At 37.7% G+C, this 144,179-nt stretch overlaps 1 long non-coding RNA gene and 1 pseudogene across 2 annotated transcripts; one reads left to right on the plus strand and one right to left on the minus strand.

Moving 5' to 3' along the window:
- Nucleotides 1–10,419: 10,419 nt before the first annotated feature.
- On the minus strand, nucleotides 10,420–102,060 carry LOC117098656. Its single transcript, XR_004443521.1, has 5 exons — nucleotides 101,870–102,060; nucleotides 71,323–71,397; nucleotides 15,787–15,832; nucleotides 14,115–14,167; nucleotides 10,420–10,514 (listed from the first exon to the last, which is right to left on the minus strand). It is a non-coding gene; the product is annotated as an uncharacterized LOC117098656 (long non-coding RNA).
- Nucleotides 102,061–112,618: 10,558 nt separating this feature from the next.
- Nucleotides 112,619–114,902, plus strand: LOC117099244 (annotated as a pseudogene). Its single transcript, XR_004443739.1, has one exon. The product of XR_004443739.1 is annotated as a far upstream element-binding protein 2-like (transcript).
- The last annotated feature ends 29,277 nt before the right edge of the window (nucleotides 114,903–144,179 follow it).

Below are 144,179 nucleotides of genomic sequence, written 5' to 3' on the forward strand. Positions count from 1 at the left end.
TTTACTTGATTGCTAAGACAAAAACTCTTAGCAATTATAAAATAATGAAAGGGAAGAAAATTGAGCATTTATGTAGAACACTTCACCATGTGCTTGATTTTGTAAATTGCTTTTATGTAGATTATCCATTTAATACGTATAGACACTGAGTGACACTGGCATTATTAACTCTATTTTACAGATCAGAAACTGGGGCTCAGAGAGTCTAACTAACTTGGACAAGATTACTTGCTTAGCGGTGGAGCCAGACTACAAATCCAGTTCTATCTAACTCTAAGTCCCATCCTTTTTAATTAAGCTAGTTGTATATCAGAGATTTCACTCAGCCACCATATTTAGGCATCATGGATATCTTATTTTAATATATTTTTAATGTATTCTAAGTAAAATTAATAATTTATTTACCCTGCAGATGTAAGTCTTTTAGTGGCCACATTATCGTTCAAAGTTTTTATGTATTATAACACGCAGGTTTGGAATGAAAGTGCATAAACGCACTGAATGGCCTTGGAACTGCAATATGAAAGATTAGGTTTAGAACCTGGGAAAATCCTTGAAGTAAGTTATCATCCTACTTGAAAACACTAAAGTTATGGTTTGGAAATCTTCTGAAAAGAGTATGCCAAGCTGCTGATACCTGTCTTCCTCATAAGGGGTTGGAGTTGATGGGATGGCAGTAGAAGGCATTTAGATTATTTACTTAGTAATTCCTTTTTCTAACATTTGGCTCTTTCCGTTGTAAAATGGAAAAAAAGAATAGTATCTACTTCATGCAGATGTAAAATGACATGATGCATATAAAGTGCTTACCAAAATGTCAGAATACATGATTGTCTGAATACATGTCATTAATTTATTACCTTTCAAGCACAGATATTCATTCAACAAATATCTATTGAGCATCTGAAAGTGTCAGGCAATATTACAGACACCATAAATACAACAATGAATGAGATAAACAAGATTGTTGGCCAATGAAAATGTTGACAACAAAAATTTTATTTAAGAGTAATTGTATTGCTATTGCAGTAGCATCTACAGAGGGCACATTGTTGCCAAGTGCTTGCCCATCAGTCACACAAGTAAAAATTATTATCTCCATTTATGGATGAAGAAACTGAGGCTCAGAATTAACAAATGACTTGGCCAAGGCCAAAGAGCTACTGACTAAGAGATTCAGGATTTAATATATGGCTATTAGTTCCAAAGCCTATATTTTTTCCACTACACCCCAAACATTCTTCTAGTCAGGTCCTTAGCTCAAGTGTTTCAACCTATTATTTTCTGTATTTACAGAATGGGTTTTTAGGGGAGCATAGTGATATTTGTAGTGGCCTCAGTAGCCTGCAATTAGTTGGGGTAAAGGGAAAAATATAGTATACATGCCACTTCTTTCTCTCCAATTCTTTCATTATTTCACTTAATCAACAAATATTATTTTTCACTTTCCAGGCTCTATTTTAGGCTCTGGGGCTGTAATGTTGAACAAGTCATAGTACCTATCCTCATGAAACATACATTCTAGTGGGGACATATATACAATTGTCTAGTGGAGACAATTGACAGAAAAGATAAATACATAAAATAAATAAACATTATTAAAAATCTTATAAAGGGCTCAAACAATGAACTGATGCATAGGATAATGACAGGACATTAACCTGAGAAAGCATTGTCAGAAGATCTTCACTGAGGTGGTAATATTAAAGCCCAGGCCTGAGGTTGAGAATGAGATAGCCATAGGGAGGATGGAAGAGAGTGAGTTTTGTTACAGGATGCAGAAATGACATGTTCCAAGAACCCAATAAGTCTTTGGATTCCAGGAACCAAAAGAAGCTGACAAGTATGGCCAGAACTTCAGTGTAATATCCTGGGAGACAATTGTTGGTCCTAGTCAGTTTATTGGCTCAAGCTCATCACATTCTTATTTCAAGCTCATCTCCCTGTTCCAGGAATTACTTTTTCCAGATGCCATCCCACTTTTTCCTGATGCTGCCCTTTATTCTTCCATTTGAGGGTCTCTTCTGTCAAATATTTTGGGAAACGGGGTATAGAATTTGGACTTTGATCATGCTTTCCATTTTCAGATGTGTCAGTCAGGATACCAGGAGAAAATAGAATTCCTCTCAGATGTTTTAAGCAAAGTGATTTTAAAGAAAGGATTGTTTATAGGGAAATAGACATAGTTAAGGAATCCAACAAGCTACACTGGGAAACCATTCCATCACTAGGCCTATGGCAACATTGGAACTTAATGAGAACTGAAGCCATGGAGGAGGGGCTGTTTGGCTGGATCTGTAATCAGTGGAGGAAAGGAGCTGGAATCACAGCGCCAAAGTGAGGCAACAGAAAACACCCTCTCCTTGGTCTCCTCCTGGTATCTCCCATTGGCTGAACCCAAGTGGAAGCCAAAGGCAATGATAGTGATACAATCCACAGAGATCAGTCTTTGGGGGCCCATGCAGGGCCAAGAAAAGTGGAAAATAGTTCTAAGGGAAGAGTGTTAAGTGAAGAATGTCCATCACAGCACTCCTGTGACAGGAGCACCAACATCATAACACCAAAGCAGATAGCCAGTAGGGAAGAAATACCCTTATCTCTCTCTCCTTTCCCTCCAATATATTGCCAGTACCTCCCACTGGCTAAACCCAACTGTAAACTAGCCTAAATCCACCTATAAACCAGCCTAGAAGGGAGCCTGTGGGGTGCAGCTTGCAAGAATCAGTTTTCAGAGATAAAGAGTAGAGCAGAGATGGGTAACAGACAGACAGGAGGAAAAGCAGAAAGAGAATAACCAGCAGAATAGATAACAGAAAACTCATGCATCCTACAAATATTTATTGCTACTAACTACAGGTCAATGTAGAAGGTGACCATAGTTAATGGAGGGGAAATTCAGAAGTTCTAAGAAGACAGAGCAATCTTAAGTCATAAAAATTACGAATATTTGTTAGAATGAAAAAAGAAGAGAGTGTGATCTTTCATAGTTTCTCCAATCTTTATTTTTAGATATGGTCATGCCTAATCTCTCTATTTTCCTCTTTCGTAAGAGATGAGGCATTGGTCTCTTCAATAGCCCAGTACCTAGAGATTGTGATGAGTGGTATTTAGGTTGAAGCATAGACTAAATTAGGTTATTTGACATCTCACTGGAAACTGGAGGCTGATCATTTCTAGCTCACCAGTTGCTCTATTTACAAATATCTTCTGGCCGGGCGCGGTGGCTCAAGCCTGTAATCCCAGCACTTTGGGAGGCCGAGACGGGCGGATCACGAGGTCAGGAGATCGAGACCATCCTGGCTAATACGGTGAAACCCTGTCTGTACTTAAAAATACAAAAAACTAGCCGGGCGACGAGGCGGGCGCCTGTAGACCCAGCTACTCGGGAGGCTGAGGCAGGAGAATGGCGTAAACCCGGGAGGCGGAGCTTGCAGTGAGCTGAGATCAGGCCACTGCACTCCAGCCTGGGTGGCAGAGCAAGACTCCATCTCAAAAAAAAAAAAAAAAAAAACAAATATCTTCTTTGGAAAAAAGTAAGGGACTCCCACAGGGCAGCTATATGGCAAAGACATATTTTTCATATTTCCCAGTTTGCCTTGATTTTTAGTGGTGCCAAATACCCTGTGTGCACTAAAAGTCATCTTTGACGTTTCTTCTTTCACACCTGAGGGAGTTCACTGATGCCAGATTGAACTAATGTGTAAGGTAGTTACCAATGTTTAATTAAGATCTAATCATGCCAAGCCACAGACTGCTATATCATGCATATAAGGGTGACTTAATACAGGGATGTAGTTTGGTATCTCTTGAGTTCTGATTAAATCTAACACTTTAAATTATGTATAAGATACATGGGATCTAGATCATGCTAGTGTGAGAACAAATTTAAGATTGGACTAATAAAGTGAGTATCACTATTCAGAAAATGATCAAACTCTAAATGGAAGAACAGTGTAGTTGAAAACAATAATCTTTGCTCTAGTTCTGGCTCTCCTACCTATTCATGTCATTGTGGAGATCTCACTTCACTCACCTGAATCCCTACTTTCTTAAGTTATAATGATATTACCTGAGACTTCTATTAGCCCTATCATATCATGTCTCTCTGAGTATGTATTATTTAGTCAAATAAATAAGGCTGAGAGTTGACAATATCAATGCTCAAACACATGAGAACGTATTGTAAGAAGATTGCTGACTTGTTCCATTCCCAGAAGAAGAGAAAGAAAAGGGGATGAAATGAAGGGTGAAACCAAATATTAATAAGACATCTGATATGTGTAAGACACTCTGCTATGCCTGCTATATACATTAGTTCTAATATCAACTTTACATTAATAATTATTATTTTCCTTTACTTCACGGATAAGAAAACTAAGACTAAGGACATTTTGCTATTGTTCACCTTTCTTTCATTGCTAATCTTTTTTGAAAGAGTAGTCTATATTCACTTTCTCTGTTCACTACTCACTCAGTTCTTACTTGCAGTCTGGCTTCCACTCTCACCAAGATGCAAAACTTCTTGTTTAACCTTTTCAGAATTTGTTAGAGTTGACCCTGTGCTCTTTCTTGAAACCCCCTCTTCTGTTTTAGCACCTGACTTTCCTGATTTAACTTCTATTGTAGCAGCTGTAATCTTTATACACCATGTAGCTTAAACAAAGATGAAATACTATTTCATTCCAAATGAACCTGGTGACTCCCATGCTCACTAATGGTAAAGTACTTAAATTTATCAAATCAGGATCACCGAAGCTATTCTTGATTAAAACACATTTCTCTGATTTTTGCCATATGCATTCTCATTTCCTTTTCCCCAGACTGGTCAAAGCTCAGAGGGACTTACCTTGGCTTCTCATATGGGAGAGAATGTCTCGGCTGGAATTTACTTTTGATGACGCTCCTGTTTCCCTGTTGTGCAAGTGCATGATGATTGCTGTTGGAAACTCAGCGGCCTGCTTCTGCTGACTCACTCCTACCTCAGGGTGGCTGGCACTGTGATCCTTTCAGGCTTAGTCACATCCTCCTTGCATTCATGGCTTTTGCTGGCCACCCTGCAGTTTCTGCAAAAGGCTCTCCTGGCCTCATTTTATTCTTTAGTAACTGGTCATTTTGACCCATCATCTTTTGTGGTAACCCCTTGCAGAATACTACCTCTCAACTCTGAACTATTTCTAATGTTTCATTAGACACAGAAAACATTTTTGGATCTCATATACCTCAAGGAAAAAATTCAAGAGGGCTGGGAGGTAGGTGGAGAGAGTGTGAAGAGGCTATCTCAACCCACTATCCACCTGTATCTGCCCTCAAAATATGTTTTCTTTCCTCTGGCTACTCCGTGTTGGCCGGAGACCCTCGAGAACGCTATCTCTTTCCATAGTTTGAAAAAAGAACATACAACTCCTTGGTTTTCAGTCTCCAAACCCATCTGGCTATCTCCAACTCCCAACCAGGTTTTTACTTTGAGATCAGCATCCAATCATATTGCTATTCTCTATTCCTCTCCGGGTTTTCCCATCAGCCCAAAAAAAATTCCTACTTCTCTCTATCCATGGTGTAAATCTTCTCTTGAACAATCATGAATTGTCACAAACTCTATAGTTTAAAGAAAATACTGCGTTTACCAGACTCTTAGGAGGTGGAAGGAGGTTTAAAAAAAAAAAAAAAGAAAGAAAAAGAAAAACCTTTCTCATTCAAAGTTGTCCCTATCACTGGCTTTCAAGAGCTTCTTTTGAAACTCGGACAGAATAATCTGACTCTTTTTGTGCTGGATTTCTTCCCTTTTATTCTTTGATTCCTGAACACATTAAGTCTTCACATCAGGGTTTACAGTTAACTACATATAAAAAGGAAGTGGCAAGAAGGAGAACACATTGGATAATGTTTCAAAATATTATTTTTCTAGATTGGTCGTGGACTGTTTTTTTTTAATTTCTTTTCATTCTCCCACACTGTCAATGTTGGTGTTAATCAAGACTTGGTCAATAAACAGCTTCTGTTCTTCCTATTTTATTTTTAGTGTCTAAATATAGTTTTATATCTGTAATTCTTCACTTTTTTGAGGTCATGTAACCTTTTGAGATTCTGTGAAAATCCAGGGACTTTCTTCCTTCAAAAAGACACTTAAGCATATACGTATAGTTTTCATTATTTGAAGGGGTTCATGGAGTTTCTTAAGCCTGTTAACGAAACCAAGGGGGATACAACTACCTGGGTGAAGACCACCTGACTATATTGTTCATTGCTATAGTCCCAGAGCCTTAAAGGGCACCGACCAAAATAATACTTAGAATTAATCATTTATTTAAATAAATAAAACAATTAATATATCCAACTCTCATACTCTCCTGAATTCTAGCCCATTTTACCAACTGCTCTTCAGATCTGACATCAGAATCTTAAACTCAATACATTCATACCAAAAGTATAATCCTTTTGTTCCCTTTTCCCTTTCCTCAGAGTTAAGTTATTCTGACCTTACCTTCAGCGTTTTTGCCTCCTGCTCTTCTCTAAGTCCTTTAAATTCTATTGGCTTTCAAGGCCCGCTGATTCTCTCTCTCTCAATTTGCCACAGTCTGTTGCCGTATATGAAGGTGGTACTTTGAGGTGTCTATCCAGCTAAAAATGACCCATTACCTTCAAGCCTTCACTCACAGGATAGTTTTCAGGGAGTCAGGTCTTATCCCTCGCCCCATATCCATAGTTTACTGGACACCTGATCTAAGCTGAGCCACTCACATTCTCTGGGTTAGAAATTTGATATTGAGATTAAAAATTCTAATTTACTCTAGATAATTCCTTTAATATGGAATATACAAAAACTATAGAGCCTTGAGACATCCCCCTCTAACCATGTGGAATGAATAACAGAAAAAGCAAATATACTGATAGAAAAGAATAAAACAGTTACTCAGAGAAAAGCAGGAGCCAGCAACTCAGAATCCAGAGAAGTATTCCGCATTCCTGACTTCTCTGCACCAGGTTCCTTTCTATTCCTAACGTCTGGCTGTATTCCTGCCCTTGGAAGCTATAGAATGCCCTTTTTTCTCCCCATTTTGTTTTGGATGTGGTAAAATACACATAAAATTTGCCATCTTACCCATTTTTAAGTACAGAATTCAGTGGATTAAAATACATTCAAAAGGTTGTGTATCCATCACCACCATCCATTTTTGTATTCTCGTCGTCTTATAAAACAAACTCTATACCCATTAAACAGTAACTCCCCATTTTCCCTACCCTCAGCCCCCAGCAACCACCATTCTACTTTCTGTCTCTATAAATTTGATTACACGAAGTACTTTATATAGGTGGGATCACAGAGTATTTGTCTTTTTGTGATTGGCTTATTTCACTTAGCATAATGTGCTCCAGTTTATTTATGTGGTAGCATATATAAGAATTTCCGGCCGGGGGCGGTGGCTCAAGCCTGTAATCCCAGCACTTTGGGAGGCCGAGACGGGCGGATCACGAGGTCAGGAGATCGAGACTACCCTGGCTAACCCGGTGAAACCCTGTCTCTACTAAAAAAACACAAAAAACTAGCCGGACGAGGTAGCGGGCGCCTGTAGTCCCAGCTACTCGGGAGGCTGAGGCAGGAGAATGGCGTGAACCCGGGAGGCGGAGCTTGCAGTGAGCTGAGATCCGGCCACTGCACTCCAGCCTGGGCGACGGAGCGAGACTCCGTCTCAAAAAAAAAAAAAAAAAAAAGAATTTCCTTCCTTTTTAAGGCTGAATAATATTCTATTGTTGTGTACATAAATACATCACACTTTGTTTATCTGTTCACCACTTGAATTGCGTCCACATTTTACCTTTTGTTATAAACATAAATGTGCAAATATCTTTTCAAGACCTTGTTTTCAACTGTTATAGGTTGACCCAGAAGTGGAATTGCTAATATATTTAATTTTGTGAGGAACCACCATACTGCTTTCCACAGTGGCTGGACCATTTCACATTCCCATAAAAAGTGTATAAGTGTTCTAATTTCTCCACATCCTCACCAATGCTTATTATTTTCTGTCTCTTTTTAAAAAAATAGTAGCCATCCTAATGAGTGTGAAATGATATCTCATTATAGTTTTCACTTACATTTCCTAATGATTAGTGATACTGAGCATCTTTTCATGTACCCATTGGCCATTTGCATATTTTCTTTGAAGAAATGTCTATTGAAGTCCTTTGCCCATTTTTGAATTGTATTGTTTGTTTTTTGTTGTTGAGTTTTAGGAGTTCTTTAAATATTATGGATATTAGTCCTTTATCCCTTATCAGATATATGATATGAAAACATTTTATCTCATTTCGTCTTACTTTTTTATCCTGCTGGTTGCACAGTACTATTTGTTTAAAGGACTCTCCTTTCCCCATTGAATGACTTGGCACCTTTGTCAAAAATCATTTGGACATATACACAAGTGTTTATTTCTGGGTTCTTTGTTCTATTTCATTGTTGTGTGTGTCCATTTTTACGCCAGTATCACATTGTTTTGATTACTGTAGCTTTGCAGTAAGTTTTAAAATTAGGAAATGTGAGTTCACCAGCTTTGTTCTTTTTCAAAATCATTTTTGCTATATGGAGTAGGACACTTCCTTTTTATTCATATATCCTTTTAAGAAATACTCCCTATTTCGGCCGGGCGCGGTGGCTCAAGCCTGTAATCCCAGCACTTTGGGAGGCCGAGACGGGCGGATCACGAGGTCAGGAGATCGAGACCATCCTGGCTAACACGGTGAAACCCCATCTCTACTTAAAAATACAAAAAACTAGCCGGGCGACGAGGCGGGCGCCTGTAGTCCCAGCTACTCGGGAGGCTGAGGCAGGAGAATGGCGTAAACCCGGGAGGCGGAGCTTGCAGTGAGCTGAGATCCGGCCACTGCACTCCAGCCTGGGTGGCAGAGCGAGACTCCGTCTCAAAAATAAAAAATAAAAAATAAAAAAAAAAAAATAAAGAAATACTCCCTATTTCTTTGTTTGCTTTCCCTAGCTTGTGGCTTTCTGTTATTTGTGGGCATGTGTATTAAAATGGAATCTGTCCTGGCTCCCTTTCAGTTAAAGCAAGATAATGGATGCTATATTTCATTTTTAGCAGTTGAGAGATAGACCTGTTATACCTGTAAACGACTGACACAGCTTTTGAACTCTCTTACTCACATGAGGCTATAAAACAGCTGAAAAGGCTACAGAATAGAGAACAAGAGATAATTTATGAGAGGATTTTAGGGGGGAGTGGGAGCTCCAATCTGTCAACATTGGAGATCTTAATTTGTAACACTAAGCCTGGGAAGGAAACCTCAGTGAAACCTGGCTATGTGTTTATTTAAAGGTTGATCTCATTCATGAGAAAAGTCTGCAGAGCACTGTGTTGAGGGGAGATCAGAAGCATACAGACAAAGAAGCGGCACTGCTGTGTCAAGAGCATATGGCCTAGTTGCAGCTCAAGCACAAATTTCGTGCTTCAAAATTTCTGGCAATCACTGGCCTCTCTTATTCTCTTATTCTCCCCCTCTTTCTCAACTTAATATGTTATGATCATTTAAACAATGTGCTAGGACATGAAGACCTGGTTTTTGCCAGTGAATTGGCTCCACCATCTAGCCAAGATATCTTTATGGGAGGGCTTGAGGAAGGGTGACACTATTCTAATCTTTTGTTAGATTAGAAGTTAGCTGTATGGTCACACCTATCTCAAGAGAGACTGGAAATATTGACTTTAGCTGGGCTGCTGTTTGATCAGCTCATACTCCAGCATTCTCTTGCTAACAAAAGAAGGGGAGAACAGACACAATACCGTTCCGTTACTGAACATTGATATTGTTTCTTTTGCTATTATGGGCAATGTTGCCTTAATATCTTTATAGCTAATACCACTGTATTAGTCACTTCTAGAGGACATTTAAAAAAGTTTACTCATAATTCCACATAGTGCTTAACATACATATTTGTTAAATATTTGGTTAGTAGCAAATGAACTAACAGATTAAGTTAGATCTAGCGGTTGTTTCCCAAGGGTTTCAGGCATCCAATTTTTAATTTTACATGCTACTAGGATTTATAAAAAGAAAAAAATGATTAATATCCTTATAGAATAATAATCTGCATTTTAGAATTGTTTTTCATCTCCCCTTTCTTTTTAGTCTACTCATAAGGGAATAATTGTCAGACTGAGGTGCTACTCTCCTTCATACTCTTGTACCACTCCTGATATGATGAATCCTGCAGACATCAAAAATAATGCAGGAGAAAAGATAAACAAGGCATTAAAAAACCTGCATCATTAAATTTAATTGTGTTGGTTCAGGTAATTCCAGCTGCTATAACAACAATGAAAACCCAATGTTATTGGTGTAACATATAATAAAACTTTATTTCTTACTCATGTAATAGTTTAATGCTGGTCTTCTTGTTTGGGGAGAGGAAGAGGGTGCAGTTGGTAGTAGATGGCTATAAGCTTGCAGAGGGTGTGTTGTTTTCAACAAGTGTCTTCCAGAGTTATCCTGGATTCAAATATCTAGTTGGAAGAAAAAGAAAGAGTACCAGTAAAGAAAGCACACCTGATTCTTAGTGACCTTGGTCTATTAATAGAAGTGAGTAGTTACGCGGGTCTATTTAGATAAAAGGGAAGCTGAAACATGTAGTCCCTTGCCACGTAGTCTAAAGAGATTCTAAGATTCTCAAGAATAGCCTCTGTCTTCTATTTAATGCTTAGGTTAAAAATAAATCACAGATTACTTAAGAACCTACAATTCTTAAATTTGAGGGTCATCCCTGTAAAATGAAGTGTCTGAGCTTTTGAATCACACAGACTTAGCTTAAGCTCCTGCTAGCCCACTGCTAAATACATGTTTTTGGTGCAAATGATTAAACGACTCTCAGCCTCAATTTGCTCATCTATAAAGTAGAAATGGGCATTTGGCTGGCATGAGACAACAAATCTAAAATGCTTGGTTTCAGTTTGCTTTGCCTTATTAAAAAGGACTTGATTCCACGCTGACTGGGTGTGCTAGGTGATCTTACACAATGTTGAAGAATTTATTCTCCTGTTTCACTCTACCATATTCATTCTATAACTGACTCCTTGTTCTATTATTTCCTCTTCCCTGATAATGAATCTAGGAGCTCATTCTGCTCATTTCATAAATCCCTTTAGTTTAATGCCAACTCTATCTTGCTTTTCTTTCAGAGCTTTGGCTTATTATCTGAGTTTGCTTTTATCTCCATTAAAGCCAAATTCACTCATGATGTTTTCAGAGTAATTCTACTTTCAACTTAATATGGACTCTAGAATTCCCTTTCTTATGGACACCCTTCTTGAATTTCCCTGTTGGTTTCATAAAGCAAATCAATAGATACCTATTCTCTTCCTCTGATTAAATCCAACAGCCCCTTAAACAATTATTCTACTCTCTGTCCTATCCTATTCCTAGGCTTCTCCTATAGTCTGCAAAAAGTCATTTGCTAGACTGTACACATCAAACTCTTAGTCTGCTTAGGAAATAATGTGAGGAATTCATTGAAAACTCTTCTTGCATGTGTCTCTGGAAAATGCATAGAAATGATACTCAGACCATGATGCCATAATCTTGGCCTCAAAGTGGACTGATGTAATATTGACTTTTACACCATTATCTTTTCTGATTACTTAACAACGCAGGTAAATGCCAGCATTGCTGTCATGAACATGAAACAAGTTCCAGACTTCAGCCAGCTTTCCCCTTCTGGACTCCTCTTTTTCTTTCTTTCATTCACCAGCTGCAGTGGACAGAGAATGTGCCTCAGAATGGGGACTGCACTGACCAATATCCTAGGCTTGGCCAGGTACTCTTCACCTTCATCTCTTAGCATCCTCACCTCAATCCATTACATGTCTCAAATAGAATGAGTGGGAAGTGAGGTCACTGCAGGTATAAATGTGTATGGCAGACACGTGCTGTTATTTCTGGCTAACCTGCAATCAAACTCCCATTTCATTTTGAGTAACTCCCTTTCCCCAAGTATGTGTCTTAGTGAGAGGTGAAAACACAGGCTTAGAGGTTTCTTCTCTGAACAACCACCTGGCAGCTTGGGCAAGTGACTAAGGCCTGATTCATCATGTGCATCTCCTTTCAAAATCTAAAGATTTTGAAGGATCTCAAAGACTGCAAGATATACTCATCAGTTTTGATCAGTAAAGTTAATAGAACAGTAGTGGCAATAGCTGCTTCTGGCTACAAGATTCCAGAATCTGTAAGTGCCAGTGCCCTTGCCCTAACTAGCCTCTTCCTTTGGCTAGTTAGGCTATCCCAGTTAATATTTTCTGAAACTAGTTCTCCAACTTTCCTGTTCATTCAATAAACTACTTGATATTTTCCAGTAAATTTCTTTTCTGTCTACACTAGCCAAAGCAAATTTTAGCATTTACAACCTATAATTCTAACTGGTACAGTGTATGGTGGCAGATTTAGGAGATCTCATGATGCAGCCAAGAAGTTCACTGACTTCTAGTTACATAATCTGAGCATGCATCCTGCCTCTGCCACTGAACTTGCTATGTATTTTGGGGCATGTCATTTAATCTTTTTGTGTCTCCATATAAAATGGAGATAATAAAGCCTTTCCTAAATGTCTGGTCCCATTGGTTTTTGTTAAAGCTCATTCTTTTTGATTCGTGTAAGAATTCTATGAAAATAGACCTTATTTATGAACATTATTCACAGGTTCAGTTCCAAACTTCCCCACTTCTTCTTCTCACAACAGACACTGTTTTGTAAAATATTTAGTAACTAAGGGCACTCTCTCACTCCTGTTTTCTTCTCCAATATTTTCCATCATCAATACCTGCATGTTTGGTTCTGCTTCTTATCCTATGATTTGAACTGCCAAGTATAATAAATATTCTCTGAGAAAAATACCCCCAAACATGGAGTTACCAGTAGTAAATAACCTTTAGGCTTGCAAATCAGAGGATCCTCTTTTTCCTGTTCTACTTCCAATTGTGAACATCCTTACGCTTCTGCCTCACAAGCATAGTAAGTGGCGGGCAAGTTAATTTAAGTGAAAGAGCTGACTGATCTTCAAAATATTGTGTTGTAACTGCTGTCCAACAATGGGTCCCCTGAGAACTTTGACTCCCAGTGTAGTGTCCCCCATATAGAATATGGACTGGCCTTGCGCAACCAGTAGACTATGACAGAAATTATGCCGTGTGATAATAAGAAGCCTTGAAACTTCTACAGTGAACTCCTGGGATGCTTACTTAGGGGAAGCCAGCCATTACAAAGAAATCTGACTACTCTGGGACTTCCATGCTGTAAGAAAGTCCAAGTTAACCACATGGAGAGGCTGCACAGAAAGATAGAAACATATCTAGCCAATTCCCAATTGCTCCCGCTATCCAAGTTCAGGAGCCAGACATGTGAGTAAAGAAGGCATCTTATACATCCACCCCCTGCAGACACCATGTGGAGAAGAACTAAGGAAACAGCTGATAGCATAAACCAAGGCTCTGGCCACGAAGCCTCAGTTGAGCCATTCCGGAATCTCCAGCTGAAGCCCCAGACTTCCTGGAGGAAAGATGAGCTGTTTTCTGTGTGCCTTGCCTGGATATTTGACCTGCATAAACATGAGCATAATAAAATGGATGTTGTTTTATGCTATTAAGATTTGAGGTGATTTGTTATGTAGCAATAGATAACTGGAACATACTTTCTAAATGTGTTTCTTTATTAGATGAATGAACAAAATCTTTACTTAAATGTTCTCTTGTGATAACTCATAGTAAATGAAAGAGGCCCCACTGTGCAAAATCCACTGACATGCCTTGGAGATGGCTAGCAGCTACATGGCTCATGTTTGCCTCTCCCACTGGAGGCTTTGCTAATGAATAATAGCACTTTGCCCCAATGAGAGTAACCTTAATCTCCTGTCATTACAAGGGTCTACGCACCTAATGCCGTGGGCACATGTATAAAGCCTGCTTGCTATCCTGCCTCAGACATTTACCTTTTCTTTTTCTTTAAAAGAAAAAGTCCCAGAATTGTAAGCAGGGCATAGAAGGATAAAAGATTCTAACCGCTGCAACCACCCTGTCTCTCATGATGTAGCCAAGAGTGCTCATTTGCAGTACACTTACATTTTACCGGCATTAGGTCTAACGATGCAACATCCAACGATGCTTCATTTTACCTGTATAAAAAATCGTGTTTCTGATGAGCACAACAACCAGTAGGTAATTGTAAGCAACCCTTTATATGGTCCCTGGAAGCTTTCTGACTTGAGTTAGACTAAAAACATTTAAGTGAGTCTTCATTGCCAAGGATAGATCAGAACTTTCCGTTTTTATTTTCTATGGTCTTATTTTTTTCTGCTCAAAATACCTGTAACTACTTTAAAGAGCTCTGAACTAATCTTAGTAAACTGAACTTCAGTGTGATCCCATCAATTTACATTGAGGATCTTCATAAGAAAGAGGCTCTGATTCCAACGTTGCTGTCAAGAATATATTTTGCACATCCTACATCGCCCTCTTTATAAGGGCTCCTGGGAGAAATTCCTGCCTGATCTCACTACCGAGAACAGATGCAATTCTTATGAGCAGTCAGTTTGTTTTTATCTCATGAACTCTGAACTATATAATGGACTACATCTTCTTCACTTAGTTGCTGGCAAGCCAAATTGCCTCCCTATGTTATTCCCTGTCCCAATATATGTGTAGGTCACAATGATTTGCAATTTTTGTTCATTTTAGTCTACTCTTTGGTCCTGATTTTGTTTCCTTTATTCCATCCTTAACTTATGATACTTTATCATATTTTTATTTTCATTTTATTTTATTTGAGACAGAGTCTCACTTTGTCACCCAGGCTAGAGTGCAGTGGCATGATCTCGGCTCACTGCAACCTCCACCTCCCAGCTTCAAGTGATTCTCCTGCCTCAGCCTCCTGAGTAGCTGGGACCACAGGCATGCACCACCACACCCAGCCAATTTTTTTTGTTTGTTTGTATTTTTAGTAGAGATGGGGTCTCCTCATGTTGGCCAGGCTGGTCTCAAACTCTTGATCTCAAGTGATCCGCCCACCTCAGCCTCCCAAAGTGCTGGGATTATAGGCGTGAGCCACCGTGCCCAGCCACATTTCATATACCCATTGTCAGTCTCCTTTTATGCATTAGGGAATAGGCAGAACATAATTAAATACATATAAGAAAACAACCAAAAAGAGTTCACAGTTGTTCTTGTGAAAAGATATCTGACAAGATCAAATGATATAATTTCGAGCATAGGTTAAGTAAAATAAAAACTGCATATAAAATTTAAAATAATGAGATGTTTTGAGACTGGTTAAATTTTTACATCTTTATTGCTACCACTGCACAAAAATGCAATATTAAGTAACAGCTAAGAAATAAGAAAATTTTATAGTTTAAATATTGATTTTGGTTTTGTAGCTCTTTTTATACATTTCTTTAATTACTAATTTACATATCAGTTATAGTTTATTTTAAACAAGAAATTATTTTTAAGAAAACTCTTAAAAAGAGCAATATAAGCTGAAGTATCATTTGACTATATCCAGAACCCAACTTCATTTGCTTTATCTGAATATATTTCCATTTTAACATTCACAGCAACAAAAAATGCACTTGAAACCTGCCTTTGCTGAAATATTGGCTCTTACTTAGTTGAGGGTACTGTTAGTTAAGGGACATTATTCACAGACAAATATGAACAGTAATAAAAGTAGGATTAACAAAATATATGACAAATATACAAAGATTTTCCTGCTTTGCCAAAGTATCCATCTCACCTGGCCCATACCTCCCTCTGACTTTAGCTCCAGGGTGGCTGGATCTCTGCAGAGAAAACACACGGTGTTTAGCAGATACACTGAATTCCGAGCTCACATCCCCAGAGATATCACCTAAACATTCCACCAGCATATAGGATGAATGCTGGCTAGATAAACATTTTAATGTCTTATTATCATTTTCTTGCCATTAGGTCAGTTAACATCTCTGAGTTCTCAGTCTTCAAGGAACATAGTGCCTGCCATTGCAGATAATTGAAAAAATTAAACTAGCTAATTGTGAAAGAAACTGGCTCAGAATAGGACTCCAAAAGTGTTGTAGGTGTTATTATCAACTGCCTCCTACCTGGGAGCAGACAGATTATAATACATCCTCCTGGGTTCTAATTTTCTGCCCAGAGTAGAGCAAACAACTTTTTGAAAAGAAAAATCATCTTACAAGCAAGTAGACCAAAGCCAATGGCAAGAAAAAAAAGGGTTGGAAGTTTAGTTTGAAGAGACTGGCTGTTATAAGAGGGAATTTAGCTTTCTGGGGGTGCAAGAGACAACGTCTCTGTAGATTTTAAATGGCATTCCTTTAGTTCTCGAAGCAATTTTGGCTCTTTACAGAACGCCACATAAGCATCGTTTGCTGTGCCGACTCTATCTTTTTTAAATGTATGCTCTTCCCTGCTTGGTAACTCATTTGAGAGGTGCTATTGGCTGAAAATAGCATTGAGTCTGCCCTATTCCTGCCTAGTGGGAGTGGAGAGGAAGTGAGTCCTGAGCAGGGAAGGCGGTAGTGACAGTGGGAGGTTTGTCCTCCCACTTCAGTTGTTTACAAAATGTTATAAATACGGCCTTGCAAGAATTGCCTGCGGAGAACTCTAAACTATTTGCTGAGTAGCAACAGTACTTGAAGTGTCCAGTACCCAACCAAAGGGTTGCCTGTTCATCAAAGGGGCCACTTCATACAGATACATATGAGACCATCAACTTAGAACGACAGCAAGTTCATTTACTCTTTAATTTTATTAATTGTAGAATGGCCTAAATGTTCAACGTTCATCCTTCAAATTTCACTCAGGAAGCCACCCATAATCTTCTGACTCTGACGACACCCGCCCAGCAACATCTTTTGCAGTTTTATAAATTATTCTACTGTCTCTTCTACCTGAATAGGAGCTCCGGGAGAATGCAGTTTTACATCTGTAGTGCCTAGCACTTAATAAATGTTTAATAAATGTGAGTTAATTGAATTAAGCAGCCTGCTCATTGTGAAGCCCAACACATGCAGTGTTAGAAATGTTTTACTCATTTGTTTTCCCCTAGATTTGCTTATTGGAATCTTAAATTTAGAGGAACTTAAAATGGAGAATAAAAACACCACATCTGACCAGAAACATTACACATGATGGTCCTGAGAGGCAGAGAGGTTAAACAAATTACCTAAGTTCATAGATGTCACTAATGGCCAAGGCAGAACTGGAACTAATTCTCTCAGTCTTCATTCAGTAATTTCAGAAATTATGTACTAAATTACTTTAAAACTAGAAAACCCTCTCTGTGTTAGTGTTTTTGTTGGTTGCCTGTGGCAACTAAAGTTTCAGTGGGATTTCGTGTCATTTTGGGAATTCACGAGACCAGCACCCTAATCTCCAGCACTTTGGGAGGCTGAGGTGGGCATATCATGAGGTCAGAAGTTCAAGACCAGCATGGCCAACATAGTGAAACTCCATCTGTACTAAAAATACAAAAATTAGATGGATATGGTAGCACCTGCCTGTAGTCCCAGCTACTGAGGAGACTGAGGCAGGAGAATCGCTTGAACCCAGGAGACGGAGGTTGCAGTGAGCTGAGACCACACCATTGCACTCCAGCCTGGGTGACAGAGAGAGACTCCATCTCAAAAAAAAAAAAAAAAAAAATCCCCCTTAGAAGTTCCAAAAACAAAATAAAACTATAAAATTTCTTCCAAAGGATCTCATTTTGATTTTTCACTTCAACATTCATTTTCTTTTTGTCAAAACCAATAGAAAACAAAATGTAAACTAATGTCGTTTTATCCTCTCCTTTTTGGATAATTGTCTCTCAGAATTAGAGTACACCCACCACTGCCTCAAAGTATTCAAACAAAATATTAAAACATGTTTGTGATAGACCTTACAAATGAGATATTTGTTCGGCTTTTCCTAAGTTGAAAATGATTTTTATCAGCTTTACAAAGTAAAGTCGTAAACATCATTTAAAACTGCTATATCAGCTATATTAGGGTTTGAATTCTTATACAAAGGTGAAAAAAAGTATTTCTATTTCCATAGTATTTTTTTCCACAGTGCTTCAGCTTAGAAATAATTCTTTTAAAAGTAGAAGGTCTCTTCTTAAAAAGTAGCACATAAATTACAAACTTTAAACAGAATTAACTTATGACAAAATGATAATACCCAATATCTATATCGAAGGTTTATTATTCAAGCTTGGTTCAAAATCATAGCTTTGCTTTTAACTCATTTAATGTTTATAACCACCTTATAAAGTAGACACCACTACTGTGCCTACTTTATATAATAACAATAGTACCTAGCACATCTCACATCGTCTGAGCAATGCCTTTGTATTATACAAAACACTAAATTAAGCACTTCATGTACTTTCTATTACTTAGTCCTCATAGTGTGCATGAAAGATTAACACCATCCTTAAGTGAACAAACTGAAGTTCTGAAAAGTTAATTCTTTGCCATAAAGTCATATCATTATTAAATGGTAGAGATAAGAGACAAACCCATTTCTATCTAATTCAAAGCCCACGCTCTGTCCACAGGCAGCAACCCCTCCAAAGATGGGCGGAAATTTGTAATTTCTTTCCAACTTTTGTTAAGAAACTCACAGAACCTCTCCCTGCCTACTTTACTGCTATCTTTAGCCTAAGGTTCATAAGTTGATTTTGTTAAGTTTAGGGATGATATTAAAAATATTTAAGAATTGCATGGATACCAACTCATCCATGCCACTGAGGCCATACACCTGGAGCAACAATCAGTGCAACTCCAGCTTTATTTCTATGTCACTGGACCTTAGTTGGGCATGTGGTGGGACCAGGAAGACCAGAATAATAGGATGTTATTCATTAGTCTCAGAGAGGTGCCTGTCTGTCAACCACCATGGAAATATTTTAAGTATTAACATTTGTATTAAGAAATGAGTATCTGACCAGGCACCATGGCTCACGCCTGTAATCCCAGCAGTTTGGGAGGCAGAGGCGGGAAGATCACTTGAGCCCAGGAGTTTGAGACCAGCCTGGGCAACATAGCGAGAACCCATCTCTATTAAAAATTTAAAAATTAGTCAGGCATGGTGGCAGCCACCTGTAATTCCAGCTACTCAGGAGGCTGAGGCATGAGAATGACTTGAACCTGGGAGGCAGAGGTTGCAGTGAGCCAGGATCGCAACATTGCACTGCAGCCTAGGCAACACAGCAAACCTGTCTCAAAAAGGAAAAAAAAGTGAGTATCCAATAATAACTTCAAAAGAAGGAAGGAAGGAAGGAAGGAAGGAAGAAGGAAGGAAGGAGGAAGGAAGGAAGGAAGGAAGGAAAGAAAGAAAGAAAAAGAATCCTGGCAACATAAACTAATTACAGGAAGAAACTGAGAAGCAGTATAACATGAAGACTAGGAGCTTAGTCTCTGGAACCAAGCTGACTGGTTCAAATCATAGCTTCCTTGTTATATGACACTGACAAATTACTTGGCCTCTGTGCTACAGTTTTCTCATCTGTAAAATGGGTGCCATAATAATACTTACCTCATATGCTTGCAGTAAGTACTGAGAGAGATAACCCAAGTAAAGCCCTTAGGAGAGTATTTGGCTTATAGTAACTGCCAGCTATAATAGACTTTTTAGTAATATCCTCTTTAGAGGGCATCTTCATACTTTCATGTGGGAGATTTTGGAATTTTTTATAAGTAGTTTGCAACCAGCAAGAGTTTCCACTACTGTAATGTTTACATTCTTAATATTTCATCTTGGAAAAGCCTGTATTCTTTGATTGAATAGTCTTATAGTTAATGACAATTCTTGGTGAGCTACATTAATGGAGGGCAGCAAAGACACAGATACTCCAAAACAACAGATACTGATGAAGATTATTCCAAATGGCTTTTAAAAAATGCTTTCTGAGATTTTTTTCCCTTGCCAATTAGTCTCCACTTCAATTCACCAAATGCATTTTGAATGCCCATTATGGATTGGTCACAGTGTTATACCAGGGGTAGGGAAATTAATAATATGGAATCCCCAACCCTGAGGAAATCAGTTTACCATGAAAACAAATGTGCAAACAATCCTTTACAATGGGCTTATATAAAGTGGGCAGAGCCATCATGTTATGGAGTCATGTGAGGTTTTACGGAGAAGGTACACATTCCCTTCAGTGAACAGGAGGGGAAGCAACATCTCAAGCAGGGGAACAGCATGCAAAGGAAAGACATGAAGGTTGGAAAGGGCATGATATGTTCGGGGAATAGACAGGTGTTCATTTGGTCACAGTGAACAGTGTACGTGGGAAAGTGGAGGAAGTGGAGGCTGAACACGTAGGAGGAACCAGACTGAGAAGGACTTGATTTGCCATCCTAAGGAACCTGGATATAATTATGTAGACAAAGGACTTCCTTAGGAGTGACATGCTCAGCCATGTATTGTAGAAAGATCACAGTGGCAGTAGCAGCAGGGGACAGGTTGGGTCTGAAGGGATGATAGGAAGAAAGTTAACTTTTCCGTTATGATTCACTTTTATTGGCACTGGATATGCATTATCGCTTTGCAATGTGACACTAGAAATGCACCAGGTGGCAGAGGGCAGCTGAGTTGTAAACTATTTAATGTGCTGTGGACAGTGCTCTCAACGGCTAGACCTGTGCTTCTGGAAGGAGCCTCTCACCGGCAGGGTTTGTGTCCCTAACTCGTGCTCCCATGGCATTCGTTTCTAACTTCTACAATGCTCTTAGCACCCTGAATTGTTCCTTTACATGTTTATTTGCCACTGTGAACACTGGCTCTTTTAGGCCAAGGATAATACCGCTTCCTCAGGCCACAGAGAGGTTCGGGGGGCACAGCCATGAAGAGAAGACAGCAGTGTGACCCACGGTGTCTCGGGTAAACTCTCCTTGGCATCCTGTTATATTTTAGATAGAATCTCAACAAGGGTCCTCTGTGGTCCAAACTCCTTTCACTTCACAACTGCCCCAAGCTCTGGCCCATCTTGGAACCTGCCCATATGCTATTTCTTCCCCTCCTTCCTCCACCCAACTCTGAAAGGCAGACTCTCTCTTTCTTCATCCTGAGGTAAATATCACCCATGAGGGGAGGCCATTCCTGATGATGATTGTCCTCTGTGTAGGTTCCCTCGCTCACTCCATGCCTTCAGTCTTCACTGTGCCTCTTTGCTCCTTCATAGCATGTGTTGAAATCTGGAGTTATAACTCCTTTTCTTTAATACACTATAATTACTTCTTGAAAATTCATAATATGTCATATTTAAGACTCTGAAACATCCTGCAGTTAAAAAAAGTTTTCAACTTTGTTTAAAAAACTTGATAAACTGGGTTTAGCAAGCTTATTGGAGGACAGAAATCTCTCCCTCATGTGTGTATATTTTTGGAGAAATGAAAGAAATATAGAAAAGTTATAAAGATAATATAATAAATACCCATATTTCCAGTACACAGAATTAACAATTGTTAATGTTTTGTCACAGTTGCTTGCTGCCAGTGTTATATAAGAAATTAAAAGTTGCAGATAAATATAAATATCTCTTAATTACAACCCCCAAGGCTCATTCCTCTTCCCACTTCCCAGAAACTATTACCAAAATGAGTTTTGAGTGTGCACTTCCAAATATGTTTTTATACTTTTATATACATGTAATAGTATCCATTACTGTCAACTTTTTGGGCTTTTAAATTTACATAAATAAATATATAACTTTTTAGTCAACATTATTTTTAGATACATTTATGATTATTTTAACTGGTATAGACAGCCACAGAAGTATGCTATGATTTATTTATTTATTTCTTACCTACAGATGGACAAGAAGTCAGTCATCAAGATTTTTACTGATAAAAGATATGTTGTAATGAACATGTCCCTGTATAGCCTATACAGCAAGAATGTTTTCATTTTTGTTTTTAAGAAATGTACTCAAGTGGAACTGCTGGGTCATAGCATGGACACATTTTTAATTTTACTGTATATTTATTAAATTGTTCTTCAGTATGGCTTTAGCAATTTAAACCTGTGCCAGCAATGTGTGAGAGTAGCAATTTCCCAATATCTGTACCAGCATCTGTTATCTCATATTCTTTATTGCAACTAATAGGTGAAAATGGTATCTCACTGTGGTTTTTCTCTAGTTATGTGTGAAATTGAATTATATACAGACCCTACCTATTTTAAGATTTGAGTTCCTGGAGAAGGCGAAGTTGGATAGCTGAACTGTTCCTGAAAGTGTGCCTTCAATAGGCTTCTTTCTTCCAGTATATGATGTACTTTGCACCTGCCCAGTCATTGGCGCAGAGAATGCATTGATTCATCTTAGCTGAGTGAATTAATAATGAAAATGGGATAAATAAATAGGGAAAGGAACAGTTAACAAGTTACAATAATGACTTTTACATTTTTACATTTATTATTTATCATACATATTTATGATAATATATCTATAACTAATATTACTCGGGATACACATCTTTGAAAAATATATCATTGTTACATTTCTTCAAACTATTATTAAACACTTTTTGAATACTTTCCTTTGCAGGCAAGCCGATTTTTCTAGAGTTTGACAATAATCAATATTTAATATGATTTCTCTTGTGCACCTATTTAGAAAGCCCCTTTTTTGTCCATGGACAATACTTCAGCACCTCTTTCCATATAGTTGCAAATTATTAATTAAGGAAATATTCCTAATTTAGTCTCTAAATTGAGTTCACAGTGCTTAACTTAGAAGGACATAACCACCTATTTTTGTTTTCCAAAATGTTTTGTCTCCTTTTCAATTTAAAAATTACCAACACTATTTATGCTCACTGTAACAAGTCAAGTGCTACAGGAGGATATTAACAACTTTATTCATTTAATCCAAATATATTTGTTGAAGTCCCACTGTATTCCAAACAATCTGATAAAGCAGGTGGATATAATGAAGTGGATAGGTAGGAAATACAAAAATCACATTCACTCATTCAACAAATACTGCTATACATCAGGCACTAAATTATGCTCCAAGGACAGCAAAAAGAGTAAGACATCATGCCTGCTTTTCAGGAATTTGCTGCCTGGTGAAAACATTAAGACAATACAACATGATCTCTACTGGAAAGAATAGAACACATGGTCTCTCTGGGAATTCTAGGGAAAATGGGGGATTCTTTGCTGGGTAAGGCTGAGGTAATATAGGCCAAAGAGCCAGCCTAGTGAAATGTTTACACAACTGAGAGTGGGATTATCAAGGAAGATGACACAGATGGTAGTCAAAAATAAAATCAAAGGTCAGAGCCAGAGAGGCAAATCTCTCTGACGGATGTAGTAGAGGTCAGAGACTGGGAAGGCACAGAGTTGGGAGAGGTAAGCTTGAAAACAGTAGTGAGTTCAACCAGAAGCTGTGGCCAGTCTAAGAGTGACCAAGGTCTGTTTTTATGTGGTGTCAGCTGTGGAATGTGGAACCAGGACTGGTCAAACAAAGAAGCCCAGTAGGACCACACGGATTGATGGCAAGAACACATGAGGTTTGTTTCGTAAAGAATGAGTAGTAATCTGCCAGGCAGACAAAGTGAAGGAGGGGCAGAATTGGCCGATGCATTGGATGCTTCAGAGAACCTGGAGGTTCAAGCAATGGTGGAAGATAAGGCTCCAGCAAAGGGTAGGTAGGAGCACATGCAATCTGAAGCTGATGGCAGGGCATGGTGAGGGGTTCAGAGGCTATCACATGGCTTTAAGTGAGGAGAGAACATGATTTGAGTTATGTGTGAGAATTGTACGGGAGAACACTGAGGAGGATAATATAACAGCCAAACAAGAAGAGAAGATGGCCGGAAACAAGGCAGGATAGAAAGAGGAGAGGCTGAGGAGTTGAGAAATATGTCAGGATGCAGGAAAAAAAAAAAAACACATGTCAACTATTTCCTTTTTTTTTTTTTTCCTGAAATAATCAATTGCAGAGAAAATGCAGGAAGAATGGAATCAAACATTTCTTACTTAACTTTATACAATTTCATTATTTTTGGAGACTGTAACTAGAGAATTTTAAAAGTGCAATAGGAGAAGCATTTTTCTTTCAGTTGCAGCTGAAGGCAAGAAGGGTATAATCACATGAAAATAAAAACTGAGAGCAAAGGAAAATTTCAAGTCTTTAACAGAGGACATATCTGTCATTGTTTGCTGATCAATACATTATTTTCTAACAAATTGGCATTGATTTTCAATGAGGCTATAAGCCTGATAACTGTTTGAATGTATCTTGTATAGTTTATGTTCTACTAGAGAAGACGTATGTTGGTATGTTCATTTATTCATCTACTGATGGATAAATAAGTAAAATGATGAAATAATAAATTCCAGCTCTTATAACCTGAATTGCAAGTCCTAACCTGGAAGCGTTTTCCCATTGTACAAAAATATGATAGAAATATGATCTAATGTCTTCCCTTAGAAATACATTTTTAAACTGCCTTTTAAGGAATCATTAATTCTATTCTACGTTCCTGGCTTCAATAAGAAAATAACTTCCTTGATCTTTCTTTCCTTGAATCTAGACTACTTCTCTCTCTGATCTGTTCCATTTTCCACAAAGTTCTTTTAAAACATGAAATGCCCACATGTGTGTTTCTTCTTTCCCTTCAGCAGCTGCATTTTCTGCCACATATTTACATGATCTGGTGGCCAGCTCATCAGTCCATTCCTCTCATGTGGAAATCACTGGAGTGCAAAGCCCTCTCCGGGTGGCACTGCACTAATTATTTGTACGACATGGCTAGAGGAGCCATGCTTGCTCTGGATTCATTTTGAACTTATCAAGGAAGGATGTGGATGACATCAGAAAAGGATTTTACAAGACTCTGTCTAGACTGCCAAAACAATCTGTGGTGGGAGAAAATTGCGTAAATATGGGCTACCAGGAAACAGTCATTTTTCTTCTCCCCTCCTTGTGGTCCTTTTTTGGTGTGGAATAGAGTGCAGCCTGGGCTGGCAATTCTGTAAATTATACTCTTTGAATCATGTAATAATAACTCAAGGACCAGAATGATTTAATGCCATGTGGTAAGTGAATGTGGGAATCATCTCAGACCAAATAAATAAATAGAAGAAGCAAGTGACTTTGAGCTCGTTTTAACTTACATGTTTCTTTTAAATTTCTTAGCTTTATCCAAGGTTTTGTGGGCATTAGCTAGACAGACACTACCAGGCTAAATAATAAATGGACAAATGATGATCCAGTTTTTCTCCTTTGGATGGAAGACAGGGTCCAGAACCAACCCATGGATATCTATGAGAGTCTCTTTCCCTGTACCCTAACTACTCAGGGTCTGGCAGAGCCCCATATTAGCTGAATTGAGGGAGGGAAGTACAAAGTGGCTACCATGTGCCAAACAATGTGCTGTTTTCCATAATGCTAAGATCCAACCCTTAAAAAGGATAAGTTGATGAGTTTTCATCGTTGAGTTTCCTTTTTAATTTTTGAACCCAGAAATGATCACAAAAAATGGAAATAGATGCACTCCTTGAAGTGTTAAACCCGTACTATGGGTGACATTTGTCTCTATTTTAAACAAAACTTGGAACACAAGAAAAAGATTCAGAGTTACATAGAACTGAATCTAAAATCCGAACAAGTGTTGCTTTTTCTTCCTGTTTTTCCCTTTTCTGGATTTCTATTCTATCTTTGGCAGCAATTCTCTTTCCCCTACTCACAGACCATCATATACCTTCTACCACCATGCTGCCTTAGATCACCCAAATCTGTTCAAAATTGGCCTAATTTGGGGCCCATATTTTTCGAGGACTTGTTGAGGGTTCCTGAACATTCAGAATCAAGTGTAAATGACAAATTATGCTCCATAACAAATCATTTAAAAAATTAGTGGCTTAAAGCAACAACCATTTAAAAAAGTATTTTATGATTTTCTGGTTTGGCTAGAACCTGCATGGTTCCTCCACTGGCCTCACTTGGGGTTTCTTTTGAGGTTATAGTCAGATGGTATTTGGGCTGCAGATGGGACTTTGTAGTTGATAGCTTGGCGCTCCTCCACAGGTCTCTCTGCCTGGCTTCTCATCTTCCAAGGCCTCTCTTTCCATCAGATGGGCCTAGACTTTGTACATGGTGTCTCATAACTCCAACAGGAAGGAATTATTAGAAGTCTTAGCACATTAGTTCTTTGTAGGCCCAACCTGAATTCAAGAGACAGGGACGTAAGCTCTATCTCTTGGTGGATGGGATAACGTGTGCACATGGAAAGACAGAATTGTTTGAGGCTAATTTTTAAAGAGTAACTACCACCTAGGCATCTTCATATTGGGAAAAGAAAGAAAAAGGAGAAGGAAGGAAGGAAAGAAAGAAGGGAGGGAGGGAAGGGGGAAGGAAGGAAGGAAGGAAGGAGGAAGGAAGGAAGGAAGGAAGGAAAGGAAAACGTTCACAGAAGTTATGCATTAAGAGAGTGAGTCTCTACTGTTGGATATTTTGGGTAACATGACTACATTGTAAAAGAGATGATTTGGAGTATGCTTTTAGCTCAAATTGTACTGTGAGGGGACATTTTACATTTACCGGAGTAAACCTATTCTAGTCATATCTTCACATCTCTCTTGAGAGTCACATAACCTCTACCTCCCCCATAAGACGCATTTAGGCTCAGCCTTAACATATGGAGAATTGGAGAAGACCAATTAGCCTGGACACAGCACAGTCCCCTCCGACACAGTGCAGAACCTCAGAGACTCTGTGAGCTGGGTAGGAGGTAGAAGGTAAGTAAGCAAGGGCAATATTTGTGTATGTAAAGGCTTAGAGACAGAAAAGCATGAGGTATGGATGGGTAACAGTGTGCAGCTATGATTAAAAGGGAACTTAGCTTTAGGAATCCAATGTTCCAGCCACCGTTCTGTCATTTGCTGGCAGTGTGACTTATGACAAATCACTGGAGTTCTTGAACCTCCAGTTTCCTCAAATGGGTAATGAGGAGGTCTGTTGTATCAACAATGAAGGGAGATGCATGGTTAAAATTATTTTGTTAACTAATGTGCTTTGCAAATGCAAAATTACAAAAGCATAAGACGAGAAGTCATAAAAGATAAACTATAAATTTTAAAAATTTAAACTATTTTTCTAGTTCATGATGGATTAAAAGAAAAATGACAAGAAACAAGTGCAGTGAAGCTGAAGTAAATTAAAAAGCACATAAACCACATAGATGGCTCGTAATGAGTCTATTCAATCTAAAAACACACTTTACATTGCTCTACAGTTGAATTCACACACCTGATTTACTCTGGAAATTGGTATACATCATTTTAAAAGTTTTAATTAACTAGTTCTATTTGCAATGCCTCTATAATTGTATTTAAAGCAGAGATGATTTATCAAGAGCAGAAGTTATTCCATTATTTAAAGTCCCACTGGTGTTTGCCTTTCACATTCTAGGACAATTAGCTGACTTGCATTAATCTGGGACTTGTACTGACGTTGCAGTTGGTATGCATAGGATGTCGCTGAAAACAAATGAGTCACAGGGAAAACTGTTTTATATAGAGCAGTTAACTCTTGTCATTGACTTAGATGATTTGACTCTGGCTGTAAGACCAAATGTAGTGAGGAGTGGAGACAGGGAGGACAAAAAAGAAGAAGCTGCTTCCTCCTGCCTTTAGTACAGGGTTCAAAGGGTATGTCTGCACAAAATTCTAGGGCCAGCACTGACATATGAGTTTTTACATGCATATGGAGTGAGAAGTTGACTGAGCGTGTGCCTGTAGCCCTGAGTGGGTTTTCTCTTTCCTCCCTGTTGAAATAAAAAATGCTGCACTCACCAGTAGAGAATGACTCATTTATGGAGACCCCCTTGAAACTCAAGGCTTCAAGAACCTGTGTGTAGTTTTCAGGAGGACCAAAACAGGTCCAGGGCAGAGCAAGCTTGATGGAGCACTTGCCAGCAGCCAACTGTGCAGGATTTAAGATGGTACAACCGGTGATAATTAGCACTGAGACAGTGGATTCACGTTGTGAGGTGTTCCTACTTTTGCTGAAACTGACACTGATATTGATGCCTCTGAACACATGGGGATGTCAAGATGACTCAGATATATATATTTAATGGCCTGCTCTTGCAATGTATTATGAGGTCTATCTTTACAATTCCTTCCCTTTCATGTTTGTAAATCTGGGAGATATTATCACCTGAAAAGCTAAGACAGGCTGGTTCAAAGAACCTAAAAAAAGCAAGATTCATAAGATATAGGATGAACTGGCTTTGGGAGTAGAGAAAATTCCTTGGAAATTTTGACTTAAGAATATAGTATTTTAATTTTATGCAGACAGTAAACTCAATTTTGACTTCTAGTAGTGAAGCCCTCAAATACGTCATCCTTAGATTTGAAGAACAGATACAAGAGCTTGTAGAATAATACTTTTTTAAAAAATCACTTATTTTTTACACAAAGCCTGAAATGGGAATATGTTCAAATGTATTTATATGTAAGAATTTACTGGTACCACCTACACTGTTTGAGTGTCAGTTATTACCTAAAAATTAAAGAGGGGTTATTGGAAAGAGAAAGGAATACAGTTGTTTGAGGACATGCCTTTTGAACCCCTTACACTAAAATTAAATTAAATTAGATGACACTAAGGGGAAAATTGATATAATGCACAGTGGAAAAAGGGGGAAGGGCTCTGACCTCCAGTGTCCTGATGTAAACTCTATTAAGCATGTCATGCTCTTAGTGAGCTCTGTGGAATCACAACTGTATTGAGAAGCAGCACCCTATTTTGACAAACAAGCAGAACCGTTGAGTCAGTAACAGCAGTGATTTCTACAGGCAGAGTTCAAGGTACAGGAAGCCAGCCCATATCAATACTGCCAGAAGGTCTCCATCCAAAGGTGACTCACTTAGCACTCTTCAACGGAGTGCAGCATTTAATTAATTTTTTTCCCTTTTTATTTTAACCTCCTATTAATTTATCTTTTTTCTTTTTTTCTACAAGGTATCTCAGGATATGTTAGAAACACAGTGATTTGGTACTTTTGCTTTCCCTGACCTTCTTTAGAAACTAGTTCTAGAGGAGATAGGAGGAAGTAGGAAAAAATACATATATAATATAACAAATATATATGAGATTTTATATATATATATCTATGTCTATATATGTGTGTTTGAGCACACATACACACACACATTTGTGTATAGTCTAAAGCAGCATCTACATGAAACCAAAATGATTCCGTCAAAGTAGTTTGACATCATTGGCAAAATCATCCTTTACTGGCTTCAGTTTTTAAATTGGCATTATTTTTAGGAGCAGATTGCTTATTTTAAGGGTGGAAAAGGAAAGTGCTGAGTAAAAGAGTTTTAATTTTTTCTGTCACGCTTCTTAGTTTTAATTTACTCTGTCCATTTTCAACTTCGAATGCTGGGATTAACCCACAATTCTCACTTATACATATAAATAGTTCCTGGAGATGCTTCATACATATCCTGTATCTGGATTAGGGTTGTTTGTTTGTTTGTTTGTTTCTAAACTCTAGAGTGAAGAGAAATAGGAAGGAAAAGTGTGCCTGCTTAAAGATAATGCGTAATGTAATAATTTTGGGGTGCTCTTGGAGAGTAGCAGCACCCCTTAGGACAAAAGCATGGGAGTTGGAGTCAAGAGGCTTGGATTCCTGTCCAGACTCTACTTTTACTTAAATCATCTTTAGTACATTGGTTAGCCCCTTGGGGGTCTACATGTTCTAACCTGTAAAATCAGAGGGTTGTATTGAGTCATCTTTACAGTCAACTTCAGCTTTTATATTCTGTAATTCTTTCCATGGTATGCAGGTTGAAAATGTAGCAAAGTCCTAGACCTAAAAAGCGTCAGTCGTTGTTTCTAATAACATAATCTGATTTCACTACAGAGTTAATCCAACAATTTGAGGTCTTGTTAAATCATTTTAATGTTTGAGAAATATTCAATTGCCTAGAAAGTGGATGATTTTAGGTTGAATATCCTACTAATCTATAAAGAACTTTAAAATATATGTGGTAAGAAATATCACAATGCGAATCAGTTTACTTAGTCCAATTTTTCTTTCTCTGATATTAGCTTCAAGAGTCATTTCATGGTAAACCATCAATGTTAACATGCTGAAGTCTTCCAAAGTTTAGTGATAGTCCTTAAATGCCCATAGTATTACCCTAATGATATGGTTTGAATGTGTCCCCAAAAATAATATGTTGAAAACTTAATCCTCAATGTAACAGTGCAAGGAGACGAGTCTAATAACAGGTATTGGGTCATGAGGGTGAAACCCTTATGAATGGATTAATGTATTTATCATAAGAGGGAATCAGTTATCCTGAGAACAGTTTGTTATAAAAGCAAGGCTGGCCCCTCATACTCTCTCTCACACATGCTGTCTTGCCCTCCACTTTTCTACCATGAGATGACACTCACCAGATACCAGCACCATAGTCTTGAACTTCCCAGCCTCCAGAACCATAAGCCTAATGAACTTCTCTTCTTTACAAATTATCCAGTCTGTGGCATTCTGTTATAGCAGTAAAGGACTTGGACACATAGCAATAAAGTTTTTACACTTCAAGGTATCCAAATCCTTCCTATACTTATTTTCAGAAAGAAAAAAAAAAACAACTGAACTAGTATATACTTTCCTTAGCAAATTAAAAAAAGATTCCTTTGCTTTCTCTCTATCCTATGATCTCTTCCTAGGCAAGCTTATCCAATCCCATAGGTATTAGTATTATTTGTATTTAGACAAGTCCCAAAGTCTACATCCCAAACTTGATTTTATCTCTAAGCACCAAATCTGTAATGTCTGTGGAAGATCTCGAGTTGAAAATCTCTTTGACTATGTAAATTTAACTTCATTATCTTCCTGGCAAGATCTGCTCCCCTTCTAGGGTTTCCTATCTTGGTTGATAGCTGTGTCCACCAGTCATCCAAGACAAAACCTGGCAGTCATCTCTGACACAGAGTTCTACCCCACACACCATATTCAATTGTTTTAAGAAACGGAAAATTAGGAATATTGACTCTATCTTGTTTCTCTTCCTCCTGTCCTCCTCTCCTTATTATTCATTTGTCTTTTTCCTTTGATGCTAAACCATTCTCTTATTATTCTCTTTGCAATGAGATGGAAATTTCAAATTACCACAAGACAGAGTCCAGTTAAAGAATTTGACATGAAATTTTATCCTATCTAATACTGTACCCCCCCCCCCAATAACTGGATATTATTTACATGAAAATGTGGAAACTTTAATGTGGAAACTTTTAGTTGTCCAAGTTGTCCTAAGCTCTTAAGACTGGAATTAATATGGCTCATTTATGATTGGGGCAAATGAGAGTTCAATAACCAAAACCTACAAACTGAAATTCTGTAGGGAATTTCTGGGCTACCACTCCAGGATCAGGAAAGGCATAGGCTAATCCTGTGATTAATTTTCTTAGAGAAGAGACTGAAATACTTTTCCCATTCTCCCCAGTGGACTAATTTAATTAGCTTTTGCCCAGAGGAAACCCACTAGACCTTAATCAATGGGACAAGCTTTTATATAGTATATATTAAATCAGTGGTTCTCAAAGTATTGTCTCTAGAGCAGCATATTCTTGTGTATCACCCCAGACCTATCAAATCAGAAACTCTGGACACACACATAGCAGTCTGTGTTTTAACAAGCTCTCCAGATGATTTTGATACATGCCAGTCTAAGACCACTGCCCTAAGATCAAACAACTGCAAACACAGACTTTATGTATATATTATTAAATCTGCAGCCCAGATAGCAAACAATTTATGAGCAAGGATATTATTACCTTAGAATTATTTTGTTAAAACTAATAGTCAACTATAATAATGAACAGTATTATTAATAATCTAAACCTTAAGGAAAAAGTGTCGATGGAATGCATCTAAATCTTATGAGTTTTTGTCCCCCAAACATGAGAATTTTTTTTTTTTTTTGCAAATTCTATCATAGAATCCTTTCTTATATCCATTTTCTTATATTTATTTTACAATTATGGCCCAAATGTATTTCCTCCTTATCATTTACAAAGGCTATTTAGTAGTCTCCTAAGTGTTTACAGTTAGTCATCCTTTTCATAGCTACCTATATTTCTAAAATATGGCAATCATGTTACTCCATCTCTTAAGCATTGCCTTATAAAAGTGATTTTTTTCTGTTTTTTTTCTTTCATTCTTGTTTTCTTTTCTTTACTTGTCTTGCCACTAATTAATTCTCTGTGCTCTGGGGTTTCAAACCTTCTTCCTATGTTCTCTAGTTCACTCACATTAGACTATTCCACACTACTCAAACATCCACATTCTTCAATAACTTTGTGCATCTACTAATTTTGTTCTGTAAATTAAAGTTTTATAGCTTCCACTGTGATACCTTCTCTGATTTTTTCATCAGAATTAATTATTTCTAGTGTCAGAGGCCTGTGAACTACAGCAAGTCCATCTTCAATAGGGGCTGGGTAAAATGGGGCTGATACTTACTGGGCTGTATTTCCAGACAGTTAAGGCATCCTAAGCCACAGGATGAGATAGCAGGTCAGCACAAGATACAGGTTATAAAGACTTTGCTGATAAAACAGGTTGCAGTAAAAAAGCCAGCTAAAACCCACCAAAACCAAGATGGCAACGAGAGTGATCTCTGGTTGTCCTCAGTGCTACACTCCCACCAGCGCCATGACAGTTTACCAATGCCATGGCAATGTCAGGAAGTTACCTATAGGGTTTAGAAAGGGGAGGCGTGAATAATCCATCCCTTGTTTAGCATATAATCAAGAAATAACCATTAAAATGGCAACCAGCAGCCCTTGGGGCTGCTCTGTCTATGGAGTAGTCTTTCTTTTATTCCTTTGCTTTCTTAATAAACTTACCTTTTCTTTACCCTGCAGACTCACCCTAAATTCTGGTGCGAAACCCAAGAACCCTCTCTTGGGGTCTGGATCCGAACCTCTTTCTGTAACACTAGTTCTGGGAAGAATCCTAACTTAACACTGTATGTATACATCCAATTTAATCTTTATAACAACCATATAAAACAATTCTCATAAACCCCATTTTACAGATAAGGAAGATGAGGTTTCAAGAGTTTAAGTAACTTACCCAGGTTCAAACTGATAATAAATAGTGGCGACATGATTGTAACTCACACCTATTTGGGACTCAGGAACTGATTCTCTCCTGACTTATTATGATGTGCCTCCATCTAACCTTTATTTCAATATCTCACATTATAGTCATGTACGTGACTGTTTCTTCCATAAATTGCTTAAAGGAAGGTATTATTTACTCTAGATGCCTGTTGCCCCTACAATGCATTACATATGTAAATTTTCAATGTTTGTGGTCATAAAATTAAATCAAATTCCTTTTCCATCACTTTCAAGTGAGATATTTTTCAGCTGTTGCAACCTCTAACTCTGATTCTTTTGGTAGATATAGAGATACTCATTAATTTAGTCACCACATGAGGGGTGAGTGAATCAATGCTGATGCCAGTAAATTTTTCACTTTTATACTTCTGCAATGCTGACAAGGCTGCTGATGTATGACAAACATCTTGGCTCAGCTCAGATGAATAAAACCAAATTGTTTGTACATGCTAATGTAATAGATGGCCCTCTTTGCTCTTACAGAAATTGCAGCTTGATTATTAATTATAAATGCCCTAGAACTATGTGCTTTTGGCAAGGTACAAGTTCTTCCTTGTCTAAGTTTTTCTTTACTTTTCAGAATGAAAAATGAAGAAATGAACCATATTTGTATCAAGGGAAGTCTGTAGTTACAAACCAAGCTATGGTTTTGAGAATTTAATTACTATTGCTTATCTGCTTAGAAGTGACTAAAACCAAATAAGTGGCTCAAATGTCTGCTTCATAGATTCTTTATAGATGCAAACTACATTGACCCTCCAGACCAACACATTTTGGCCTTAACACTGGAGCAGCAATTGGCTTTGCTCTAGACCTGTATCATTCTCATTTTGCTTTATCTCCTCAGGAACTATAGCACATCAGCACATTTCCCCAACTCTCAGCTGTCAAATTAACATCTCCATCTGCCCTGTCTATGCAAGTTTGTTGGATTATTGAGGTCCTGATTGGCTACATCCTGACACAAGTGCTTTCTTTAGATACCACCTTCCCTTCCTTGTTATTGGTTTTTCTTGGGTTCTGTCTTTGAACTTACCTGTTCTTTCAAAAGACTCAGCAGGCTGCATGGCTTCAAAGCAGATGCAAGGGCTAAAAAGACTCAGCAAACACACTCTAAGAGCAAAGTCCAAAGAGTCAAAGGGAAGAAAAGGAAGAATTAAGATAGTTCCAAGAGAGGCCACTATGGAAGTGAACTATTGATCTTTCTGTAGCGATGAAGCACAATCTGGGAGGTATAAGGAAAAGAAAATTAAATTGACAGTTATGAATTTTAAGAGGTCCAAACCAAAGCATTTCATTGAATTTCTTGAACTACCACTGGTTGTTGCAAAAATGTATTCAATGTCATTAAAACAACTCTTATTTGTCTAATTCAACCGAATTGTTCAACCTTCACTTAGTGTTTCAGCATAGCAAAGGAAATATGAGAATGAGCAAAATCCTAGTTATTTTTACAGGCTTAATTGCTTTCTTACATTTCCAAATGACAACAATTCACTCCAGAAAGCCCCACCCAACTGAATTTCCTGCTCTTCATCTATTTTTCACAAGTTTCTCTTTCTAACCTTATTCTTTCACTCACCTTTTCCTCACCACATCTTTTCAAATTTCAAAGAGGCAGTGGTTGGGGCATAGCCAGGTTTGGGCAATAGGCTTAGGGCAGGAAGGTGTGGTTAGGGTGGAGGTGGTAAGAAGGCATTCCAGCTCTTTTACTTTTGCATTTCAGGTCTTGGTAAAATGTAGTCTTTGTATATGTGGGTGTTTTTCTATGATGTGCAGGTATGCACAACTCTATTCCCTCAAATGAGTAACTATGAGTATGTCAGTCTTGGAATACCCTATGAATTTATATTACCTACAGAGGAAATTGTGCAGTCAGAGGCAATTTCACATGGTGCTCAACTTTCCAAATAATGCAAGCAACCAAGTTATTTCACAAAAGAAATTAGGGAGATTGATTTTTTTTTCATTTCATTTTTGAGTGGGAATAATCATATTCTCAGTAAGGCATTTATTTGAAAATCATCACTCTGACTGGATAAATACCTTCATAGGCACAAGCCAAATTTAATTCAGCAGTGTTGTGGCCACATCAACATAATGAACTATTAATTTATTAACAAAAGGCCATAATTTAGTTATATACAGGAAATTTCTGAGAACGTGTGCCCAGAAATCTTTATAGAAAGATGTTTTGTGAACAGTTTATGGTTTTGGCATTAAGTGTTTAGAAATGATGCTCTATAGTTAAAAAATGTTGAAACAGAATGAAGCCTTAGAGACCACCTGGTACTATTGGTCACTTTACAGAAAGAAAATCTATAGCTCCTAACTGAGTAATTCCAGGTCATTCCCCTTATTAGAAGTAGAGGCAGAGAAGCAGGATCCATCTATTTTGCACCTTCCATTAAGCCAAACTGACGTTTTTTTTTTTTTTTTTTTGAGACAAAGTCTGGCTCTATCACCCAGGCTGGAGTGCAGTGGTACAACTTCAGCTCACTGCAACTTCGCCTCAGGGGTTCAAGTGATTCTCCTGCCTCACCCTCCAGAGTAGCTGGGCTTACAGGTGCCCACCACCACGCCTAACTAATTTTTGTGTTTTTAGTAGAGGGGCGGTTTTGTCATGCTGCTAGGCCTGTCTCGAACTCCTGACCTCAAGTGATATGCCCTCTCGTCTTCCCAAAGTGCTGGGATTTCAGATGTGAACCACCGCTCCCAGCCCCACACTGCCTTTTAGGGTTCCTTTTCAATCGAGGATGTCACAATCCTGAGCAAACTCTTTCAGGACCATAAGTGTTGAAAGAAATAAAACACTTTAGTTTTTAACTTGTGAAGACTAGTGTAGATGGCATAAATGTTCATTGAGACCTTAAGTTCAACCAGGTATAGTTATGCTTTGATATTAATGTCCATATATTTGTCTCCTGCCAAAATAATTATTTTGTGGTTGTAGCCATTTAAGAAAGTCTCAATGCAATGTAAATAGACATTTGTAATTTGTGGAGAGCACTCTGATTCCCAAATTCATTATGAATGACACATGAACAGCATAAGAGAAGTTTAATTTCTGCTTTTTTTTCTTAAAGAACTCACTCAAATTTCATTACAAATAGAAAAATCAATATTAAGTTGAATTTTCCATACAAGTAGATTTGTAATGGAAAAAGGAGATAAGTGCAACAAACTAACTCTGAATGAAATTTAGAAGTTGATTGAAAAAGCCCTTGGCTAATTTTCAGGAGAAGATCAATTCCATTCTGATTTTACTGAATGATGTGTAATTATCCTTGTCCTTAGATTTCAATTGAAAATTTCTTTTCTTCTTAAGTTCTTAAATCTGCCTTTAGTTATTTGACACAGTATGTTTGAAGTAAATACATGTGAAGTATACTCAGGGATAAAAAATATAAATTATTTTCCCCATCATAATTCTGTCAATTTGTGTGCATAGATCTGCATAAATTACATATATTTCTGAAATTTTCTGATGCAATTTAAAAAACAAACTTTTTTTGAGATATTTCTTTTTCTGATTGTTTCTTATCCAATTTTCATTTTTTTAAAATTTTTCCAATGATAGGATTCTTTCATATACATTTTTCTCTTTGTAGACATAAGGTTTTGCTTTGTCATCGTGGACAAAGTGTCATCTTGGAGTGTAGTGGCACAATTATAGCTCACTGTAGCCTCGAACTCCTGGGCTCAAGTGATCCTCCCATCTCAGTCTCTAGAATAGATGTAACTACAGATGCCAGCCACCACACCTGGCTTAATTTTTCCAGTGACATCAGAAAAGAGAGAGGAAAAACGGGAAGTGAAACAGACAGACAGACTTGGGAATACACGTAAAGGTTACTGTTTTTGTTGGTTTGTTTGTTTGTGATCAGTGTTAACATCAAAAGTGATAAGCCATATTGATAGCATATACCCTTGATATGACTAGAATAATGCTCTACCTCTCCGGTCTTTTTTCCAAAAACACATAATCCCCACCTAATCACAAGAAAACCATCAGCTAAATCTCAGTGAAAGAAGTTCTACAAAATGCCTGACCATAATCCTCAAAACTACCAAGGTCATCGAAAATTAGGAAAGTCAGGGAAACAGGAGCCTATGGAAATGTGACTATTAAACGTAATGTGGTATCCTGGATGGGAACCTGGAACAGAAAAAGAATACCAGGAAAAAAATGAGAACACCTTGATAAAATATGGACTTTAATTAATAAAAATTATCAATATTGGTTCATGAATTGTGACAAATAATCTCATATTACCATACTAATGTGAGATCTTAATAATAGGGTAAGTTGGATGTGAATATATGGGAACTCTTTGAGCTATCTTTCAATAATTCTGTTAATCTGAAACTGCTCCAAAATGTACAGTTTACTTTCTATAAGAAGCATATTAGCGTCCCTGTATAGAGGAAGAGGAGTAGGGAGGGCATTCTAGCAGAAGTTACAGCCTATGCAAAGGCATCCACGATATCATCTAGCCCATGGCTCCTCCCCTTCCATTTTACCTTTGAAGGAATCTAGACCCAGAGTCCTCAATATCTTATTCCTTAGTTCCCCCTATTCCAATGCAAATGGAATCAATGAAAGAACAATGGAGTTGGGAGATAGAAATCTGGGTTTCAGTTCTGTTTCTCCCACTTCCTGACCTTAAGACCTTGAGCAAAGTGTTTACAGTCTTTGAGCAGGTTTTTGTTTGTTTGTTTTTTGTTTTGTTTTGTTTTTACAGAACTAACAACTCCTGCTTAATTAGTAAGACTGTTGGAAGGATCAAAAGAGAAAACAGATGTGAAAAAATAAGTGAAAGCTGTGATTATTTTCATTTCCCACATCCTGACTGCTCTATCCATCCCCCTCCCACTCAAACCCCAGGGACAACTTTTAGTTACACTCCCTGGCTCTGGAGGATCTGGGGAGGAAAGCTTATCTTAAGTTCCCAGATTAAAGGCCCATGTGCCAGGTAGTTGGCTATGTTTCTTTCTTGACCAGCCTCAGAGTGATGCTGCAACGGGTAAAATGGTAGCAGGAGCAATGAGGAATAATGAGTTTCATCCTAGGCTTCACTTGTTTGCACCTGCTACCCTAGGAGATGATTATACTTGAGGGATTTGATGCAAGCATAGGTCAGAAAACCAGGGTTCAAAACACATGCACTATATTTTGCTCCATCAATTAGTATCTCTATTTCAGTTTTCTCACCCAAAAAATGTGGATTATATTTTCTACTCTATATACTTCCCATAATTCCCTAAATTTATTATAGAAAATACCACGTATTAAAATTATCCCCTGACCATTGTCTCTAAAATAAGATTATAATTTCCTTCATATCATAAAGCAGTTCTTGTTTATAGTTATACACTCGGTATTTGGTATATATTAGATGTTAAACAAATGACTGGTAATTTTAAACTTGGAAATTCTATGTGTCAGATTTCACATCCATGACTAACTCCATTACCTCATATAACCTTTGGAATCACTCGAGAGTGGAGGTAGGGGGGTGAATTAATATGCTCATTTTACAATTGAGGTTCTGAGAAGTGACCAAGTACATGCTTCCACCCCAGGCTCTGGCTCTTGCAAATCTGAATACCCATGTCTGGAATGCTCTGCTCCCAGACATCATAGCAGTTCACTCTCTCACCTCTTACAAGTTTTTACAGAAATGTCACTTTCTCCTTGAGGGCTTCTCTAACCAGTCTATGTAGAATTTCAAATCTTATTCTTACCCAAAACTCCCTCTTTCAAAGTCTGCTTTATTTTTGTCTATAGCAATTATTATACTCTAATTTCCTAAATAGCCTACTTTTAAATTTTGTTTATGATCTGCCTTCCCACTTCCCCTTTACATACACAGAGTCAGAATGTAACCATCATCGGGCCAGGAAATTTTTCCTGCTTTGTTTACAGATGAATCCCCAGGACTTAGAAGAGTGTCTGGCACATTGAATGAATGAATACATGCATGCATGAGTGAATGAATGGGAGTCGAGACCTGGGATCTATGTTATATTCAGTTCTATCATTTTATATCAAGAAGGTTCTCTACAGTAAATAAGAGATTTTTAAATAAAGTGATCTCATAACTTTGTTGGGTTTTGTTGATATGATTGCTGTTTTATTTATCTTGTTAATGACACTTAGATTCCTTTTTTAGAGATTAGGAGTACTACTTGAACTTCAGTAAGCTCTTGTATCCCCTGAATAAAATTTTAGCTGTCCAAGCTAAGTCATGGAGAAGGAATTAAAACAGAACCAGGAAAGTTTCTTTATTGCATCTTTAAAGAACCACTTGCTTACAAAAGTTCCATTTATGCTAAGAAAACACACACACGTACACACAAAATACACACAGGATGAGAATGATGGGGGCGGAATAATTTTAAATCTCAAAAGATTAATGACAGGGAAGTGGGACCTGAAGGTTCGAAGGATGATTAGAAAAAGAATTTTTTTCTCCACAGGTCTTGCTTCTTTTGCCTGTATTAGTTAAATAATTTTATTTATTTACTTTTGTTCATTTATTTTGTTTTTTGCAATTTTGTTACCTGCATAGATTGCATATTGGCCAAGCGAGGCTTTTTAGGGTATTCGGCACCTGAATAACATACATTGTACCCATTAACTAATTTCTTATTCTGAACACTCAACTTGTGTTTGGTATCCTAAAGTAAAAATAAGTAAGCCTTAGAGAACCAAATAAATTGTTAGCTATAAATGTATCATTATGAAATAATTTATGTTCCTTTTTAATGACTTTTCACTCTAATATTTCTTAGAAGTATTCTTGTAAATGTCCAATGTAACCACAAGCTATTGTCTTATTGGTCAATGCAAAGTAATGACTTTGTCTATTTTACTCTTGTCTGTAGTACTTCAAAATTACCTTTTCATATCCATGAACTTGAGTTGATTCTGGAGGATTTTAAAGAATTTGATGCATTTAAATATACCATTCAATTAAACTGCTCTAGTTTTTGTTTGTGTATCTATGTTCCTGAAGGTAGTTCTATTTAAATTATTAAATTGTTATAACAAAATTTTTAAACTTATAGAAAAGTGCTTTAGATTTTCTGTGATGTGATAGAGACTAGTTTTCTTTTTTTTTAATTTTTTTTATTTTTTATTTTTTTCTTTTTCTTTTTTTTTTTTATTATACTTTAAGTTCTAGGGTACATGTGCATAACGTTTATATCATGTATAACTCCCCAGTGCAATCCCTCCCTCCTCCCCCCTCCCCATGATAGGCCCCAGTGTGTGATGTTCCCCTTCCCGAGTCCAACTGATCTCATTGTTCAGTTCCCACCTATGAGTGAGAACATGCGGTGTTTGGTTTTCTCTTCTTGTGATAGTTTGCTAAGAATGATGGTTTCCAGCTGCATCCATGTCCCTACAAAGGACGCAAACTCATCCTTTTTTATGGCTGCATAGTATTCCATGGTGTATATGTGCCACATTTTCTTAATCCAGTCTGTCACAGATGGACATTTGGGTTGATTCCAAGTCTTTGCTATTGTGAATAGTGCCGCAATAAACATACGTGTGCATGTGTCTTTGTAGTAGAATAATTTATAATCCTTTGGGTATTCTAACTTTATTCACACGAATCTTTCAAGTGCGGACTGGGAATGATTTAAGAAAAGCTGAGTGCATAGGCCAGTTGTTCTCATTTTAAGAATCACACAGGAATCTTGTAAAAATGGAGATTCCTTCTAAAGCCTTATTAGACTATAAGCTCCACAGGAGTAAGGATTTGTCATTTTGTTCACTGTGGTATCCTCAGCACCTACAGTACCTGGAATGTAACTGGTGCTCAATAAATAATGGTGAATCAATGAATGAAAATCTAGTATGAAGACATCATGGGAACCTGCACCTTTAAAATTCTCCTTAGTGCTTCTGTTGTAGGGGGTCCTCCTGACCCAGTGACAACTGAGAAACCTTAATTTATATTTTCTAATTATTCATCACTGTATAGATGTCATCACTATTGTGGGATTCTTCACTACTTAATAGTTGTATTACTTTCCTGACTCTTCATTCCAAACGTTTTTATTGCTAGTTATAATACATACAGAGAACTTAAATGTCAGCTTAAAAAACCATTACAAAGCAAAAAGCTGTGTAACCATTACCCAGGTCAAGAAATAGAAAGTTGACACTCTGTAGAAGCCCCACCTTGTGACCCCTCCCTTCATAATATCCTATTTTCCCTTAAGAGAATCGCAACCATGACTTTGCTGATACTCGGGTTCTTGCTTTTCTTTACTGTTTTCCCATCTAAACATACATCGCTAAACACAATAGTTTAGTTTTGTTTATATATAAATGGAATCATATAGTTTATATTTTTTGTGTCTGACTTTTTTTACTCAATGTATGTCTGAGCAATTCATCTAGGCTGCTGTGAATGTCTGTGTTTATTAATTTTCTTGCTGTTTGTAGTTTCAGTGTGCAAAAGAGTTAATTCAAATGACCTTATCATCATTACTACAAGTGGAAGTCAAATTGAGTTTCCTTACCTTTTCATCAGCAAAGGAGAATATAAATATAAATATAGGTGATTTAGATATATAGATACCATACAAGCATGGTATATATACATCTGTACTTTAAGAGAGCATACCCAGTAAAAAAGTTGCATATATCAAGTAACAATTTCATCAGTTTGTGTTAATCAAAGTATATAAACTTGCTACTCAGAGCCTCCAAGTGAATTGAGTTGATAAAGGCTCTCTGCCTCTTACACTTTGGGTAACAGAGCCCAGGGAGAGTGTAGAGGCTAACGGACGGTGTGGGCTTTGGAGTCAGGCTACCGGGACTAGATCACTGTCTCTTTCATTTACCATCTGTGTGCCCCTGGACTACTTACTTACTCTTCCTGAATCTTTGTTTTCTTGTCCATAAAACAGGGATTTTAATAATACTTACTTCATAGGACTGTTGCGGTAATTAAAAAAAGATAGTGTCTGAGCAGCACTTGATTAATATTGGGTACGTACTACATGATAGACCCTGTCTCTAAAGACTTCTAACAGTCTTATGTGTAATTATTTCATTTGATTCTCCCTTAACTGAGAGATCCACAAAAGAAATGTGGGAAAGACCAATACAACACGACGTCTGGGTTTCTAAGATCAAATACATTTTATTCTAATTCTTCTGTGTATTTAAAAATAGCACAGAATAACCCCTAAAAGTGAGTTCTAAAAGGAATTTAAAGGAATACTTGTGAGGAATGCTATTTTTAATGTCTTTATTTTCTAATGAACAATGACTCATTGCATAAATAAAATTGTCTCTTTCTCTAGTTGTTTCCTCTGAACAAAGAAGGCTTATGTCATAAAGCAGAGTTATGCTAGATTAAGAGCTTCTTTACCTTATTCTGGAAAACTATGCATTGTAAGTCTGGAGGAATATATTAATGAAGAAGTGAACCTCAAATGAGAGCTATGATAATATGAAAAGGACTTTAGCTATAATAATGATTGTTAACATTGATTAGTTGCTCATTTTTGTACAGTAACACTAAGCACTGAAGTAAGTACATGTGATGAGATGACGTTTTGCGATAGTAATTTTTGTTTTCCTCTGTATGTCTCTCTTTTCTTTCACCTAATTTAATTAGAAAGTCAAAGCAGAAGGAGAAATGTGGGTGAGGGGAGTGAAGGGTCTCAGCAGTAACCAGTGTGATCCCACATCCCCTTTCTCCTTCCCAAACAACTGGCTACTATCTAAGGGTCTGGAACTGTGCTATTCAATACATTAGCCATGAGCCACATGTGCTATTGAGCACGTGAAATGTGACTAGTCTGAATTGTAATGTGCTAAGAATGTAAAATATATACCAGCCTTCAATGACTTCATGCGAAACAATTAATGTAAAACACCTCATTAATTTTTGATATTGATTATATGTTGAATTGATCATATTTAAATATATTGAGTTAAATAAAATATATCATCAAAATTAAATTCATATCTTTCTTCTAAGTTTTTTTTTAAGTTTTTAAAATGTAGCTTCTAGAAAATTTAAAATTACATATACAATTCACCTTATATATCTATTAAGAGCAGTGGTCTAGAACCTGGAACAACTCTGAGAGTAGAGAGGCAATCTACAAAGGGCTGAGGTTAATTTACACAACAGCCAGGTGGAGTGGGAGGTCTAAAAACAAATTAAATTGAGTTATTAAAATAAATTTCTACCTCCTACATGCCTCAGTTTTGGGGCTGATATTTATAGCTGTTGCACACACCCGATCTTATTTAATTTTTACCATAACCCTAAGAAAATAATATCTCTATTTTGAAGTTGAAGAAACTAAAACTTGGCTTAGTTAGTGCACTGAACCAAAATTTTAAGGCCAGTTACTAGATCGAAGCCAGGAAGTCTGTCTCCACATCCATATTTTTAAGCACCATGCACTCCTGCGACTCTAGAATATAATGTTTGCATAAAATGGTTATAAAAAATGGTACATTGAGCATATATGATATACTCTTTCTTCTTCAAAGAACAAATAAAATTTAACTTCTCCAAGATAACTCAATGCATGTCCCTAACTCTGAGAGACAGAATGACAAGATTCAAATTCTGCATCCAAAGAGGTGTCTAGGTGCTTTCAGGTTCCATTCTTAAAGCACAGAAAATAACCAATATACAATTATATATCATTCTTATGTTATGTTTGTATAGTTCCCTACAGCTTGCAAAACTTTGATGTGTGTTTATGTCATTTATGTGAAAAAACTTTCATATAAATTATTTCTTTAATTAAACTTGAGAACTAGGAAAGGCTGAATGACTTGCACTGGGTCTAAAAACTCACAAGACTTATGAGTCTCAGACTAGCTTTCTTGCCATTGCACCACATTATTTTGCACAACACACCCTGTAGAAAATTAGCAAAACAAAGGCAAGGATATAATTTAGGAAGCTGGAGAGAGAGAGAGAGAGAAAGAGAGAGAGATTGAGAGAGGATTTGGGGAACCGAATTAAGAGAAGAGGTACCAGGGAAGAGGAGAACAGATAGATTTAACACATAGTAGAAAGCAGAGTGCACATGATTTAGTGCCTTATAATTTTTGTGATGGGTAGTTTTGTTTGTCAACTTGGCTGGGACATGGGATGCCCAGATACTTGGTTAAACATTATTTCTGTGTGTGTTTGTGAGAGCGTTCTGGATAAATGAACATTTGAGTCCATAGACTGAGCAAAGCAGTTTGCCCAACCCAATATGGGTAGGCATCATCCAATCCACTGAGGGATTAAATAGAACAAAACTGTGGAGAAGGGGAGAATTCTCTATCTCTGCTTGTCTTCAAGATGAGACATTGGTTTTCTCCTGAATTCAGACCTGAACTTATACCATCAGCTCTCCCTGTTTTCAGGCCTTTGGACAAGGACTGGAACTACACCACTGACTTTCCTGGTCTCTAGCCTGTTGGTGGCTGATTATAGGACTTCTCAGCCTCTGTATCCATCTGTTTTCATGCTGCTGATAAAGATATACCCAAGACTGGGAAGAAAAAGAGGTTTAATTGGACTTACAGTTCCACATGACTGGGAAGGCCTCAGAATCATGGTGAGAAGAAAAAGGCACTTCTTACATAGCTGTGGCAAGAGAAAATGAGGAAGATGCAAAAGGAGAAACCCTTGATAAAACCATCAGATCTTGTGAGACTTAATCACTACCACCAGAATAGTAGGGGGGAAACCGCTTCCATGATTCAAATTATCTCCCACCAGGCCCCTCCCACAACATGTAGGAATTATGACAGTACAGTTCAAGATGAGATTTGGGTGGGGACACAGAGTCAAACTATATCATTCTGCCCCTGTACCCTCCAAATCTCATGTCCTTGCATTTCTTTTTTTTTTTTTTTTGAGACGGAGTCTCCCTGTGTCACCCAGGCTGGAGTGCAGTGGCTGGATCTCAGCTCACTGCAAGCTCCACCCCCGGGGTTTATGCCATTCTCCTGCCTCAGCCTCCCAAGTAGCTGGGACTACAGGCGCCCGTCACCTTGCCCGGCTATTTTTTTGTATTTTTTAGTAGAGACAGGGTTTCACCGTATTAGCCAGGATGGTCTCGATCTCCTGACCTCATGATCCGCCCTTCTCGGCCTCCCAAAGTGCTGGGATTACAGGCTTGAGCCACCGCGCCCGGCCGTCCTCGCATTTCAAAACCAATCATGCCTTCCCAAAAGTCTCCCAAAGTCTTAACTCATTTCAGCATTAACCCAAAAGTCCACAGTCCAAAGGCTCATCTGAGACAAGGCAAGTCCCTTCTGCCTGTGAGCTGGCAAAATCAAACGCAAGTTAGTTACTTCCTAGATACAATGGGGGTACAGGTATTGGGTAAGTACAGCCTTTTCCAAATGGGAGAAATTGACCAAAACAAAGGGGTTACAGGGCCCATGCAAGTCCAAAATCCAGCAGGGCAGTCAAATTTTAAAGCTCCAAAATGATCTCCTTTGACTCCAGGTCTCACATCCAGGTCATGCTGATGCAAAAGGTGGGTTCTCATAGTCTCGGGCAGCTCCACCCCTGTGGCTTTGCAGGGTACAGCCTCCCTCCAGGCTGCTTTCACAGGCTGGCATTGAGTGTCTATGGCTTTTCCAGGTGAAAGGTGCAAGCTGTCAGTGGATCTACCATTCTGGCATCTGGAGGACAGTGACCGTCTTCTCACAGCCCCACTAGGCAGTGCCCAGTAGAGACTCTGTCTGAGGGCTCTGACCCCACACTTCCCTTCCACACTGCCCTAGCAGAGGCTCACCATGAGCACCCTGCCCCTGCAGCAAGCTTCTGTCTGGATATCCAGGCATTTCCATACATCCTCTGAAATCTAGGCGGAGGTTCCCAAGCCTCAATTCTTGACTTCTGTGCACTGGCAGGCTCAACACCACATGGAAGCTGCCAATGCTTGCGGCTTGCACCCTCTGAAGCCATGGCCCCAGCTCTCCCTTGGCCCCTTTCAGCCACAGCTGGAGTGGCTGGGACACAGGGCACCAAGTTCCTAGGCTGCACACTTCACACAGCACGGGGATCCTGGGTCTGGCCCACGAAACCATTTTCTCCTAGGCCTCTGGGCCTGTGACGGGAGGGGCTGCTGTGAAGTCCTCTGACATGCCCTGGAGAAGTTTTCCCCATTGTCTTGGGGATTAACCTTCAGCTCCTCGTTACTTATGCAAATTTCTGCAGCAAGCTTGAATTTCTCCTCGGAAAATGAGTTTTTCTTTTCTATTGCATTGTCAGGCTGCTCTGCTACCCTTATAAAACTGAATGCCTTTAACAGCACCCAAGTCACATCATGAATGCTTTGCTGCTTAGAAATTTCTTCTGTCAGATACTCTAAATCATCTCTCTCAAGTTTAAAGTTTCACAAATCTCTAAGGCAGGGGCAAAATGCTACCAGTCTCTTTGCTAAAACATAACAAGAGTCACCTTTGCCCCAGTTCCCAACAAGTTCCTCATCTCCATCTAAGACCACCACAGCCTGGACCTTATTGTCCATGTCGCTACCAGGCTTTTAGTCAAAGCCATTCAACAAGTTTCTAGGAAGTTCCAAACTTTCCCACATTTTCCTGTCTGCTTCTGAGCCCTCCAAACTGTTCCAACCTCTGCCTGTTACCCAGTTCCAAAGTCACTTCCACATTTTCGAGTATCATTTCAGCAACACCCCACTCTCCTGGTACCAATTTACTGTATTAGTCCATTTTCAGACTGCTGATAAAGACGTATCTGACACTGGGAAGAAAAAGAGGCTTAATTGGACTTATAGTTCCACATGGCTGGGAGGCCTCAGAATCATGACGTAAGGCAAAAGGCACTTCTTTACATAGTGGTGGCAGGAGAAAATGAGAAAGATACAAAAGCAGAAACTCCTGATAAAACCATCGGATCTCATGAGACTTAATCACTACTATGAGAACAGTATGGGGGAAACCGCCTCCATGATTCAAATTATCTCCCACCAGGTCCCTCCACAACACATGAGAATTAAGGGAGTACAATTTCAGATGAGATTTGGGTGGGGACACAGAGCCAAACCATATCAGCCTCTGTAATCATGTGAACCAATTCCTTATAATGAACCAATAAATTATCAACAATTATCTGTCTATCTATAACTATTGCACACACCTGATCTCATTTAATTTTCACAATAACCCTAGATGGATAGATAGATAGATAGATAGATAGATAGATAGATAGATAGATAGAGAAAGGGACATCTGGAAGCCCACTGGAGAAAAAAAAAGCAATATAAAACCCTGGATGGGTTGATGTCAGTAAGAGAGCTTTGGTAAAGAGTCAACATTACAAGGCTTTATCCCTTCCCAGTTATGCTAAGAATACAGTGGGCTTTCAGATGTACCAATAAGATATATAATTTATATATATATATATTTACATACATAGATTTTTTATATAGACCACTTTCTTATTAATATATTTAATCATTGGTACTATTTCTCAGGTGACTCCTCACTAATATAATGCTGGAGGAAAGGGAGAAGGAGAAAGCAATGATGACTCCCAGATCTGTCACCTAGAGGTGTTGCGGTGTGTTAGTCATTGACCAATATCTGTACTGAGAAGGTAAATAACTTTCCACCTTTCAGATGATGACAGTTTTCCATTCCCCGCCCCACTCAACTTTTTAGCAAGCACAAATTCATCAAAGCTATAATTTTTTTTCAAACTCAGATACATGTATGTTTAGTTCTTTTTCTCCAAGTGGGTTTGGCCCTTGATGTATAATTTTCCTCCCTATGCTGAGTTGATGAGACTGAATATCTGAAGGAGTTAAGTTTTGGTGTAAGTTGTGTGTTAGCTGCACTTAACATTTGAGAGAGAAAAAACACTATAAAATCCCGGATGGGTTCATATCAGCAAGTGTGAGAGTGTAAAGAGGCTGGGTAAAAAGCAAACATTACAAGACTTTATCCCTTCCCTTCTCAATTATGCTGAGAAAACAATGGGCTTCCAGATGTACTGTGGGGAACAAGATAACCAAGGCTTTTATTTAACTCACTGCCTCCAAGTCCCATTTTCAAGTTGTGCACTTGACTTCATTTAAAAGATCAAATACTAAAGTCTTGAAACACACCCATACACACTCACAAACACACACATACATACATACATACACATTGTAGGTACTTAAGAAAGAAGTGGCTACTTATGCTGCTGAAAGGATCTTGATCAACTCTTGACTTTTGAGGAGATCATTTATGGTTTTCTTTTTTCCCTTTTTCTTCTGTTAATGGTTTCCTTTAATGTTATCTTCCCTTTGATGATTTATCTGCTTGATAGAGACTCCAAAGAAGGTAACAAGGAAAATGAGATACTAAAAATGGTTCTCAGCTGACTTAAAAAAAGATTTTTAAGGCAGCAAAATTGTCCATGGCAACCATACACAATTTGCAAGCATTCTAAGGACCCAGAAACATTTTCATGACAGGAGCTATACAATATTCAGTAGCTCTTCCTGTGTCAATACTGCCTGGTAGGATGGAGTTAGTGGAAATTAGAACATACAGCCTGAATAAATACAGACCAGTTAAGAAACACAGGTAATTTATAATATTCCCTAAATTCTATTAGAGGTTATATCCGTGAGCCTCTAGATATGGAAGTCAAAATAAAAAAAGGGAGTTGCAAATTTTCAATGAAACTGGTCTTCAAACAAAATCTTATACTGATGTCCAATAGTATAAATCTAATACAAGTTGAAAGCTGGACTAAGCCCCTTATCAATCCTCTTTGTCCCTTGTAGTGTCCTGAAACAAATTCATGGGACTATTAGACTTTCATAGAGAAAGTCTGAAAGCTGTTTGAAAACCACTCCTTCAGGCAATGTATAGAATGCATCATAAACTCATTCATGGATAATGATGCTTGACATTTTGAAGTGTTTATTATGAGAATGCTGCTAAATGCATATGTTTTGCATTCTTTACATAATCCATTAGTAATGTATGTGGAAGAAAGCATTTTTTAATAGATCCTATCATGTGTTCAGTTTGTAAATAAAATCCTTTAAAATTACTGCCTATGGCAACTGACTAAGATTTTGGTGGATTAGTATCTCATGAGAAAGTTATTTACAGGCATCCACTTCTAGCAATATGACAGATGTGAATCCTGGAATCCTCCAGATACAAAATATCTGGGGATATGGGGTATGAGAACATACACATACAGACATATACTCACATACTTTCAAATCAGTGGGAGATAATGGAAAAGGTAAGAATCACCTGAGGGTAAGAACAAAGCAAAACAAATCCATCCATGAAGGAAAATGATTACTGAAACTTCCACATTCCTTGAGTACATGTATAGAACTCTGTGACCAAGAGGTTTCACACATGGAGGTTTGCAGGAAGGAGGGGGTTGTGTTCTAAGTCATGGGACTGTACAGACTAGATGACCTTACAGTCTAACCCACATTATGCCAAGCTGAGGAAGTGTACTTATTTGTAAAAATCAATTGTTACATTCTCAGGAATTTTGCCAGCTGAATGGCTTTCATACTAGTGGCTTTAAATAAGCCATAGTGAGTGTATTTACTCCACAGAAATCCACATAGGCTATAAAGTAGAGCACCCTTTTCTTGTCAGACAGTAATTTGCTAAATATTTACCAGTACATCACTGGCTACTTTAATAGGAGGAAGCATAGTTTAAATTAAATGAAAGTCTCCACAGAGAGGCAAATAGAAAAAAAAAAAAAATGTCTGTCATGTTCTAAGTTCTGGGTAGAGGTGAAAAAAAGGAAAGAAAACCAAAAACCTTCCTCTGAGATTTCAAAGCTACCTTTGACTCCCAAAATATTTACTCCTGAATACACAGAATTTGCATGGTTAAAAAATTCTCTAAGGCAAAATTTTTAAGTTAAATTTCAAATTAGAATCTAAAGCTGGGACCACTTCTACCATGTAAGGATACAGGGAGCATACACCATCTATGAACCTGGAAGCAGGCCCTCACCAGACATCAAATCTGCCAGCATCTTGGTCTTGGGCTTCCCAACCTCTAGAACTCCATCAGAGTCAGAATATTGGTTGCTGGCAGGCACAGCTTCCCGCTGTGCTGGGAAACACTCAGATGGCAGAGTGGGCAATTCTACCCATTCCTGCCTCTCATAGCCAAGCAAGCTATGTCTGCTAGAGCTTCCAGCCGAGCAGTCCTAATTCTGCCTGAATTTGCTGAGGAGTGTGTCCTGGAAACAGCCAGACAGCAGGGAAGCAACTCATCCACTCCCATCTCTGGTAGCCAGATGAGCCACACCTGCTACAACTTCCAGCTCAGTGGTCCCACTTCTGCCTTAAGTCTGTTGGCAGGTGCAACCCCATTTTCCCCCAGGAAGCACTTGGACAGTAGATTCAGCAAGGATATAACCTGTCTGCCACCTGTGGTCCCTGCCAGAGAGAACCTATGAATCAGAACACCCCCTACCCCACCCCACCTCCCCCCGCCAAAAAAAAAAAAAACATGGGCACAGAGCTAAAAGATGAAATAGTTATTTCAAGAAAGAACTGAACTGAATTGTTAGAGCTGAAAAAACTCATTTCAAGGACATCATAATGCAATCACAAGTATTAACAACAAAAGTGACCAAGCTGAGGACAAAATCTCAGCACTTAAAGACTGTCTCTGCAAAATAACTTCAGTTAGAGAAAAATAAAGAAGCGTAAAGAAAACTTCTGGGAAATATGGAGTTATGCAAAAAGACCAAATCTCTGACTCACTGGCATCCCTGAAAGACAGGGAGAGAAAGCAAGAAACTTGGAAAACACATTTGAGGATGCCATTTCCCCAACCTCACTACACAGGATAACATTCAAATCCAGGAAATGTAGAGAACTCTTACAAGATACTATACAAGATCATCATTCCCAATACTTATACTCATCAGATTCTCCAAGAATGAAATGAAATAAAAATGTTAAAGGCAATTAGACAGAAGGGGCAGGTCACCTACAAAGGGAACCCTATTAGGCTAACAGTAGACGTTTCTGCAGAAACCTTACAAGCCAGAAGAGATTTGGGTCCTATATTCAGCAGCGCTGAAGAACAGAAAATCCAACCAAGAATTTTATATCCAGCCAAACTCAGCTTTATCAGTGAAGGAGAAATAAGATCCTTTTCACAAAAGCAAGTGCTAAGGAAATTCATTAACAAGAGACCTGCCTTATATGAAGTCCTTAAGGGAGTACTATATATGGAATGGAAAGACCATTACTGGCCACCACAAAAACACACTTAAATACGTACACATTAACACTATAAAACAACCACATAATCAAGTCTGCAGAATAACTAGCTAACAACCCATTGACAGGATCAAACTCACATATCAACATTAACCTTGAATGTAAACGGGCTAAATGTCCCAATTAAAAGGCATAGTTGGATAAAGAAGTAAGGGATAAAGAAACAAGGGACCCATCTCAAATTCAATGACACTGTGATTATTAATCTTAGGCGTCAATTTGGTTGGACTGATGGATGCCCAAATAGCTGGTAAAGTATTGTTTCTGAGTGTGTCTGTAAGGGTGTTACCAGAAGAGACTGACAATTGAGTCAATGGGCTGGGAAAGGAAGACCCACCCTCAATGTGAGTGGGCACCATCCAATCAGCTGCCAGCATGGCTAAAACAAGGCAAGCAAAAGAAGGTGGGATAAGCTGACTTGCTGAGACTTCTGATTTTCATCTTTCTCCTATGCTGGATGCTTCCTTCTGGTCTTCCTGCCTTTGGACATCAGACTCAAGGTTCTTTGACCTTTGGATTCTTGGACTTACACCCGTGATTTGCCAGGGACTGTCAGGCCTTCGGCCACAGACTGAAGGCTATACTGTCAGCTTCCCTGCTTTTGAGGCGTTTGGACTCGGACTGAGCCACTACTGGCTTCTTTCTTCTCCAGCTTGCAAATGGCCTATCATGGGGCTTTGCTTTGTGACTGTGTGAGCCAATTCTCCCTAATAGACTCCCTTTCATATATACATAGACCCTGTTAGTTCTGTTCCACTGGAGAACCCTGACTAATAAGACACCATAAGCTGGATCCAAAGAATGGAGAAAAATCTACTAAGCAAATAAAAACAGAAAAGAGTAGGGGTTGCTATTCTAATTTCAGACAAAAGAGACTTTAAACTAACAATAATCAAAAAGACAAAGAAGGTCGTTAAATAATGATAAAAGGTTCAATTCAACAAGAAAATCTGACGATCCTAAATACATATACACCCAACACAGGAGCACCCAGATTAATAAAGCAAGTTCTTAGAGACCTACAAAGAGACATAGGCTTCCACGCAATAAGAGTGAGAGACTTCAACACTCCACTAACAGTATTAGAGAGATCATAGATTCAAGAAATTAACAAAGACACTCAGGACCTAAACACAACATTCGAACAAATAGATCTGATAGACCTTTGCAGTACTCTTCACCAAAAAACACAGAATATACATTCTCCTCATCTGCACATGGCACATACTCTAAAATTGACCACACAATTAGCCATAAAACAATCCTCAGCAAACTAAAACAAAATCATACCAAATGCACTCTTGGACCACAGTGCAATAAAAATAGAAATCAATACTAAGAAAAATTACTCAAAATCATATGATTACATTGAAATTAACCTGCTCCTGAATTACTTTTGGATAAACAATGAAATTAAGGCAGAAATCAAGAAATTCTTTGAAATTAATGAGAACAAATATTCAATATACCAGAATCTCTGAGACACAGTTAAGGCAGTATTAAGAACGTTTATAGCACTAAATGCCCACATGAAAAAATTGGAAAGATCTCAAATTAACAACCTAACATCATACATAAAGGAACTAGAGAAGTAGCAGCAAACCAACCACAAAGCTAGGAGAAGATAAGAAATAACAAAACTAATAGCTGAACTGAAGGAAAGTGAGACTCAAAAAATCATAAACAAAACAGCAAATGCAGCAGATGGTTATTTGAAAGAATAAATAAGATTGACAACCACTAGCTAGACTAACAAAAAAGAGAAGATCCTAATAAATGCAAACAGAAATGACAAAGGGGACATTAACACTGACCTCACAGAAATACAAACAATCCTTCAGAGGCTATTCTAAGCATCTCTATGCACACAAACTAGAAAACCCAGAAGAAAGAGAAACATTCCTGGAAACATACAACCTCTTAAGATTGAACCAGGAAGAAACTGAACCCCTGAACAGACCAATCATGAGTTCTGAAATTGAATCAGTTAAAAAAATACTGCCAAACGGAAAAGGCCCAGGACCCAGATGAATTCACAGCCAAATTCTACCAAATGTACAAAGAAGAGGTAGTACCATTTCTACTGCAAATGTTCCAAAAAACTGAGGAGGAGGAACTCCTCCCTAACTCATTCTATGAGACCAGCATCATCCTGATACCAAAACCTGGCAGAGAAGCAATAAAAAAAGAAAACTTCACACCAATATCCTTGATGAACACAGAAGCAAAAATTCTCAACAAAATACTAGGAAACTGAATCCAGCAGCAAATCAAAAAGCTAATCCACCACAATCAAGTAGGCTTTAATCCTGGGATGCAAGGTTTGTTCAACATATGCAAATCAATAAATGAGTCACCACATAAACAGAACTAAAAACAAAAACCACATGTTCATCACAATAGATGCAGAAAAGGCTTTCAATACAATTGAACATCCCTTCATGTTAAAAACCCTTAACAACCTAGGTATTGAAAGAACACACCTCAAAATTATGAGAGTCATATATGGCAGATCCGCAGCCAACATCATTCAAAATGGGCAAAAGCCTGAAGCATTCCCCTTGATAACTGGAACAAGGTCAGGATACTCGCACTCATCACTCCTATTCAACATAATACTGGAAGTCCTTGACAGAGCAATCAGGCAAGAGAAAGAAATAAAAGGCATCCAAATAAGAGGAGAGGAAGTCAAATTATCTATGTTTGCAGACAATATGATTATATACCTAGAAAACCCCATAGTAAAAAATTAGCCAGGCGCTGTGGCGGGTGCCTGTAGTCCCAGCTAATCGGGAGGCTGAGGCAGAATGGCCTGAACCCAGGAGGCAGAGCTTGCAGTGAGCCGAGATCGCGCCACTGCACTCCAGCCTGGGCGACAGAGCCAGACTCTGTCTCAAAAAAAAAAAAAGAAAGAAAACCCCATAGTCTCTGCCCAAAAACTCCTAGATCTAATAGACAATTTCATCAAAGTTTCAAGATACAAAATCAATGTACAAACATCAGTAGCATTTCTATACACCAACATCCAAGTTGGGAGCCAAATCAAGAATGCGATCTCATTCACAATAGCCACAAAAAGAATAAAATACCTAGGAATACAGCTAACTAGGAAGGTGAAAGTTCTCTACAACAAAAAATTACAAAACACTGCCCAAAGAAATCAGAGATGACACAAACAAATGGGAAAACATTCCATGCTCAAGGATAGGAAGAATCATTATTGTTAAAATGGACATACTTCACAAAGCAATTTTACAGATTAAATGCTATTTCTGTCAAATGACCAGTGACATTCTTCAGATAATTAGAAAAGACTGTTTTAAAATTCATGTGGAACCAAAAAAGAGCTCAAACAGCCAAGACAATCCTAAGCAAAAAGAATAAAGCAATAAAGCTGGGGCCAGTCGCGGTGGCTCATGCCTGTAATCCCATCACTTTGGGAGGCCAACGGAGGCAGATCACCTGAGGTGAGAAGTTTGAGACCAGCCTAACCAACATGGTGAAACCCTGTCTCTACTAAAAGCTACAAAAATTAGCTGGGCGTGGTGGTGGGTGCCTGTAATCCCAGTTACTCGGGAGGCTGAGGCAAGAGAATCGTTTGAACCCAGGAGGTGGAGGTTGCAGTGAGCCGAGATCACGCCACTGCACTCCAGCCTGGGTGACAGAGCAAGACTCTGTCTCAAAAAAATAAAATAAAAATAAATTAAAAATTAAAATTAAAAAAATATAAAGCTAGAGGCATCATATTATGTGACTTCAACCTATACTGCAAGGCTATACTAACCAAAACAGCATGATACTAGTACAGAAACCGACACATAAACAAATGGAACAGAATACAGAGTCCTGAAATAATGCTGCACACCTACAACCATCTGATCCTTGACAAAAACAAGCAATGGGGAAAGGACTCTGTATTCAATAAATGGTGTTGGAATAACTGTCTAGCCATATGCACAAGATTAAAGCTGGATGCTTTCCTTTTTTACACCATACACAAAAATCAACTCAAGATGCATTAAAGACTTAAATGTAAAACCTAAAACTATAAAAAACTCTGGAAGACAATCTAGGAGATACTATTCTGGACATAGGCCCTGGCAAAGATTTCATGACAAAGTAGCCAAAAGCAATTGCAACAAAAATAAAAATTGACAGATGGGACCTAATTAAACTAAAGAGCTTCTGTACAGCAAAAGAAACTGTCAACAGAGTAAACAGACAACATGCAGTATGGGAGAAAATATTTGCAAATTACGTATCCAACAAAGGTATAATATCAGAATCTGTAAGAAACGTAATCAAATTAACAAGCAAGAAACAAACGACCCCATTGAAAAGTGGGCAAAGGACATTAATGAATGTTGTTCAAAGGAGGACATACATGTGGCCAACAAGCATATAAAAAATACTCAACATCCCTAATCATTAGAGAAACGCAAACCAAACCACCGTGAGATACCATTTCACACCAGTCAGAGGGCTTTTATTAAAAAGTCAAAAAATAAAAAATGCTGGCAAGGTTTCAGGCAAAAGGGAATGCTTATACATTGCTGGAGGGAATGTAAATTTGTTCAGCCATTGTGGAAATCAATTTGGCAATTTCTCAAAAAACTCAAAATAGAATTTTCATTTGATTCAGCCATCCCATTATTGGGTATCTACCCAAAGGAATGTAAATCATTCTACCATAAAGTCACATGCATGAGTGTGTTCATCACAGCAGTATTCACAATAGCAAAGATATGTAATCAACTTAAATGTCCACCCATGGTAGAGTGCATAAAGAAAATGTAGTACATATACACCATAGAATATTAGGCAACTATAAAAAAAGAATGTGATTATGTCCTTTGCAGGAATATGGATGAAGCTGGAGGCCATAAACCAAAGCAAACTAATGCAGAAAAGTAGAAAACCAAATGCTATGTGTTCTCTCTTATAAATAGACCTAAACACTGAGTACACGTAGACACAAAGAAGTGAGCAACAGACTCTGGGGCCTACTTGAGGGTGGAGGGTGAAAGGAGGGAGGGGAATCAAAAACTACCTATCAAGTACTGGGCTTATTACCTGGGTGATGAAATAATCTGTACACCAAACCCCCATGACACACAATTTATCTATGTAACAAACCTGCACATGTTTCCCTGAACCTAAAATAAAAGTTAAAGAAAAATAAAGAGAGAGAGAGAGAGAAGGCCCAGGTGTGGTGGCTCACGCCTCTAATCCCAGCACTTTGGGAGGCCAAGACAGGAGAACTGCTTGAGCCCAGGAGTTTGAGAGTAGCCTGAGCACATGGCAAAATGCTATCTCTACCAAAAACTAGCTGGGCATGGTGGCATATGCCTATAGTCCCAGCTACTCAGGAGGCAGAGGTGGGAGGATCACTTAAGCCTGGGAGGTTGAGGCTGACGTGAGCCGTGATCATGACACTGCACTCCAACCTGGGTGACAGAGCAAGATCCTGTCTGAAAAAAGAAAGAAAGAAAGAAAAATCTAGATCTGGATTGGAGAGGTATAAAATGAGCCAAGAACATCTTGTCTTGCAAGAAAGCAAGGAGATGATCCGAGAATGTTGAGAACATGTCAGCACGACACAGAACCAGTTTGAAAGGTCAAATCTGGCAAAATTTGTGTCCCATCATTACCAGGGGATATTATTTAGCAATAGAAAAGAACAAATAACTAAGACCGACAAAAACACGGTAAATCTCAAATAATAATGCTAAATGAACAAAAGGAGATGGTAAAGACTACATACCATAGGATTCCACTTATATAAAATGTTAGGAAAAATAGAAACACATTGATTGTTGCCAGGGGTACATATTGAGGGGCAACAGAGTAACTCCTAATGGGCACTAGGAAACTTTAGGGTGATGAAATTATTCTGTATTATGGTTACGGTGGTGGCTTCCCTAATAAAGCTGATGAAAAATAAAAGAAAGGAAAGCTGCTATCACTCTTTTAACACCAAAGTAGACTTTAGGGCAAGAAGCATGACTGCACAAAAAATGGGATATTTCATTAAGATGAAGAAATCAATCTGCCAGGGAAATGTTAGAATTCTAAAGCTGTATGCGCCAAATAATGTAGCTTCACCATATGTATAAAGCAAAAATTCTGAGAACTGGAAGGAGAAATAGATAAGTCCACAATCATAGCAAGAGCAAGTATAGGTTCCACACAAAAATCTGTAAAGTAACAATTAATAACAAATTTGATCATGTTGACACTTCTAAACCATTACAACCAACCACTGCAGAGTATACATTCTTCTCAAGTGTATATGGAATATTAATAAAAATCCATCATATTCTAGGTCAAAGAACATTTCTCAACAAATTTTAATAATTTTCAGTATGTTCTCAGAATACAGTGTAAAAAAGCTATAAGAAATGTTAAAAAAAAAAAAAAAAAAAAAAAACCTAGAAATTCCCTAACTACTTGTGTAAGAAGAAAGAATCTCTCTGGTCTTTTTTCTTTGGTTTCTCTTTCCTGACACAGAGCTTCAAAAGTCCTCAGAATCTCCTAATAGGAGTGTCTTTTGTTATTTGTAACTTTTTATTATTATGTCACTAGTATACCTGAGTTTACTAGTGGGGTGACTCATGAAAAGCCCTTAGATACTGTTGGGAAAGAGGCTGGTCATGTCAGAAAAATCAAGCACGGATTAGAGGATTAAAACTATTGTCTATTGAAGAAATTGAGTATCTAATTTAAAACCCTCACACAAAACAATCTCCAGATCCAAATCACTTCACCATTCAATTTTTCTATCTATTTAAAAACTAATCTCACAAATGTAATAAATAAATTAACCTCACAGAAATTATTCCAGAAAACAAGAAAAAAGTAGGATGCATCCTATGTAATTTTCTGAAGACAAAATAACTTTCATAGTGAAATCTGACAAAAACATTACAAAAAAAGAAAATTGCAAGCTGATCTGTCTCATAAATATGTGCAAAAATCCTAAATAAAATATTAGAAAATAAATCTAGTGATAGATAAGCTGAATAATGTCTATCACATTCTAGAGTTGCAGATATCTCAAAATATTGTTTACATTCATTACTGAAATTAGTTATCAGACATGCCACTATATATTATTTACTGTACTAGTAACCAATACACATATGTATCACTGATTTTTTATAAATTTTAATAACTGTATTTTGTAGAACTTGTTTTCATTTTAAATAAAATGTGTTCCTTTTTAATCCTATGTATTCTGTTTTGTATAGTTCAAGGCATACTTCTAAGAAGGGTACATTGACTTCACTAGGCTGTCACAGTGATTAGTGGTACAAAAAAGGCTAAGATATCCTGTTTTAGAGTGATGCTCACAATTGACACGTTCCACCCACATGCTCAGAGCTTCCAGGCAGATATTATATATCTTACTTTTAAAAATGAGTAGATAATCAAGGATCCAGAGACACAGGAAGAAAACATTGCATATAAAATACAGTGATTAAATAAGCAAATGGCAGAGGGAGCAGAGGCTCAGCAACCCGGAGAAACAGAGACTATGCAGTAAGAAGACAATTAAAATGAAAATAATATTTTCAAACAGATAAAGATATTGCATTCACTAAATTAGAATGGATCATTATATTTAAGGTACATTCAGATAATTTCAAACACTGTTAGAAATTAAAATTCCAATAAGAGAAGTGAAGAAATAGAAACCTGAAAGATAAGGGTGAAGAAATCTTTCAGAAGATAGGGTTGGAGACACTAGTACTAACTTTTGTTAGCTTAATACAGATATAAATGGTTACACACAAAAATAATTATATATATATATATCAGCTAATATACACACATATGTTTTTTTTGCTCTGTCTGCTGAGAGGTCTAGAAACAATGGTAACCCAGTAGTAGCAAACATACCTAGTGTCCAGATTTGGTTTCTAATGCCATTCTCCGCTAACAGGATCCAGAGATCCTTGTATAAATGGCTGGTTCTACGACTGGGATAAGAAATATAAATGATAATCCTGGAGAATCTTGTAGTGCCAGAAACCAAAGAATTTTACACACACACACACACACACACACACACACACACCCCTTTCTCTCTAAAGGAGCACAGAAGCCAACTAAGTTCTCAATAGCCAAAACTGGAGCAGTTTCAGCAACATAATAAAGTAGTACCAGATTATAACCCAAAGTATAAAATACATATCCATGATCTAAATGATTAAATAAATAAATGGGGGAGAAGGAACTGATCTCCTTCGCTAAGAATTACAAGTAAGTCATGTGAATACACCCCAGCAAGGAGATGTGACATAACTCCCCACTCCTTAAGTGTGGGCTGTGCATAATGACTTCCTTCCAAAAAGCACACTATGGAAAGGGGGAGAAAAGAGTAACATTATAATGGAGAAACCTGACAAATGCTATCCCAGCCAGGTGATCAAGGTCAATGTCAAGAAGAATAACCATGTTGACAGAATGTAGCCTTGATATGGTATAATGAGAATGGCACTTTATAATCTTCCTCCCTAAAACTCATAACCCAAGTCTAATTATGAGAAAAACATCAAACCAATTCCAACAGAGGAGCATACTACAAAATACTGGACTAGCACTTCTGAAAACTGTCAAAGTCATAAATTAAAAAAAAAAAAAAGGAAAGTCTGAGAAACTGTCACAGCCAGTAGGAGCCTAAGGAGACATGATGACTAAATGAATGTGGTATCTAGGATGGGATCCTGGAGCAGAAAAAGTAAAAACTAAGGAAATCTGAATAAACTATAAATTTCAGTTAATAATAATGGATCAGTGTTGGTTCATTAGTTGTAACAAATGTACCATACTAATGTAAGATGTTCACAATGGGGGAACTTGAGTAAAGAAGTATATGGAAACTCCATACTATCTTTGAAATTTTCTATAAACCTTAAACTCTTCTAGAAATAAAATCTATTAAAAAAAGGTAAGGAATAATAAAAAGATTGTATAAATATAATAAATATATGTATATTATATGACAGCCTTTCTATTGAGGAGATGGTTAAAAAAAGCAAACAAATATGCAAAAATAGATTTTAAGATAAAATAGATTTTAAGGCTGAAGAGAATCATTAAAGAGGACCATTGTATAATAATAAAAAGCTTCAAATTACCAAGAGGATACAGTAATTCTATGCGAACTGAAATATAGCACCAAACACCCATCATCGTAACGGGAGATATTAACTTCTTTCAGCATTTGATACATCAAATAGACAAAAATGTCAGCAAGGATATAAAATATTTGAACAACATAACTAATGAACTTGGTCTAATGGATATTTGTACAGAGAGAGCCTTGTACCCAGTAATTTGATAACTCATTATTTTCAAGCACACATGAGATTGATCACATATGTAGCCATAGGGCAAGCAAAAATGAGTTTAAAAAATTAGTCTCACACAGATCACTTTTCTGACACCAACAGAATTCGACAAGAAGTTAATAACAAAAAATAATTTATGTGCAGACCGGTTTGATCGTTCGTTGAAGGAGCACGTTTCCTTTGCTGGGCGACTGCGGCTTCTCCCTGGGCAGTACAAGTGGCCTGACTCAGGGGTTGTGTGAAAGAGAATGGTCCGAACCAAGCCGATTGCTCGGTTCCACTCGTGGAAGCCCCTCCACCTTCACCTCCGTAAACAGCTGGCTGCTAAAGATGCCAAGAAAACAGCCACCTCTACCAATGGGGTGAAGAAACCGCATCGCTGCAGGGCCAGACCCTTCGTCATTACCAGAAACTGACTGAGCTTCTCATCCAGAAACTGCCTTTCCAGAGGAGGGTGAGGGAATCGCCCAGGATTTCAAAACGACTTGAGGTTTCGGAGCGCAGCCATTAGTGCGTTTCAGGAGGCTGGTGAAACGTAGCTGGTGGGTTTGTTTGAAGATACTAACCTGTGTGCCATCCATGCTAAGAGATTCACCATTATGCCCAAAGACATCTATCCAGTTGACTCTCTGGAAGAGGTGAGAGAACTGGGAGAGAGCTCTCTCTGGGGAGAGACCTTAAGTGAAGGCAAATTTTATGGTATTTTGTAGTAAATTCTGTAAAATACTTTGATTAAGTTTAGTCTGTGACTTTTTTTTTTTTTTTTTGGCTAAGAAATTGCTTTCCATATGTTGCATTTGCACTGAAGTCACTCCATCTTTCACTCAAGATGAGTGTGAAAAGTGACTGACTATTCACAGACCTCAATGATGCTCAGGAGTAATGAGTTGCTAACATGCAGAGGAGCCAGGGAATCTTTTGATGCATGTTTATGTATGTTAATGACTTGTTGGGCAGTTTTAAGGTAATAGATTAATAAATAAATTATACAAGGTTATTTTGCAATAAAACTTTATGACTTGATCCAAGATTTTAACTATCAGGACTGCTAAGTCTGACCACATATCGCTGTGATAGAATGTGGGCTTTTTCCAGGGTGAAGATACAAGTCTTAACCATAGTGTAACTTACAACTTCAAGAAAGGAAAAAAGGAAGAAAGGAAGGAAGGAAGGAAGGAAGAAGGAAGGAAGGGGGGAGAGAGGGAGGGAGGAAGGAAGGAAGGAAGGAAGGGAGAGAAAGGGAGGGAAGAAAGAAAAGAAAGGGATAAAAACGAAAGGAAAGAGAAAAGAAAGAAAGAAAGAAAGAGAGAGAGAAGGGAAGGAAGGAAGGGAGGGATGGAGGAGAGAAGGAAGAAGGAGGAGGAGGAGGAGAGCATTTATAATAGTCATTTTATGTATTATAGTGTCTACAGTTTTAAATTAAATGTTTTATATTTACAAGCGGTATAGAGAGTCATTAATATTGTCATTAATATGTGTGAAATTTAGAGTCCAGTTGCCTTTCTCCTAACTAAATTATGCTTGTTTTCACAGTAGTAAAATGCTATGTGGATATCATACCTTACATAAGTCCTTATTCTACTACATGTTAACTAACCCCTAGCTGATAATAAACACAAACTGGGGGATTGTTTTTATAGGGTTCTATAATAAAATATGAGCCATTCACACCAGCATTACCTTTTATCAATACTCTTAACTAGTTAGTGCACCTTTTCCTTGTGCTGTGGTTGGTCTCAACTAGGTTGAGATTTTTCTCCTTCACTAAGAGAAAACAATGTTGAAGTTATTTTACATGTGGAGTTAGTATGATAATAACCCTTTGTGTAAATTTTCTGTGGGGAAGGAGAACATAGTTCCAGCTCATTGAACCTCTGCCAATTAACATGGTGTCCAGTTAGGTTACATTTGGTTACCATCCTGAGAAAATCACTTTTAAGAGATGGTCTTCCAAATGGTTTAAAAATTTATCCTTCCATTAAAGGTTTTAGGTTAATTATGTATGTTGACTAAATTTATGAATAAACTTCTTTATAAAAAAAACTATGGCTTCATGTTTAAAAATTAAAAAAAAAACTTTAAAACAACTGTTGTGTTAAAGAAGAAATCATAAGATAAATATACATACCAAAAGTTATGGGATACAGCTACAGCAGTACTTAAAGGAAAATGTATAACTCCAAGTATATTTACTGAGAAAAAAACTAAGTAACTATGAACTAAATATACAATTGAAAATGTTAGAAAACAAAATAAGATGAAAGAAAGGAAATGACATGAAATATTCTTAAAAGGACAGAAAGTAAGTGGGATGTAAAGCTAAAGGATTGACAAAATCAAAACTTACTGGATCGACAAAATCAAAACTTTACTGGAAAATATTTATAACATTGACAAAATGTTGTTAATATCAATTAAAAAATAAAAATATAGAGCAAAACATATTAAATATTAAAAATAGATATAACTACTAACACAAAAGACCAGGGGGATAAAAAATTTCCAGGAACAAGTTTATGCCAAGAAATTTGAAAATTTAGATTAAAAACTGAACTCAAGAAGAGATTGCAGATGATATGACCTTATATTCGGCAAAACCTAAAGACCCCACCAAAAAATGATTAGAACCGATAAACAAATACAATAAAGTTGCAGGATCCAAAATCAACATAGCATTTCTATATGCCAACAATAAACAATCTGAAAAAGAAAAAAAAAAGGTAATACCTAGGAATTAACCAAAAAAGTGAAAGATCTCCGTAATAAAAACTATGAAACACTTATGAATGAAACTGAAGATGACACACAAAAAAAATCAAAAGATATTCCATGTTCATGGATTGGAAGACTCAATATTGTCACAATGTTCATATTACCCCAAGCAATGTACAGATTCAATGCAATCCCTATCAAAAGACCAGTGACATTATTTGCAGGAAAAAAAAAACCCTTAAATTTATATGAAATCACAAAAGACCCAGAATAGCCAAAGCTATCCTATGTAAAAATAACAAAACTGGAACAATTATATTATCTGACTTCAAATTATACTACAAAACTATTGTAACCAAAACAGCATGGTACTGGCATGAACAGAGACACACAGACTAATGGTACAGAATAGAGAACTCAGAAACAAATCCACACACCTACAATAAACTCATTTTCAACAAAGTTTCCAACAACATACATTGAGAAAAAGACAGTCTCTTCAACAAATGGTGCTGGGAAATTGGATATCCATATGCAGAACAAGGAAACTAAATCCCTGTCTCTCACCATATACAAAAATCAAATCAAAATGGATGAGAGAGTTAAACCTAAAACCTCAAACTATGAACTTACTACAAAAAACATTGGGACATTAGTTGGGGCAAAAATTTCTTGAGTAATATCCCACAAGCACAGGCAACCAACGCAAAAATGGACAAATGGGATCACATCAAGTTAAAAAGTTTCTGTACAACAAAAACAAAAACAAAAAAATGCACAAAGTGTAGAGACAACCCACAGAATGAGAGAAAATATTTGCAAACTAGCCATCTGACCAGGCATTAATAGCTAGAATATATAGGGAAATTGAACAACTCTATAGGAAAAAAATTAACAATCTGATTTTAAAATAGGCAAAAGATTTGAAAAGACATTTCTCAAAAGAAGACATACAAATGGCAAACAGGCATATCAAAAAGTACTCAATATCATTGATCATCAGAGAAATGCAAATCAAAACTACAATGAGCATCATCTTGCCCCAGTTAAAATGGCTTATATGCAAAAGTGAACCAATAACAAATGCTGGCAAGGATATGGACAAAAAGGAACCCTCGTACACTGTTGATGGGACTGTAAATTAGTACAACCACTGTGGAGAAAAGTTTGGAGTTTCCTCAAAAAAAAAAAACTAAAAATAGAACTACCATATGATTCAGTAATCCCACTGCTGGGTACATATCCAAAAGAAAGGAAACCAGTATATCGACAAAATATCGACACTCCTATGTTTGCTGCAGCACTGTTTGTAGTAGCTAAAACTTAATGGGTACAAAAAATAGTAAGGAAGAATAAATAACACCTGGTATTTGATAGCACAACAGGAGGACTATAGTCAATAATAATTTAATTACACATTTTAAAATAACAAAAAAAGATATAATTGGATGATTTTGTAACAAAAAGGATAAATGCTTGAGGGGGTGGATACCCACTTTTCTATGATGTGGTTATCACTCATTGCATGCCTGTACCAAAATATCTCATTTACCTCATAAACATATACATCTTCTATGTACCCACAAAATTTAAAATAAAAAAATTAAAAGACAAAAAAAGAGAAAAATACATTTAAACAAATTATTAAAGGAATTGAATTCATATTTTAAAATATTTCTAGGAAGAAAGCACCAGGTCTGAATAATTTTAGGTTAGTTTTACCAAACATTCAAGAAATAGAAAATCCCAATTGTATTCAAATTTTTACATATAATCAAAAAAGAAGGAATAATTCCCAATTCATTCAATGAGTTTAGTAGAACTTAATTACTAAGCTGGAAAGGACAGTATGAGAAAGGATAATTAAAAGTCAATCTTGCCCTTGAACATATATTTTTTCTCAATGTTAAACAAAATACCTGCAAATTTAATACAGCATTATACTAAAAGGATGCTACTTCATGGCTAAAGATTATCTATTCTAAGAATCCAAAGTTATCTTAATGTTAGACAATGAGACAGTAGAAAGCAGATAGGTTAAACTTCTGTTATACTCACTATTTATACTGGGAGTAAAAATTGAAAATGTGTTCTCCATGGCAGAGAATCATGGGAACAGTGAGAATTCCTTTGTAATACCATTAAACCCCGCTGAGAAACCAGTACTTGCAGACATTGTAATATCTTTATATGTATCTGGTTTGAGGGACAAGAATATCTTTCTCCATATTCCCTAATCAAAAGCATATTTCTTAATAGAATTCCAACATCTATTAACCATCATTAGAGGCTACCTTTATTTTTAATACTTCATTTTATTTTTTAAATTGATACTTAATAATTGTATGTATTTTTGGGATACATAGTGATGTTTTGATATATATATAATGTATAAGGATAACCTTGATTTAAAGGGACCATTTCCAGGAGCTTCCAGTAACAGCTATTAATTTGTGAGTACATACCACTTTGCTAAATTGCTTTTCCCATGACCACTAGCTGAGACCTATACTCTGAGGTAATAGGACATGGGAATATAAGTTTCAATGGGAAGAGAACAAAAAGAATTTCAGAAAATAGGGAACTTCAGATGACAAAAATATTTATCCCAGAACCACGTGTCATCCATCACTGTTGCACTTGCCCCTTCCTCAGCTCACACCTATAGTCACTGGTGGGCATACGCCTTGGCTAGCTCAAGTATCTGAAAGTTTATAGAGTATTTGGTCCAGATATTGAATCCTGAACATAACATCAGATCAAGAAGCCCACTTTTTAGTAAAGGAGGTGTGGTGGTAGGCATGTGATCATAGGACCCATCAGCTCCTCTCACAACTGCACCACCCAGAAGCAGCTGGCCTGATAGAACACAGGACTGTCCTCTAGAAGGCACAGCTGAGGCTCCAGGTTAGAGATGATACCCTTCAAGGAAGCGGCACCATCCTTCAGGGTGTAGTATATTCTCCAAATCAATACCCTGTATATTGTGCTGTTACATCCGCAAGAGGTAGAATGAAGATGTGGAAGTGGCAGGGGTCCTACTTACCATCATTCCCTGTGACTCACTAGGGGAAATTGTGCAGCTGCAAGGATTGTAGGTTGCCCCACTAACATTCCTCTCAGTTTTGCCTTCAAAAGGGACTGAAGAAATCCTGGAGGGGCTGTTCCCAGATAGGACAAACTTATTATACAAAGCAAGTAGACCACTCAGTGCAAAGGACCACCCAGTATAGAGGATGGATGCTGTGGTGCACTGCACAGATTTCTCCCTTTATTACTAAATCACTCATTCCCCCAGTTGCCAACAGCACAAAGCTATGTTCCTACCTAGGAGCTACCTCAGTCAAAGAGCTGCCTTCCCCAAGGCTTTTCCCCTTCCTAGATGCACCATGCATCACATGACTGACTGATCATGTTGGGTACAAAGGCCTGGCCCTCTTACATCAACTCTGAAGAACAACCCCCATCCCAAAGAGGTTTTTTTTTTTTGTGACCCAATTGCAGTTCACCTACCCTCTGACCAATCCTGCTGCTTTTATTTCTCCCAGGTGTTTTTCTCCAGAGCACTCCTAATAAACTTCCTACCGTCAAATCTTGCTTGCCAGAATGCAGACAGCCCAAGTATTCTACTGTTTGGTGGAGATAATTGAGATGTTTGAATATGTAAGACAAAACAGAAAAAAGTCTCCACAAAGTAAACCTTCCTTAATGACATACTTTTATCAATATCGTAGATAAACATATGAAAATTTGAGTTATCATTCATTCAGTCTTTCATTCATTCAAAAGATATTTCTCTATCATCTATAATGTGTAGAACTATTTCAGATTATAGGAATGCAGAGATGATTAAAACACAGTCTCTGACCATAAGAAGCTTACAATTAAATGGGGAAAGAGACATATATAGGGGAACTTAAGTATATGAAAATAAGCTCAACATAGAACAAACAGTATAGATGTCAAATGTGAAAATTTATTAATTTGTTTATTTTTCTACACCCATTTTTGCCTTTATTGAAAGTAGTGAATACATATCAGTGGCCGGGTGCGGTGGCTCATGCCTGTAATCCCAGCACTTTGGGAGGCAGAGGCGGGCAGATCACGAGGTCAGGAGATCGAGACCATCCTGGCTAACACGGTGAAACACTGTCTCTACTAAAAAAAAAAAAAAAATACAAAAGAAATTAGCTGGGCATGGTGGCGGGCGCTTGTAGTCCCAGCTACCTGGGAGGCTGAGGCAGGAGAATAGCGTGAACTCGGGAGGCAGAGCTTGCAGTGAGCCAAGATCGTGCCACTGCACTCTAGCCTGAGCAACAGAGCGAGTCTCTGTCTCAAAAAAAAAAAAAAAAAAGTAGTGAATACATATCAGATAGATTAAAATCCATTTCAATGCTAATTTCTGCATGCTCTGGTTCTGTTGGAGAGAATACAAAGATATTCTAATTTTCATAATTTGTTTTTTAAATTTTTTTATTATACTTTAAGTTCTGGGATACATGAGCAGAATGTGCAGGTTTGTTACTTAGGTATACATGTGCCATGGTGGTTTGATGCACCCATCAACCCGTCATCTACATTAGGTATTTCTCCTGATACTATCCTTCACCTAGCCCCCCACCTTCTGACAGGCCCCAGTGTGTGATGTTCCCCTCCCTGTGTCCATTTCTTTAACTCCTGCTTATGAGTAAGAACATGCAGTGTTTGGTTTTCTGTTCTTGTGTTAGTTTGCCGAGAATGGTGGTTTCCACCTTCATCCATGTTCCTGCAAAGGACATGAACTCCTCCTTTTTTATGGCTGCATAGTATTCCATGGTATATATGTGCCACATTTTCTTTATCCATCATTGATGGGCAGTTGGGTTGGTTCCAAGTCTTTGCTGTTGTGAACAATGCTGCAATAAACATATGTGTACATGTGTCTTTATAGTAGAATGATTTATAATCCTTTGGGCATATACCCAGTAAGGGGATTGCTGGGTCAAATCGTATTTCTGATTCTATATCCTTGAGGAATCACCACACTGCCTTCCATAATGGTCGAACTAATTTACACTTTCACCAACAGTGTGAGAGTGTTCCTATTTCTAATCATCCTCTCCAGCATCTGTTGTTTCCTGACATTTTAATGATCGCCATTCTAACTGGCATGAGATAGTATCTCGCTGTGGTTTTGATTTGCATTTCTCTAATGACCAGTGATGATGAGCTGCTTTTCATATATTTGTTGGCTGCACAAATGTCTTATTTTGAGAAGTGTCTGTTCATCTCTTTTGCCCACTTTTTGATGGGGTTGTTTGTTTTTTTCTTGTAAATTTGTGTAAGTCCTTATAGATTAGCCTTTTGTCAGACAGATTGATTGCAAAAATTTTCTCCCATTCTGTAGGTTGCTTGTTCACTCTGAGGATAGTTTATTTTGCCATGCAGAAGCTCTTTAGTTTAATTAGATCCCGTTTGTCAATTTCGGCTTTTGTTGCCATTGCTTTTGGTATCTTAGTCATGAAGTCTTTGCCAGTGCCTATGTCCTGAATGGTATTGCCTAGGTTTTCTTCTCGGGTTTTTATGGTTTTGTGTTTTATATTTAAGTATTTAATCCATCTTGAGTTAATTTTTGTATGAAGTGTAAGGAAGGGGTCCAGTTTCTGTTTTCTGCATATGGCTAGCAGTTTTCCCAGCACCATTTATTAATAGGGAATCCTTTCCCCATTGCTTGTTTTTATCAGGTTTGTCAAAGATCAGATGGTTTTAGACGTGTGGCATTACTTCTGAGGCCTCTGTTCTGTTCCATTGGTCTATGTATCTATTTTGGTAATAGTATCATGCTGTTTTGGTTACTGTAGCCTTGTAGTATAGTTTGAAGTCAGGTAGTGTGATACCTCCAGCTTTGTTCTTTTTGCTTAGGATTGTCTTGGCTATATGGGCCCTTTATAGCATTTAGTCTGAATCTATAAATTACTTTGGGCAGTATGGCCATTTTCACAATATGGATTCTTCCTATCCATGAGCATGGAATGTTTTTGCGTTTGTGTCCTCTCTTATTTCCCTGAGCAGTGGTTTGTAGTTCTCCTTGAAGAGGTCCTTCATATCCCTTATAAGTTATACTCCTAGGTATTTTATTCTCTTTGTAGCAATTATTAATTGGAGTTCATTCATGATTTGGCTGTTTGTCTATTATTGGTGTCTAGGAATGCTTGTAATTTTTGCACATTGATTTTGTATCCTGAGACTTTGCTGAAGTTGCTCACAGCTTAAGGAGATTTTGGGCTGAGATGATGGGGTTTTCTAAATACACAATCATGGTCATCTGCAAACCAAGACAATGTGACTTCCTCTCTTCCTATTTGAATGCCATTTATTTCTTTCTCTTGCCTGATTGCCCTGGCCAGAACTTCCTATACTATGTTGAATAGGAGTGGTGAGAGAAGGCATCCTTTCTTTGTGCCGGTTTCTCCTAATACTATCCCTCACCTAGCCCCCCACCTCCTGACAGTGTGTGATGTTCCCACATTTGAACTGGAACTTGGAAAACAGGTATGATTTTGATAGGTGAGGAAAAGGGAAGGACATCTTAAGCAGAATAAACTGAATGAGTAAAGGAATCAAAGTTTCGCAATGCTGTGCTTATCCAAAGAATGGCAATAGTTGTGTTTGGCTGGATTCTGGTTACTTGGAGAGCTAATGGTGGTAGACAGCCTGGAAAGAGAGCTTAGGAATGGATTATAAAGGGCGTTGGATCCCAGTTTTAAAATATTGAATTGTATTCAGTAAGTAATAGTTAAGGAAAATTTGAGCAAGTGAATAATCTCAGGTTTGTGTTTTAGGAAAATTAGCCAATGACCTGCAATCAAGAAGTGTGAATTCAATCCCAGCCTCCTCTTGCTGTGTATCATTGAGTAAATTATATAACCTCTTTTTGTGTGGATTTCTCATCTGGAAATAAATCTGGAGTTAAACAACTTTTCTTAATCAGAGGGATGGTTTACCTGTTATATAAGCATTGAGAGTTTATTGTCTAGTTATTAGATTCTCTGTTTTGATGGATCCAAACTATAGGGCAATTGAGCCCTTTACTCTCCCAACTTGAGACCTCAATGACTATACTGAGTGGTTCTGTTTTAAAATGCAATTCTAAGTCCTGGGCACCTCTGTGCATGTATGTTGGTGGGGATGGGTGGAGGTGGTAGAAGTAAGAGATGTCTTGATGGCTCTCGACAATAATAGCGGCCGTATACTAGATTTACTATGTTCCAAAGGCAGTATTAAGGGTTTAAAACATATTTTCTCATTTAATCAACACAATAATCTTGTAAGAAACATCCTGAGAAACACTGAGTCCCTTGTCCACGCATCTGCTATAGAGATGTTATTAAAGCAATGTTATGACTGTACAACAAAGATATTTGCTCCATGTAGTGACTGGAAGATTCTGATTGTAATCAGCTAATTCAAAGAGTGAGCAGATGCTGGACCTACATGCAGTTAAGTGATGTGGGAAAGGGGGCAGAGTTCAATCCCAAGCTGACATCCTCCTCATTTAAAATGATGATTTTTTTGGGGGGGGAGGCTAGGCAAGAAAAAGAAGTAAAGGTGATTCATTTACTAATTTGCTGAACAGTAGATATTTGAACTGTACATTGGTCACTGATGCTGGAGGAAATATATTCTTCCACATTATTTTTTATCTCAGTAACGTATTATGAACAAAAAACAACCTCATAATATTTATTTATGATATATTTTAACAAACCCTGTTTTCCATTTCACCAGAAGCAGTCAGGATTCACGTAAACTCTTCAGTCTCTTGGAGTCTCGCTTTTCTCATCTGCAAAATAAAAAATGATACTTAAGTTGCAGAATTATTGTGAACATTAGAAATTAGGTATGCAAGGCACCTAATATAGTACCTGTCACAAAGTAAGCGATCAATAAAAAATGTCCATTAAGCACTTCTGCCTGACTTTCCATATAAACAGATTGCTATGATTTTGCTCAAGTAGGTTATATGTCCTTTTACTATAACATCTTTCCAACCATTTGGTTCTTTGACGATCATAAGTTGGTAAATTTGCTCAAGTCTGATGGAAAATGTCAGGATACCATTTATGGGCTAAAATGTTGTGGCTTACAAGACTTTTTGATGTGATCCCTGTCTAACACCTTGTTCAGCCCTCTCACCAGTTCCCTACCTGCAAACTTATATGGCAGCTAAACTTAGCTACTGTTTGTTTGGTGTTTTTTGTTTTTTGTTGTTATTGTTGTTTTTCTTTTTTGTTTTTGTTTGTTTGTTTGTTTTTTGGAGACGGAGTCTTGCTCTGTCACTCAGGCTGGAGAGCAGTGTCATGATCTCGGCTCACTGCAAGCTCCGTCTCTCAGGTCCACACCATTCTCCTGCCTCAGCCTCCTGAGTAGCTGGGACTACAGGCGCCCATGACCATGCCTAGCTAAGTTTTCGTATTTTTAGTGGAGACAGGGTTTCACCATGTTAGCCAGGATGGTCTCGATCTCCTGACCTCATGATCTGCCCACCTCGGCCTGCCAAAGTGCTGAGATGACAGGTGTGAGCCAACTTAGCTATTTTTATCTCTTCTACACATAATATTTCCTCATGATTCTGAAATAACTCTTCTTCCTCTGCCTGGCTAATTCCTATGCAGGCATTATATCTTCCATAAACTCCTCTGTACTAGTCAAAGTTCTTCAGAGTAACAAAACCAATAATATATCTATATATCTATATCTCTGTATATAGACAGATTTATTACGGAAATTGGTTCATATGATTATAGAGGTTGAGAAATCCCACAAGCTGGAGCTGCAAGGTGGAGAATCAGAAAAGCCATTGGAATAATTCAGTCTAAGTCTAAAGTCCTTTAGACCAGGAGATGGGGAAACAAGTGGTAATAGGGTAAGTCCTAGAGTTCAAAGACCTGAGAATCAGGAGCTTCAATGTCCAAGGACAAGAGAAGACGGATATCCTAGCTGAAGAAGAGAGAAAATTCTTCCTTCCTCCACCTTTTTGTTCCATTTGGGCCCACAACAGAATGAAATTATGCCCACCTACATGGGGGGCATAATTTCTTTACTTAGTTTACTAAGTAGAATGTTAATCTCTTCCAGAAAAACTCCTATAGACATACCTAGAAATAACATTTTATCATCTATCTGGGCATTCCTTAGCCCAGTCAAATTGACACATAAAATTGATTATTACATCCTCCATTCTTCATCCCCACCCCAGGCTCTTGGCTGAATTTGGTACTTTTTCTCTGCCTGTGTTTCCACACTTACTTTTTTATGTTGAGGAACACATTCAATTGCTACAGTTGGTTTTCTTAATTGTTTCTCCCACTAGACAAGAAGTCCTTAATGGTAGGGTCTGTCTTTCTATGATCATTATGCGTATCTAATATCCAGAGTCTGGTACACCTCCTGGTTTATTGTTGATGTTCCACTAACATTTGTTGCTTGTTAAATGAACATAAGGCAGGGTAACAAGTGTGGATGATTTTCTCTCCAGGGAACAATGCTTTCAATGTGGCACCAAAAGCAGTGAGTACCTTAAGAATGTAAGGATAAGAAAATCATGTCCTTTGCCAATCAAGCCTTTTGGTTCTGACAGTGGCACTGGGACATATATTTTGAAAAGAATAAAACACCCCCATTATGATCAATTTTTAATCATCTCTAATGACTGAGAATGGAGCTATCATTCAGAGATTTTTGTAACATCTTTTCAAAACCACATATTCAACCTGTGTTTACTCTTTAAGCTAACAAAAAGTCAAGCATTCATGTCAGCTACACAATAGTATTTATTTATTTTTTTAAGACAGGGTCTTGCTCTGTGTCCAAGCTGGAGTGTAGTGGCATGATCATAGTTCACTACAGCCTCAACCTCCTGGGCTCAAGCAATCCTCCTGCCTCCGCCTCCTGAGTAACCAGGACTACAGGCATGCACCATCAGACCCAGTCTCGCTTTGTTTCCCATGGTGGTCTCAGACTTCTGAACTTTAGCCATCCTCTGACATCGGACTCTCAAAGTGCTGGAATTACAGGCATGAGTCGCCGTGCCTGGATATAATAGTATTTGATTTGGAGACTTCAAATAATCTTTATTCAAGTTTTAGTTTAAATTTAGGTGCCTCTTAAATTTAATATAAGGATTTTATTAATTAGTGAATTAGTTCATAGCTACCCTATTGCTTTTTCTTCTGATTTGTTAAACTTTAAACATAGCTCCTAATTCATTTTAGCTGAAATCATTTTAGCTTGAGGAATTCTTTTTATCTTTTCTTTTCCCTTTGCAATCTGAGAGGAGAATTTTCAACATTTTCATAACAAACATTTCATTACAAACATCAAAACAAAATCTTTACCAGCAAATGCCAAGAAAGGCATTTTGATTTATATTTATGAGAACTTGAATAGTTATCAAATGCAAGCTGGAAAAATCCAAAGTTGTAAACATAATGTAAATGTATAGTTAGGAAAATCTATTTGGTGATTTCAGGCATGTAAATAACTCAGAGTCATTCTTTTGGTTAAAAGCCAGTTTGCTAAATTCTATGACTATTTTTTTAAAGGTATATATTTTAAAGTCTATTTTAAAAATTGTAATGTTTTTCTCCCCCTTATACTGAGTCTTTTCCCTCTTATAGATTCTGCCCTGTTTCATTATGAAGAGATTTTTGTAGGAGGGATTTTCTAAAAGAATTTTTCTCAATGCGTATCAAAGAGCATGCTGTTTTTGTGGTGATCTCATGGTATATCACAGCAAAAGTGAAAATTTTCTATGATTTAAATTTATCATTTTCCATCCTGTGATGTGCTCCCTTTTGTAGTATCTATTTACTCTTTTTACTGGTACCCCTTACTGGCTGCAGCAAGTTCTAGTTGACATCATTCAAATGTAGCCAGTGTTGGAATCACCCAGGATAAACTGCAATGCTTTCCGAGTAATTTGTCCTCCGTTTCACACTGACTCCAGGCACAGAAGTAGGCATCTCATGTGCAAAGCACACTAATCTAAGAGTCAAAAAAAAAAAAAAAAAGACATATTTCTGTCACTTTCTGGTTGTTCTTCCTCGGGTAAGTCTACAAGCCTTCTAACTGATTGTAGAACCCATATAAGTTAGAAGTACTTTTTGCTTAAGGAATTTTAAAGGATTTTAGTGGTCACGGTAGTTGACTCTCCAGCAGCATTCCATCCCAGGATGGAATGTGGATTGTGGATGGAAAGTGGTTTTCAAATTTGGTGTACATTAGAATCACCTGAGAAACTTTTTAAACTCTGGATGCCCTGGCCACATCTCAGACCAATTAAATCAGAAACTCAGGAGGTTGGATCCAGATATTCAAATTTTCAAAACTTCCCAGGGGATTCCACTGTGCAGCCAAGGCTGAGAACCACTGGTCTTGGTAATACCTTTGCTGGTAACCAGTTTACGCATGAGCATGTGGTTCAATTCTAGCTAACAAAATTTAAGGCAGAGGCTGAAGGAAAACTTTGGGAAAGACTGCTTAACTCCCAAAGCAAATACAAGAGACAAAGAGACTTGCCAAAACTGAGGTTGAAAACACTTCAGAGTCAGCAGAGCTGCCAAATCAAAGGAAAATGTAACCAAAACATGACGCATGCCCAACCTGTAAGCTTCCAGTTATTTGAGAGTATAAATATCCTTATTGTGTAAACCAGACTCGCAGTTTTTCTGTTATTAGTAGCTGAAACATCCTAAGTGATTTGCTCTAAATGAGCAACATCAATCTTACTCCTGGCTGCTGTAGCTCTAGATTAGGGTTCCCAAGCCTGTGGATATATGTTAGAATGAGTATCACTTGGGAGAGTCTTTTTTAAATTGCAAATTCTTGAACACTACCCAGACCTACTGAATTAGAATCTCTAGGAGCAGAGCCTAAGAACTTATATTTTTGCAAAACTTACCAGAAGATAACACAACCAGTCTGTACACTGATGTTTGGGGATAACTAAGTTCTTTAAAAAGAAAGAAAAAGGATAGGAAAACAGTTACTATATCATGCAATTTAAGATGTAAAGAAACTTAAATATTGTCTAGAATAACTTTATTACCTGAAAGATGCAGGAATTGAGGCACAGATAAGTGAAATTATTTGCTCAAAGAAAAACATTTAGTTCTTTGACACCAGTAAAAATATTTTTAATGTATATATTTGCATTTGGTCTTCTTACAACTGAATGTCCTTTTCATTCTGTGTCACCAAATTAAGAAGTGAATTAGGCTCACAGCTTGTGGGCCCTATTTGTCAAATTATACAGCTTGGAAATGACCCAGACTGCATACTAAGAGACATATTCATTTATTATTTGGCTAACATGAAGCTGATGCCAGAGACTTGTTTCACACAATGCTTATCCTCAAAATTGTTCAGTTAGTTTCACTGGAATTTGCTTGCTCTGTTCTCCGCTGTGGGAGAATGTGGTTGGAAACCAAAGGTCTGGAGAGAAAATTGCCAATGGTTCAAACAATATATCTTGCTAGTTTTATTTGATCTCCTCATGTCTATTGTCCTCTTAGATTTGCTTTGGATATTTTTTTCCTTGCTGTAACAGTGAGTCTTTAACATTCAACTGAGGCCATTTTAGGTAATTAGACACCATATGAAAGCTTGTATTTAGATTGACAGTCCTTATTCCACAGATCAACTTTTATAGAATATCACTTTACATTGTATCACCAGTGAGGAAAATTTGCCTCTACTTAGCCCAAGCCCTGGAAAAAAATCAATACATTTTTATTTTCCCTTCCATTTTGGATGGAGATGGAAGACAATTTCTTCATAAATTAGGTTATGTCTGTAGGTAAACTGTAAGTGGCTACCATAGGGCAAAGCTCAGATATTGTTTCTGAGAAGCAGTAATATACACCTTTTCCACACTCACTATACAATTAAACATTATCAGGGTGGAACTGTGGATCTTCAGACAGCCTTATTATTTATGAATTTCTTATGAGCTTTGAATTTGCAGAGTGAGGATGTAGGAGTTCTGTACTGTTTATACTCAGGTTACCTTCGAGTAAAATGAGTAGTGGTTTGAGGCTCTGTACGTGGAGGGTTTATGCTCCTTTATGTCTGATGAATAAAATGTTTGCAAATATATGTATATATATTAAAATATCAGTAATGTCAGGTTCTGTTCTCCTGTTTCTAAGATTTTGTCTTTTTTTCTTCCTCAGATCTAATCTCAAGTGAATTTGAGACTCTAAAACACAACAAATGGGCCATAAAAAGTGGGAAAAACAGACAGAAACCAGGAAAGGAAACCCACGCTGTCCCATTCCCTTAGGCACCATGGAACCTTTATATAGGGAGAGGTGACAGTGTAAAATGAGAAGGTATGGAAAAAGTGCAAATGAATAAAAATGCAAGAGATGAGTTAAAATGCTATATTGCTACAGTAATATATTTGCATTAAAAACAATTTAACCTCTGTGACAACAAGAAAGCTAAGTCTGAATTAGTGTTTCCTAAAGTATATTCTTAAGAACAATAATTATCAGGCCGGGCGCGGTGGCTCAAGCCTGTAATCCCAGCACTTTGGGAGGCCGAGACGGGCGGATCACGAGGTCAGGAGATCGAGACCATCCTGGCTAACACGGTGAAACCCCGTCTCTATTAAAAATACAAAAAACTAGCCGGGCGAGGTGGCGGGCGCCTGTAGTCCCAGCTACTCCGGAGGCTGAGGCAGGAGAATGGCGTAAAACCCGGGAGGCGGAGCTTGCAGTGAGCTGAGATCCGGCCACTGCACTCCAGCCTGGGCGAAAGAGCAAGACTCCGTCTCAAAAAAAAAAAAAAAAGAACAATAATTATCAAATAAAATTACATGAAAAAATTTAAGTGATTAAATAGTATTCAGGAAATTGGGTTAAATAAGACCTCTTGAAGCCTTTAATACTCTAACTTAGAATGTGAATATCCGTAAGTGAGGCTCTAATATGCCACCTTTTCCGAACATATCTTATCACATGATTATTTTTCAGTGAAGCATTTTACAGGAGTAAAGTTGATCTGCGTTTATTTGAGGTATCTCAGTAACCACAGTAAGGATGAAGCAGGTCAACCATCTAAGGTCAGGTGGAATGGACTTCTTAAGGTGGGAGAGCAGAGCCAGAAGGTAAGGGCTGGAACTGCCCAGTGCGACTGTCCTTGAAGAAGAGGAGCATTAGAATGGCCCATCCCACAGCCTCGGCAAATATGTTACACCAGAAGCATGGAGCTTCTTCTCTGAAGTTTCTTGAGATTTACTGGTGCCCCTCAGTTCCAGAGAAAGTTATCTACAAATTCTCTTTAAAACTTGCATATCTTACGTGGTTTAATTCTTATTAAAATGCCTACTTCTATTTAAACACACAATATGGGCACATCGTACACACACACACACATACACACACACGAACATGCACACTACTTTCACCTCCCGAAAAGGAGTCATACTTTCGGTTGGTATCCAAAAAGGAGCTCATTTTGTTCCTGTTGCTGATCTCATGGATTTGTGAGCCAACATTCCTGTGAGGAGCTGGCTTTCAACTACATTCACCAGGGGCTGCATAGGAGGATCAACATGAGGCACCTCTTTTTGACTGGCTTTTCTTCAGGCGCTAAAGTCATAACCATCATTTATTGAAACTTACACTATATAAGGCATTTCTGCATTGTCTCTCCCCCTTAAAACGACCCTCTGAAGTAGTGATTATTCTCTGCATTTTACAGTCGAGGAAACTGAATTGGGAAGTTTAAACAGCTTGCCAAGATTACACAGTAGTCTTCTAATACGCCTGTACTTTAATAGAAGTTGAAGAAAGAAAATATCGATAGCTTCAAGAGGACAATAAAACAGAACAGTTACTCCTGATAATGTATTAATTTGTAGGTATCTAAGAAGTTCAAGGTGGCAACTACTTTTCTCTCTCTCTCTCTCTTTCTGTCTCTGGACTTCATAAAAATCCTTCTAAGTCCTCTATTCTATTCAATAGCCAATTATACCAATCTCCTATAAAAATGATCAAATCCAATATGTGTGTTAGAATGAATAAATAAAAAACTTTAATAATTTTGTCAAAACCTTGCACTTATAAGTTGGTAAGTCAACCATGGAAAAAACCCAAATACAAAATTAATGCATTTAATGGTGTTTATGTTTTTATTACCCTGTAATTATATCTTTCCTGTGATTGTTTTTCTTTTCATGCTGGCCTATAAAATGTGGCTGCCTCAACCTGTTTTAAACATCTACATTTGTAGGATTAGGACTAGTGATGTTTTGCCAGTTTCCATGAAAGAAGCCAGATGCACTGAAGCAACCTCCTTTGATAGTTAAAGTCCTTCATTAATTTGACACCTGGCACTCCCAGCTATGATCTTATTTTTGGTGGAATTGTTCTGGTCTACAGATAAGAGCATATTCTTCTGTCATGATAAACGAATTATGAAATTAGCTATTGTACTGATTTTTATACTCTGCTGTTATAACTTACATTAGCTATCCTCTTACTGTAAATATTGATTCATTGCAAAGTTAAGACTGTTTATATTTAGGGTTGCCTAGTTTAAGAAAATTTTCCATATCATCTTTTCCCTTGCTATAAAATTCTTCATTCCAAAGGCTCTTTTAATTTGGCCTCATTTATTTTGTAGTATTTCAAATGCTGCCAAAATTTGCCTAAGTGCATGGAGACAAAATTAAGTCCAGATTTTCCAAGATGGATAAATTTGTGGGTGGTTACTTTTTTCTTCTCCACAGAAGGGTTGATTGCAAAATTCCAGTAAATGACAAGTTTTCAACATAATCAGTTTTCTAGAACTCCATATTCTAGCAAATTTTCAGAAATTAATACCTTACATTAAGTGAGTTACCATATGTATGCATGCAAGCAAAAAAAAAATCCTACTTTTAAAAGTTTTGGTTTGTATCTGGAAATAAAAAACCTATTAATTTGTACCATACACTTACGTTATCAATTAAAATACTTTTGCAGTAAATAAATATCTAATAGTTTATATATATGATATAAATATATACTTTATACATAAGACATATATATATATATATATCTCCTTCTGGCATAAACCCAATAGTACTCAATATTTTAACATTTGTTAGGAAATCCCTAATAAACCACTAGGTTCTTACTTAACAAATGATCAGCCTGTACCCCAGAATTTTTTTAAAGAATACAAAATATTAAATTGCTAATAGGCATTTCCTGTTTAAGTTGGCTTCTACCTTTATCTGTTCTGCTTTGGAGAGGTTCCATACCACTCTGGCTTGGACCATGTAATCCAGTACTTGCCAGTCAAAGCAGCATTGTGTAAGAGCATCCCATGTCTCTTCCTTGACCTACATCTCACCAGCTTTCATACTCTCCCCTTTCTTCCTCCCCTACCTGCAGCACCCAAAGGGCATGAGGGTAGTTCCATGACTACCACTTTAATTCTGTAATAAATGTTGCTAGAGGAACAGAGGTCATGGGGTAAGTGTGGCGATGAATGCTACTTTGCAAACTACTTTATTATCGACTATTTCCACACATAGTCTTCAGATGAGTGGCATCTGAACTCACTTCTGATGCTTGTTTAAAATGCATACACCTGGATCCACTCCAGACCTACTGAAGCTCAGGGAAACTCTCTGGAGTCTGCAATTTTAACAAGTTCCCAGGTGTTTCTTATGCATACTGAACTTCAAGAACCACTGTTCTAGATGACTAGACAGACTTTTTTGTACACACTGTAAAAAGAAAACAAAAGTATGTGGGAGACTTATCTGAAGATGGTAAAATGAGGTGACACCTGAATACCTTCTAGAGAAATTCTGCTAAAATATTTATGAAACTATTTTTTTAAATCCCCAGAAAGCACAATAAATAACATGAAATAAGCATTGCTGGGCTCTGTGACATTTTCACAAGTGCTTAACATTTTTAAAAACCTGTTTTCGTCTCTAAAATGCATTAAAATCTCTACCTCATAAAGAGTTGTGATGATTAAAGAGAAAGGCATTAAATAAACAAGCTAGTACAGCACCAATATATAAGTAGCATTTAAAAGTTGTCCACCCTTCACTCTTCCCACTAAGATTTTCCTTAGTCTCTGATCACTCCAGGCTGGGTATGCAAGGCAGTTATTTGAAAACTGTGCTCCACAGATTTTTAACCCCCTTCCTTACCAGTCAATGGGTTTGATATTATTCTAGAGCCTTGAACTCCAAATTGTTAGGGCATCAGTTTCAGTGAACCTACACTTGTTTCCTGATTCCCAGGGTTTATACAAATATGCCCTGCCTCCTACCTATTACTTATGTCCGCCCAGGCTTTGCAGGAACTATGATTTAGGCCATTTTCAGACACCAACTTCTAGTGAGATCTAAAAGTCCCCTCTGATATTTTCTTATCCTTTATATGTCAGTGTCCACTAGCCTAAGACTTATATTCACTGCTCCATCATGGCTCCATTCTGCTGACTCTTGGAAGGATTCTCCTGGAGGTTCCTTAGTTCCCACTTTCCTGCTAGCCACAGATACTCTCCCTCTCATTCCAGAATGTATCATAGCTTGAAACTTATACCACTTTCTATAAGTCTCCATTGAAACTGTATGCAGTGGGTAAAAACCCTTCCCTAGTCTTCAGCCACTCTCCAGGATTGCTCTTCTATGTATACACTCCCTTGCCTGAAGCTTTGATTCAAGTTCCCTACATAATCATTTATGGCACAGACTAGTCAAATAAAAATTAACACCAAGGCCGGGCGCGGTGGCTCAAGCCTGTAATCCCAGCACTTTGGGAGGCCGAGACGGGCGGATCACGAGGTCAGGAGATCGAGACCATCCTGGCTAACACTGTGAAACCCCGTCTCTACTAAAAAATACAAAAAAAACTAGCCGGGCGAGGTGGCGGCGCCTGTAGTCCCAGCTACTCAGGAGGCTGAGGCAGGAGAATGGCTTGAATCCGGGAGGCGGAGCTTGCAGTGAGCTGAGATCCGGCCACTGCACTCCAGCCCCGGCGACAGAGTGAGACTCCGTCTCAAAACAAACAAACAAACAAACAAACAAAAAAATTAACACCAAAAAAACCAATGGTATCACAGAAAGTGACAAAGTATTAAATTGTATAAAATCTATAAGCATCTAAGCAAGGAAAAAAAATGTATTACAACTTACTGTCAAAAGAACAGAACTTAGCTTATTTTTAATATTTGTGTATGTGTAAACATCCGTTCTGAAAGATCACAGAGTGACAACAACATCTCTGAATAAAAGTGAGACCTAGGAGTTTTGTATTAAACCAAGCCACATATAAAGAAAATAGGTGTGTGTGATGGCTCATGTCTGCGATCCTAGCACTTTGGAAGGGCAAGGCCAGAAGATTGCTTGAGTCCAGGAGTTCAAGACCAGCCTAGGCAACATAGGGAGGCCTTGTCTCTACAAAACATAAAAAATTAGCTAGGCATAGTGGCACACAACTGTGGTCCCAGCTACTCAGGAGGCTGAGGTAGGAGGATTGTTTGAATCTAAGAGTTAAAGGCTGCTGTGAACTGTGATCACACCATTGCACTTCACCCTGGGTGACAGGTGAGATTCTGTTTGGAAAAAGAAAAAAAAAAACTTAAATAGGAAACTATCTGATTCCTAACATCCTTGAAATATACCACTTGTGTCTTTTCTATTAAAAAGTTATGCATAGGCTGAGCGCAGTGGTTCACGCCTGTAATCCCAGCACTTTGGGATGCCGAGGTCAGGAGTTTGAGACTTGTCTGGCCAACATAGTGAAACCCCGTCTGTACTAAAACTACAAAAATTAGCTGGGCGTGGTGGCAGGTGCCTGTAATCACAGCTACTCAGGAGACTGAGGCAGGAGAATCACCTGAATCCAGGAGGCAGAGGTTGCAGTGAATCAAGATCACGCCATTGCACTCCAGCCCGGGCAGACTCCGTCTCAAAAACAAAAACAAAACAAACAAAAAAAAGTTATGCATAAAGAGAAACTGCGATTATCTTTTCCCATTGATTTCTAATGTTTTCAGATATACGTTCTCATAGGAGTTGGGAGGGAGGGACAATAATCACTTGAAAAGATGTTTCTGTTTTTCTTGATCATGGTATCTTCTATTTCCCACATGTATAGGTCATAAAAGGATTGAGTATGTCATCTAGTTGTCTTTTGGATAAATATTCAACTGATAACACAGCTAAATTGTATTTCTTAGAAGAGTCTCCTTAACTCCATGAAAGCTGAATATGTAAAGCCAATCACTACACACAAGTGATTCTATTTCCAACGTCCTCATTGGAATTTACAGTCTTAAAGAGTCAGCTAAGAAATTTCTTCCCTAAAATTCAGTTCGTTCTGGTTGAGGGGAGGAGGGCAAAGCTCCTACTGCATCTGCCTTTAGAGAAATTCCAGTCACTGTCTTGTTTTCAGTTTAAGGTAAATGATCATAGACATTGAACATGACTTTGAAAATGTTTTCTCCTTCTCTCTTGAATTCATGTATTTTTTCAGCCAAAACATACCATGTCAGGGACCATCCTAGGTATAAAGACAAAAAACACAGATAAGACAATCTCTACCCTCAAAGAAGTTGAATCAAGAAGAAACATTAAAAGCTGGAAGCTGCTTCTTTAGCTTATATAAAATTTATTTTGCACTGACTCTTGGAAAATGCAAGATAGAGTTATAGAAAATATATATGCTGTGCATATGAAAAAATGATACATAAATCCAATTGACTTCCTCAGCTTTTTAATAATAGCTTTCATTTATTTAGTGCTTACTATATACCAGATCCCATACTAAGTACTTTAAAATTTTTATTTTCTATAATCTTTACAGTAGTTCCATTTTGCATAGGAGGAAAAGAGCTTTATTTTCATTTTACAAATTAAGAAACTGAGCTTAGAAAAGTTATTAGTCATAAGAAACATAAATAGTGGATGACAAAAAGAGGTTCAGCTCCCAGTCTCTATGGCTCCAGAGTTGGTGGCTCTTGACTTCTCTGCTATCACATTCCTACAACAAATGTGTGGACAACAAATATGTCCTGTGTCATATATACAAAGTGAGACTAACGTGTATGTAAAATCTTCTCCTCATGGCTCTTTCTTGCCACCCAGTGTGATCTTGATTGACACTGGTTCCAATGACTGGATGAGGCTGACTCAGGAGTCTGTTGTCATTTGAGCTGATGGAGGGGGTAAGGAGAAGGTGGCAATTTATAGCCCTTTACATATTCTGTTGAAAATATGTATTTATAATTAGAAGCCTTCCCATTAGACTGACTATTTCTAAAGTATGGAGCTTTCTTACCTTCTGTTAACAGAGACTACATTACGACAGACAAGAACAGCCATTCAGTATCTGGTTTGGAATGAATGATGCAATAAGATACGTAGATATGGTGGACCTCCCCATGACATCTGTGAAGTCACAGCAAAAATGCAAATGGAAGCCTTCAGTCCATGGCCTCCCCACTTGCTTTTCTCATTCCTCACTCATTCCTAGATCATAAGGGACCTTGAAAGTTGTATGTGGACACTCTAGCCTGTTATGTCCAAGGTCTGTCCACACTATGCAAATAGAACTCCACTTCTTCGGCCTATGCTATGCCCTCAGGAGGATGGGCCAGGGAACATGCTCATTCCTAGAATAGAGCTTGGGTCCACTTTGGACACAGAACTCCAGAAAGCTGTGTCTCAGATCATAATCTAGAAAAGGTATGAGTGAGCCAGGCTTCCCTTGGCCCCTTTGACCTTTAGCCCTTTGTGAAGGGACACCACAGGAAAACTAGATCAGAGCCCTTCAAAATTCAGGGTCTAATGGTGGTACTGGATCTTGCTATGACCTACTTTATAGAATAAGAAAATAGAAACTCAGACACTTCAAGTGCCTCATTCAGGTTCAAAAATCTAGTGAGGAGATCTAGAACATGAACCAGTGACTTCTAGTGTCAAATCCGAGATATCTTCCACTCTACTGGTTGTCCTGTTGTATTTGTATAGGGGAAAATGACAATTTTTCCTAAATATTTAAAAGAAATAATTTCTCTCTTAACATTTCTCTGCATGTAAAGCTGGGTTCTCCCTCTGGATATCATCAAAAAATTCACACTAACTTTATTACCTCTGGGCCTCTGACCTCTAAAGCAAAGAATGGGACTGATTGAGAGATAGCAAATTTGTAAGGGCTTCTGTCTTCTGTGGAGCAGAACTGTCAAAAGTGATGCTTGTTGTGTTGAAAAAAAGTTGAAGTTTTGTAAAAGTTGTAACCAGAGACGTCTCCTTATCATAACAGGTCACTCATTCAAATAGGTTTTTAATTTGGACAGGATTGTGGAAAATGAGCATTTTCTTTCATTGCAAAGACCAAACTGAACACCAAATAGTTCTTACTATTTGTATCTCTGGGTTCTAATCAATGTTTTATATAAAGATCAACTTAATATAGATATTTCATTTTAAACACAAATAAGGATATGTTAAAATATGAGGAAGAATTGATACTAGTTTTTCATTTAATTATCTTTGTGATTGAAATCTTTAAATTGAAGAGGAAAACGAAGTTTCTTATGGACACAGCATTTCAGGCTCTAGGAAAAAATGTGACACACATTTAACAACAAAAAAAAGAGGTCTATAAGTTCCCATGCAAGTGAAAAATGTGTAATATTTATGTTATTAATCCTATGAGGGAGATGGTATTTCTCATTTTAAATCCCTATATGTGTATTTATGATGCTTTGGGGAGACAAACATTTACTCTGACATCTGCCTTAAGTACCAGAAACAGAATGAAAGTGTGAGAAGAATAAAGAGCATGCACTAGGCTTATTTTTGGGAAATATGAGCCTAGACCTGTGAACCTAATATATATGTTATATGTTGCTAACCACCATGTGATAAAGAAGAAACAAGTCTCCAAGAATGTGTGTGGGCTAGTGCTGAACCTGGACAGGTTTTGTGCTTCCTACAAATATTCCTGGCTGTGCCGTAAATCCCAGCAAGGTGAACTACATTTCTTGGCCACTGTTCATCCCGTTTTCAGCTCACCTGGAGGTTGGTTGGACGCTCTCACGGGGGATGCTAATCTTTCGGGCTTCTGAGCTCATGCAGTCCTTCCATCCTTTTGAAAGCACAAATCTCACTAGCTGAAATCAGTCATTATTTCCTTAGGGAACCAAATCTAAACACTAGACCTTCTCTCCCAGCCTGTAATTAAATCTGGCGGGCAGGTCACCAGTGCTACTGGGTCAGGAAAGAGAAGAAAAAGGAAGTGAAAGAAATGGCATTTGTTTCTTGGCTGGCCCTGGTGCTTCTGTGAGAGGTAGGCTCTGGCAGCCACACAGTGGAGTTCCTGTGCCCAGAATATTCGTGCTTGCTTCGGGTCTGCCAGCTGGCTCCAAAAAGGTTCTTTCCAATCAAGGTCTTGCTTGCTCACTCAGCACTTGAAACTGAAGCACTTTGCTGGTGGTCTATTGCCGCCCCAAAAGAATTTTCCCTAATTCACCACTTCTGATTATGAAACAGCAGAGCTTGTCATACTTTAAAAGGTATCAGAATCACTCAGAAAGCTTGTTAAATAAAGATTCCTGGAATTTATTCCCAAGACTTTGATTTAGTGGGTCTAGAGTTACGTCTGAAATTTTGCATTTCTTTTTATTCTGATTTATTCATTTATTTTTCTTAATTGATAAATACAAATTGTATATATTTATCATGTACAACATGATGTTTGAAATATTGTAAACATATATTTCAAATATATGTGGCTAAGTCAAGCTAATTAATATATGTATTGTATGTCAACATATAGTTTTATATTTTTATATTATATAGGTGTTATAGTATTATATGTTAATATATGTCAAATATATGAAGCTAAATTAAGCTAATTAACACATATATTACCTCGTATATTTATTTTCTGTGGTATGAGAACACTTAATATCTACTGTCCTGGCAATTTTCAAGAATACAACACATTTTTGTTAACTATAGTAACCACGTTGTATAATAGATCTCTCGAACTTATTCCTCCAATACAACTGAAATTTTGCACCCCTTGACCAGCATCTCCTCAACCCACCCTGCCAGGCCCTGGTAAACACAATTCCACCCTCCTCTTCTAGTAAGTCAATTCTTTAGATTCCACATATAAGGGAAATCATGCAGTATTTGTCTTTCTGCACCTGGCTTATTTCACTTACCATAATGTCCTCCAGGTTCACCCATGTTGTCACAAATGACAGGATTTTCTTCTTTCTTATGGTGGAACAGTATTCCATTGTGTATATACACCACGTTTTCTTTATCTATTTATCTGTTGATGGACACTTAGATTGATTCTGTATCTTAGCTATTGTGAATAGTGCTGCAATAAACATCGGAGTGCAAATATCTCTTCAACATACTGATTTCATTTCCTTTGGATGTATACCCAGAAGTGGGATTGCTGGAACATTATGATAGCTCTATTTTTAAGGTTTTGAGAAATTTTCAAACTGTTTTCCATAATGGCTGTAGTGAGAATTTGCACTTCTAACAAAGTCCCAGGTCATGCAGATGTTTGTGATCCACAGCCACAAAAGGCTATGGATGATCGATTGATTTCTTCCTTCTCTCACCCAGATTTTCGTGTCTAATTTTAAAGTTAAACATGGCTATTAAGTTAACTTTTACTGCCATCACATTGGCATTCTTCTTATCCTTACTGCTTATTTTCTATTTCTATTTTTCTTTCTTACTGTATATGACTTTCATTGAAGAGGGGGTGGGTTTATTAAATTCAATAACTGAAACTAAGTAGGGTTTTCTTATTTATTCTACTAAGTAATTAGACTTGAAACTATCTACATCAAGTTTTATTCTGTTATAGAACATGAAGAAGAAGTAAGACCCCAGAAAGAGGTACCAGAGGTGATATTTGGATAGTATCTACCCCATTGAATAAGAAATGTTGAATTTAATAGATTCATGCCTCCTGCAATAAAGTGGGGTCCAAATGTTATATCTGCCCTCTGACAAAGAACTTCCCTGATTCTGTCTCACCTGTGTTTAGTTTTGGTCCAAATGCCTGAGGAGTGCTACCTCACTACGCTGCTAGTTGGGGTTCTATCTGTTCCATGTGGGCAGGAAGAAAAAGAGAGAAAGTGAAAAGGATGTGGTTTGTCTCACCCTACCTTATCACAAGGTTCTTACCCCTGAGTTTGGGGTGAGGTTCAAGGAAGAATGAGAATGTGACTCAGATGGCCCATCAATATATTTTCCGAAGTAAAGGAGAAGCGTATGTAGCTAGTCCTGCCTTACTATCAAATATCAAACTTTTCATTCATTTGCAACTATTTTTAGTATATCAGCAAAGTTTCTCTTAGGTTTCAATGTAGTTAAGGCACGCTATATAATGTGCTAAATACTGATTCTAAAAGTGTTATTTCCCAGCCAGCCTATCTCTCCCCAAAGTAAATGTAGTGTAATGCAATTGAGTAGAAGGAATGTTGTTAGAAAGATAATCTTAAATCTTCCATGATTTATGAAAAGTTAAAAGTAAGGCCTTTGCAGGCTTGGCATGGTGGTTCATGCCTGTAATCCCAGCACTTTGGGAGGCTGAGGTGGGTGGATCATCTGAGGTCAGGAGTTTGAGACCAGCCTGGCCATCATGGTGAAACCCCATCTGTACTAAAAATACAAAATTTAGGCAGGTGTGGTGGTGGGTGCCTGTAATCCCAGCTCCTTGGGACGCTGAGGTAGGAGAATCGCTTGAACCCAGGAGGCAGAAGTTGCAGTGAACTGAGATCATGCCATTGCACTCCAGCCTGGGCGACAAGAGCAAAAAACTCCATCTCAGTAAATAAATAAATAAATAAATAAGCCCTTTGCAAACATTGGCACATTATTAGTTGTGCATTTTTTGTCATATACTTCACTGCTAACTGTGGCATGCTAAGATGTCTGGGCTCTTATTTGAGTCCTTAACTTTGGTTACTTGCTGGTCATCATCATTTTGATGAAAACTTACTTTCTATTATGTGTAGATTTTTTGATCTTCTATTTCTCCACTGCCTTCTCATATCTCTGAAAATTACTACTTACATGCATTTAACCTGAAAAAAAATCAAGGCCTTAAAGAAGGTCCACTGGTCTGTACAAAATATTTGGAAAATAAATAAGAATGTGTTCTTGGGAAGTAAGAAAATATCATTAGAAAACATGACTTTGAATAGGATCCATCAACTCTCATTCAGAGCTATCAATCTGGTACCTTTCTTAAGCAATGTATTCTAAAGGAAGACAGATAGAAAACCCATATGGTTGAAAGAGGTACAAGATAGACAAATATACCCAAATCTATTCCATCTGTTTAATCTATCATCTCCAGAATTAAAGAGAATTAAAAGAGGGAGATTTTAAAGAGTAGCTGCTGTTTTGGAAAATATAATTAAAGTGAAAGTAACAGAAAAAGATTTAAATAATATTTGTTATACACTAAAGATGTAATCCTTTTTGCTTTTTTCATAGTCTGTACTACAAATAAAATTGGTCTCGATTATTTATGCTCAAATTATTTCACTGCATAAGATACCATACTGAGACTGTGCCAAATGATCTGCTTTAAAAAGGTTAGAATGTCACTCTTTCATGCAATGCAATAAATATTTATTTTTAATTTGTTTATTTTATTCCCTATGGTAGACTCTGCTTCAGAAAATCAAAGAGAAGAATACAGTTCTGCTTGCAAAGTTTACAACCTGGAAAAGCCCCGGGTTTGGGGAGGGAGAAACAAATACCTGTGATATTGAGCAAAATAGGGGTACTTGCTACAGTAGAGGGGAGTATTGACAAGAAGCATTCAAAGGGATAGGAAAAGAATCAGTTAGTGTCACTCATGCTAAGGCAGGACATACGCAGTGGTGATCAGTGCTGCAGATTGGTTGAAAGGGATAAAAACTCAGAATAGTTCTCTGTAATCTGAGATCATAGGTCACTACCCTCCTTAAATACAGTATTTTCAGCTACCAGTTGGGACTGAAGCTCATGGATAGTAGTTGAGAGTAAGCTAGTAGTAAGACATGGAGGCAAGTCTTTTAAAACATTAGAAAGAAAAAGATAAAATGACAGTTTTGAATATAACAGATTTGAGGGAAGAGATTATAGACTAGGTGAGGACTAAAAATGTTTGTAGGCAAGGAGAAAAAGCCAGGAGAAGCAGAATTTGAGGATGAAACAGTTAAAAAAAATAAAAACAAGTCCTAGAAGTTGAATATGTGAACACAGAAGAAATACAGAAGAAAGGAAGTCTCTTCTTTGTCAGAAATTTGGAGGGGGGATAGAAGGCAGGTAGAGACTAAAGGAAAACAGAGCCAAAGAGATTTAGGGTGGAAGCAAGTGATGCTAAAGGAACAATAAAGGCCTGAGGTTTCTGAGCAAAGATGAAGCTGAAGACTATTAGGTCTATCAGTTCTCATGGAGAAAGTTAGAGAGAGGTGCTCCGTTCTAGAAAAATGATGAGTGATTCACCATACCCTTGCTAGGCAGTAATGAGAGTTCAGCTGAAGTCAGTGAGCATAAGCTTGTAATAAACCAAGGCTTGGATTCCTGAGATTAAGTGCAGAAGTGGAAGGCAACATGAGCTTCCCCTGGCTGGTGGCTGATGCTGTATTCATGGCTATACTGTGAAAAGTCAAGGATATCAATAAAGGCACCATGAGACTCAAAGTGTTAATTAAGAGACCTTTGAAGCATTCAAGAGAAAAATTATAATGAGGATAGAGAGCTGACTGGAGTGAAGGAATGAACAAGCCCAACAAAGGGGAATTTAGGAGCCCATGAACTTTGAGGTGGAGCAGTGTCACTTCTACTGGGAAGGATAAAGTACAATGAGACCAAACACAACAGTCAGCACCATGGATGATCAAATCATTGACACTGATGATGAGATGTCATGGAGAAAAGGATTGCGAGCTATGTACTAAAATAACTGAAGGTAAAATAGAAAAGAAAAAAGAGAGATACTTGGCATGGAAAAATAATGGAAAGTTGCCCCAAACAGAGGAATATACGTAACTCAACAGTCTACTCCTAAACATGTGCACTATAAATGAGAAAAGTGGGAGAACATAGGGACAAAAAGATAGCTGATAAGAATAGGTAGAAAATAGCATAAGCAATGGCATCAAAGTCACATTGTTCTTGATATGAGAGGGTTGAGCTAAGTACTAGGTTGGGATGGTGCAAAAGTAATTGCAGTTTTTGCCATTAAAATTGTATTAAGAATTTGGGTTTTTGGCCGGGCACGGTGGCTCACATCTGTAATCCCAACACTTTGGGAGGCCAAGGCAGGCAGATCATGAGGTCAGGAGATCGAGACCATCCTGGCTAACATGGTGAAACTCCGTCTCTACTAAAAATACAAAAAAAATAGCCAGGTGTGGTGGTGGGCGCCTGTAGTCCCAGCTACTTGGGAGGCTGAGGCAGGAGAATGGCGTGAACTCACGAGGCGGAGGTTGCAGTGAGCCAAGATCATGCCACTGCACTCCAGCCTGGGCAACAGAGCGAGACTCTGTCTCAAAAAAAAAAAGAATTTGGGTTTTTATTCGAAGAGCAATGGGAAGGAATTGAATGATATTAAGCTGTATGATTAACTGGTATGATCAAATTTTACAATTTTCTTTATGCACGGTAAATAGATTGGAGGGCTAAAAATATATGTTAGGGGCCCATTTAGGAGACAATTATAGTAGTGTATGTGAACTGTGATGGCAGCTTGTCTAGGATGGAGACAAGCAGATTAGAGAAATATATCCAAGTACAATTGACAAAATTGGTTTTAAAGGTCAGGGGGAGAGCTGACTTCTGAGAGTCTGACAGGGGTCAGCAAATTTATATGAAGGGTCAGATAATAAGGATTTTAAGTGTTTCAGGCTCTATGGTCTCTGGTCTATGTTATAACTGTTCAACTCTGTTACTGTAGTGCGAAAGCAGCCATAGCCGCCAATATGTAATATGTACAACTATGTTACAATTGCTCTTTATTTATAGACATTGAAATTTGAATTTCACAAAATTTTTGTGCCATGAAATATTTTTCTTTTAAAATTGTTTCAACCATTTATGAATAGTAAAACCATTCTTAGCTTACTAGTCATATACAATCAGGCAGAGGGTTGGATTTGGCCTACAGGGCTGTAGCTTTTCAACCTCTCGGCTAGGGCAACAAACTAGAAGGTGTTGTTGTTACATGCTGAAATACTGGAAGGGAACCAAGAAAACAATCAAGGATTGAGAGATGTTCATTGTAGGAAAACTAAGTTCTAAAAAGCCTACAAAAAGAACTGTTAGAACAGTGGATATGAATGAATTACGATGGGTAAAAAAAGAAAGTACAGCTTTCCAATTACTTGGCAGAAAGGGGATGGAAATTTACTGGAATTAGAAAAGTGGGGTTTTGGGAATCTTCTGCAACTGTGTCATTAAGGGTCTATGAGTAAATAACTTCTGGCATAATAAGGTCTATGATAAAGGTTTGGATATTAATTCCATAATATATTACTCAGTGAGTAATAAGCTGTCATTGATAATCCAAGCAGGCACACCCTCAGTTTAGGACTATTACCTCAGCTTGAGTCAGTGGTCATCCATAATTAGGAAGTGATTTCTGCATCTCCCATCTCCACTTGGACAAACCATAGAGGCTCCAGATGCTTCATTTGTTGACAAAAGTGGTGAATCGGGCAGGGTGAGGGATTTCGGTTCCAGAAGCTGAAGCTCACTTAGGGACTCCACAACCAATTATGAAAGAAGTAGTGTAAAATAGAAGTCTGTTCTGCTCAAAATCATGTAAAGCAAAGTTTTTGTCACTAATTTACTTTGTTACCTTGAGAAGTCAAGAGAACTAAGAAGCACCAACTGTCTACTGCTTACCAGGCATTAAAATACACAATTTTAATTAAACCCTCCATGGCATTCCTAGCAAGTAATTATTATTATCCAGTCCATGAAAGAAAATTCCAAGAATCAGCAAACTCAAGTAACTTGTCTAAGTTTATATAGTTACTAAGACAGAATTCAAACCTGGTTCTGTTAGACTCCCAAACTCAAGCCCTCGTACAAAACCACACTGGTTCCTTGAACTTCAGTTTGCTCATATGTAAAGAGAAGAAATGTCATTAAATGATTTCTTACGTGTTTTGGTCTCTAGCACTCTGTAAGTTTAGTTTCATAGAGGCATGATATGGCCATAGGGAGCAGGAGAAATGGAAATACGTAATGTGCCTCACCTTGTAACATAATTTTCCTTCCGATTTAATGCCATCATCTGAAATTATGAGATGAATGCCTGTCTAAATTCAAAGTTACAGGATAATACTACTTCAGATTTAAAATCAAAAAGGGTGTGAATTATCCAAACAGACAATATGAGCACTGGGTATTCATTCTTTTCAAACTTTGCCAAAAATGTTTTAAAAATAAAATAAAAATTATACAATGTGCCAACAAGCATGTCAGTTATTGAAATTATTAGGTAAAATCTTACTAATCAGGTTTTTAATCTGACACTTTTTAACTGACAGTGAAGCCTTTAGAAGTGATTTTATTCTCTTACTGTGCTGCTGTTAGTTAAGTGCTTTGTAGTTTGATGGAAAGCATTAGACTTGTCAAAATATTTCCCACACAATCACTGGGTAGGAGGTGGAATGAAAGACAGAGAGAATGAACCAGGTAGAACCCTCCAATGAGGGGGAACCATGAGCAACAACATTCCAGTAAAGTTTCTACATTGAAAAGTGTTTCTAAGCAGAATGTTAAACATAAATGGACATGGCAGCAATAATCATTTTGGAAAATCCCTGTGTAGACATTTACTAAATATCATAATGATACTTAAATTCATTTATATTTGTAATATCTGAGAAACTAATATGACAATTATAATACTCTCCACAAGTATGATAAAAGGACAGGAGAACGCAGGCTTTATATTGAAAGAAAGGGAAAAAGAAGGAAAGAAAGAGGGAGGGAGAGAAGGAGGAAAGAAAAAAATGAAATTTTTTGCCAACTTCTGAGTTCACTTTTCAAAGGTTTGGGGTTTTCTCCTTTATTCCTAGTGGAACCTTTGCTTTGTAAAAGTTAAATTGCATGTGTTTAAACCAATAAAGGTCTTATAATAAGTTGTTGCTGTTATTGTTATTGTTTTGCAAAAGGGGGCATTTTTCTTTTCCCTTTTTTCCATTATTTTGAATCCATATTTATTAGGAGTTTAGACCCATCAAGAGAATTCATAGAAAACTTTCATAGCACTATGCTCTTAACTTTATATGAACTTTATATGCAAGTGTTCTTATATATTTCGTAATGTTCCTAGAATGTATCTGCAGGGTCACTCTTCAATTACGATATCTTGGAGCTAAGTGACATTCACGAGCATTATTTTTATTATATTTGAAACAGAATGAAACAAAATACCACACATTTTGGTATTTTACTTTAAAAATGTTTGAAATCTAACATCAAACATAAAAATGTAAAGAGAATATATTGTTTTCTTCTTTTCATTGCTATAAGTAAGCTAAAGATTGTAAGTTGTCATTAATGATATTTAAAAAGATATTTCAGCAGGTATTTTGTTTACACCTTAAAAATATCCAAATGGGCTGGATGTGGTGGCTCACGCCTATAAACCCAGCACTTTGGGAGGCCGAGGTGGGCAGATCACTTGAGGCCAGGAGTTCAAGACCAGCCTGGCCAACATGGTGAAACCCCAACTCTACTAAAAATACAAAAATTAGCCAGGCTTGGTGGGGCACGCCTGTAACCTCAGCTACTCGGGAGGCTGAGGCAGGAGAATCGCTTGAACCTGGGAGGCAGAAGTTGCAGTGAGCCAAGATCGCACCACTGCACTCCAACCTGGGTGATAGAGCAGACTCCATCTCAAAAAATAAAAATTAAAAAGCAAATACGAATTTTAAAAATCCAAATGATTCAGCTAATTCTTATTCATATTTAAAGATAGTATTCCAGAGCAAAGTATAAGAGCTTAATTTGTTAAATTCTTCTATCCCACAGCCTGCCAAGCCAAGGGTTGAAGACCAGACTTGCCCAAACCCACAGAAAGTGAGAAGATTTCATATGGCTATGTATGGGAGGTAAATGCTTCTGTTCTGGTTGGATGTGTAGAGAAAGGGATAGTTAAATGCACAGCTTTTTTGACTTTCAGTTTTCCCTGACATTTTGGGGAAATACAGCTTTCTTAACCTGTGTGAAAACAGCAGATTACTGAGTAACACCTAAGAAGCTATCAAATAAATATTTTCTGCACTTTTGATTTCCTTGTTATGCCACAAGTTAATTTATCTTCCATAGAGAAGGTAGGGTAAAATTAGCCACAGAGAGTGAAAGTGACTCTAAATCCCTGAATATTATAAGGATATGTGTAAGCACGTAATAATTATGACTTATTCTCTGTCTTTCATGCCTACTTGCTTAATCAGGTGTGATTAAAGCTTAATCAGCTTGGAACGTGGTTATTGTAAATATCATAAATAGATATACCAATTTACACACTGAATAGAGCATGAATTGCCACGTGATTTTTATCAAAAAGGCAAGGTATGACTCATCACTTCCTTTCTCTTAAGTAAATGACCTAAATACCATGCTGCACCCACACTAAGATTAAATCCAAATATGTCCTCCTACTTGTCCATCTTTTCTGTCAAGTCATCCTATTCTATTCTTTGGATGAGTCCTGTGATTTTTTTCAATGGGTCAGAGCCCATCATGGGTTATTTCATCTCTGTGACACCAGTAAAAATGTTGGATTCAGTTTTTAAAAAATTATTAATTCATCTAAGTAGGTAATACAAGTAAAACAACTGGGGACTTTGGGAAATTTTTTAAATTTACAATATTTGAAGACCTGTTTCAATTTGCCAGAGCAACTTACACTTAGATATAATTGCTTTCCTAATTGCTCCAAATAATTTCTCAAGTTTCTGACTTTCCAGGCAATATGGGATTTACCATAAATCCCTTACAAGTCTAGAACAGAAACAAATTTTTTAAATGAAAGTGTATTTTTCTATTACTTTTCTTCTAAAGATAATCATTTACATGGCTTCTTTGAAACATTCTGGAAGTAAAATATGAGTGACGTAAGGCAAAATTATAATTGTTGAGGATGATATGATATTACAAAGAAATGTGTTTATTTCCAGATTCTCAGCTCTGCAGAATAACTCAATGTATAAATGTCCACATGTAGTGTTAAATTTGCTATTTTTTGTTTTATTTCTCCCAAAATGAGTATAAATGCTATTGGGAAAGAGAGGTCAACACTTCTGAATATAATAAAGATTTAATAGAATAGATTATAATTTATATTTTATAATGCTCTGAAGTTGAAGCCAAAAACTGCTTCTAACCTAGAATCAGGTTGAAATATGTTATTAAGTCTTGATTGAGACTATTAATTTCAACAAGATCCTTTTTTGTAATTTTTATACTTTTGTAATTATTTAAAAGTGTAGTTATTTTAAATGTATGGGAAAATTTGCTTTCCTTCTTTTTTATTTTTTATGAAAACTGCAAAAATTAGAAAAGAGAGTTAGGGAAACTTATGTCTATCTTCTATTATAAACTTTTGGTGATACAAAACATAATGTTACTGAAATAGGTCATAAATAATTTGTATTTCCCTGGAATAGCAGAATTAGATAGGTAATTTACTAGAGTGAAGTATTATGTTCTGAATTTTAAAGACAACTTTAGCAGGAACTTTAATGCCAAATTACACTTCAAAATTTTAATAACGACAATGTCATGGTTACACATATTTTAAAAAGTACACATTTGTATATGCAATCATTTTAAATACATGCTGCGGTTTTTCTTACTCACATGATTTTTAAAATCTAATTACCTGCCTTGGATTTTTCTAACTTTTATAAGAATGTGAAAAATAACCATTTTATTTTACCTGGTAAATAGATGTTACATTCTACAGTGATATGGGGAGCTGAGTAAGATTTCTTTATAACTAGTGCAGCTGTTCCTAACAGAATTTGAACGTTTTGCAGGTATGAGTCTGACAGGTAGAAAAACTACAGAGCAGCCAGGCTCAGCTGGGTCCTGAACATTTGAAAGACTGTCCCAAGAATCCTGGCAGCACCCAGATGATAGTGTGCTCCTTTCGACAGTCACTGTATTCATTCCCCGGAAACCAGTATCAGGCTGAGAATTCTCTAAGGAGCATTTGGCAGCCAGGAAACTGATTCCAGCCCTGAAAGCAATGTTCTCCAAACTTCATTTACTCCTTAAAAGAATATGAAAATCTCTACAACCGCTTGCAAAAGTTTAAAGTGACATCTAAAATTTGTCCAAAATGTAAATATTACAAATTATGTCACTTCCAACTTTTCTTAAATATTGATCCTTTTATGTTGTTTTAAAATTGTTATATAATTTCAAAACGCATCTTATGAAATTTGGATAAGAGAGTGATTTAATTTCCTGTCATCAGAAATCTAAGAAAATAGTAATCCATAAATGAACTCATCATTAACAGCTGGAAATTTTACATCTCCCTTTATTTTTTAAGCCTATTTTAAAATTTCCCTTTCTCATCAAGTTTTATCCAAATTGCATATAATTTAATTCACCAAATATAATTTTATTTTATTTTTAAATCTTCTACTAATGACCCTGTTACACTTCTTTGCAGCAAAAATACAAAAGAAATATAATTTTTAAATTTCCTAACAGGTTGTAAATGTTAAAAAATATTTCTTGTATAATATTATAATTATTATTAGTAAGCATGTATTAATAATGTATCAAAATACATTCTATTATTGAATTATTTAATATAACTAAAATATTAAAATATTGATAAGTACACATTAAATTTAAAAGAATAAAATTATCTCTTAATGAGTTTTGGTTTTTCCCTCATAGATCTGTATCTGAATGCTACTTATTGCTAGAATAAGTTAGAGTTTGATATTACTTCTATTCTTGTTTGTCATTTTAATTGAGGTAAATGCTAAAACAAACAAACAAAATCCTTATTTATAAATGAGAACAAAAACACTTTTTTATTACAGTTATGACATCTAATTCTTGGACTTTTATACAGCTTTTGTGGCAAAAAATTACTGTCATGCAAAAATATTTTTAAAGATCTATCTGCAAAAATTTTGTTTAGCCCTTCTTCATTTTGGCAGAAGGCAAAGAATTAGAGCCCCCCTTTGATTTGTTACCCAGACATGAAACTCCTTCCCTCTTCCACTCCTACACCAGCTGAAGTGTTTTTCCCTCCAAGACAATGCTTCATACTAAGATTCCAGGTGGAGGAAAAGCATGGCTTCTTTGTAACTACAGACTCTTTTTTAGGAAAGAATTCACAGGATACGTGTGGCTCTGAAAACATCCTTAGCATTATCCATGCCCTTAGATAGTCTTTGTGAACCTCCATATAAGTACTTTTGTTGAGGACCACTGGCTTGTATCTGTGGCACCTTGGTGACCTAAGAAGTATTAAAGAAAAAATAAATAGGAAGACGGGCTGTTTTCATTGCATGCCTACTGATGTTTTTTCTACAACATTTTAGTTTGTGATTATTTCTTAAAACCCTGACAGATAGATAAGAAACACAAGTCAGTGTGCTGTACCAAGAAAGGCCTGGATTTAAGAATCCCAAAGCATGGTTTCAACTATTAGTTATATTCCTAATTGGCCTCTGGAAAACATCACTACATTTCTCCGGGCCTCAGTTTTCTCATTTGAACGCTGGGACAGTGTTTCCCAAAGCTAAGTGAGATGATTTTAAGTGGTGTATGTCCAAACTTGACTTGACACACATTTCTTTTATGGTTTATCAGGAAAAAATAGTCTACTAAATCCTTGATCCTTGAATATATTTTTTTAGAAGGTATCTAAAGCATATTTTAGGTTTTTTTTTTTTAAATCTATTTAGAAAAAATATTAAATAACTAGATGTGTTAAAATTCATGTGTAGGAATTAATGAAGTTTGTGAAAAACTAGAAGACTTATAATTTCCATGGTCCATCAAGGTCTAGCATTATATAATTTTATTTAAAACATTTGGAAGGAAAAAAAGGAAGGGAGAAAACAAGGAAGGAAGAGGGAGAGGAAGGGAGAAAGGACTTTAAGAAGGCTATATATTTCTAGGTAGGCTTTTAAAACCTCATAGTCATGGATGGAAAATAGCATCCCACGCAAGAAAGTTTAAAAGGCAAGTTCAGGCAAATTATTAAGTTAAGCATTAATGAATAGATGTTTTAAAGGCAGAATACCAATTATGCGAATCAGGCTTTCTTAACTCTCTGAGCTTGAGCTAAACATCTTCACCATGTCTATATAGCCAAGTGATGAGGAAATTTGAGTAATTACCCAGAAAAGGCAGGCAAATAAAACTTAACCACAAGACTCAGAGGACTGAGTTGCATGCTTACAGAGGCTGTCTTTACTGATAGAATTATTCAGGTAATCTAATAATCCCCTTATCACACGTTCTATGCTGCCACAGTCAATTTCTAATGCTAGACTTTTAGTCAGGATAGCTTACACAGAATAAATGCTCTGCAAATGGTGTAGGTTTTTCCAGGTTAGTAAAGAAATTCACTTTTCAAAAAGGTTATCCACTACTCAGAGATAAAGAATAGACTGAATTAATGAGTATTCATATAAGCAATTTTCTAAGCCTTATAGATCAAGAATATGTGTAAATGCATCCAGCTAGTAATATTAGGATATTTTTAGCTTCATTATTTTTCTTGTTATGTTCAATTTTCCTGAAGTTTTTAGTAATATATTAAGAGTAAATCCTAACTTTCCTTTTTCTTCCTTCCTGTGTCCTAATACTTAAGATCAATAAAATGAAAGTTGTTCAGTCAAATAAAAATATATAGTGTGTACATGCACAGAGGTACACACACACATACATACACACACAAATGAACACAGGTACACATAAACACCACCAAACAAAATGTATTTTAGAATTGCATCAATTAAAGAATGAATCAATCCAAAAAGCAGATGAGAAACATTATCTCAGCTATGCCCTAAGCGAATTCCTTTCTTGTCCTCTTGTCTTATATTCTAACAAATGAAAGTCTCTCTATTTGGCCTAGTCTACAGTGTTTCTCAGGCTCTAAGTGCCTTTTCTCCAAATAACCATAGTAACTCTATGTTTGTTGTTTTACAAAGCATTTTCCCACCCATTTTCTGTATTTAATATAACAGCCTTATGGGACAGGAACACCTAAAGAAGAACTAGACAGTTTCTCTGAGCATTTCCTTTTGCAAGGAAAGTTCAGAATAATAAGAAAGCAACACTAATAACAGCTGCCATTTATTAAACACTTATTACTATCGAAGAGTTTTTAAGCACAAAAATATTTTTTATTCCTCACAACATTGAAAAGAGATATTACTTTATTTTATAAATCAGTAAGGGATGCTCTGAGGTTAGCATTCTCACGCTTGTACACATAGTAGTGGCAGAATTGGGGGCTGAACCTAAATTGATCTTTTCCTGAAACCAGAAGGATTTTCTTCGATTTCACCTCACTCCCTTACTGATGGTTCTCATTTAATGTTTGAGTGAAACCTAATACTCAGACATGCTCTTTTCAAATGAGCTCAATAGCAGATGTCAGTGCAAATCCCTTAGGAAGTTAGAATTAAGTAGAAATGGTCGGAAATTTCCTTATTGACTATGAGTAATAGTGAGGCCATCTGGGTAACATATAAACCCATTCACACCAATTCTTCTCCAAATGCCCCAGAAGCATTATTACTTAGCAGAGCAGGCCAAAGAAGTTTAACTGGCTGCTTTAAAGGAAAGGTGGGGAAAGAGGAGCTTTGCTCTAACATGGTCAGGTCATTCTACTGCCAGTACCGTCCTGGAAGGGTCTGGTTTCAACAGGTATCAGTCCAGGGACTATTACAAAGAAGGAAAGGGAAAGATAGGGCAAGCACGCTTTTTAAAAAGTCTTTCCTTATTTATTCATAAGTTGAAAGGAGAGAGTGTTGGCAGAATGTGAGTGCAGTATATCAAGAAAGGAAATAAAACAATTGAATTAGTGCAGTGTTTTCACTGTTCTGGTAAGAATGAAATACATGGGTATATTCAAACTAAATGCTCTTATATGTGCATTTTAAACTGGTATTTCTCAATATAAAGATATACGATGAAATGATAAAATTCATGCCAATAATTTAAATTAAAATCTTCTTTATTTAGAACATTAAATAGCAAATAAAAACACCATAAGAAGCTGAAGAGGGTCTGTCAAAGGAAGACCACCAATCTACCGCCAGGAGTTGATTTCAGTTCCCCTAAATATCCAAGCATGAGGGAATGCTGGCAATGTGAACATTCAATGGCAAAGTAGCTGAGGATTTTGCAGATGAGGTTGTCATACTCATCATTAATGAAAGTAATCAAGTGCTATAAGCATTCTTTTTTTTTTTTTTTCATAAGTTCCAGGGTGCATGTGCATACATTCTAAATGCTGGTCTGTTAAACCTGTGTGCAAATTTTCAAGGACTACTCCAAAAGATAATAGCAGCAAGCCCACATTCAAATGCTGGAGGAAAGGAATGGGCTCATGGCAATGAGGGAGTTAGATAATGCTTATAAATCACACTTGGGAGGCATTTTCTTCATGTTCACAGAATCTGTAACATCCCTTTGCAGCAGAGTATGGCGTGTTTTATTTTTTCTTTTTCCAAGTTAAGTAACAAGTTTAGAGTATATCTAAAATTTATTGGATACTAATTGTGTCCCAGGGCCTATGTTTAGAACATTTATTTGCACTGTCTTATTTAATCCGTACAACAAGCTTATGGGGAAAATTTCATCATTACTCTATGTATTACATGAGGAAATTGAAGATTAAAGAAGTCAAGCATCAATAGCCATGTGGCTGTTAAGTGGGCCTCTGAGATCCTAGAACAGGTCAATCTGATTCCAGATTCCTATAGCACACACTGCATTATTTGATAAGAACATAAGGGAGTTGCCCAGAGCATCTAACCTCAAACCTATCTCTATTAATTCCAAAGTCCTTTATTTTTCCATACCCACATCCTCTTCTATATTGAATCTTGTAGTGGATTTTATTAAAGGAAGTGTGGATTTTCCCTGTCTAAGAATGTCTACGTGAAGTTATTTACCACAAGATGGTTTTCATCCAGACAGAGGTATATCTATCAGGAATAAATATTTTCTGAGCACTTACCATCTGCCCCACACTACAGTAACACCGCTGAGTTCACTGAAATGAACCTGATGGCTTCTGGAATTCCAGGCAGCAACATGTTTCTCTAAATCCAGTGAAAATAGGAACTCATAACATCTTCAGCTTACATATTTACTATTAACAGGAAGGGGGAAATAAAATGATTTCATTTCCCTTTGCGCTGTTTGAGGAGCAGTAAAGCCTAGCGTCTTGACTTTGAGTCATACACTTTGAATGGTAGGTTGGGCAAACTGGTGGTCACCTTCAGGTCCCAACCTGTACGGCAACCCACCTTGGAAAGCCTCATCATTCAGGGAGGTAAGTGTGCCAGGCTCCACAAACCTGGACTTGCTGGTGAAAAGTCTCTCCAGCCAAGAACAGCACAGCCAGGAAAGGGTAGTGGGAGGTAGAAAGCAAGCTCAGAGCTGGCAAGTGGGCAGAGTGAGTCACCTCTTTGATGTGGAGTGGTTATTCCAAACACAGCAAAGGTGAGCAAGCATTTCCTTCCTCTGACTACCCTAACTACGGTGGCAACAGCCCCTTAATGTAGGAAACTGAGTCACAGGCTAGGAAGGTTTCAGAGACATAGGAGGAAAATTGCTAGACTATACTGTAATATCAGTTTTACTATGATAAATTTAGTGTCAGCCTGGTAAAATATCATTCTGCCTTATTTGCATAAACTAATTTTCCCTTGTTTCCACAACCTTTGCTCATTGCTCCCTATTCTTAGTAGGGATGCCAATTAAGAGATGTACACAGAGAGCAAGACCTTTCAGCAGAATTAACTCTTAAAGGAATCGGTGAATGTGAGTGAAAAGAAGACCGGGATTGCCTTATTAAGAGAATGAAAACACCATAAAGAGAAGATTGTTAAACCCACCGGTGGTTCTGGGAATGCCTAGTTCTTTCATAAGAACAGTTTTTTATACTGGGTCAAGCTAGAATTCACCTGCCTCAGCCTAAATGGATTGAGTTCATTTGCAGAAAACAGAGGAAAAGCACGCTGTTTTCACTGGTTTCAACTTGGAGCAGGATTGTCTCTTGCTGTCTCAGTATGGGGCCTTCTTTACTCTCCCTGGAAGCAAGGCCCAGAAACATAAGGGCTATGTTTTCTAGACTCCTTGTAAGTAGTGCTCTGGTTTAGGGTCTTCTAACAAGAAACACTTGCACAAGAAGGTGGAAGAGAAGGCACCGTTATTGCACTGGAGTTAGTGAGCAGGTACAGGGTCATTGGCAGACAGCAGATCTGAGGTTTTGCCAGTGACTTTTGGGGGTCTGCCTGAAAATACCTACTTAGGTGCCTCAGGCAACTGAGACAAGTGATGAAGGTTCCTTGCAACTCCTGCCCTACCTGAGTTCCTGAATATTTGTGGCAGTTGCCCTGATGTTTTTGTCTTATAATGTTCTGTAAACTCTAAGTTAAATTACTTCCTGATTGAATAGCTAAAGAAGTTTCTGTTTTAAACTAAACCCTACCTGTCACATACTTCAAAGGGGCAAATAATGTATCCAAATAATTCACATTTCATAAATTATTAAGGATCTATTTTTATGTACGAATTCATCTTTTTCAAGTGTTTATATTTTCATTGTGTACAAATTCTTGTAGCAATGACTTACAAAATTTACTATGGAGTCATGAAATATATTTCATGCTTCTCATGACATCTGTTGTATATTAACATATGTTCATCTATCCTATGTCCTCAAAGACTTCTATATGTTTAGTCTGTTCTTATGTCAGAGAATACAAACATACACACACGCACAACCTGAATTTTATTTTGTAAATTTAGTTGGCTTTGTCTGAATCTTTTCTGAGCAAAGAGTAGGAAAGATCGAAATGCCTGAATTCTTAACAATAGCATCCAAAATTTTGACTCATGTAGGCCACAGTAAAGAGGCAAGGTGAGTCTTTCAGAGAAAATATAATCTTTGTGAATTAACTTTTTTTCCTTCACAAAGATCAGGCTTAATCTTTGCTCCCTCTTGCCTCTCTCATATTTATTTTCATTTCCCAAACAGCAAAGGAAATATGCTTAATTTTAGACTTATCTGAATCTCAACATTGTGGGTAAGGGGACTTGTTCTGAGCAGTTTAAATTCTAAGGCCTCATGATTATTGAATAAACATTGAATGAAAATGAAGTGAATAAAATATCATGAGATTAATAAGTTTGACATGGTTGCATATGCTTTAGTTTGCTTATGTAGAACATTATAACTGAAAGAAATGCTCTGCAATTTTGTGGATGATGTCATTTGATTATTTGACTTTCCTAGAAAGGAATAGTTTAGATGTTCACTGCCCAAACTATATCATATCTCTTTCCTTTGGGTGTGCTGTAAGATTTTCAATGTAGATAAGATGTCAAAAATTGGAAGCCCAAACCACAGAACAAAGATGGCTTGCAGATTCATCTATGTATTCATTCATTCATTCATTTAAAAAATCATAAATGAAGTTTATATTATATGCCAGCCTCTGTTCTAGGCACTGGGGACATAGCCATGAGCAAAATAAACTAAAATCTCTGTCTTCAAGTAGTTTACATTCTATTGTTGGAAGAGATAGAAAACAAATCAAATAAATAAAATTCGTAATATTATTATATTAGATGAAGACAAGAGTTTTTGAGCAAAATCAAGCAGGAAAGGAAGTAAGGGGAGAGGATACGATTTCAAATAGGGCGGTCAAGGAAGGTCTCACTGAGGTGAAGACATTTAAGAAAAGACATGAAGAAGATGAAGGAATGAGCGATGTGGCTATGTAGGGAAAGGGTGCTCCTGGTGAGGAAAGTGCTGGTACAGTGGCCTTGAGACAGGAGAGTGCAGTGCACAGCTCAGGAACAGCTGGGTCAATGTGGTGGTGGCAGAGCGAGTGAGAAATTGGTAGGAGGTCTGTAGGAAGAAGGTTAGAGAAGTAGCAAGCACCTGTTTGTAGCCATTATGAAGACTTGGGAAATGATGTGTTCTGCTAATCCAAACACAGCTTAAAAGTAATGTATTTCAGGCCGGGCGTGGTGGCTCAAGCCTGTAATCCCAGCACTTTGGGAGGCCGAGACGGGCGGATCACGAGGTCAGGAGATCGAGACCATCCTGGCTACACGGTGAAACCCCGTCTCTACTAAAAAAAATACAAAAAACTAGCCGGGCGAGGTGGTGGGCGCCTGTAGTCCCAGCTACTCGGGAGGCTGAGGCAGGAGAATGGCGTAAACCCGGGAGGCGGAGCTTGCAGTGAGCTGAGATCCGGCCACTGCACTCCAGCCTGGGCGACAGAGCGAGACTCCGTCTCAAAAAAAAAAAAAAAAAAAAAAGTAATGTATTTCATAACATTTGATTTCTAATACCCCTAAGATTTGGCAATACTACATTGTACATTACCACATTATGACAGCAAAGCTGAGCAGTAGTTGTTGTCCCTTGTTATGGTTTCAGGGCTTTCCAGTGCTTCCTTTTTTTTTTTTTTTTGACAAGATCACATGCTGTCACTCAGACTGCAGTACAGTAGCACAATCTCAGCTCACTGCAACCTCCGCCTCTCAGACTCAAGCCATCCTTCCTTCGCAGCCTCCTGAGTACCTGGGACTATAGGTGCATGTCACTATACCCGTCTAATTTTTGTATTTTTAGTAGAGATAGGGTTTTGCCATGTTGCCTGGGCTGGTTTTGAACTCTGGGCTCAAGTGATCTGCCTGCCTCAGCCTCTCAAAGTGCTGAGATTACAGGCATGAGCCATCGCGCCCTGCCTCCAGTGCTTCCTATTTCCGATATTCTCACACTTGGCCTGCTTTATTAGGACCTAAATTGATTTTTGTTTTGTGTCATTATAAATGCGGGGTCTGTTGGCAGCTGCCTTACTTAGTCTCTTCATAGCCAAAGTGTTGATGGAATGACTCTAGGCCTTGGGAGATACAGTCCTGGCAAGCGGCTCCTTTTGGCTCCCTTTGGAGTCCACATTGTTCTGTGAATGACCACAAGCCAACATGTATTAATACATGACAAAATTTGCTGTCTCATCACAGCACTACACATCCAGGTGTCTGCCACCTGTGCACTCAGGAAGACATGTGGCTGTGGGCCAGCACATCATCAACTCAGTTGTTTTAGTTTCACTTTGGACATTCAGAGCTGCCTTATGATATGAGGAGAAGTTTTTAAATAGTTTGTTTTTGTACTCAGAGTTCAGCTTTATTTAACAGATAACGTTGTGGAATAGAGTTTAATTGTGTATCCCTGTGTATGTGTGTGGTTGACATGAACAAGGAGAGAGAGTAAAAGAAAGGGTGTTGTCCATGATCAAATCAAAATAAAATATACTGACTCTTCCATATTTGTGGCATACTTGATCCTCTGCTAACTACCAATAATCGGGATTTGATCTGGACTGGCTGGAAAGTCCACAAGGTCTAAAAATGATCAAATGTCCTCTCTGTGGATGATTTTCTTTTCTTAAATATACTACAAAATATATTCATCCACACCTGATGACTCAGAAGCTATTATATTTTTGTCTTCCTAATTCTGGTAGCCAAAAGTTAGGGTTGAGTCAGTCAAATGTTTCCAAAATGAGTTACAGAATGTACACTTACTCATAATAAATGTCATTGTATACAGCAGACTTGTTCTGGGGCAGCACCAACTTGTGCCTGGGACATTTATGTATTTTGTTTTTTTTTTAATGAAATGAACATGAGTAAGAATTACTTTTATAGCTAACCTGACCCATAATAAATCTGCTTTAAAGAATAACATTTAAATCATAGCTTGGAAAATTCAAGTTGAAAACTTCAGAGTAAATTTAACTCAAAAACATTTAAGGTGACAAAGAGACATGGATATTTAATAATTCCTTTAAAACGATTCCGGTGGATAACGGATTCACCCTCAAATGACTGGCTTTGATACTTCTCCCCTTGAGTAAGAAAAATTCTTTAAAAAGCAGGAACTGCATTTTAAACTGGTTTTAAAGGGGGTTCCTGGTTTGTTTAGGAATTATGGTTTCTCTAGCTCAGCAAGAACTCAGTCGCCAAACTTACAGAAAGAGACTCCGCAGTGAAAAACACTAAAATAACAGAATCTCATTGGGTATGAGTAAAAGTAAAGGTAGTTGCAGCTATGGCTACAGCAAAAGTAAGCAGAAAACTGAACATTTAGCAAATGAATACACTGTAAATTGTCCATTTGAAAAATGCAAGACGTATACGATTCAGTGTCCACTGTTGACTTCCTAAGTTGGATTTCATGGCAGAGAGACCCAGAGCCAGAGATTTGTGTGCTGGAAGTTTATTGTGGTACTTTTGGGAGTAAGACCCAGGAGAGAGTGAAAAACTGGCAGAGAAAGAAGTTGATCTGCAATTCAGCAGCAATGAAGGCCACAGTCAGTCCTGTGGGGAGCTCTGGAGCTGGGATGGCCTTTCAGAATTGTCCTAAATTGAGGCAAGGAGCTCTCTTTGGCCAAAGGCATTTCTGAGGCAGGGACTCGTTTGTAAACCTTCAACAGCTAATGTGGCAGCTGGGGCAATAAATGTCTCAGTCATGAATAGGAAATTTGGTGAGGGCATTCAGCATCCACTACAGTTAATATAGTTTCATCCTTCAAAGACAAGAGACGCTATGGCAGTCAAAATGGTGAATGATGCATAGATCTCACTGGATTAACACTACATAGTTAGTATCACAGGAAATATGGTATGTTGTGTAATTTGGATGCCGAAAACCTGAGATCAAATTGTAGCTTGATCATTTATTAGCTGCAGACAAGGCAAGCTACATAATTTGTACGGCCCATTACAAAATGAAAATGTGGACTCCCTTATTAAAAAGGTAGAAAAAGAGTGCTATTAAAAGTACTAAAATAAAAGCTTTCTTCTTCCTTTGACAGACCCTCTTCAGCTTCTTACGGTGTTTTTATTTGCTATTTAATGTTCTAAATAAAGAAGATTTTAATTTAAATTATTGGCATGAATTTTATCATTTCATCATATATCTTTATATTGAGCAATACCAGTTTAAAATGCAAATATAAGAGCATTTAGTTTGAATACACCCATGTATTTTATTCTTACCAGAACAGTGAAAACACTGCACTAATTCAACTGTTTTATTTCATTTCTTGATATAGAACACTCACATTCTGCCAACACTCTCTCCTTTCAACTTATGAATAAATAAGGAAAGACTTCTTAAAAAGTGTGCATTGTCCTATCTTTCCCTTTACTTCTGTGTTATAATTTTCAGCATAAAGGATTGGCTCGTACAGGGAAGTAACGTGAGTACAAAAGACTTCTTGGTTGTTTGTGTTACTTAGCACACCATTGCCCACTTTTTACATTTAAAGCAAATTCTGATTTGAATAGTAAGCTTGCTCAGTCATAGATATGACACACTTACTTTACACTGATTTTGAGTTTTACTGACCTCACACATTCCACAACAGAATTCTGTGCTCACGGGATGGCAAAGAGCACACACTGTGTGTAGCCCATCTGTTTATGCATACGCTCCCTTGTCTCATCTAACTTCACTTACAAAAAACAAATTCTATGCAGCTGCACAGATCATATCACTGACACTGACTATGAAGTTAACTCTAGCTATGGGACTTTGTAAATCATCCAATCCCTCTGAGCCTTAGTTTCCTAATCTGCAAAATTGGGATAATTATACTTAGCATGCAAATTTAAATAATTACCTGAGAACTAAGGAGACAATATATGTAAAATTGTTATACAAGAAGAGAAGAAAACTAATGTATACTGAGCTTCTGAGTCCCGCTTCAGCTATTCCAAAATACTTGCTCAAGATCATCCAAGACACCCTTTATCCCTTGAACCTTTGTAGATTTATTAGTCTTAGGAAATAATTTCTGCCTCTCTGAGTCCCTTCACCTGGTAATACTAACTCATTGTCAAATTCTACCTTTGATGCCACTTAATTTAACAAATGTTTATTAAGCACCTAATATGTGCCATGTGTTATGCTGGGGAGCAGAATGGGGTTCAAGTTAGCAACCATTCCCAAGACTGGTTAATTTCCCCTCTCCTTTGAATTTACCTCTGTCATAGCATGTATCACACTATGTTATATTGCCTGTTTGTATGTCTGCATCCCATCTATACTGTCTCCTTGATCTCCATCATAACTGTAGTACATACACTGTGCCTGGTGTATAGTAGATACTCACTAAATATTTTTGATTGACCGAATGAATAAATACTAGCCATTATCGGAATGCAAGGTGAAGAGGTTGATGAGCAGTTGAAAAGATGACTTGGATGAGGAGAGAGGAATGAACTGAAGAAATAAATTTGGATAAGAAATATATTTCTTAGCATATAGACTATAGAAGTCATGGAAATAGAGGGGACATTCCACGGAGAGTATGTATAAGAAGGAAGAAACCTGGGATGGAGCCTAAGCAACATGTACATATCAGGGGAGACATAAGTGGAAGGACCTGAGAAAAAGACTAAACCAGCGCTCACAGTGAGGTAGGTGAAAGACCAGAAGAAGGTGTGATTTCTGAGAAATTAGATGAACTCATTGATTTTGGTGATTAAAAGACATAGATACAATAAAGTAATTTCAGTGCTCAAAATGAAGTTGATTAAAGGGTGAATATGATTTCAGGAGGATGTCAAATTAGGTTCATTGCACCATTTACATGAAGACAGAAATAGAGTTTTCTCTATTTCTGCACCATTTACATGAAGACAGAAACAGAGCAAACAAGTTCTGATAACAGAACTTGTATAGAATCTTAACTATTCTTGTGGCTTCAATGGGAGAAATTGCAAACAGCAAAGAAATGTGGAAAAGAAAAGGTCCTTAGAAATGTCCAAACTTGAGGGCAATTGAAGGAACAGTCTACAAGTAGCAAGAGTAATTAAGAAGTGATAACTAGATCTAAGTAGACTGAAGTTCAACAAATGTGCCACCTTTAAAGTAAGCAATAAGTTATGAAAGAGAGGCAGGAAGGATGGGGTGTTCCTAGAACAGCTTGTTGGGGAAGGAGAGCAGGAGATTGCTAAAAGGTTCTTCAAATTCATAGCCAAAGTACCCTGCTGAGAATGAGGGTCTCACAAGTTCGGTCATTCTTGAAAGGAATGGGAAAGGCTTTTAGTCGTTAAATAGGAGAAGAATTGTCCAGAGATATATCACAGAATTGACCTGTGGCATTAAGTGCCACAGGATCATGGAAGGCTACAACATTGAAAATGTACTAAACCCACTATTGGGTGATTTCATCCAGCAGTACTCAGCAGGCTGTAAGTAGGAACAGAAAAGAATGAGCCATTAGATTTATCCAAGTCTGGTTGTTTACATGGTGTGTGTCAGAAGGACAAGAGGACGAGATTTGATAGTTCTGATAAAAGAGGCTAGAAAATGATCAATCAGATAGTTCAGTGTGAGTTAGAAAGAAAATACAACCAGAATGGACTTGGTAAATAGTAATAATAAGATATACAACACACAAGTTAATATTTATTGTGTTTTTATTTAAGCCAGGCAGAATGCTACAATCTTTTTGTATGTTACCTAATTGAATACTTTCAACCATCCTGTGATATGGGAACTACCAGTAATATATATCACTTTGAAAATGAGGATGCTGAGGGTTAGGATGAATAAGCAACTTAGCAGCTTTTTCAGCTACTAGGTAGTAGAGCTTGGACTTCACTTTAGGTCTTTCAGCTCCAAAGTTGTTCCATTAAAGACCTATAAATATTAATGACAGCAAAGCAAAGATGAAGATGAAAGCAGAAGCTCCCTAGATGAATTGGAGGTTATGTTGAATGGACTGAATATTAGATTTTAAGATATTTCAGAGGTAGGTAGTCCATCCAGAAGAAGAAAAGACCTAGAAAAGTTGGTGTGTGAAGGGACTTGTAGGGAAAGATACTGTTCCTGCCTGGGAAGGTGGATCCTGCCTCCAGGCATGGATATTGAGAAACATCCAATCATTTTCAATAAAATAACATGTCTAAATTATATCCAAGCCACAATGCTACACTCAAATTCTCCCTTTTCCACACAGATATCTTCCCTGATTCTCTTTTCTGGAAAGAATTTATTCTTCCTCTGAACTCACGTAATTCCATCTTTGCCTGGATCATACAATAATATTTTGTTTATTTGTATATTTATCTTATTACCCCTGAGCCACATACCCATGAGTCTGTTTCATCCTTAAATTTTCTAAAGCCTCTAAGATAGTTTCTTGCATGTGTAAGAGGATCAATTTAAAAGATGTTGAAAAGACTAACAAATTAAAGCTTCAAACATTTTTTAACATTCAGATGGGAATTGGGTTTGATGCTTCTTTTCTGCCAAAATGTAGTATTTCTAGTGTTTTTATGTTCCTTGAATATTTGAGAGCCTTCTGAACAGAATATAAAGTTATACTGATTTTTAAATAATACTATTGCATTTCTCAACTGAATTTTGAAACTAATTATATGTTAGCGAGATTTCCTAACTGCAAGGTGATAGCATTGCAAATATTTTTTCCTATAAACCTATAAAACAAAAATACAGGATTTTTTCTATCAGAATCTACCTACCAGTAATCACAGCTATATGATTACTTCATATTGACTGACTAGCCTAAGCACTGGAAGATTGTATAGGCATTCAAAAATTATTAAAGCAATGTAAACAAATATGCTATACATTCCAATTTTAATTGGTGTTTAATTTATTGAGAAAAATGAGGGTGAGATTTTGACACATTTCAGTTTATTCCACATTAAAAAGAAAAGTAAAACCAAGTTTCCAACTTTCATAAAAATTAATTTTCTTCTAAGGAGGAAAACTGTTTTATTTGTGCTGTTACTGATGAATTTATATTTAACTATTAAATTATTGTTGTATTATAATTCTGAGCACGTTTTCTATTGAATTTAAGAAAGGCCATTTGAGTTTAGTAAAACACCTGCAAACGCAGATGAGTGTGAAATGCTGGCTGCATCTGAGAACATTTAAAATAATATGTTTATTACTCAATTAAAATCCCAAGTAATCTACTACTTATAAATTAGAAAAAGTTGCTGAATTAAAGCCTAGGTTATGATGCAAAATCAAACTCCTTTATTTGGTGAGTAGAAATGTGAACTTTCCAACATGGTATAAAAATCAAACATAGTTGCGGCCGTGGGCAGGGGCCTGGCCGTCCCATAGTGCCTTAAGTGGGCTCCTGGAGGTGATGCCCCTGCAGGGGTTAGGGGCACACTGGGGGTTACCAGGAGCGGCTCCTAGGTGTTCAGGCGCCCAGGAGCTCGAGGTGGTACTTTTGGGACACCCCCACCCCACTCTCTGCATGGCCTTAGGACATGCCTGGAGGCAGGGTCCACCTTCCAGGGCAGAGGGTCTTTACTCTCCTCTCCATATCAGGGCAAAGGGCAGTGTTTGCCCCCAACCCAATCCCATTTCTGTTCCCTCCCTTAGACAAGGGGCATTGTGAGGGGTGAGAAGGACGGTCCTTCCTCTTGAGTCGGGAAAGTGCATAAAGAAACTATTTAGGGCTGAGAACTTGGGTGAAATGGGGAAAATGAGCGTAGGAACTGGTTTTGGGACGCTTTGGTGACTTGAAAGGTGGTCTGTTTCTTTGGGGAAAAGAGGGGAGGGCCTCCCACCACCGTCTATTGAGGCATGATGACAAGAAGGTGTCACATGCTGCTAGGACTGACCTCTTCAGCTCCATTTGCAGCCTCCCCATGGCCTGGAGGGGTGGAGGTCGGTAGAATGGGAGGACTTTGCCTCCTTTCAGGAAACAGATCGGCTCCTGGGCTGTCTCAATGCCTCCGGGGCTGGAGACTGGCTCCTCCCAAGATCGCAGCCAAAATTGCAGGTGATGCTGCAACGACAGTGAATAACAGCACTTCTGATTTTGCTTTGTCGTGGGGGGGGGGGGGGGGTGGTCATGAGACAGTTGGAAGATGGAGATCAACCGGAGAGCAAGAAGCTGGCTTCTCAGGGAGACGCAATCAGTTATCAACTTGGACCTATCCATCCTCCTCCAAGGACTTCAATGACAGAAGAGTACAAGGTCCCAGAGGGCATGGTGGGCCTGATCTTTGGCAGAGGGGGCGAACAAATTGACAAAATCCAACAGGATTCAGCCTGCAAAGTACAGATTACTCCAGACAGCAGTGGCCTACCCGAGCACAATGTGTCCTTGACAGGAGCCACAGAATCTCTACAGAAAGCAAAGATGATGCTGGATGACATTATATCTCGGGGTCATGGGAGGACCCCAGGACAGTTCCACAACTCCCACAGGGGCCAGAACGGTACCGTGCAGGACATGGTCCCTGCGGGGAAGGCCGGCCTGGTCATCGCCAAGGGCGGGGAGACCATGAAGCAGCTGCAGGAACGCGCTGGAGTGAAGATGATCTTAATTCAGGATGGTTCTCAGAATTCCAATGTGGACAACCCTCTCCGGATCCCTGGGGATCCTTACAAAGTGCAGCAAGCCTGTGAGATGGTGATGGACATCCTCCAGGAACGTGACCGAGGCGGCTTTGGGGACCGGAAAGAGTAGGGATCTCAGATTGGCAGGGGCATCCATGTGCAGGTGCCCAGGCATTCTGTCGGCGTGGTCATTGGCCGGAGAGGAGAGATGATCAAGAAGATCCAGAATGACGCTGGTGTGCAGATACAGTTCAAGCAAGATGACGGGACAGGGCCCGAGATTGCTCATATAATGGGGTCCCCAGACAGGTGCAAGCACGCAGCCCGGATCATCAACGACCTTTTCCAGAGCCTCAGGAGTGGTCCCCCAGGCACTCCAGGGGGTCCAGGCATGCCCCCGGGGAGGCCGAGGAAGAGGCCAAGGCAACTGGGGGCCCCCTGCGGGGAGATGACCTTCTCCATCCCCACTCACAAGTGCGGGCTGATCATTGGCGGAGGTGGCGAGAACTTGAAAGCCATGAACCAGCAGACGGGAGCCTTCCTAGAGATCTCCTGGCAGCTACCACCCGACGGGGATCCCAACTTCAAGTTGTTCATTATCTAGGGTTCACCCCAGCAGATCCACCACACCAGGCAGCTTATCGAGGGGGCCCTTCAACCAGGGGCCACCTGGGCTCCCCCGCATGCCGGGGGGCTCCCTCCTCACCAGGGCTGGGGCAATACCTACCCTTAGTGGCAACCACCTGCTCCTCACGACCCAAGCAAAGCAGCTGCGGCTATCGCGGACCCCAACGCCACATGGGCCGCCTACTACTCACACTACCACCAGCAGTCCCCGGCGCCGTCGCCGGACCCCGGGGCTCCACCCGCTCAAGGTGAGCCCCCTCAGTCCCCGCCCACCGGGCAGTCGGACTACACTAAGGCCTGGGAAGAGTACTACAAGAAGCAGGCGCAAGTGGCCCCCGGAGGGGGTCCAGGAGCTCCCCCAGGCTCCCAGTCAGACTACAGTGCAGCCTGGGGAGAATATTACAGACAGCAAACCGCTTACTAAGGACAGATCCCAGGTCCCAGAGGCCACCAGCCACCGCCCACGCAGCAGGGACAGCAACAGGCTCAATGAATCGAATGAATGTGAACTTCTTTATCCGTGAAACATCTTTTTTTTTTTTTCCATTTTTTTTTTCCGTTTGAGGGCTTCGGTTTTGCTTGGCGAGAGAGCGATGGCTGCCGTGAGGAGTATAGGGGAGCCCTTGAGGCAAGCACGGGGGCTCAGGGGAATGGGAGTGTGCCGAGCCCTCACTCTCTCGCCCACTCTGAGTCTCACATACTTTTTCTTTCAAAACTGGGATCCTTCAGGTTGAGCCAGCCAGAGAAGATGGCGAGATCTAAATCTCTGCCAAAAAAGAAACCTTACAAATTAAAAAAAACAAAGAGCAAAGCAGAAGTTATTAAGTTTTATGTATATGTATGTATGTATATATAAAAGTCTCTATTCTCCACCCCTCGGCATTCCTGAACCTGCCTCTCTGACAATAAAACAATTCAATTTCTCCCACCCTCGGCCCTCTTGTTTTTAAAATAAACTTCTAAAAAGCAAAAAAAAAAAAAAAAAAAAAAAAAAATCAAATATAGTTAACATTGATTTTATTTTCTAGTTTGACAACTCAAGTCTTCATTTTCAAGCATGGCAATCATGTTATTGTGCTGAGGATGCCCTAAGAAAATACCACAGACTGGATGGCTTAAACAGAAATTTATTTTCTCACAGTTCGGAAGACCAAGAAGTCCAAAATCATGGTGCTGGCCAATTCAGTTTCTGGTAACGGCTCTCTTCCTGGCTTGCTGAGGCTGCCTTCTCACTGTGCCCCCACATGGTAGAAAGAGACAGCTCTGGTGTCTCTTCCTTTTCTTGTAAGGGCGCCAGTTCTATTGAATTATGGCCCCACCCTTGCAGCCTCATTTAATTTTTATCAGTACCTTATAGGCCCTAGCTCCAAATACTATACTGTCACACTGGGAGTTGGGCTTCAACATACAGATTTTGGGAGGATTACAAACACTTAGTCCATAACAACAATTACATTAATTTATTAAATTAGGTATCTCTTCTACTAATTTGCCTAACTATTGGCCTATTTATGTTGTTCTCAAATAGATTACATAACGCTTAAGAAAATACCAATGCCTAGGGCCCACTTAGAGAAATTTCTATTTAACTGATCTGAGATCAAACCTGGGCATTAGCATTTTTGTTCTTGCTGCTGTTGTCTTTGTTATTGATGACCTGCTCATTTGGGAAAAAAAGTGACTTTATGTACTTTATTCAGTCATCTATATCTAAAATATATCTGAGTTGCCTAATACATATATTTTAATTGAGGTAAAATTGACACACAATGAAATCTAAAAATTAATATAATTAAATGAGTTTTCATAAATATATAGACCCATATGAATATTATCCAAACAAGACACAGAATATTTCTGTCACCACAGAAATCTCTATAATTTCCTCCTCCAGGAAACCCTCTTCCTTCTTTTTTTTTTTTTTTTTTGAGACGGAGTATCGCTCTGTCGCCCAGGCTGGAGTGCAGTGGCCGGATCTCGGCTCACTGCAAGCTCCGCCTCCCGGGTTTACGCCATTCTCCTGCCTCAGCCTCCCGAGTAGCTGGGACTACAGGCGCCTGCCACCTCGCCCGGCTAGTTTTTTGTAATTTTTAGTAAGACGGGGTTTCACCGTGTTAGCCAGGATGGTCTCGATCTCCTGACCTCGTGATCCGCCCGTCTCGGCCTCCCAAAGTGCTGGGATTACAGGCTTGAGCCACCGCGCCCGGCCGAAACCCTCTTCCTTCTGAGCAATCATAGTTCTGATTTTTTTCACCATAAATTAATTTTACCTATTCTTGAAACTCATATAAATGGCACCATGCAGTATGTACTCTTTTGTGTCTAGTTTCTTTCATTTTGATAATTTAGATTCATCTATATTGTTGCATTCTTATTTGTTCTCTTTAATTGCTATCTAGCACTTTATTGCATGAATATATCATTATTTGTATATCCATTATCCACATTGTTTCCAGTTTGGAGCTATTATGAATAAGTTAACATAAACTTTTTTATGCATGCTGTTTTATGGGCACATGTGCTTGTTCTTCTTAGGTGTATGCCATGGAGTAGAATTGCTAGACTGTAGGGCAGATGAAGGTTGAACCTTATAAGAAACTGCCAAATACTTTTCCAAAACATTTGCATCATTTTACACTTTCAGCAGTAATGTATGAAGGATCCAGTTGCTCCACATTGTTTTGCTGACTGTCATGGTGGCTCTTCAACTTTCACCATTTTAGCTGGTATGAAATGGTATCACTGTAGCTTTCATTTGGATTTATCTTTTCATGTACTTATTGGTCATGCATGCATCCTCTATTTTATATATTCAAGTCTTTTGCCTATTCTTTTAAAATTAGGGTTTTTCAATGAGATCACTTGGACACCAGAAGGGGAACATCACACACCAGGGCCTATTGTGGGGAGGGGGGAGGGGGGAGGGGGGAGAGATGGCATTGGGAGTTATACCTGATGTAAATGACCAGTTGATGGGTGCTGATGAGTTGATGGGTGCAGCACACCAACATGGCACATGTATACATATGTAACAAACCTGCATGTTGTGCACATGTACCCTAGAACTTAAAGTATAATAAAAAATAAAATAAAATTAGGGTTTTTATCTTTTTATTATTCATTCAAAGCAGTTTTTATATGCTCTGGATAAAAATCCTTTGCATTTCAAACATTTTTTCCCAGTCTGGCCTTTACTTTTCATTTTCTTAATGTGCCAGCTTTTAGAAAAATTTGCCAGATGCAGTCAGAGAACTATTACTTTCTGCCATATTTCAGGCCCATGTTTCTCTTCTTTTCTCCAGTGTTTCTAGATAAGAATTAACACTGTTTGACAAATTTGTTTCATACATGCGCATTCATTTAATAAGTTGACAATGGTGTTGAATTTGGGTCACTTTCTATTTGACCCTTTTGTCTCACTTTTGGTGCAAGCTAGAGCTTAAACTTGAGTAAAGCATGGCATATTCTGGATGGTATACTAGATTACAGTCCAGTTGGATGTTAAATGAATCCAAATGTTATCACTTCTTATTTTAATAAATTTCTTTCAATAAAAAATTCTCCAAAATCCAGAGTCAATCTTTTCCCTCAAATGATCTCACATTTAACCACTACGCAGTGGATCACACAATAAACATCATTTGGATTCTACTGTAAATTGTCTTCTAGGTATATTATTACACAATCATAATGTCTTCTAGGTATATTATTATACTTTATAACAAATAAATTTGTTTTAAAATACTTCATTTGGCTATTTTTGACAGAAAAATTTCATCAGAATTTTTTTCTGATTTTATGATGACTGAAAATTCCAGAATACATAATTTTTTTACACGTTAGCATGACAGCATGTTAAATTAAATGAGGCCATCAGTTTCAAATGATGAAATCACATTAAATTTAATGGAAGCCAACAGTTGTGTCCATACTTATGACAGAATGATTGTGGAAACGTTACTACTTTCATTCAAACATTCAGGACATCTTCAATTCTTCCCTCTCCCTCAAACTCCTGAGACTACTAGCCACCAAGTTACGTCAATGCTCCCTTCAGGATTTGCCTCTAATTTTGTCCACAGTGTCCCATTCCCTCTGCCATTTATTTCGTTGCTCCTGATCATTTCTCACCTTGGCTTTTGCAAAAACCATCTAACTTGTCATCCATACACCAGGGAGATCTCTTTATTCTCTGAAACATTGCCAGAATGATCTTCCAAAAAAAAAAAAAAAAAAAAAAAAAACAACTCCGCTCAAGTTGCCTCCTTCTAGTAGGTTCCAAAGGCTCCCTCATATCACTAAGACTCCAAAACTCCTCAGCATGGCAACCAAGCCCTGTTACAGATTAGCCCTCTAAATTTCTTGGTACCACATTCATCTCCTGCATATCATACCACATATCTTTCACTCCAGGCACACCAAGTTCTCACTTTTCCTTCCCTACTTTTACACAAGTTTGTACCGCTTTCCCACATCCACTTCCCTTCATTACACCTGCAGTAAGGTTAGCTCGTTCCAAACACAGAACAAAGATGGCCTCCTTGCTTAAGAATTCTCCACTTCTTGCTCCTCAAGTGTCAGAACAAGAAGATTATGTGTAAAAGCACAATGCAGACTGATTTCTACAAAAAAACATGTAAGACATTAAAGATTTTAAAAATTGATAGGATTGCAAGGTAATGGTTAAGAGTTTGGAATCATAGCTGAGTTTTAGATCCAATTTCCTAGACCTAGTTGTGTTATTTCGGGAAAGTTACTTACGTTTATTGCCTCAGTTTTCTCATTTGTGAAGTAAAAGTGTTTCCACCATAAAAGATACTTGTGAGGATTTTTAAAAATCACATATATAGAAGAGCTTAGCACAGTACCTAGAATATAATAAATATTCAACAAATGATAGCCATTATCATTCTTATTGCTATTGATGGATTAAATGGTTGCATGCAGAATGAAAGAAAAGTATCTAAAGGTTAGGTATTGTAGAGAGACAAAATAACTTTTCTGATTAGGTTTGGGAAAAATAGAAGAGGATAGGAATTAATGCATGAGAATGTGGATTACAAATTAAAATCTCTACCCCATTTTTACAAATACGTAGTTTGTAGAACAAGAAATCAACATGTATAAGAACACCAGAGAACCTAGAAATATCTATTACTATAAAATTGCACAAACTAACTATAAAAGTGCAGTATTATTTGTAAACTGGCACCAATCTAAAATTTTGTATATAGACAAATGTAATTATTGTACCAGTTTTATTCTAGGTCATGAGACAAATGATTTACCTTTTCAAACAATTATTATGTTTAGAGTGCTACTAACAACCAATGTTGTATCCAAAGAGTCTTCAGTGTTCTGGGGTGAAGAGGATAAAACAGAAATTACCCACTGCAAGATTTAAATTGCTTGGTCTTGTGGCTTGTATTAAAAAATAATGCAAATATTTTTCATCAATACATTGGTATGTGCTTGAATATAAAATATTTTTATTTAACATTAGTAAATATTGCCAATCTAGGAAGATGGGCTGTGTTCCTCACTTATCCCGGGAACACTGCTAAAAATCTTTGATTTGGGATAAATCAATATTTTTATGGTCCAGAGCAAACAACAACAAAAAAGTTTACTAAAACTGTCCACTTCTTCCAATTGTCTTAAGTTCATATTTTTAAAAAGATTATAAGGTCATCACACAAGACGACTGTTCAATTTGATTTTTTTAATCAGTCAAAATTGCTTTCATGTATTAGATATAAAAAATATTCAATATAAAAAATAACAGTGGTTAGGTTATTGTTTTCAATTTTGAGTCAGTTTTGGCCTAAGAAATAATAGTAATAACAATAATGAATATTTCCTTACAAACATCAATGTAATTTTTAAAAATTTCCTGTGAATAACACTTGATTTATTTCATTTCCCTGCATATGCAAGTTCCACGGAGCCATGAATATGCCTATATTACTCTAGATAGAAATGAGTCTAATGGCTTTGTCTAAAACAATAGTCTAACAATAAACAATTATTTGTAATATAGATAAATTAGTCTTTGCTTTACAGAGGAATTAGATATAGGATTTCCAATATGTTCTCCTACTAATAAATCTTAACCTTTCTGAACTTATAAATCCCTTTGTGATCTAATTAAAAGCTCTGAAACTTTCTTTCCAGAAAATAATACTTGTATTTGCACATAAACCACATTTTGAGTAGTCTTATCTACTCATAAACTATGAAGTTTGTTCCATGAATCCCAAGTCAAGAAGCACTCCCCTAGTGTATTTAGAATTTAGTTTAACTGTCTTTGAAATCCAATTTCCAAATCACTTTTTAGGGGCATAAACAGTATAAAATGGCTGGCTATCTCTAATAAAAATACAGACTCTTTTGGAAGTTAAGAGACCTCTTGGTGCCTAACACAAGCTTTATAATGGGCTTCATAGATGCTGGAGACTCAGCAAAGCCTGTGTATCCCGTTGGCTTCAGCAGGACTGCCTGCTTCTGGGGCTTGCCTTGGAAAATTATCCTCAGCTCACCCCAACTTCTGCCCTTCCTTTACCTGGGGTAATATTTCGCCTAAATAACAACCAAGTGAGAATTATCTTTTGTTTGTACTCTTTTCCTATTTATTCACACTGTCAAAATCTTTAGCATGTATGATTTGATGAGTGCCTCTCTTCATGATATTTTTGCTTTCTGAATCTGTAACTTAGTGATAGCCTTCTGTTACGTGTCAAAAGCATTATTTACGCATTTATTTAACAAATACTTACTGAGCTCCCACTCTATCCTGAGCACAGTACTATAATGGGGGGCTGGGGGGGTGTCCAGTGAATAAAATCAGAGTCCCTACCCTCATGGGGCAGATAGTCTATTGAGAGAGATAAACAGTAATCAAAAGGAATATCACAAATAATTACAAGAATCATAGTGCTGTGGAGGAGAGGTACATGGAGCTATGAAAGGATATAATTGCCCTGTCGGACAAGTCAGGAGGTCAAAAAAAGAATTGGATATGCTGAAATTTGAAGAAAGAGTTAACCCAGTGGAATGGACAGGAGTAGAAAAGCATTCCTGTACAAAAGCCTGTGTCCTCTTCTATGTCCTGACTTGCTTTTGCCTTACTCTGTGCTCAGATATTTGCTTCTTGCCAGAACAGCCTGTACAAAGGCCCTGTGCCTAGAGAGCAAACTAATTACAGGTACAGCTGTAGTTCATACAACTTTTGCTACTATGTACTTTTTAAATCACAGACTTAGGACCTCAAGGTGCCCCTTAGACTGGAATTGCTCCTCTCCTTCTGTGTCTAGATGTGGAGGCATATGTTTAGCTGGAAGGAGGAGCTGTGGATCGCAGCATGAGAAGAGCTACCTACCACCAGTTGTGTGCTTCTGGACAAATCACACAATCACTAACATTTCAGGTCTTGTTTTCATTGGGAGAATCCATACGGGAACATTTTAGCAAATACCTTTTTCAGGTAGTTGTAAAGAGACTTACAAAGTATAGTGGCTATAGGTGGCGGTGATAATTTCTGTGGTAGAGGTGGTATTTCTCTTTTAAATCAGCTTTTCTAAAACAGTCCTGCTCAATGTTCGGCATAAAATAATTAAATGGCAACCACAGGCTTCTGCTGTTGTGAGGGGGGCTAGACATGGAGAGAAGCTTTTTAACTTTAAGGCAAGGTATATGAGTCTGTACAAGACAGCAGCCATGTGTTGGCTTTCAAATAGAACACAAAGCCAGTGTGTGTGTTGAAGGAGAGGAGAGGTCTTTAGAAATCTCCTCCTTCACAATATGCACAGGAGGGTACTGGTCTACAGAGAGAAGGCGGCCTCCAAAGACAACATAGTTTACAGCACAGGAAGTTCAGGTAAGAGAGCTAGAAGTGGGAATTTGCAAAACATTTCAAAAGGAAGCAAAATTTTTGGAAGTGTCAAATAAGAACAATGAAGATGTTATACTTTGTGCAAGTTTAATGTTTTGGCCAAGATTTCAGCAAGAAAAACATCTGAGCGCAGACCAAATAAAGTAAGGAGAAAGCAAGTCAGGACACAAAGAGGATCCTTGCTGGACCAGCATAGCATCTTTTCCCCAGAGGCAAGGAGTGGCATCATCCTAGCTTCATTTTTTTTTTGAGACAGAGTCTCACTCTGCCGCCCAGGCTGGGGTGCAGTGGCACGATCTCTGCTAACTGCAACCTCTGCCTCCTGGGTTCAAGTGATTCTCCTGCCTCAGCCTCCCGAGTATCTTGGATTTTGGGATATACCACCACACCCAGCTAATTTTTGTATTTTTTGTAGAAATGGGGTTTCACCATGTTGGCCAGGCTGGTCTCGAACTCCTGACCTCAGGTGATCTACCCACCTTGGCCTCCCAAAGTGCTGGGATCACAGACATGAGCCGCTGCATCTGGCCCTAGCATGATCTTTAGAGGCGAGGAGTGGAGTGTCACCTCAGCACCCAGCTTATGCTCTTCTTAGTGTGTAGAACGCGCACAAAGAGTAAACTTTACCCGGATCTCATATTGAAATAGAGGTTCAGATATTCACAGCAAGTCTTTTTGCCTTTATGAATTCCTGTGTAAAAGAAATTTTTACAAAGAGATACTTCCACTTGGTAAATCCTTCCTGATTATTATCCAAGATTTTGGTGTGGAGATTAAACATAATCCGCTAAGGAACCACCCTGACCAAATTCTGTCTTGATTTCTATTTGGTAACCTATGTCTTAACTTAAATTACTTGTGTTAAATTTTAATGTTCCCAAACAACTTCTGAAGTAAGTTATCTATTTACAGCCAATGAGAGTGGGAACAATTCTGATAGAATCAGTTACTTCCAATATTTATTGATACATTGCTTTCTATCTGGGACCCAGCATTACTTACCTCACTCACAGACATGGTTAACATGCACACAACCTACTGGTCTATGTTACACTGTTTCACGTTCCAGCTGAACAATACTCCCCTTTAAGAAGCATCAGAGAACCCAAATTACTACATGATACCTGACTCAACTTGTTCCTCTATTGTAGCATAAGATTAAAGCATTTTTTCATCTACTTCTCCCCTAACCCCCAGTCCTTCTTAATCCTCTATCTGGCTGATTCATAACAGCTGTTAAATAACTAGACATTTAGGTAAAGGCAAACTGAAGCTATAAATCAATGTGTGTGATTTAATAACCAACTCTTTCTGGCACAGCCTGCTCATACTGTCTTGGTTTGCTTTTTTTATGCTGACTTCAGCTGCAGCATCTGTATGAAGGGGTTTAGCACAATTGTAAATACTAATCTCCAGGCTGCCAATGTCATTATCGAAATAGATACAAGTAAATGAAACTCACAGTACATTTCTAGAGACACTGTGGGTGATTTTGAAGACATATGTATCTTCCAAGCTGTTACAACCTTCCTGAATGTGAATATTTCTTAGGACTGTCTTCGTTGTAAACTACAGAAACCAGCATCAGCTAGTTTAAGCAGAATAGGGGAATTAGAAGGATACAGAATGTCCAAAATGTCTTATAGAACCCAGCTGCAGGGATACAGTGGGGCCTCAGGAAGGGGCTGACACCGGAGCCTAGAAAGTCATCGAGATTTTCTCACCACTTTACCTCTCTTCCTCTCAGTCCATCTGTTCATTTCTCTTGCTATCTATTGACTGGTTTCCTTCATGTGGCAGACATTGGCTAGTTGTTCAGCAAATTCATTTTTTTTCTTCTGGGGATATATCTAGACCACATGGGACATTAGATGTAACCACGCAGCTCAGTTCTGGCTTCCACTTCAAATTCTGACCTATAAGCTCCCATGAAATTCTGTACTCTCTATCTCTCCTAATCTACTGGCAGAACGATGAAAACTAAGGCCTTGGAGGAGGTTAGGAGCCACAGGATAAAAGGAGCTTGATCCCTGAATAATTGCATGTCCCCTGCCGTATCATCAACACCTCTCTCCTCCACCATGGACTTGGTGTTACTGAGAAGTGAAGAGCTATCTGTTAAGTTCTACCCTATCCCGTTAAGCTATTAAGATTTGAAGATTTATCTTTTATTGCAGTTAGTATCACTCTAAATCTTCTTTCCTTGTGTGGAAAATACTCAACCTGTGGCTTCAGAGCTTATACTTTACAAATACAGCCTCCTACCAACAAGGAAAAAAAAAGCCTTCTCTCAATTGGTCTCAATTCCAAATTTTCAAAAATCAGAGCAGGATTGAACCGAGGGGTCAACTCCTACCCTTGATACACTCAACTTTGGTAAGGGAGGTGAGGTTGTCATGCACAAAGTGGCCACTAGAGGGTACAGTATGTGAACATGAGCTTTAAAACCAAGACTGAGCCTTGAGGTCTTGTTTTAGCTCTGCTGCTAACTTGTTGAGTAGTCTTAATGATTGCACTTAACCACTTTAGGCATCAGTCTCTACATATCAAAATGAGAAATTTAGATGAAGTCCTTTCCAAAATATTTTCCTACTTTAATATTATATAACCCATAAGATTTCTTACTATGCTCAGAAAACAACTCTTACACAACAAAATCAGAGTTTCCCTGAATATTTTTTGCAGTTTAGCACAGCAATGCTCAAAATATCACAGCACTTTTTGTGGCTTCCCAAATACCTTGCTTAGTGTCCTAACATCATAGGAATGAATAAGGATACCATTCTAAAAGTTAATCGTATATTCTTTGTGAAGTACACTAATGGCTTCCTCTGCTGAACTTTCTTAAGAATTTCATAATTTCTAGGACTGTAATTTCCAGGACTAGATTATACTATATACATAATCATATACTACGTGTTGATTAAGAGCACAGATTCCAGAGCTGGATTGCCTGGGTAGATCTCAAGTCTACCATTTACTAACTGTGTGATAATATTTACTTTACAGAGTCATTGTGGGGATTTTTAAAAATTATATATATGTGGTTCTAGCACCTAAGTGTTCAATAAATGTTTGCTTAAAAGAAGAATTTCATTTCTTCTATTGTAGTTATTTAAATGTCTATCTACACCAATAAACTTTGAGCCCCTAAAAGCCAGATACCCAGTTTACTGAACTTCTTGTGATTCAGACTCTAGTCTAGAATTTAAGCACATATCTGCTTAATAAATACTTTTAAATAAGCAAATGAATAAATTAATAGTACTCTCATGGAGCACTGAGTTTGCCTTATAAAAATACAAATAATCTGTATTTTTTGTCATTTTAAGTTCCTTCAATTAGTTACTTTTTATTACAGATAATTCTTCATAGGCCAGAGGAACATTCCTTTATGAACAGCCTTAAGGTATGGCCATTCTTCCACTGCAAGATTGATCGCATGAGGCTACAGATTAGCATTACTTGGGGAGTTGGGGAGCTCTTTAAATATTCTGATGCTTGGGTCCCACCCAGACCTAATAAACTAGAATCTTAGTGGTGGGGGTACGGCCTATGCCTCAGGATATTTTTAATGCTCCCCTAGGCAGCAGTCAGGCTTGAGAACCTCTATTCTGGCTTATCTGTTTATTTTGCTGTGATATATTAAGTATATGTTTCTTTCATTTTTGTAACTTAGATTTTTTACCCTTTCACTTGTTCATCACAGCCCATTAGGCATTGTGTTACTCAGAGTTCTCCAGAGAAGCAGAACCAACAGGATATGTGTGCTTGCATGTGTGTATGGGTATATCTATGTGTTTGTGTTCGTTTGTGTGTATGCATGTGTATGTGTGAACCAACAGGATCTGTACCACATCCTGTTAGTACACGTATCTTCATATACATAAGAAGAAAGATTTACTTTAAGGAAGTGGCTCACACAGTTGTGGAGGCTTGGTAAATCCAAAATCTGCAAGGGTAGACCAACAGGCTGGAGACCCAGGGAAGAGTTGCAGTTTGAGTGCAAAGGCAGGCTGCTGGCAGAGTTCCCTTTTGTTCTGAGGAGTTCAGTCTTTTCCTACTAAGGCCTTAACCTGATTGAATGGGTTTCACCCACATAATGTAGGGTAATTTGCTTTACTCAAATTCTACTAATGTAAATGTAAATATCATCTAAAAAATCATCACAGAAAAATCTAGAATAATGTTTGATGAAATACCTGGTGTGACCTAGCCAACTTGACACATATAATTAATCATCACAGGCACTTGGGACCTCAATTTTTGCCATTTCCTCTGCTTAAAAATGTTTTCCAGTAGCTCCATGTATGCTTCAACAGGGCTTGCTTTATGATAATCTCCTTCCTGTGGTAGGGATTATGACTGCTCTCCTAACAGAAGCAGGAGAGACAAACCTGAAGTGGGAGGGTTAAAAGTCTGACTCAAACCACACTGTCACAATAGCCTGGGGAAGGTTCTGCATGGCTGCCTTTGTCTGCCAGAGGTCTCTTGTTTCACACTCATCTCCCTGAGAATGTCTCTTAGAAGACTCAGCTACTATGTCAAATGAACGTACACATTCATCTGTTCTTACGGGAATTACATCCGGGAAATTTTGATTAAAACCAGATCAAAACTGCCAATGTAACCAAGAGATTCTCCTCTGGAAGTAGACACAATAACTGTCAATACGCAATTGTACTTTTCAAAAATGATGATTCCAGAATTCAAATCTAATCAGAGTTCTGAATAAAAAGTTTACATGGCATTTTCCTTGCTTGAATGAATGAAAATCTACTTTAGAATCCAAATACTTGTACAAACCTTACCTATGATTCCAAAATTGAAATTATTTTGGAAAAGTATAATTGTTAAGCAATAGTTTTTCATCTAGATTGAGCAGTCAGAATGTCAGAGGATCTGTATCCCCATAATTATTGGAAATGTGCTCAATTCACTTGGCCCCAAGCATTTAAAAATAGGTTTTATATAAAAAGTCTGTAAAACAGATTTTGTGGCCAACATACTTTCACAACAAAAGCCCAAACTAGAACAGTGTTTAGACTGAATTGGAGTTTTAAAATAGTCAACAATTTTTGGTTAATCTCTCTTGAATCTGTTAGATAATCTTTATAATTTTCAAATTGAGGGACTTTAGCTCTGATTAAACTGAATGCTTTATAGATTGATTAATTCTATGAAATTTTGAGATCTTTGAATAATAACTTCTGGCTTATGTATTCATATGTTAAACCATGCATCATCTTTATAATTGAGCTAAATTACCAATAACATATGACTAATAATCCCACTTATTAAAAGGATAATTGCTAGCTGCAAAATTAATACTACTATCCCAATCTAGGGACCAACTGCTGCTAATGTTACAGTGGCATGTAATGCCTCCTCCAAACTAAAAGGATCACTCTGCTGACTGACTAAAAACTTACTTTAAAAATTGAGTCATAACCCTTTTTAACAAAATAAAATGTTTGTAGGGCATATCTTTAGCTCAAAGTAAATTAAAATTAGGCACAATTTCAAAACTGTCATCAGATTTTTGGGGATGGGGAGAAAGTTGGTAGATTAGGAAACTGCTGACTCCCCTTAAGAGTATTGGAAACTACCTGGCTGGAAATATAAAACTACTTACATCAGGTTTTCTCATACTGCCTTAGAGTTTTAGATGATTTACATGGCAGACGAATATAGCATAAGTTTTCAAGCAATGTGTCAAGATCACTTGCACGGTACATGACAAACCGTTATGACAAGAATGAAAAATATGAAGCTATAAGATTTGTAAAACTGTTTCCTCTCTCCCCTTTGCCCCTACTTCTAAAGAGAAAGGCTTCTTGCTACCTGAATCAGTACTTTGAATCCCTGCCCCTCTGTTTTACAGAATGCAGGTAAAGAGGGGACTTAAAAATTATTAGAAGGAAGACAAGCAAAATTGATCTACAGGCTAAAGAGCTAAGCCAGAAAACAGAGGGGAGAGGGATAAAACTTTAATTAGAATGGGCTTGTGAGAGTTGTTGAGGGAAATATGAAAAGACAGATAGTTGGAGGCATCTGGGGATATTTTGGAAAAACTAAAATAGAGATGAGGAACAAGGATTTATTTTAATGATATTTCCTGTGCATTATGAATGTAGGGTCTTTTTAGCATTTCAAGATAAACGAACTAAAGAATAAATTGCTTCCCAATCATTTTGAATCCCAGGCTGATGTCTCTCTGAATGTGAGTCTTTGCAGACCGAGAACCACTGAGAGGCTAAGTTTTATTTAGGTTAGATTACTAACAATAAAAATTTACATATTTTTAAAAAATCAGAGTAACCTTACTTTTATTCAGTTGCACTCTGCTATGTTTCCATAAGTAGGAAGAGAAAGGTAAAGTTAAAGCTCTCTTGCCAGAAATGATACAGTCCATAATGGCAGCTGGTATTCATGTATTGTTATTAATTGTGGCAGTTTAAATGTATTGGTTACAAAACAAACTATTAGAAGCAAGAGAGGCAAAGTTGATCTACATTATACATATCATAATCTCTAAAAAATGTAATCTTCTCTAGTCTCTTCTATCATTGATATAAAGAAATACTTGAGCAGGGCAAAGTGGCTCATGCCTATAATCCCAACACTTTGGGAGGCCAAGGTGGGTGGATCACTTGAGGCCAGGAGTTCAAGACCAGCCTGGGCAACATGGCAAAACCCTGTCTCTGCTAAAAATACAAAAATTAGCCTGGTGTGGTGGTGCATGCCTGTAATCCCAACTACTAGGGAAGCTGATGCATGAGAATCAATTGAACCCAAGAAGTAGAGGTTGCAGTGAGCCAAGATCGTGCCATTGCACTCCAGCCTGGCTGACAGAATGAGACTCCATCTCCAAAAAACTAACTAACTAACTAACTGAAAACCTTGAGACTGGATAATTTATAAAGAAAAGCAGGTTATTGGTTCACAGTTCTGCAGGTTCTACAGGAAGCATGATGGCATCTGCTTGCTTCTGGGAAGGCCTCAGGAAACCTACAATCATGACGGAAGGCAAAGTTGGAGTAGGCATTTCACATGGCCAAAACATGAGCAAGAAAATGAGGGGAAAGTGCCACATATTTTTAAACATCGGGTCTCATGAAAATTCACTCATATGAGACCTGGTTGTTTTAATGTGAGGACAGTATCAAAGAGATGGTGCTAAACCATTCACCAGAACTCCACCCCCTTGATTCAATCATCTCCAACCAGGCTCCATCCCCAACATTGGGGATTACATTTCAATAGAGATTTGGGTGGGGACATGCATCCAAACTACATCATTCCACCCTTGACCCCTCCCAAACTCATGTCCTGCTCACATTTTAAAATAAAATCATGCCTTCCCAGTAATCCCCCAAAGTCTTAACTCATTCCAGCATTTACTGAAAAGCCCAAAGTCTGAAGTCTGATCTGAGACAGGCAACTCCTTTCCACCTATGAGCCTGTAAAATATAAAACAAGTTAATTACCTCCAAGATACAGTGGGGATACAAGCATTTGGGTAAACATTGCAATTCCAAAAGGAAGACATTGGCCAAAAGAAAGGGGCTATAGGCCCTAGCAAGTCTGAAACCCAGAAGGGAAGTCATTAAATCTTAAACTCCTAAATAATCTCCTTTTACTTCATGTTCCACATCCAGGGCACACTTCTGCAAGGGGTGGGCTCTCAAAGCATTGGGTAGCTCTGCCTCTGTGGCATTACATGATTCAGTCCCTACAACTGCTTTCATGGGCTGGTGGTAAGTGTCTGGAACACTTCCAGGCACAGAGTGCAAGCTGTCAGTGGATCTACTATTCTGGGGTTTGGAAGATGGTGGCCCCTTCTCTCAGCTCTGCTAGGCAGTGCCCTAGTGTGGACTCTGGGAGAGGGCTCTAACCTCACCTTTCCCCTCTGCACTGCCCTAGTGGAGTTTCTCCATACGGGTTCCATCCTTGCAGCAGGCTTCTGCCTAGACATTGTGGCTTTTCCATACATTTTCTGAAATCTAGGTGGAGGCTCCCAAGCCTCAACTCTTGCATTCTTCACAGTTGCAGGCTTAACACCACATGGAAGCTGCCAATAATTATAGCTTGCACTTTCTTAAACAGCAGCTTGAGCTGTATCTGAGCCCCTTTGAACCATGATTGGAACACGAACAGCAGAAATGCAGGGAGCAGGGTCCCAACACTGTGCCGGGCAGTGGGGCCCTGGGATTGGCCCATGAAGCCATTCTTCCCTCCTAAGCCTCTGGGCCTGTGATGCAATGAGTTGTTTCTTAAATCTCTGAAATGACTTTGAGATATTTTTCTCATTATCTTAGCTATCAGCACTTGCCTTATTTTCAGTTATGCAAATCTCTCTAGCAAGTGGTTCCTCCACAGCCTGCTTAAATTCCTCTCCCAAAAGAAAATGTTTTTTTTTCTCTGTAATATGGTCAGGCTGCAAATTTTTCAAACTTTTATGCTGTTTCCCTTTAAAATGTAAGTTCCAACTTGAAGTCATTTCTTTTCTCCTGCACATAGGAACAGATTGTTAGAAACAGTCATGTCACTTCTTGAACACTTTGTTGCTTAGAAATTTCTCCTGCCAGATACCCTAGGTCATCACCCTCAAATAAAAACTTCCACATATCCCTAGGGCATGGACAGAAGCCAGCCAAGCTCTTTGCTAAGGCATAACATGCATGACCTTTGCACCAGTTCCCAATAAGTTTCTCATTTCCATCTGAGATCTGGTCAGCCTGGCCTTCACTGTCCATATCATTATCAACATTTTGATCACAATATTTAACCAGTCTCAGAGAAAGTTGCAAACTTTCTCTCATCTTCCTGTCTTCTTCTGAGCCCTCCAAACTCTTCCAGCCTCTACCCATTATCCAGTTCTAAAGTCACTTCCACACTTTCTGATATCTTTATAGCAATGTTCTACTCCTCAGTACCAATTTTCTGTATTAGGCCATTTTTTTATTGCTATAAAGAAATACCTGAGATTAGTAGTTTATAAGAAAAGAGGTTTAATTGGCTTATGGTTTTGCAGGCTATACAGGAAGCATGGTAGCATACGCCTCTTGGGAGGCCCCAGGAAGCTTTTACTCATGGCAGAAAGCAAAGTGGGAGCAAGCACTTCACATGGCAAAAGCAAAAGCAAGAGAGCAAGGAGGGAGTACTGCCCTCAAAATGGTTAGTGAGTTCTCACAAGATCTGGTCATTTAAAAGTATGAGGCACTGTCCCCCTTGCTCTCTTGCTTCTGCTTTGGCCCTGTGAAGTGCTTGCTCCCAATTTGTCTTCTGCCATAAGTAAAAGTTCCCTGGGGCCTCCCCAGAAGCAGATGTGGCCATGCCTCCTGCACAGCCTACAGAACCATAAGCCAATTAAACCTCTTTTCATATAAATTACCCAGTCTTAGGTATTTCTTTATAGCAATGCAAGAATGGCCCAGTATACCCCACCAAGTTTGAATCAGGAAGAAGTAGAAATCCTGAACAGACCAATAGTGGGTGGTGACATTGAATCAGTAATAAAAAATATTTCAACAACAAACAAAAAAGCCCAGGACCAGATGGATTCATAGCCAATCTCCACCAGACTTTCAAGAAAGAACTGACACCAGTCCTCCTGAAACTACTCCAGAAGATTTAGAAGGAGGGCATCCTCCCTAACTCATTCTGAAAGCCAGAATCACCCTGATACCAATGCCAGGAAAGGACACAATAAAAAAAGAAAGCTACAGACCAATACCCCTGATGAACATAGATGAAAAGATCCTCAACATAATGCCATCAAACCAAATCTAACAGCACAACAATAAGATAACTCATCATGATTAAGTGGGTTTCATTCTAGGAATTCAAGGATGTTGCAAAATACCTAGGGATATATTTAACCAAAAAGGTGAATGATTGCCACAAGATGAAAGAAATTGTAGATGACACAAACAAATGGAAAAATATCCCATGCTCATGGATTGGAAGAATCAGTATTGTGAAAATAACTATACTGCCCAAAGCAATCTATAGATTCAATGTAATTCCTATCCAAATACCATTGTCATTTTTCACAGAATTAGAAAAACAAATTCTAAAATTCATATGGAACCATGAAAGAGCCCTAATAGCCACCACAATCCTAGGCAAAAAGAACAACTCTGGGGGCATCACATTACCTGACTTCAAATGATACTACAAGGCCATAATAACCAAAACAGCATGGTACTAGTATAAAAGTAGACACATAGACCAGTCGAACAGAATAGATAACCCAGAAATAAAGTCAAACACTTACAATCAACTGATCTTCAGCAAAGCAGACAAAAACATGCACCAGAGAAAGGACACCTATTCAATCAATGGTGCTGCAATAATTGAATAGCCACATGCAGAAAAATGAAACTGGATCTCTATCAATCACCATAAACAAAAATTAACTCAAGATGGATTAAAGACCTAAATGTAAGACCTGAAATCATGAAAAAACTGTAGAAGAAAACCTAGGAAAAACTCTTCTGGGCATTGACGTAGGCAAAGAATTTATGACTGAGACCCCAATAGCAAATTCAACAAAACCAAAAACAAATAAATGAGACTTAAACTAAAAAGCTTCTGCACAGAAAATAAATAATTAAAAGAGTAAATAGACAACCTACAGAAAGGGAGAAAATATTTGCCAACTATATGTCCAACAAAGGACTATTATTCAGAATATACAAGGAACTCAAATAAGCAAAAATAAAGAAATATTATCGTTACAAAGCAGGCAAATAACATGAACAGGTATTTTTCAAAAGAAGACATACAAATGGCCCAAAAAAAAAAAAAAGAAAAAAAATGCCCAACATCACTAATCATCAGAGAAATGCAAATTACAAACACAGGGAGATACCACATTACTCCTGTCAGAATGGCCATTATTAAAAAGTCAAAAAACAACAGATGTCACAGATTCAGCGAAAAGAGAACTTATACACCATTGGTGGAAATGTAAATTGGCAGAACTTCTATGGAAAACGGTATGGAGATTTGTCAAAGAACTAAAAGTAGATTTGCCATTCGATCCAACAATCCTACTTCTGGGTATCTACCCAAAGGAAAAAAGTCATTATATCAAGGACACCTGCACAATTCACAGTTGCAAAGATATAAAATCTACCTAAGTGCCCAACAGTCAATTAGTGGATACAGAAAATATTATATATATACACACCAAGGACTACTATTCAGCCATAAAAACAATGAAATAATGTCTTTTGCAACAACTGGGATGAAACTGAGGCCATTATCCTAAATGAAGTAATTCAGGAATGGAAAACGAAATATCATGTGTTCTCATTTATAAGTGGGAGCTAAGCTATGGGTATGCAGGGGCATAATGGTAAAATGGACCATTTACCAGAGTGGTAAAATGGACATTGGAGAATCAGAAGTGGAGAGAGTGTGATGGGGGAGAAGGATGGAAAATTGCCTATTGGTTACAATGTATGCTATTCAGGTGATGGGCACACTAAAAGCTCAGAATTCACCACTGTACAATTTATCCATGTAACCAAAACCACTCGTACCCCTAAATCTATTGAAATTTTAAAATAAAATAAAAAATGTTACCTTCATATTGTTTTGTATCTTACTGATGGAATTTTAACACAGCTGGTATTAGAGTTGGGGGTAGAACTCAGAATTTTTTATTAAAAAATGTATTATAATGACCATACTATCACTAATATTAAAAAAAGTCAACAAAAACTTAGTACCATTAACATTTCCTTCATTATCTTTTCACCAGATACTGTTATAGGAAAATAATTTTCATGGTAGACAAATTTTTTTATCAACCAGTTAAACTGTCATCAGTATTTTCTATATCAATTAATAACTACATTATTTGATTAAACACCAGAATTCTCATTCCCTAGTATTCAAAATATGCTTCATGGACCAGCGGTACAGATGTCACCTGGGAGCTGGCTAGAAATGCAGAATCTCAGATTTTACCCAGCTCTACTGAATCAGAATCTGCATTTAACATCGTGCGATGTGATGATTTGTATAACATTATAGCTTTTGAAGCACTATTCTAACTCACACAATTTTTTCAGGCGAACTAGTGACTACCTGTAATAGATTCATCTAGAATGATTGCCAAATATGCATCTCCTAGATCCCACCTGAAATCTAATAGGTCCTTTGAATCCAAGTTTTTAAAATAATATTCTATGTGATTGTGATGCATATTAAAGCATGATGAACAAGGTGCTGTGCACTTTTGTGTTTCAATATTTTTACGCATCTGCTGCTTTATTTATATTTAGCTCGAAGCCCATAATCACACGGTTATTGAATTTGCTGTACTTAATTGGGTTTGTTGCATTTCCTTCATTTCTGTTATTACCTCACCCTTCTTAGGCTATCCAATGCATAGATAGGCTCAATTACACTTGGAAAACCTTTTTGGGCTATCCTTACAAGCTTTTCCTGTCTTTCTATATTTCTATTCAATGATTGGAGAAAAAAGGTTGAAAGTGGATGAAAACTATGTTCCCAGGGCTTTTTATATCTTGAATGTAAAAGTCCTTCCCAAAGAGCCACCAAGAAACCTCTCTGTAGCTCTTTCCTTGGAGGTCTTTTACAGAAAATACTTTTTAAATTTACTTCCAAAATATGCTTTAAATTCATAACAGAATGCTAAAGACTTTCAGCCTAGTTTAAGAAAAAGGGCAATGTAAGAAAAACTACAATAATTACTTCCAGTGCCTCTCTACCATCTATTAGCTATTGGCCTTGGGCAGATTATGTAACCTGTCTGAGTCTCCTTGCCTCATTTGTGAAATGAGGATAATGATACCTGCCTGAAGGTTGGGCATTGCTCCAGATTGTCCCTTGGTAACCCTTCCAGCTTTGACATCCATGATCCCATTATTCTGTCAAGTCAACATATATTGTAGTAATCACCATTTTGTGTTTCCATACGCCTGGCTTCTTTCTTTTTCTCTCCAATTTGTCATCTCCTTGCAATCACACATGCACACTTCTCTCTTATAACTATTTCTATTATCACACATGCAAACTCTTTCCTTATAATTATTTCTAGTGAAAATGAATTTAGAACTTTTTTTGGAGAAATTTACTTTTACCATAAGTGTAAAATATACTTATTTTTAAGATAATTAGCCTGCCACAATTAAAACACCATGTGTCTATTAATTATCTGGTTAAGTGGATGCAGATGAAATAAATGGGTGTGGATAAAGACCCATACTTGAGATATTTAATAGAAGCCACTTAATTTAACTACCCACTGAGCTCATCTAAAATGCATGACAATAAAATGGTAAAGTAGAGCCTCAGAGGTTTCACTTGCAGTGAGAACAATTCGGCAAATATCACTAGTGAATAAGAAATCAGTAAAATTCAATGAGCTACTGAAACATGCAAGCTGAACAGATAGTTCCTTTAAATATCTGCATATGAAAAATGATATGATCTCATATACATTTGCTGAGTTAATTAGAACTAAAAAAAAAACCCTCTGAACTGTTTTCATAGCCTCTTACATTTTCCAAAGTAGAGTAATAGAAGGGAAAGGTGCTTGTTAAACTACAGTAAGACTTGTCTAAGTGACCACTTGTACTTTGAAGAATTCTTGTTCAACATTCCCTGAACGCTACACTTAAGCAGCTTCTATAGTAGTGTGCTTATAAAAGACTTTGTTATACTTGTTTCTTGCTATGTATCATGACTGCATGATATACTTACTAACAGCAGAAGCACTGGAATCAGACAGACCTGCATATGAATCCTGGCTTACCAGCTATGTAACATGGGGCAAATGTAAGTTTTCTCATCTGCAATAACACTAATAACACCTTCCTTAGGAGAATATTGAGGATTAAAGGAAATAACGTATATAGGTAATGCATTTGTCCATTCTTTTATTCAATAACTGTTTACTCTGTGCCATCTATATGCCAGAAATTATGTGAGTGCTCAGTATTTAGCAGGGCATCAGCTAGACCAGCCCCTACCTTCATTGAGATGACATTCTGGTAGACACATCTGCCTGTTGCATAGTAATCACTACTGTTGCTGTCCTTGTTGTTTTTTTCCTAAATGTATATTACTTTAATCCAAAATTAAATGCTAAAAATACTATTAAATATTTTAAAGGCACAACAATAAATAAGTACTTTGCCCATGTTGACATCTCCCATGTACACGTGCAGATCTTCTGAACTCAGCTCTTATGCGAAGGAACTAATCCTCTGCTAGACAAGCAGGACCGAGATTCCATCAAAAGGAATAATTTAAAATGAGTTTTAAGATTAGAGTTGTATTGAAATTGCCCAAAACAGCAGTATAGGATGATGCTTAAGAACATGAACTCTGCAACCATTTGATTAGGTTTGAATTCAAACTCTGATATTTGCTAGCTTAATGACTTTGAGTAAGTTACTTAATCTATTTCCACCTCAATTTTCTCATATGTAATTCAGGAATAATGATAGTTCCTACCTCAAAGAGTTGTTGTAAATATTAAATTACATGAATTAACTCATTTAATATCTACAACAACACTTTGAGGTAGGAACTGTCATTATTCCTGACTTACTGTTTTATAGGTTGTGTAGACTTAAGAATGCCTACACATTAACATTAACATTATTAAGTGTATAATGCTAATTATATGTATTATATGTGTTAATTAAATGTATAATTATACATATAATTGTATAACATACAAAATTATACACATATAAGGTATAATACATTATACATATATAATGTACATCATATATACAATGTATATATAATATATACTTAATATAAATGTATATAATATATACCTAATATGTGTATATATACACATTATATACAAAATGTGTACATACATTATATATATTATATATTACATAATGTATAATATTAGTGTTAGAGATAAAGAAAACATTAATAATGAGAATTTCACTTTAAAATGTATATCATGCCTGTAATGGTTACATTGTTAAAAACAACATAATTTGAAAATATTCTTTCAATATTCAAGAATTAGTATCTGATTCAGCAACGAAGTCACTGACATAATTTATTAACCAATAAAGTGAGGCTCTGACTTACATCTTCATTACTTCACTTTCATCTTGCTAATTAACGTAAATGAAAATATTAACCAACATTCATGTTGGAAATTGTTATGGGACTGATGGTTTAGAGAGAGCTACTTAGGTGAAGGACAGAAACATTTTTGTGGGAAGATGGCGATGTCACCAGTATTCATTAGGTGAAGCAGCAGTGTCATCATCCCCCAAAAGTATTTTATCCAGAAACTATTCAATAATTTTGCTTTGTCACTCTTTGACAGGCCAGAAACAACAATAATCTGGAAAGAGGGGGGCACTGTTCTGATGGAATCTGTACTGGGGGCTCATAAGACATTCTATTTCTCCCTCTCCATAACCCCTTTTCAGGTCAAGTTAAATTTCCTTTGTTATCCTGAGTTTATAAGGCTAGGTCAATTTTTCTGTAATACTTTTTCCAGTTGAGGAAATTATACTTTGGATTCAATAATACGTACCCACAAGGGAGAGAATATGGATTAAAAAATAAACTTCAAAATATAACTTAGAATACTCAGTCTGGAGGGGACCTGAGAGATTGTCTGATCCATTGCAGTATTGACCAGATTCACATTATACTTTCATAATGTGCTTTTATTGTCAGGAAGATTAATGACATCAGGTGTTTATAATACTCTTTTCTCTTAGTTGTGTTTAAAATTTTCCTTTATAAAAGATATTAAAAGAAAGCTAACAAAATATTATTTATATAGAGAGAGTATATTAAATTGTTCTTAGCACCATCTACACTAACAAGTCTTTGGACAGATAACTATCAGCCTGATATGAACTTGAAAACTACTGATCATTAATATTGTGGAAAAGTCTATGTTTACATAGCTTCAGACCATTTTAGCACAAGTTGGAAGGATTTACAACATTGCCTCTGTCTCTTATCATCTCATCTGATCAAACTTTGTTCACTTCTTTCTCACCCAGATATCTCATCAGATTACTTTAACGCTCAAATTTCAGAAAGAGCAGAGCAAACCTCTCAAAGTTTGAACCCGTAACTATTCTAACTCACAGCTCTATTGATGGCTGGGTTAACTCTGGAAAAATTTGTCATTCATCTTCTTTAATCTTGTCACCCACCTACCACCAACACTAGCAACATTCTCCCATTTTAGTGGTCTCTCATACGTTTCCAGAACTGATAATATTTCTAGGAAATGTGTAGCGATGCTTCTCCTAATAAATCCCCAGCTTTCATTTTTATATTAATATAAGGCAAAATGTATGTATCCTCTCAACATGTTTCACAGCCCTGAACCCGGACTTTTAGTTCTATGGAAATTACAGTTAATGTTAGAGATTGGGTCTGGTGCTTTCAAAGGCATGTTATACAGATTATTATTAGGCATTTGACAGAAAAAGGACTGCTTTACTGCAAGAATTCTGAGAACCTTAATGTGCTAACAAAATTGTGATTTCCTAGAGGGTTAAAGAACACAGCATTTTCCAAATGTATGTGCTCATGGGAACCTTTTCCCTGGAACACCCTTTGGGATCAGTATTTTATGAAATATGTTTTGGTAACTAATAACATCCTCAAATAAGATCTAGAGAGTAGTAGTTACTTGTCCAGAATTCCTCAGATATATATGGTAGAACATAGGTATACAGGGTCTATTTGGTAGACTAGAATCCTTGAGTAATCTTTTGCACACCCAGGTTTTTAATACTTTTATGTGGGTCCAGCCACACCCTTTTCTTGGTTCTTATAATAATCAATGGACCATGTAGACCTAGTGACCAGTAAGAGTAAACGTTGCTGTAATGTGGAACTTTATAAATGGGGCTCAGTACAAGGGACCTCTAATTTTGTTAAAATAGAAGATAAAAGGAGGGCCCCAATATGTCCCAGACAAAAGATACAACAAATAGCAATAACATCATTCAACAAATTTTGTTGGGCATTTTTAATATGCCACGCACTGTGTTAGGCCCTCAGTTTAAAACCGTGAACAAATTAAACACAGTTCCTGGCATCAGGGAATTTACTGTCTAATGAGGGATACCCACTAGTGAATATGCCACAATGCAATATAGGTATAGGTTGAAGTGAAAGCAAAAATGAGGGACAACTAACTCAGACTTGAAAGGGAGAAGGTTGAATAACACTTCACAATGATGTTCAAGATGACTCCTAAAAGGTGAGAAGGACTTAGGTGAAGGTGAAAGGGGCTCAGCAAAAAGGGCTCTAAACTAAAAGAATATCTTCAAAGGCCCTAAGATTAAAGAGAAAGTCGGGCAGGGAGTTTGTCATCCCAGCACTTTGGAAGGCTGAGGCACGAGGATTATTTGAGGTCAGGAGTTCCAGAACAGCCTGACCAACATGGTGAAACCCTGGCTGTACTAAAATACAAAAACTCGCCAGACGTGGAGATAGGGGGGCGCCTATAATCTCAGATACTCAGGAGCCTGAGGCAGGAGAATCGTTTGAACCCAGGAGGCAGAGGTTGCAGTGAGACCACACCACTGCACTCCATCCTGGGTGACAGTGAGATTCCATCTCAAGAAAAAAAAAAAAAATGAGAGAGAAAGGGAGAGAGAACATGATATGCTTGAGGAACGGAGAGCGTCTGAGGTAGAAAGGGTGGGAGGTGAGGCTGGAGTGATAATGCTTGCTGGTAGAGATTTGGGGTGTTGAAGTGATGAGATGGGGAACCACTGGCCTGTTTTAAGAAGAGGAGTTCTGCATTGAAAGGCTCACTGGAGTGCTGAGTGGAGAACTGGTAAGAACAGAAAAAACCGGGTGGAAGGCTATTGTAGTTATCTTAGGAAGACATAATGATGTCCTATGCTAAGGAAGTAGCAGTGTGGATTGGGAGAAGTGAGAAGAATGTGAGGTGAACTAGCAGAACTTGGCAGTTGAGAGGTTGAGAGGTTGAATGAAGCAAGTAAAGGATAAACTAGAGATGGCAAACCACTCACAGAGTAAGAATGCCAGTGGGAAGAAAACATTTGAAGAAGAAGAAATAAGAATATATTAACAGATAGGTTAAGAGGAGACTTTTATGATCATATTTCTTAAGTTAGCATTCCATATAAACCAAATGCAAAACATATATTAAAGATGCATTTATGCCTCATGTCATATTGTCATACTACTGTTACACATCAATAGGAAACATTATGGTAGATACTTCCTTTGACATAAGTTAGTAAAATTTGAAAACAATATTTGCTCCTCTCCTGGAAATTTTTAGATTATTTCTAATCCTCAACTAATGGGCATTATCCTGGCTTTCTTGGTTTTAATACATATTTTGATTACATAAAAGAAAAACTAAATCTAGAGTTATCAGGCAGAAACAAATATAAATTGTTAGCTATAGATGGACTAAATTTTCTGACTTTTTAAAGGCATTGTGTGTTGTTTTATACTTCCAGATTGCCTTATGCACCTCTTAAAATCTTTTTCTTACAGTTGATATAAACCCTCTATGTGGGAAAACCTACAATTATAGCAGCTGGTATTTATAGCAAGTAACAAGGCTGAATTAAACAATTATTATCTCCATTTTGGAATGGTTTATTAAAACAATAAAATCCGTTAAAGAAAGTACTGCATGTTGGCCAGGCACAGTGGCTTACGCCTGCAACCCTAGCACTTTGGGAGGCTGAAGAGGGCCGATCGCTTGAGGTCAGGAGTTCAAGGCCAGCCTGGCCAACATGGTGGAACCCTGTCTCTACTAAAAATACAAAAATTAGACAGTGGGTAGTGGCGCGCACCTGTAACCCCAGCTACTCAGGAAGCTGAGGTAGGAGAATTGCTTGAGCCTGGGAGGCGGAGGTTACGGTGAGCTGAGATCCTGCCACTGCACTCCAGTCTAGGCAACAGAGTGAGACCCTGTCTCAAACAAACAAACAAACAAATCCCAGAAAGCACTGCATCTTAAATGATGCCCAAGTAGTACTAATTTTGTTTCTGTTTCTTCTTTTCAGACGGAGTCTCGCTCTGCGGCCCAGGCTGGAGTGCAGTGGCGATCTCTGCTCACTGCAACCCCTGCCTCCAGGGTTGAAGCAACTCTCCTGCCTCAGCTTCCCAAATAGCTGGGATTACAGGCGCGCCACCATGCCAGGCTAATTATTTGTATTTTTAGTAGATATGGGGTTTTGAGAGACAGGACCAGCTGGATTTCCTAGGCCGACTAAGAATCCCTAAGCCTAACTGGGAAGATGACCACATCCACCTTTAAACACAGGGCTTACAACTTAGCTCACACCCGACCAATCAGGTAGGAAAGAGAGGTCACTAAAATGCTAATTAGGCAAAAACAGGATGCAAAGAAATAGCCAATCATCTATTGCCTGAGAGCACAGCAGAAGGGACAATGATCAGGATATAAACCCAGGCATCCGAGCCAGCAATGGCTACCCTCTTTGGGTCCACTCCCTTTGTATAGGAGCTCTGTTTTCACTCTATTAAATCTTGCAACTGCACTCTTCTGGTCCATGTTTGTTACAGCTTGAGCAGAGCTTTCCCTTGCTGTCCACCACTTCTGTTTGCCCCCTCCGCAGACCCACAACTGACTTCCATCCCTTCAGATCCGGCAGGGTGTCCTCTGTGCTCCTGATACAGTGAGGCGCCCATTGCCACTCACAATCGGGCTAAAGGCTTGCCATTGTTCCTGCACGGCTAAGTGTCCGGGTTCTTCCTAATCGAGCTGAACACTAGTCACTGGATTCCACGGTTCTCTTCCATGACCTACGGCTTCTAATAGAGCTATAACACTCACTGCATGGCCCAAGATTTCATTCCTTGAAATTCGTGAGGCCAAGAACCCCAGGTCAGAGAACATGAGGCTTGCCACCATCTTGGAAGTGGGCACCAGCCATTTTGGAAGTGGCCTGCCACCATCTTGGGAGTTCAGGGAGCAAGGACCCCTTAATACTTTCACCATGTTGGCCAGACTGGTCTTGAACTCCTGACCTCAAGTGATCCACCTGCCTCAGCCTCCCAAAGTGCTGGGATTATAAGCGTGAGTCACCTTGCCTGGCTATTTTTGGAATCAAAACTAGCAACATGAAAAAGTGACCCCTAAAAGTTATTTAAAAATTAAAACACACTTTGGGAGGTCGAGGTGGGTAGATCATGAGGTCAGGAGATTGAGACCATCCTGGCTAACACGGTGAAATCCCGTCTCTACTAAAAATACAAAAAATTAACCAGGCGTGGTGGTGGGCACTTGTAGTCCCAGCTACTCCACAGGCTGAGGTGAAAGAATGGCCTGAACCCGGGAGGCAGAGCTTGCAGTGAGCCAAGATCGTGCCACTGTACTCCAGCCTAGTCGACAGAGCGAGACTCTGTCTCAAAAAAAAAAAAAAATTAAAACAGCTCATAGCAACACATATTCCGAAAATAAATTTGATTTGGCAAAAGCATCACAAATTTTCACATAAGAACTCTGATAAATTCCTAGCATTGAAAAATAAGAACTTTTACCCTCCATATTAAAGGAAGGATACCAAAAAATTAATAGAAATCTATTTTAAAAAAGAAAACGCATATCCAAGATTGAAGAACTGCTTTTTGTGTTTTACTTATCTATCCCCATTTTGTCTAAAATAGCATCTTCCAGTATTTGTTGCTTTCTTTAAATGAAAGTGGTGGGAAAAAATTAAAGAAAGGAATTCTCATTCACTTCCTCCCAGTTTTATGGGAACTACCTCCATATGTATTTAAAATGTCATTAAATGGTGAAGAAAGTATTTTTCTGATCAGAACATTTCAGAAGTGAAGTGTACAAGCACAAAATGCCAAATGCCATGAGGCTTTATATCAGCAGCCATAGGAAATCTGCTGCTTCTCTCGTAGTATGGAGTATGCATAGCTTGTCCACTCACATTTACAATGAGTTGTCAGTTAAAACTTAACTATGAGTTTGAAGACACTGAAGAACATTCAAAGCAGCCAAGAATAGAGGACGCAGAGGGAAGAATAATTCACTGTGGTAAGTCTATATTTGCTGCTACTTTTTTCTCTTGGGCATTTGTTGATTCACAGCTCAGGCAGCCAAAGCCAGGGAAAGTCATGTTTTAAACTCTGTGGCAGTCTCACTGTGGGGGAGATCAAAACTTAGACTTCATGATTACAAAGATTAGTCATTACTGAAGGAACTAAGAAAAGTGAGCCCAACATTTGGCACAAATTTCATTTCTAAAACATTTGTTAATCCTTAAGCTATGCATTGGTGATAGGAGACAAAAAAATGAAGTTCATACCATGTCAAGGAAATACCGCATGATAGAATTTCCAGGATTTCACCCAAAAGCCTTAAAGGCTTAGACTATAGGCATAAAGACAAATTATAAACGTATCAGTTTTCACAAATTGTGAAATCTAGTTTCAAATCAGTCAGTTCCCTAACTGAACTGAGGTATCCAGCTGGTACTATATTGTCCTACTAAAAGAAAATTAAATTCTCTTTGGAGAAAACTAAAATCTCCAACAATTTTTCATAAACAATGTTCAACATTCAATCCAAACTGACAGGCATATCTGTACAAAGAATCACATTACTGAAGTCAAAGAGCAAAATTAAACAATAAAAATAGATCAATAAATAATACAGATACTAAAGTTATCAAACACAGGCTTTAAAACAGCTATGATTAATATTTTCAAGAAAACAGATTTTAAAGTATATAAAATTTTACTAGATAACTAGAATCTATAATAAAAGGCAATTTAAATTATGACTTTAAATATACAATAACCATAATTAAAATTCAATTCAAGAAACAGGTTTAATACCATAGACAGCAGAATGCACAGGCCTGCATGAAGATAGATGAATTTTATAAAAATAATCTATGTTCAGTCATGGACAGATAAAAACTGCCACCAACACCAGCAATTTAAAAGAGAAACACTGCCTGAACTTGCACATACACAATGAAACAAACCTCCTTAATGGAACGCATGTAACATTTTCAATGTTTTTCTGGTAAATATTCAAGCAGATGATTTAAGTAGGTCAAAATTCTCAAAAGTGAGTCTTGATTTTCTAATTGAGGGAATTTAGAAAGATGTATTTTGGCATATGTGCACTGAGTAAATCTTCTATACTCCTTAGAAGAAAGGATAAGCAGGATTGATAACATATCCCATTAAGTTTGTTGGGTAGACACAACTATATGCCTACCTAGTATCTATTCTCCATTTCTTAAATTAATGATTTTCTTGGAGAGCTCAATGTGCTCAGCTTAAAACAGAACAAAACAAACAGAAAACGCATGCATTTCATAATCTTTCTTGCAG

This window comes from Trachypithecus francoisi, unplaced genomic scaffold (assembly GCF_009764315.1).
Source record: "Trachypithecus francoisi isolate TF-2019V2 unplaced genomic scaffold, Tfra_2.0 Lachesis_group16, whole genome shotgun sequence".
NCBI classification, from domain to species: Eukaryota; Metazoa; Chordata; class Mammalia; order Primates; family Cercopithecidae; genus Trachypithecus; species Trachypithecus francoisi.